At 40.1% G+C, this 132,266-nt stretch overlaps 11 protein-coding genes across 14 annotated transcripts in view; 4 read left to right on the top strand and 7 right to left on the bottom strand.

The window, feature by feature from the left end:
- Nucleotides 1–25,735, bottom strand: part of LOC127621874 (serine/threonine-protein phosphatase 2A 56 kDa regulatory subunit gamma isoform-like) — a 50,979-nt gene extending 25,244 nt beyond the window's left edge. The window contains exons 1-5 of one of the 2 annotated variants that reach the window (XM_052095657.1): nucleotides 25,635–25,735; nucleotides 24,983–25,042; nucleotides 17,970–18,046; nucleotides 16,256–16,418; nucleotides 6,822–7,111 (exon numbers count right to left, since the gene is read on the bottom strand). In XM_052095657.1, the coding sequence (XP_051951617.1) occupies nucleotides 6,822–6,915 (94 nt within the window). In that variant the 5' untranslated portion in view covers nucleotides 6,916–7,111; nucleotides 16,256–16,418; nucleotides 17,970–18,046; nucleotides 24,983–25,042; nucleotides 25,635–25,735. The remainder of the gene's footprint in view (nucleotides 1–6,821; nucleotides 7,112–16,255; nucleotides 16,419–17,969; nucleotides 18,047–24,982; nucleotides 25,043–25,634) is intronic. The other variant, XM_052095656.1, reaches the window with a different exon arrangement.
- Nucleotides 25,736–25,898: 163 nt separating this feature from the next.
- LOC127621867 (heat shock protein HSP 90-alpha) lies at nucleotides 25,899–36,669 on the bottom strand. The gene is made up of 11 exons (XM_052095647.1): nucleotides 36,542–36,669; nucleotides 34,863–35,012; nucleotides 31,988–32,354; nucleotides 31,764–31,897; nucleotides 29,417–29,743; nucleotides 29,170–29,335; nucleotides 27,957–28,147; nucleotides 27,706–27,853; nucleotides 27,150–27,418; nucleotides 26,736–27,069; nucleotides 25,899–26,660 (listed from the first exon to the last, which is right to left on the bottom strand). The coding sequence occupies exons 2-11, from the start codon at nucleotides 35,010–35,012 to the stop codon at nucleotides 26,551–26,553; spliced, it is 2,196 nt and encodes a 731-aa protein (XP_051951607.1). The 5' UTR covers nucleotides 36,542–36,669; the 3' UTR covers nucleotides 25,899–26,550.
- Nucleotides 36,670–36,845: 176 nt separating this feature from the next.
- On the bottom strand, nucleotides 36,846–42,119 carry LOC127621868 (heat shock protein HSP 90-alpha 1). The gene is made up of 11 exons (XM_052095648.1): nucleotides 41,912–42,119; nucleotides 40,669–40,821; nucleotides 40,193–40,559; nucleotides 39,954–40,087; nucleotides 39,550–39,849; nucleotides 39,279–39,444; nucleotides 38,622–38,812; nucleotides 38,389–38,536; nucleotides 38,005–38,273; nucleotides 37,559–37,892; nucleotides 36,846–37,208 (listed from the first exon to the last, which is right to left on the bottom strand). Exons 2-11 carry the CDS (start codon nucleotides 40,819–40,821, stop codon nucleotides 37,099–37,101), a joined length of 2,172 nt encoding a protein of 723 aa, XP_051951608.1. The 5' UTR covers nucleotides 41,912–42,119; the 3' UTR covers nucleotides 36,846–37,098.
- A 3,105-nt stretch (nucleotides 42,120–45,224) lies between these two features.
- On the top strand, nucleotides 45,225–52,382 carry LOC127621873 (WD repeat-containing protein 20-like). Its single transcript, XM_052095655.1, has 4 exons — nucleotides 45,225–45,600; nucleotides 48,495–48,677; nucleotides 48,972–50,306; nucleotides 51,574–52,382. The coding sequence occupies exons 1-4, from the start codon at nucleotides 45,343–45,345 to the stop codon at nucleotides 51,625–51,627; spliced, it is 1,830 nt and encodes a 609-aa protein (XP_051951615.1). The 5' UTR covers nucleotides 45,225–45,342; the 3' UTR covers nucleotides 51,628–52,382.
- A 4,433-nt stretch (nucleotides 52,383–56,815) lies between these two features.
- On the bottom strand, nucleotides 56,816–65,146 carry LOC127621877 (alpha-1,6-mannosyl-glycoprotein 2-beta-N-acetylglucosaminyltransferase-like). 2 transcript variants are annotated; one of them, XM_052095664.1, is made up of 3 exons: nucleotides 64,839–65,146; nucleotides 60,423–60,483; nucleotides 56,816–59,527 (listed from the first exon to the last, which is right to left on the bottom strand). In XM_052095664.1, exon 3 carries the CDS (start codon nucleotides 59,293–59,295, stop codon nucleotides 57,952–57,954), a length of 1,344 nt encoding a protein of 447 aa, XP_051951624.1. In that variant the 5' UTR covers nucleotides 59,296–59,527; nucleotides 60,423–60,483; nucleotides 64,839–65,146; the 3' UTR covers nucleotides 56,816–57,951. The 2 variants fall into 2 exon arrangements, with proteins under 2 accessions (XP_051951624.1, XP_051951622.1); XM_052095662.1 differs by lacking the exon at nucleotides 60,423–60,483.
- Nucleotides 65,147–69,359: 4,213 nt separating this feature from the next.
- On the top strand, nucleotides 69,360–75,235 carry LOC127621898 (40S ribosomal protein S29). The gene is made up of 3 exons (XM_052095691.1): nucleotides 69,360–69,460; nucleotides 74,801–74,900; nucleotides 75,106–75,235. The coding sequence occupies exons 1-3, from the start codon at nucleotides 69,399–69,401 to the stop codon at nucleotides 75,112–75,114; spliced, it is 171 nt and encodes a 56-aa protein (XP_051951651.1). The 5' UTR covers nucleotides 69,360–69,398; the 3' UTR covers nucleotides 75,115–75,235.
- Nucleotides 75,236–79,409: 4,174 nt separating this feature from the next.
- LOC127621857 (apolipoprotein B-100-like) lies at nucleotides 79,410–94,069 on the bottom strand. Its single transcript, XM_052095632.1, has 22 exons — nucleotides 93,998–94,069; nucleotides 93,662–93,691; nucleotides 93,377–93,480; nucleotides 93,119–93,264; nucleotides 91,708–91,855; nucleotides 91,158–91,310; nucleotides 90,943–91,067; nucleotides 90,753–90,838; nucleotides 90,198–90,648; nucleotides 89,988–90,099; nucleotides 89,754–89,900; nucleotides 89,461–89,672; nucleotides 89,132–89,327; nucleotides 88,864–89,043; nucleotides 88,571–88,774; nucleotides 88,318–88,485; nucleotides 88,026–88,231; nucleotides 86,682–86,861; nucleotides 86,464–86,573; nucleotides 84,129–84,323; nucleotides 79,782–84,035; nucleotides 79,410–79,681 (listed from the first exon to the last, which is right to left on the bottom strand). The coding sequence occupies exons 1-22, from the start codon at nucleotides 94,050–94,052 to the stop codon at nucleotides 79,647–79,649; spliced, it is 7,497 nt and encodes a 2,498-aa protein (XP_051951592.1). The 5' UTR covers nucleotides 94,053–94,069; the 3' UTR covers nucleotides 79,410–79,646.
- Nucleotides 94,070–98,137: 4,068 nt separating this feature from the next.
- On the top strand, nucleotides 98,138–101,927 carry LOC127621880 (uncharacterized). Its single transcript, XM_052095667.1, has 4 exons — nucleotides 98,138–98,313; nucleotides 100,118–100,312; nucleotides 100,408–100,487; nucleotides 100,583–101,927. Exons 1-4 carry the CDS (start codon nucleotides 98,308–98,310, stop codon nucleotides 101,556–101,558), a joined length of 1,257 nt encoding a protein of 418 aa, XP_051951627.1. The 5' UTR covers nucleotides 98,138–98,307; the 3' UTR covers nucleotides 101,559–101,927.
- A 159-nt stretch (nucleotides 101,928–102,086) lies between these two features.
- On the bottom strand, nucleotides 102,087–103,904 carry LOC127622417 (uncharacterized). Its single transcript, XM_052096521.1, has 3 exons — nucleotides 103,702–103,904; nucleotides 103,473–103,590; nucleotides 102,087–102,839 (listed from the first exon to the last, which is right to left on the bottom strand). Exons 1-3 carry the CDS (start codon nucleotides 103,902–103,904, stop codon nucleotides 102,087–102,089), a joined length of 1,074 nt encoding a protein of 357 aa, XP_051952481.1.
- A 1,721-nt stretch (nucleotides 103,905–105,625) lies between these two features.
- Nucleotides 105,626–120,931, bottom strand: LOC127621856 (apolipoprotein B-100-like). The gene is made up of 27 exons (XM_052095630.1): nucleotides 120,877–120,931; nucleotides 120,149–120,252; nucleotides 119,911–120,056; nucleotides 119,510–119,657; nucleotides 118,998–119,150; nucleotides 118,783–118,907; nucleotides 118,593–118,678; nucleotides 118,028–118,478; nucleotides 117,809–117,920; nucleotides 117,577–117,723; nucleotides 117,284–117,495; nucleotides 116,987–117,182; nucleotides 116,735–116,914; nucleotides 116,452–116,655; nucleotides 116,198–116,365; nucleotides 115,908–116,113; nucleotides 115,653–115,811; nucleotides 115,440–115,549; nucleotides 115,017–115,236; nucleotides 114,754–114,926; nucleotides 114,500–114,663; nucleotides 114,259–114,368; nucleotides 113,778–114,151; nucleotides 107,655–113,684; nucleotides 107,447–107,558; nucleotides 106,751–106,928; nucleotides 105,626–106,651 (listed from the first exon to the last, which is right to left on the bottom strand). The coding sequence occupies exons 1-27, from the start codon at nucleotides 120,929–120,931 to the stop codon at nucleotides 105,671–105,673; spliced, it is 11,304 nt and encodes a 3,767-aa protein (XP_051951590.1). The 3' UTR covers nucleotides 105,626–105,670.
- A 6,731-nt stretch (nucleotides 120,932–127,662) lies between these two features.
- The window catches only part of LOC127621884 (probable methyltransferase-like protein 24), a 46,898-nt gene continuing 42,294 nt past the window's right edge, over nucleotides 127,663–132,266 (top strand). For both annotated transcript variants that reach the window (XR_007967913.1, XM_052095672.1), the window contains exons 1-3: nucleotides 127,663–127,863; nucleotides 128,620–128,908; nucleotides 132,105–132,203. Coding sequence is in view for 1 of the 2 variants with exons in the window: in XM_052095672.1 (XP_051951632.1) it covers nucleotides 127,727–127,863; nucleotides 128,620–128,908; nucleotides 132,105–132,203 (525 nt within the window). In the remaining variant the exon portion in view is untranslated. The remainder of the gene's footprint in view (nucleotides 127,864–128,619; nucleotides 128,909–132,104; nucleotides 132,204–132,266) is intronic.

The raw sequence follows: 132,266 nt of genomic DNA on the forward strand, positions 1-132,266 counted from the left end.
AAGGAGAGAGGAGATTGCTGCAATGTCGTCCTTCAACCAGGCCTTTCTGGGAACCCTGAGCCAGCTTGTCCAGGCACTGAACCGGCGGGATGCTGTTCCACCGCCCCTGGACTACCAAAAGCGTTTTCAACCACTATCCGTGCTCGACATATTTTCTTGTTGTAGATCTGCTGTTCTACTGTCAGCCGTCCAGTGTAGTATTCAAAGTTGATTAAATACTTTGCATATAGTATAGTATTTACACATATGCAAACGTTAGCTATGTTAGCATAATTAACCTCTTGCGTCGGCTTTGAACAACCGGATTCGTCTCGTAGTCTGAACTCTGTAGTAATTCCCAAACTCTCCTGTTTTTTTCAGCAGTGTTTCGTTTTGCTGCCCTCAGCCTCTCATGAAACAACGTTTGTCTTCTTGCTGTGAGAAACAGCCACATCCCGAGGATCAAAAACAGCATACACTCGATTTCCTCCATTGTCCTGTGTGTGTGGGTAGCGGATGTGTGTCGCGTATAAGATTACGTCACGGCAGTTTCCTGCGGTGTCGCTATGACGACCGGGTATTATTTGTGGCGGTACTGTCTGCAATGGAAAACGGAGCGAAAAGAGAGCCGAGTCAAGCCGAGGCGAGCTGGTACTGGTAATGGAAAAGCGCCATTAGTAGCAGGTAAGCGCACTCATTAGCCACGTTTCCACTACTGGGCCAAATGAGGGCATGTTAGTGCGTGCCAGGGCCAGTTGCGTTCCCGGTCACTTCCAGGGCTTTCTTGGCCAATGGCCTTTGGCTCGCCGATTACCCTTGGGGCAAACAAGGCCAAACGGGGATCGAGGTGGGTTCAACGTCAAAGGCGGAGGTTTGCTGAACTTACATTACATTTACATTTATGCATTTGGCAGATGCTTTTATCCAAAGCGACTTACAGTGCACTTATTACAGGGACAATCCCCTCAGAGCAACCTGGAGTTAAGTGCCTTGCTCAAGGACCCAACAGTGGCATCTTGGTGGTGCTGGGGCTTGAACCCCCGACCTTCTGGTCAGTAACCCTGAGCCTCAACCACTGAGCCACCACTGAGCCCCAGTCAGTTTATGTACCCAGTGCACAACAGTACAGGTTCGGGACAAAATACAAATACATATTTAAAAATAGCAGGCACAGTACAAATTACTTAATAAAATAACACCCAAAGAAATTACTTTCCAAGGTTCGATGAACCTTCATAGACAGTGTGTTGGGACACCGCCCCGCTGTTAGAGGAGAGACCACTCGATGAGTTCGGTAGGTTGTCAACGCTAACTTATCTTGCTAGATAGCTAATGTTTACATTCTATATAAACTTCGATATAATTTATATAACTAGATAAACATACTTCAAGTTTTCCACTTGCTTTGTGAAACGGGCAGGGTGCGTGACGTTGGCACCAGAGTTGTGTATTAAGAGTGTGTTTTAGGGCAACGCTGTGGGAACGCAAGTCGATTTTGGTCTTGCGGCTCGAGGACCGATAGTGGAAAAGCGGCTTTTGTTGTCACATGACCTAACCACATTGCATCCAAGTGGCATCCAGTTTTCATCTTGAAAACAAAACTTGTTATCCAACAAAAACTGTGCCAAGATAAGTCAGTGAAGGCCATAGTATACTTCTGTTTCTCACTGGGGGAACAGTGTGCACTAGGGCAGTCGATACATTTAAATATCTATACATCTTGATCACAGTATTGTATCGATACTTCAATCATGTAGCATGTCCAGAATTTCAATAAAGAAGAATCTTCAAACACGAGATCCACCCATTTGCCCATTCCTTTCTGTTCTTTACAGTCAAAAGTACGTAATAACACGCAGATAGTATAAAGAAGCCATTCGACCAAAACAAACACTTCTGTCAAAGTCCCTGCCGCTGGTCTTAAAGAGACAGTATCGTTTTACCACTTGTTCTGCATATGAATGTAAATACTTATAAATAGCACAAATTATGCATGTTGACAAAATTGCTTTGTAGGGGGTGCACCGATCGATTGGTCTCCAATCTAGATCGGCTGATCTTCGTCTTAAGTCTGTGTTTGGTGGGCGATTAGCCAATTGTAGCTAGAATCAGGACCGCAGCATTTAGGTAATCACACATACACTGCTCCTTTAATGATTGAGCGCTTTTTTAGCCCTCGATGCATGGCAGCGTGGCCTCTGGAGGGTGACTTGCAGTCAATTCTAAGCATTCACGAATTTATACTTTCAGACCTGCTGTTGTTCAGATGAACATGCAGGTTTGTTTTTAAAAATGTCTAAGAATTACACGTGTATTAATATTAAGTCGGCCATTTTGTAGAGTCATTACCATCGTAATTCTGACTTGCTGCACTGTGAGCACAGAGGATAAAGAGACTGCAAACAGGAATAAAAACAAATTAAGCAACAAATAAACATGCATGTACAAATCGGAGTATGTGTGATGCAACACGAGTCGTAACAATCAAACGTGTTGAGCGATCATGAGCACTTTCAGCTTCACTCCCTTTAACATGAGCGCTCTGCATGTGCTCGCAATATCTCAGTCATTCATCGCAGCGCTATTCTGTGAGGATCCCAATTTAAATCAGATTAATGTTGGTCGCATTACCACTAATAACAGATGCAACTGTTTAACCTTCAATAACTGCACCGCGACTTCAGACATTTGCTTAATAATGAATGATGTGTTACAGCAAAATGTCAAAGACAGTAAACAAATTAAAGATAAACAGGTATTAAAGAGCACCTATCATGGTTTTTCAAATATGACCTTTCGTGTAGTGTTATATAGCTGTTTGTTTATGTAAAAAGATCTGCAAAGTTTCAAAAATCAAAGTAAATGACAAAAAAAAAGAACCGATTCTGAACACCTGAAACAAGTCGTTAGTAATTCCAGATTTACTTCCTGTACTAACCTACATAATTTGGTATCAAAAACCCCACCTCTGGTTTTCATTGGCTGCTCGTGCACAGCTTTGACCCACCCTCAAACACTACAAGCGGTAGACCAATCAAAACATACTGGGACATCTGACCAATCAGAGCAGAGTATGCGCTCTGAACGGAGGGGTTTAGAATGAATGCTTTAGAACGGACCAATCAGAGCAGAGTATGCTCTCTGAAAGGAGGAGTTTAGAATGAACAAATGTTGCTGCTGAAGTGTTTCTTCACTGTATAAACTGTGTGTTGCTCATACAGCTGAAGTTTCACTTACCGCCCTCTGGAGTAAACAGGTGGTACTACAAGCATTTCTCAGGAATCTTCATTATTACTGTCCGGGGGCATTACAATTAATTGCGTTAATTTTTATAAAATTATTTTCACGGAATTAACGCGTAAATCGACAGCCCTAGTTGTAACTAACATTACGTTTATTAGTTCATGTTACAGTAATTTTGTTAATGTTAACAAATGGAAAGTTTTTGTAAAGTGTTAAAGTAAATTAACAGTGTGTGCACAATATAACTCGCAAACATGTGCCAAAGGGCACTTTTTAAAGAAAATCGTTATCGGTCGATCTTAGTGTTTAAAAAAAAAATAATTAAAAAAAAAAAAGAGATCGTATCGACCTCAAATTTTCAATTTTGATTGTTCATATCATAAAAATGCATAAAGACGTACTTCTATGATTTTTTTGGTAAAAAAATAAATACAATCTGTGTGATGTCATGGTAAGCAAAAACGTGCTACAAATAGATTTAGCTTTAACTTAGATTAAAAGTTTTTAATGGCAGCAAACTTGGGGGTAGAGGACTATTTACTTATTTGTAGCAAGTTGTCGTTCATCATGATGTCACAGTGATGTCATTTTGTTGTTTACAAGAAGTCGTAAAAGTATGCCGAAAATCGCGCAAAATGACTTTATTTTTGATTGCTTGTACCGTAAAAATGCATAGTGGCCCCGTTTTGATTTGAGCCACATGATCGATCGATAGACCGACAGATATGCAATATAATAAATGCAATATCAGGACATCATATTTATTGATGGAATACATGGAATTTGTATATTTTTAAAAAGCTCAAAAGTGACTAAAATGCTGAACAACTAATGATAAAATTAATATTTCTATAATTTACCAAGTTAGAATTCCCATGTAAAATTAAATGTAATTTCTGTCATACTGTATGTAATCAAAATGGACATTATAACTGAAATACACCCGACTTGGAATTTAAATCTTGTGAATTCAAATCATGATATCGTGACGAATCGTATCGTGAGGTGGCTGGCGACACACGGAGGCTAGTTTGTCTAGACAAGCAGACAGTCTGCATCTTTGTGCCTAACGTTGACAGAAAGCAGTCATAGTGTGCATGCTTCAAATGCGCTTGCCGTCAAGAGAGTATACTTTGAAAGGCTGAGGGTCGGCCGTGCATGAGATGGAACAGCCCACGGAAAAACAAAGTATACATTAACTCCTACATTTATAAACAAACCTTAACAACAACTCAATCTCCAATTCCATATAACTTTTCCACAAACAGAAATGCATCATTTAACCACAACAAAACACGCTGTTGCAAAGCATAAATATGACAAGCACTGAAGGAATAAATACAATCACTTGTGTGTCTTGTACACTAGTTCAGGTCAGCTGGTAAATCACTTTATCTGGCTGCATGTGACTCAAACAGAAACATACAGCACAATCAGGCCGTGCATCTACTGTGAAAGCAATCAGGATGCAGTTTTTAGCAAAACACTCACTGTTCCTGAAGCCGTGACCTCACTTCCTCTGACATCACTGGTCTTGGTTGGTGTTGGGGGATGGGAGGGCAGTTAAACAACCCCTCCTGAAGTGGCAGCACTGTAAACACAGCTTGCCAAACTCACCAGGGCAATACGGAGTATTCGGAGATATCCTAGCCATGTTCGTATGCGCCTATGATGCTAAAAAAATGCAGCCTAGGTAGGCAGCTCACAAGGTTTTAAAAGTTGTCTGGATAAACTACCTCCCTAAAAACAACACAAGCCTAAAAGCATACGATTTTATACTGATGATGTCCAAAAACGCTGGACACGTCTATGACGGCTAAAAATGCTTTCTAGATAGGCAGCTCCCTACCTAGACAGCACAGCCACAGTCGTAATCTCCCTCCTTAAACAAAAAATAATATAAATAATAATAAAAACAAAAAGATAATTTTAGATAAAAAAATTTCAAAAGTGCTGGACACGTCAAATGTGCCTAAAATGCTTTCTAGATAGGCAGCTCCCTACCTAGACAGCACAGCCACAGTCTTTATCTCCCTCCTTAAACAAAAAATTTAATAAATTATAACAAAAACAGATAATTTTAGATAAATAATGTCCAAAAATGCTGGTCAAGTCTATGATGCCTAAAATGCTTTCTACATAGGCAGCTCCCTACCTAGAGAGGACAGCCTTAAACTCCCTCAATAAAAAATAACAAAATTATAAAAAAAAAAAAATATATAATAAAAATACATAGTTTTAGATCAATAATGACCACAAATTCTGGACACGTCTATGACACCTAAAAACGATTTCTAGATAGGTAGCTCCCTACCTAGACAGCACAGCCAGTCTTAAACTCCCTCCTTAATTTTTTTTTTTAATAAAACCAAAAACAGATAGATCAATTATGTCTAAAAATGCTGGACACGTCAAATGTGCCTAAACATGCTGTCTAGAAAGGCAGCTCCCTACCTAGACAGCACAGCCACAGTCTTAATCTCCCTCCATAAACAAAAAATTAAATAAATTATAACAAAAACCAAAAACAGATAATTTTAGATCAATAATGTCCAAAAATGCTGGTCAAGTCAATGATGCCTAAAAATGCTTTCTACATAGGCAGCTCCCTACCTAGACAGGACAGCCTTAAACTCCCTCATTAAAAAAAAAAATAAATTATAAATAAAAATACATCGTTTTAGATCAATAATGTCAAACAAATTGTGGATACGTCTATGGCGCCTAAAAACGATTTCTAGATAGGCAGCTCCCTACCTAGACAGCACAGCCAGTCTTCAACTCCCTCAATTTTTTTTTTTTTTAATAAAACCAAAAACAGATAGATCAATTATGTCCAAAAATGCTGGACACGTCAATGATGCCTAAACATGCTGTCTAGATAGGCAGCTCCCTACCTAGACAGCACGGCCACAGTCTTAATCTCCCTCCATAAACAAATTTATTATTATTTTTTTTTTTTTATAAAAAAAAAAACCAGATAATTTTAGATCAATAATGTCCAAAAATGCTGGTCAAGTCTATGATGCCTAAAATGCTTTCTACATAGGCAGCTCCCTACCTAGACAGGACAGCCTTAAACTCAAAAAAATAATAATTATAAACAAAAATAATAAACAAAAAACAGATCATTTTAGATCAATAATGTCCAAAAATTCCGGACACCACTATGACGCCTAAAAACGATTTCTAGATAGGCAGCTCCTTACCTAGATAGCAGCCTTAAACTCCCTCCATAATTTTTTTTTTTTTTAAATAAAACCCAAAAACCCCAAATTATGTCCTAAAATGCTGGACACGTCTATGATTGCCTAAACATGCCGTCTAGGTAGGCAGTTCGCTAGGCGATGAAACACAGCCACAGTCTTAAACTCCCTCCCTGAACACAAATGCAAACCCAATAAACCTAAATCAATATGCCAATCGCTGCGAATCTAAATCAAAACCAATAATGAAACGTGTTTAAGCTTTATTAACAAAATAAACAGGCCCGATCCGTGAAAATTCTTCTCGCTTCGCAATAGCGGCCACAAATCATTGCATAGCAACCTTCCCCTGCGCTCCCTTCCTCTCCGGACACAATACGACAAACGTCTCACCTCTAAAGTGCATCAGGACCACAGGCTGAAAGGACCCGTTCGAGCTCGGGGCGTCCACGACCATCCTGGTGTCTTCTTTAGAGCATGTCAACATGAATATGTCCAAACGGGAGCTAGGTTGAGCAGTTAGACTCCATTTTAGCACAAACACTCAACAGAAAATGAAGCTCCGCTGCTGGAGGGAACCAGATAGTTAGTGACGTCACCCATCAAAGCAGGACTGCAGATTGGCTGGATGAGGTCACATGATGTTAACCAGCAGCGGCCAGCTACAGGAGGATTCTGATTGGCTGGTGGGAGCCAGAGAAGGCGGGGCCTTTAATTTGATTGGTGTTCTGTTTTCAGTGCTGACCACAATCAGATAACAGGATATTTCACACTGCAAGTCATCATCAGTTGTCCTCTAAAACTCGTTTGTTTTCCAAAAACAGTATTACCGATACTTCTATAAAACAGATTTTTTTTTTTCCGATTTCTTGTGATAAATGGGTAATTTAAAATATAATTTTAGTTATAATTAGAGATAATATGCATAACTAGGCCTAAAATAGAATATTAAGTATCAGGTAGTTTTCACTTGTGCTGCCAATTTTTTTTTAATTTCTGAACCTGGTGTGCTATTAATTTTCGAATAAATAATAAATAAATAAAAATATGACACCCTCAACACTACAAACCACCCATAACACCCTAGCAACCAACTAGCAACATGCTAAAAACCATCCAGAACACACTAGCAACACTAAAAACCACCAATAACATCCTAGCAACCCGAAAAAAACTCACATAACACCCTAGCAACCAACTAGCAACATGCTAAAAACCATCCAGAACACACTAGCAACACTAAAAACCACCAATAACATCCTAGCAACCCCAAAAAAACTCACATAACACCCTAGCAACCAACTAGCAACATGCTAAAAACCATCCAGAACACACTAGCAACACTAAAAACCACCAATAACATCCTAGCAACCCCAAAAAAACTCACATAACACACTATCAACCAACTAGCAACATGCTAAATACCACCCATAGCACAATAGAAACCAACTAGCATAACCGAAAACCACACAAAACACCATTACAACCAGTTAGCAACCACTCTCAAGTTTTGGCAAACACCATTTACATTTGTTTTCTTCGTAAAAAAAAAAGTCCCTGTATCCCATCTGTTAGAGCATGGAGGTAAGAATGCCAAGGCTGTGGGTTAAATTCCCAGGGAACACACATAAGGATAAAATGTATACTTTGAATTCACTGTAAGTCATTTTGGATCAATGCATCTGCCAAATGCATAACTGTAAATTTTAAGTAGCTCCCTACACAAGGTTTAACTCGTTTACTAAAGTACATCCTTTGCGAGAAACATCAGAGACGATCTCTTATCTCAACCTAAGCTTTGCTTTAGCTGGAAATAAAACCACCGAACCACTGATGGTAAACAAAGAAAAATGATGACATAACAGTTTGACACAATAGTACTTCACAGTATCTTCTGAAGTTCATGATAAACAGTGAGCGCAGATATATGCTCACAGGAAACCACATTTCAACAGCAGACCTGCAGCTGCTTGCCTGAGCTACCAGGAAATGCCCACTCCCAGTTTATCATCACTTTCCTACTAAATAAACTCAATATAATGATGTAAACTGCCATATTGTTGTAGTATGCAATTTGCATACTGTGCATTGTATGTGACATTTCTGTATGCATGGAATTAAAGGATGACAAACAACATTTGGGAAATGTGCAGTAAACCGCACAATACCAAAGATACCGCAGTGCTCATCTTGACCTTCCATTTCCATTGTGATGAATGAACTAGAAGTAATATTATTAAGCATGATTTTTAACATCTCTTTGTTGATTCACTATCTAATATGACTGCCTAAAGACTGACACATTTACACAAAATGTATTTAAAAAAATTAAATAATTGATAATTGGACGCAACTCACAAGCAACATGATTTATTAAGTTAACCGACTCAAAATGAGTGAGGTTTATAAAGCTCAAGACGGTTCTTTATGGTTTACCTGACCATTAATATCCTACATAAACCAGTGTGCTGCACTAAATAGCCGTTTATTTCAAACACACAACCCTCTCCGAACAAGGTGGAGAAAGAATCGCCATTGGCTGTTACATTTTTGATTTCGCTCGGCAGACTTTCAAAGACATTTAAAGCTGCGTTCACACTGCCAGCGACACGCAGCGACAAATCGACCTCGTCTCATTCATTTTCAATGAGAGCTGGCGACACAAACGATGGCGACCGTTGGTAACCGGATGTGGGCGTGTCCAGAGACATGACAAAGTTGATGTTTAACTTTATGCAAATGAAGAGCGACTTTCGGGAGCGACAGCCAATACGACAGAAGATGGTGGAGCTCACGTAATCCTTCTCTCTCTCTCAGCTCCTGTGGTGATGGAAAGACGGAGGAAAGGCTCCTCTCCATACACACAACTAGCGACCTAACCGCTAGCCACTGGCGAAATGCAGCGACAAAGTAGCTGGCAGTGTGAACGCAGCTTAAGAGTAATGCAACTGAAAACTGAAAAATATATTTTACCAAACTGAGAAGGTGGCATCTTCGCATATATAAAGTAATCATTAGGACTGAGCGATAGGACGATTTTATCGAATATCGACGATGTCAAATCTTCTGATGCCAATTTCGACAATCATTGACAGACGATATCAATATCAGTAAATGAAACAAGGCTGAATCAAGCTCCTTATTCGCAAGGAACTCGTCCAAATGCAGGTATTTCATGAGTGGGTAAGTTTGCTCATCTACCCGCAACAATGGTGGGTGACCTGCAAGAAATCTCTAGTAACCAACTAGCAACACACTACAAACCATCCTGAACACCCTAGCAACACTAAAAACCACCCATAACACCCTAACAACCAACTAGCAACAATAAAAACCACCCATAACACCCTAACAACCAACTAGCAACATGCTAAAAACCACCCATAACACACTATTAACCAACTATCAACAATAAAAAACACCTAGAACCCCCTAGCAACAATAAAAACAACACAAACACCCTAGCAACATGCTAAAAACCATCCTGAACACCCTAGCAACACTAAAAACCAACTAGCAACAATACAAAACACCCATAACACACTAACAACCACCTATCAACAATAAAAACAACACAAACACCTAGAACACCCTAGCAACCAACAAGCAACAACAAAAACATCTAGAACACCCTTGCAACCAACAACCAACAACCAACACTAAAACCATGCAAAATAAACTAGCAACCAACTAGCAACACTCTAAAAACCATCCAGAACACCCTAAGAACCAATTAACAACACACTAAAAACATCCAGAACACCCTAGCAACAATACAAAACATCTAGAACACCCTAGCAACCAATAAGCAACAATAGAAACCATTTAGAACACCCTAGTAACCAATAAACAACAACAAAAACCATCTAGAACACCCTAGTAAGCAACTAGCAACACACTAAAAACCATCTAGAACACCCTTGCAACCAACATGCAACAATAAAAACCATGCAAAACACCCTAGCAAGTAGCAACCAACTAGCAACACGCTTAAAACCATCCAGAACACCCTAGCAACAATAAAAACCACCCATAACACCCTATCAACCAACTACAAAATCCCTAGAACACCCTAGCAACCAACAACAAAAACCATATAGAACACCCTAGTAACCAAGTAGCAACCCTCCAAAAAAACATCCAGAACACCGAAGCAACCAACCAGCAACAATAAAAACCACACAAAACACCAACCATCCAGAATACCTTAGCAACACTAAAAACCACCCATAACACCCCAACAACCAACTAGCAACATGCTAAATACCACCTATTACACTCTAGAAACCAACAAGCAACATGCTAAAAACCACCTATTACACTCTAGAAACCAACAAGCAACATGCTATAAAACCATTCATAACACGCTAGCAACACTAAAAACCATCCAGAACACCCTAGCAACCAATAAGCAACAACAAAAACCATTTAGAGGGTAAGTTTGCTCATCTAGTGCAACAATGGTGGGTGACCTGCAAGAAATCTCAGAGTAAAACATGACATAAAACGCTGTTAAACACAAAGACACGTGCTTGAAGAAACACACTTTATTATATTTTTAAGAACAGACAAAAGAAAAGCAGTCAATGGTCATGTCCGACGCGCTGTTTATTCAGAGGTGTGCAGTGGAAGTGTCTCGTGAAACACATGCATGTAAAAGTTCTCACTCTTTCTTCTCTGTTTCAGTCATATGAAAACTGTTTGCAAGAATAGTGACGTGTATGAGAATGCTGCAAATGACCACAGACCATCTCTACTAGAACATTTACTAGCCAGTGGCTAATAACAGATATATTTTAGTCGCATAGCGTGAAATTTGGTCACATATGCGAGTAATACAATGTGCAATGTGGAGGGCTGACACCATACACCTGTACTAACCAGACCAGGTAAAACACAAACACTGGTTCTGTGTTTGCATTAAAAAGCCATGAAGCAAATATCATCTTCCCTTCAAAAGCATGCATCAATGCAGTTCTGGTTTAGGAGAAAGCCAATGAATAAATTAGACAACACAAATTAAGCCTTTAATACAGAATTACATGGATGCTCTATGAATCTAATCACTATGCAAACATGTTTGGTTAATATAACTCATGCAAGCTACACTGAACAAGGCCTCATGCATCCACAAATGAACATTTAAATAACCCATAATCCTCATGTTTTGCCTTAACTTCCTCATTTTTGTTGCATGAGAGCCCAATCCTGTAAACGATGAAGTATTTCCCCTTCAGATATTTATCTTGTTTTTGTCTGACCAAATAAAAAGCAAGTAAATATCCACACATCACCAGGACAAAAAGGACTAGAAGTAAAACTGAGAAAACACATGACAATTGAGATTTGTGCAAAGCAGACACGGGCGACAGCGATAATGTTTAACATACAAACTGACATTCAAATGAGTTGACAATGCTGGTTGCACCAAGATATACATTACTACAGGTTGGCAAAGACCAAGGTCGCTGTCCTTTTCTGCATATCGCTGCCCCCTTCGGTATATTGCGCTGTCATTTTGTGGCCCGTTCTGCACAACGCGGCGGCTCACTTCAGCTTATCGCTGCCGGCCATTCAGTCCGTTTCGCGGCCGGCCCGGTGCTCCCAATGGCCAGTCCGCTCCTGATCGGCCCAAAAGTGCGTCGGCCCACCGGGAAAATGCTCTGTATGCCAGATTAGCAATCCAGCCCTGGGTAACCTCCTCGTGGTTGCTATAATGTGGTTCTCGCTCTCGGTGGTGCGTTTGGTGAGTCATGCATGGATGCCGTGGAGAATAGCGTGAAGCCACCACACGTGCTACGTCTCCAAGGTAACACGCTCAACAAGTCACGTGATAAAATGCGCGGATTGACGGACGTGGAGGCAACTGAGATTCGTCCTCCGCCACCCGGATTGAGGCGAGTCACTACGCCACCACGAGGACTTAAGAGCGCTTTGGGAAAGGGGTATTCCAAATTGGGGGAAAAACGTGAAACATTATGCATGCATTATGCAACGCTAAACATTAACCAATTGCCCGTGCGGCCTTGGTGACTTCAGCCAAAATGCCAAGTTGTTTTAGAGGTGGTGCAATTCATTTAATTTTGATGAAAGATTACCAAGACGGAATTAAGGCCCCAATATCAACATGGGTGTGACGACATTTAGAACAAAATCCGTCCAAAAATATGTTGGTTTTTTTTGCGTTCGTTTCATGGTTGTAACAGCTTGCCTGGGCGAACATTTAGGAAAACATCTAACTGGCGGCTTAACACCGTCTTACTACCATTGGTCCACGTCATCGGTAGGTGTGTCCAGGAGCGCCACCAATCTTGAGGCCGACGGCTCATTTTGTTTACGTTGTTCAGTCATTCAAGAAGTCCACATGAACACACCGGCGTGCAGTTATTAACGAGCTGGTGCAAATGTACCTACATCTGTACGATCGTTCTCATAGAGACATTTCCCAAAAACATGTCCTGTGATTTTTAATTAGTCTACAAAGGAATCAAACACTCTCATGTGCCCAAAGATACGCCTCTTTATTCTGCACATTTACACTCTTTTATACACCCATCTTCGCAGTAGTATCAGTGTCATCATAAACGACAATTACAGAGTGTAATCGGTGCATATTATGGCCGTGTGTTAGCGTGTTAGCGCATTAGCGTCAGGAATTCAGAATGTAAACAAGACAAATTAAACATGATCTCCTGCATATACTGTATATTACTTCACATTAGGGATGTCCCGATACCATGTTTTGTTTAGAATAAGTACGAGTACCGATACTTCAATTTGGGTACTCGCCGATACAGAGTCCAATACCTGTTTTTATTTTAATTTTATTTTAACTCCATATCAACAGATTATTTAAACATTATCCTCAACATGGTGTTTAAATAAATGGATTCTTTAAAACTTTAATTGAATGACAATTTAACAATTACATTTCAACATTATATTGTATTATTTTTATCACATGAAGTACTTTTATACAGAACCAGAATTCAAAATACAACATTAGTTATTTTTGTCAAACAAAGTGCTGCACATTAACAGAGCATCACAGATGTGAGATATTGCTTAAATAAACTCATTTATTTTCAGCAAACTTAACATACAAATATTCAACAATTAAGACATGTGACTAACAGAAATGGAATAATGAGCCCCTGAACAAAGAGGGATCAAAGTCAAAAGTAACAGTCAGTATCTGTGGTGGCACCAGTTGCATTAGTACTACAGTGCATCTCCTCCTCATGGACTGCGCCAGATTTGCCAGTTCTTGCTGTGAGATGTTACCCCACACTTCCACCAAGGCACTTGCAAGTTCCCGGACAATTCAGCTGCGTACACAATGCCAGCGACATCGTGCGATGGGACTCCATCCCATTCATTTTTTATGAGAGCACAGCGACTTCTGGCGACACGAGCGGTCGCGACCGTTGGCGACTAGATGTGGGCGTGTCCAGCGACGCGACAAAGTTGAGACAAGTTCAACTTTATTCAAATGAAGAGCGACTAACGGAAGCAACAGCCAATAGGAGAGAAGACGGGAGAGCTCACGTGATCCTCTCTCTCTCTCTCTCTCAGCTCCTGCAGTAACGGAAAGATGGATGAAAGGCTAATTCTTCCTGTTAGCAATTTTCCAGTGCTCTATGATATGGATATGGTATATCCAGCCGCAGCTCTTGCACCAGCCGGTGATACTCGCCATGCTGACTCCGAGATTTAATGGTTTTATGGACCCAGAAAGACCGGCGTTTGCGTTTTCGCCACAGATAAACAGCCGCTATGGTAATGAGCACGCCTTGTTTCTTGCTCATCTTTGATATAAAGCATTTTATGTATTGATTCCATTTATATTTGGTCTTTTCCCTCCAAAATGTTTGCTTTTAGCACCAAGAAAAGCGATTTGCTGTCAACAGCAATGGAATGACATCCGTGAATGTCATTTATAAACGTTACTAGGCAACCAGTAGTGGGAACGCCCACTAGCGACTTCACCCCCATCCACTGGCGACCTGCAGCGACAAAGTCACTGGCAGTGTGTACGCAGCTTTCTGGGGGGAATGGCCCTCACCCTCCGATCCAACAGGTCCCAGACGTGCTCAATAGGATTGAGATGCGGCTCTTCGCTGGCCATGGCAGAACACTGACATTCCAGTCTTGCAGGAAATGACGCACAGAACGAGCCGTATGGCTGGTGGCATTGCCATGCATGAGGGTCATGACAGGATGAGCTGCAGGAAGGGTACCACATGAGGGAGGAGGATGTCTTCCCTCTAACGCACAGCGTTGAGATTGCCTACAATGACAACAAGCTCAAAGCTCAGTCCGATGATGCTGTGACACACCACCCCAGACCATGACGGACCCTCCACCTCCAAACTGCTCCCGCTCCAGAGTACAGGCCTCGCTGTAACGCTCATTCCTTCGATGATTGTCCCTGGTGAGACAAAACCACGACTCGTCAGTGAAGAGCACTTTTTGACAGTCCAGTCTGGTCCAGTGAAGGTGGGTTTGTGCCCGTAGGCAACATTGTTGCCAGTGATGTCTGGTAAGGTCCTGCCTTACAACAGGACCACAAGCCCTCAGTCCAGCCTCTCTCAGACTATTGTGGACATTCTGAGCACTGATGGAGGGATTGTGTGTTCCTGGTGTAACTCGGGCAGTTGTTGTTGCCATCCTGTACCCGTCCCGCAGATGTACCGATCCGGTGCAGGTGTTGTTCCACGTGGTCTGCCACTGCGAGGACGATCAGCTGTCCTTCCTGTCTCAGGCGTGTCACAGTACGGACATTGCGATTTATTGCCCTGGCCACATCTGCAGTCCTCATGCCTCCATGCAGCATGCCTAAGGCACATTCACTCAGATGAGCAGGACCCTGGGCATCTTTCTTTGGTGTTTTTGGAGTCAGTAGAAAAGTCTCTTTAGTGTTTTATAACTGTGATCTTAATTGTCTACCGCCTGTCAGCTGTTAGTGTCTTAACGACCGTTCCACAGGTGCACGTTCAATCATTGTTTATGGTTCATTGAACAAGCATGGAAAACATTGTTTAAACCCTTATTTGCAAAATTATCTTTAAAATACAGTGTCCTGAAAAAGGGATGTTTGAGCCACTCTCAAGTGCTCACATTTGAAGCGTGGCGCACATGCAAACTATATATTAAATAATATCAAAACACTGTTGTTGAGACACTTAGCGAAGGTTAAATCTTTAATGTGCTAATAACAACTTCTATGCCTTGAGCAGTCCCAAAAACAAGTACAGTCAAAACTGGTCAGATCTATTGGGTATATATTAAGATTCAATGGCGCTGGTTCAGTTTATTTGAAAATGGCGAGATTTATGATGCATCAACATTCAGGTTATTATAATCATTTTTTATAATAATTACACCATTATCCATTGGATTGCATTAAATGCATTATATTATCTCAGTGCTAAACAATTAAAAAAAGCAGGATTTGATTAATAAAATCAAAGTTTTTCAACAGAATACAGAATAATCTGCTTTTGTAAGGCAGAGTAAATTTATTTACGATTGTTTTTAGAAATTCGAGTGTATTTTAATCAAAATATAATCACATCCTCTGCCTTAGAAATTACTTTCCTTTTCTGCTGTAATCTAGGCCACTTGGGCAGGACAAAATAATATAAACCAATAGTAACACATCTTACTTTTCAAGATCCATTCAAATCCCTACAGATTAAACGAAGTCCCGCCCTACATTATTTCCAGTTGAAAATTCAGTTTCACTCTGAAATACTCCACTTTATGAAAGTTAAATGTGTTGTTTGTCTCGTTTCGAGTCTTTAGCAGCTGATCCTACATCTCACCTTTAAACGCAGGGAGTTTCTGGAGTTCCCGATTGTTGCTCAAGCTGAATCTGGACGAGCTCTGTCTCTTGTCTTTTTTAATGGCGGGCTGAGATCCGGACTGTTTCCCCTTCAGCAGCTGCGTGATGGGAGGAACGCTTTTACTGCCCTTCTTATTGGATCCCTGATGGGAAAAGACAGCCGGACACATCAAAGTATGAAAGTCACAACAAGTCTACATTTTTAATACAGGATCATGTTTTTAATCATTGTTTACTCACCCTCAAGCTATTTTAAATGCATGTGCTAACTTCTCTTTTTCATACTACAACAGTTCTGATTGAGTATAATAAAAGTATCATCAACTGTAGCGCCTGCAGCCCTGGTGTGCATCACTTGGGTAAGGACCTGCGAGTCAACCTGTGCGAGACCACCAAGTAAGGACGCCGGCAAGGCGCAAGCCACTATGCTAAGTAAATGGTCTGCACTTATATAGCGCTTTTCTTTAACCTTAGAGGTTACCAAAGCGCTTTACACTGTGTCCCAATCACCCATTCACACACCAATTACAGTGGAGCTGCCATGCAAGGCTAGCCTGCCATTGGGAGCAACTTGGGGTTCAGTGTCTTGCCCAAGGACACTTCGGCATGTGGAGTCTTGTGGGCCGGAAATCGAACCGTCAACTCTGTGATTAGCAGGTGATCAGCTCTACCAACTGAGCCACAGTACTTTAATGTTGTTTCATGACTATGCACTCCAGAACACCAAAGGTCACTTAGCACTGCCTCTCCACAGCCCCTCTCCATCTCTGTTGGACTCTGGAACTGCCAGTCAGCTGTCAACAAAGCTGACTTCATTTCCGGCTTTTGCCAGTCAGTCAAAACTCGATGTTTTGTCTCTGACTGAGACCTGGATCTGCAGAAACAACTACTTCAACTCTCTCTAGTGACTTCACTTTCACCCACACCCCTCGTCTAGCTGGGTGGGGTAGGGGAACTTATTTGCTCATTTCCAACACATGGAATTTCACTCTGCTCTCATCTATCTGCAATAAGACAACGTTTGAATATCATGCCACTAATCCTGCAAAAATTCCCTTTTTGGTCATCTATCGTCCCCCAGGTCAACTAGGCAACTTTACTGAAGAGCTAGATGTATTGTTGTCCTCATTCCCTGAGGATGGCACTACGCTGGCGGTCCTTGGGGACTTTAACATCCACCTGGACAAAACTCAAGCAGCTAACTTGCTAGCTCTTCTGAACTCCTTTAACCTTACAAGATTGGACACCATGCAACTTGTGATGGTGGTGTAGTGGTCTAAACCACATAACTGGTAAACTGGTAATCAGAAGGTCGCTGATTCAATCCTCACAGCCACCACCATTGTGTCCTTGAGCAAGGCACTTAACTCCAGGTTGCTCTGCGGGGATTGTCCCTGTAATAAGGGCTCTGTAAGCCACTTTGGATAAAAGCGTCTGCCAAATGCATAAATGTAAATGTAACTCACAGAGCTGGGAAACAGCTAGATCTCATCCTTACACGTAATTGTATGACCACTAATTCCCTTGATACATATCTCTGACCATTTCTTGATCCAGTTTTCTCTCACTCTCCTTTCTTCCATATTCTCCGCATCCCTTCCTGCGCCTAACCATTTATCTTCACTTGATTTAAATGAAGTTACAAATGCTCTTTGCTCAACATTAACTTGTCTTAATAGTGTTTGCCCTCTTACCTCCAAGCCAGCACATGCCACACTCTCCAGCCCCTGGCTGTCGGAGACACTTCGTGAACACCGCACCGAGCTGAGGGCTGTGGAGAGAAAGTGGCACAAGTCAAAACACCCTACGGACTTGTGCAAGTATCAATCGCTTTACTCCAATTTTTCCGCCAGGTCTCCAAAGTGCCTACCACCTGTCCACTTGACCCTATCCCCTCTCATCTTATACAAGCTGCCTCTCCATCAATCTTCCGCACACTCACACATATTATCAACACATCTCTCACAACAGAAAACTTTCCCAATACATTAAAGCAGGCTCGAGTAACCCCACTGCTCAAAAAACAACACATAACCTGACAGTAGTCAACAACTACAGACCAGACCTTATTATTTCGACACAGTGAATAATAAGATTCTCCTTTTCCATCCTCTCTGTCCTGGGCATTACAGGAACTATGCTTGGATGGATTGAATCATACCTCATTGGCAGGCCTTTCAAGGTCTCCTGGAGAGCAGAGGTGTCCAAGTCACACCAGCTGACCACTGGTGTTCCTCAAGGATCAGTGTTTAGACCCCTCTTATTCTCGATATACACAACATCACTCGGAACGATTATTAAGGCACATGGCTTTTCCTACCACTGCTACGCAGATGACAGGCAGCTCTACCTGTCGTTCCAGCCTGACGACCCTACGGTCTCAGCTCATATCTCTGCCCGTCTCTCTGACATTTTGGCCTTAATGAAGAAATGCCACCTTCAGCTCAACCTTGCCAAGACAGAACTCCTCGTGATCCCAGCCAACCCATCTGTTGATCACAAGCTCACTATTCATCTTGGTTCAACTTCACTAACACCAACCAGAACAGCTCGGAACCTGGGAGTGGTGGTAGATGACCAGCTTAATTTTAAATGCCCACATCTCATTAACTGCCCGGTCTTGCAGATTCACACTCTACAACATCAGGAAAATCAGACCATTCCTGTCTGAATATGCTGCACAGCTCCTGGTCCAAGCTCTTGTCATTTCTAGACTGGACTACTCCAATGCTCTGTTGGCTGGCCTTTCAGCTAACACAATTATCCCAATGCAGATGGTCCAGAATACAGCAGAGTGTCTGGTCTTCAATCAGCCAAAAAGGGCTCATGTCATCCCACTCTTGATTTCACTCCACTGGCTACCTGTAGCTGCCCGCATCAAATTTAAGGCTTTGACTCTGACCTTCAGGACAGCCAATGGAACCGCACCACTCACTTCTTCAGGTCAATGCTCTAACTTGCTCTCTGTGATCTACGAACGAGCGGCACCAGGTAGCCCCATCCCAAAGTCTATTTCACAATCTTTTACTTTCTCTGTTCCACTGTGGTGGAATGAGCTTCCAACCTTCACACAATTTGCTGATACCATCTCAACATTTAAGAACCAGCTGAAAACACATTTTTTCCACGAGCCCGTAACAAATACCCACTAATTGCACTTACAATTGAACTTAACATACTGTACACAAAAATAAAAATACTTATGTCTCTTTCTTCTGCACTAGCACCTTTAGTACTCCAGCCATCTTGAGAGCTTGGCAGCTCAACACTGTAGATGTTGTTGAACTTTGTATGACAAATTGCTTGCTATTATCCTCATTTGTAAGTCTTTTGGATAAAAGTGTCTGCTAAATGACTAAGTGTAAATGTAATCATAAATGTAGTACATACAAGACTGATTTTAAGTGAATAACAACTTAAATTTAGACCAGTTTGTCAAAAAAAGTTATCGTATCATTTCCAAAAAGTCAGAATATAGCACAAAAGCCTCATGGATTACTTTTAGGATAATTTGTATGGTATTTTGACAGATTAACTAATGGTATATATCGGTTTTACCGATTAATCGGTACTTCTCTGCCGATAGTTACAGATAGTTGTTTTTTGATTCCTTATCGATAAATATTATCTGGTGATATACATTGTAGCAAAATCCTGAGTTCCATGGAATGAGGAATTTTCAACACAGGAAAGTCTCTTTTATTCACTCTGCGACTTGAGACGGTGAGAGGTGGTCTCCGCAAGCGACCGGGGTGAAACGATAGGTGATTTTTAAGTTCACCTCTGGACTGAGTTCTTCCCTCTCCAGAACCACCGTCTCTCTCCATAGTTTTAGGAGTTTGAGGTGCTGAATCTGATATGCTCCACCTCTATCCATATGCTTAATCTCAAAGGGCCCTTGCCACTTGGCGAGTAATTTAGATCTCGATGTGGGAAGTAATACAAGGACTTTATCTCCCAGTGTAAAGTCCCCTAGCCGAGTACCTCTATTATACAGCTGGCTTTGACGTGCTTGAGGTTGGAGCAGATTCTCCTGTGTTAACTGCCCCAATGTGTGGAGTTCTCCTCTAAGGTCAAGAACATATAACTTTTTGCTGTTTGAAGGTCCCTCCTCCCAATTTTCCCATAGGACATCGAGCACGCCGCATGGTCGACGCCCGTACAATAACTCAACTTGGGAGAACCACGTGGTGGCTTGAGGGACCTCTCCTACTGCAAATAATAGGGGCTCGAGCCACTTGTCCCAATTTCGAGCATCTTCATGCACAAATTTATGAATCCTATTCTTTAGTGTCTGATTAAATAGTTCGACCAAGCCATCCGTTTGAGGGAGGTATCCCGCTGGTCCCAATCGATTAAATCCCCTATAATTTGTACAGTTTGCATAGTGTACATGACCTAAACGTCATGCCCTTATCAATGAGGATTTCTTTCAGAATCCACACTTGGGACATTATTTTGAAGAGTGCCACCACAACACTAAGTGCTGAGATCTTGTGCTGAGGCGCTGCTTCCGGGTATCGCATTGCATAGTCCACCGGGAACTAACACAAAGCGATGCTCGTGTGCCATCCGCGCTAATGCCTTAGACGAGGTCCATACCAATTCTTTCAAAAGGGATCTCAATCAACGGAAGGGGCTGCAATGGCACTCTTGGGGGTGGCTGGCGGATTCACCAGCTGACATTAACGGCAAGCCGCATTGGGATGTATCTTCCTTTGTCTGAGCATCCAGCATCACTCGATACAGCCGATCTTTAATACTTGAAAAATACGGATATTCGAGTGCAACATCTGGCCAGAGGCATTGACCATCAATCACGAGTGCAACATCGAGTGCAACATCTGGCCAGAGGCATTGACCATCAAGGCGTGCCTAAGGGTCTCCTCTTGCATCCGCTCCAGAGGAAAACCCCAGCAGGGAATCCTCTAAGGGCCAGGGAAGCTGATACTTCCCCCTCCCTTACGTCTTACTGACATGGAGCTGACGTGGAGCTGACGTAGATGGCCCTGGCTCCGCCTTCCTAGCTAGCGAGTCACACACCACACACCATTGCACTTTATTGCAGGACCACTCCGGATGGATGAGACGAGGAATATCCGCCACCTCAATTCAATGTTTTTGCCTCTGAAATTTAATAGAAGTACTAAAGGGTATTTGTGAATGTCCCTATGCACACACCTCACCTTCACCCTACGTGGTGTACCCAAAGAGGGACAGAGAGAGAAAAGGCTTGGCCATCTCCCAGATATGCCATCAAGTGGTCCTCAGCCAGCCGGGCGGTGGCAATGGACCCACTCTGTGTTTTATTTTGGCAGCCGGTCAATTAACTGTTGCAGTACCACCAAGTTGACAATCCCCCCATCGTTATGGCCCTCTGCTAGCAACCACCTCTGGCAGGCATCCCGGAACTGCTGGGCGAAGGCAAATGAGCAGGCGAATTCTCAAATTTCCCAACACAACAGTGGCCCGCTCGTACCACTCCACAAACACTTCGGGGTCATTCCGGGGGCCCATCTTGGCCAGGGTGATCTGAGGTGGGGGTCCCGCAGCCAGTGTCATTGCTGGAGTACCCCCCTGCGGCAGTAAGCTCTAGAACGCCCACCAGTCCTCTGCCTGGGCTTGCACGAGTGCTTCGAATCGTTGCTCCTGTTCGATATGAAGCTCCAGGAGGGCCTGGTATTATGTCTGGTGGATGCCAGCAAGTGTCAAGATAATGTCAACCAGCGGCGAGGACTCCATGATGGCTCCCTCACTCCTGGGTTTCATCACCAGGGAATGAGGAAGCATGAGACGCAGATTCCAACACAGTCTCTTTTATTCAGTGCACACACGTTCACTTCAATGTGCAACGGTACAGCTCACATTCAAAACAACTCAAGGTTTTTTAATATAAATAACAACAACGGCAGCTCGGCCACGCCCCTGCCTCCACATATATATATATATATATATATATATATATATATATATATATATATATATATATATATATATACTGTATATATATATATAATATATATATATATATATATATAAACAAAACTCTTTATCTGCTTAATATATAGGCTATTAAAACCATCATTTGGTAAATACTATTTCGTGCATAACAGAATCAAGTCCCTAGTGTATTTCGGGCTTGTCTATAGTTAAAAGTCCCGTATTATGCACCAAATCGTAACCAAATTGGGATTGAGTTTGGGATTATACGAAATTGGACTCTTGTAGCCTCAATGTCTGTGCCATTCAAAGTAAGGAAAGACTAAGAAATGTTTTAATCTACAAATCGCTTTATAAAAATAGCTAAATTACCGGTTATCGGCCTTTACCGCCACCTTGATTATCGGTATCTGCAAAATCCACAATTGGTTCAACCACTGTGAACTGTCATTATTTGGAAAAGAGCAGCGTGAAGAGTCTTCCAAAATTCTCCTTTTGCATTCCTCATAAAAAAGAAAATCATACATCACGAAGTTGAGTAAATAAGAAGAGAATTATAATTTTTGGGTGAACTGTGCCTTTAAGTGATCAATCATGGAGTCCTAATGATTAGTCCGGCTCTAAAGAGATTGACCAAATTAAGACCTTTAAACTTGTTATTTGCTGATTTGCCCCTATTGAGGATAAAACCTGTAACCTCTGTGGAAGCAGCTATGATCATTAATCTACTATTATCACTATAGTGACGGTGAGATGTGTGTGTGTGTTTATATGAAATCACAGCTGTGTCGCAGGCAAATTGAAGGAGTCCATGACAGTATATTTCTTAAATCCACTTCAAAGCATTCATGCATAATCAGCAATGTATTATTTATGCATGCAGGATGACACATTTCTCCCTGTAACCTTTCATCCATGACCAAATTTAAACCAAATGTATTTAAAGAGACAAACCAAGTAGCCAATCTCAAGGAAAATATCCCAGTTCAGTTCAAATAAAAACACAGAAACCTGCTGGTAATGTTGCACTTAACTATCTCAACACAATAATGAAGCATAAAGAAGTAAACATGATAATAAAATAAAAAAAAATAAAAAAAACATACATTTAGAATTTTATATTATTTTTTTCAATAGAAGTATTACATAATTGCAACATTATTACGGACAGGGCGGGAATAGTTTTTTTCTGAATTAGTTTTGCGTGTCCTCGCAATACGTTTTCCATTCCCATTTTAACCATTAAATTCATAGTGATACAAAAAACTATGCTAATAAAAATAATAATTTTGTGATTTTACTAAAGTAATATTGTAGTAACCATGACTGTTGTAGGCTAACCATGGTTTAAATCAACTCTACTGTATCCATATAGTCACTACGGTTAAGCTTATGGTTACTATGGTTTTACTATAATTACAATGGTGTTTTTGTAGTAAAATCATAACAACCACAAAATTATGATTTTAATTGACAAAGTTTTCATTTCCCTGTATTATTACTTTGGTTTCTATGGTTTTACATTCTTCGCAATGTTTTATGTTGCCTCATAATAAGTTGTACATAATACGTTTTTCTAAGTTTGCAATCCCTCGCAAAAAGGTTTACGTTCCCGCGCGATACGTTTTACGTTCCCGCGCAATAAGTTTTACGTTCCCTCGTGATAAGTTTTGCATTCCCTTGCAAAAAGTTTTACATTTCCTCACAGTAAGTTTTACGTAATATGTTTTTCTAAGTTTTGCAATCCCTCGCAAAAAGGTTTACGTTCCCGCACAATTAGTTTTATGTTCCCGCACAATTCAAAGTATTATTACTTTGGTTTCTATGGTTTTATGTTCCCTAGCGATGTTTTACGTTGCCTCACAATAAGTTGTACATCATAAGTTTTTCTAAGTTTGCAATCCCTTGCAAAAGTTTTATGTTCCCTCGCAAAAAGTTTTACGTTCCCTCGCAATAAGTTTTACGTGCCCTCGCAATAAGTTTTCATGTTCCCTTACCATGGTTATACCATATTTTAGTAACCATATTTTAAACATGACATTTGTAGAGAAACAATAGTTTTCATAAAGTTAGAAAACTAGTTTAACTATGATTTTACTATAGTAATATTGTGGTGACACTTTTAAAAAAGGTTACATTTGTTCCCATTAGTTAACATGAACTAACAATGAATAGGCTACTACTTTTGCAGCATTTATTAATCTTGGTTAATGTTCATTTCTATATGATTTTTAAAATCAAAAGTTGTATGTTATCACAAGTTAATGCACTATGAACTAGCATTTACTAACAATTTATTTTTATTAACCAACATTAACAAAAATTAATAAATACTTAAAAAAATTGTTTGTTCGTTTTTAGTTAATGATACCTAATGCATTTGCTAATGCTAACAAATGTAACCTAATTTTGTAGGCTATAGTATTTGAGGTTTTACTATAGATTAATCATGGTTAATCTTGTGTTTACTATGGTTTTACTACAAATACCATGGTTTTAATTTCAAAAGTTTTCGTTTCCCTGTATTATTACTATGTTTCGCTACATTTAAAATATGGTTAATATAGAAAAACCGTAAAAAAATAAATAAAAATATTGCAAAATTATTTCAGAGGAAAAAATTCCCGCCCAGTCCTCTGAGGGGCTCCGTATGATAACAATAATTTGCACTGCATAGCAACTAGTTTGGTAAATAATAAGAGCAAATTATAAATATATAACATCATTAATACAAAAAAAATCTAAAATAAAAGTGTTTTAAAATTACCTCATGTTCTGAGTTCTCCTGTCCTCCGGTTTTACACACTTTTGCGGATTTTGGAGGATCCTTTAAAGAACAAAGATTTTAAAACAGTTTGCTCTTATATTTCTGATGTATATAAAGAAAAATGTTTATAAAGAAAAAGTATATTTGTATTATTATAATCATGAATTGATTAAAAGAGAGCACCTCACTGGCCAGCTAATGTTAGCAATGCTAAATGTTCAAACCTAAACTACAACAACAAACATTTTAAAATACATGAGCTTATTTATTTGTATGAAGTATCTTTAGACATATAAATATTAATTTACAGTTAAATATATTATATAAACGAGAAACTATCACTATTAAGCATTTAGCTGGCTAAACTTAGCTTCGCTAACCTGCAGATTTCCCATGCAAACTGTGTAAAATGACACACACTGCCCATTAAAGTTATATTTAAGTGCTCTTTTTATTGTCTAGGGGTGTATATCTTTAAACCTTTACAGCACAGTGTATAACCAACAGTAAAATCTATTTATGATGTGTAAAACTGCAGTTAGCATGCAGGCTAATGTCTGGAGCTGAGAGATTTTATTCAAATATAAGTACACATGATTTCACACTTGATCTGATTTTCTCTCAACAAAAACCGCCAGAAACTGTCACTCACCTTGTCTTTCTTCGTTTTATTCGGCATGGCAATCATATACATGTGTGTTTACAGCTTTCAGCCAGCTGTCAGTGTGTGTGTGTGTGTGTGTGTGTGTGTGTAGAGAGAGAAAGTGTGTGTGTTGTGTGTGTGAGAGAGAGTGTGTCAGAATGTGTGTGTCAGTATGTGCGTGAGTGTGTGTCAGTATGTGTTTGTGCTTGTGTGTGTGAGAGAGTGTGTGTGTCAGAATGTGTGTGTGTGTGTCAGAATGTGTGTGTGTGAGAGAGAGTGTGTGTGTCAGTATGAGTGTTTGGGTGTATGTGTATGCGTCAGTATGTGTGTTGTGTGTGTGTATGTGTGTGTGTGCCAGTATGTGTGTGTGTATGTCATTATGAGTGTTTGGGTGTGTATGTGTGTGAGAGTGTGTATGTCAGTATGAGTGTCAGTGTGTGTGAGTAAACTCTCCTCATCATTACTGTAATGTGCAAAGGATGAAATATTGTTTGTTTCACCAGTTGTCTTTGAACATTTCAGTAAATGTTACCAGCTATTAATCTCGTTATTTAGGTTTGCCGATGTAACTTATAGCCTTATATATGTGTACATTGATATATAAAGCACCAAGATGACACGGTTATGAAATAACCTGATATGCTAAGCTTTATTTCAGTCCCACCATGCCGAAGATACAGTGTCATGTGCTTCACAACTCACTTAACATTCAAACAAAACAAAAAAAAAACAACAAATTAAAATCATAATAAATACAAAAGTGCGTACACAATTCAGAATAATACAAAAAAATGGGTTGAGATGGGAAGTGGCTCTCTGAAAGCCTTTAAACTGCATTGTGGTCAATCAAGAACAACAGGAACATTCCGGAATAATCATCATTTTGAACTTTTTACATGAACTAGCAAACGGTAACGCTGCTTTCTTAGTCGACTTCCTCCATGCGAGACGTGTCGTCGTCGCCTTCCAACGGTGGCATGTCCTCAACGGGGGCGGGGCTTGGCTCTTCGGTCGACAGGTCATCCTCGTCGATGCCTGGAATGATTATAAATATTAGATATGTGTGTAATATAATTGTATAATAGAATGTCTAAGTAAATGTTTACCTACCTAAGCCGAGTTTGATCATCCTGTAGATGCGGTTGGAGTGCGTCTGCGGGTCGTCCAGTGTGAAGCCAGAGGACAGCAGTGCGGTTTCGAATAGAAGGATCACCAGATCCTTCACGGATTTGTCGTTCTTGTCGGCTTCGGCTTTCTGTCTGAGGGTGTCTACGATGGAATGGTCTGGATTGATCTCAAGTTGCTTCTTGGCGGCCATGTAGCCCATGGTGGAGTTGTCCCTCAGCGCCTGGGCCTTCATGATCCTCTCCATATTGGCCGTCCAGCCGTACGTGCTAGTGACGATGCAGCACGGGGAAGACACCAGACGATTGGAGACGGTGACCTGTGGCAAGAGTAAACCAATCGGTTAGCGATCACACCCAACAACTGGAAGTGTCAAAGCAATGTAAGACTGCTTTTTACCTTCTCGACTTTCTTCTCCAGGATGTCTTTCATGATCTTGCACAGGTTTTCAAACTTGGCCTTCTTCTCTTCCTGCTGCTTCTTCTCGTCCTCATCCTCGGGCAGCTCCAGACCCTCTTTGGTCACCGACACCAGATTTTTCCCCTCAAACTCCTTCAGCTGCTGAACGCAGTACTCGTCGATGGGCTCGATCATGTAGATCACCTCCAGACCAGCTTTGCGCAGACGCTCCACAAAGGCAGAATTGGCCACCTGATCTTTGGTCTCACCTAGAGAAGATCCGTATATACCAACGTTAGTTGAGAGAAAATTATTTTGTAGAGAGAAAAAAAATTTTGAAGAGAGAAAAAATTAATTTGAAGAGAGAAAAAATTATTTTGAAGAGAGAAAAAACAAATTTAAGACAGACTCAGGAAGGAACTCTTGCAGATCAGGGCATCCGTAATAAAGCACCATAAAGACACAGGCATCGAATAACCTGATATGCTAAGCTTTATAGCATACTAGCAACATTTCTAAGAGGCGCTTTCAAGCTTTTACGAGTGAAACTTCTGACCTGTGATGTAGTAGATGTGCTTCTGGGTGTCCTTCATGCGAGTAACGTAATCTTTGAGAGACACCATCTCGTCTCCGGAGGCAGATGTGTAGTAACGCAGCAATTCTGACAATTTCTTTCTGTTCTGTGAGTCTTCATGGATTCCAAGCTATATAGAGAGGGATCAATTGTGACAGAAGCGTAAACAAGCCTGGAATGTCGGTTTCCAGCTTACAGAATTGCTGCCGAGCAAGTTGACGATTTGAACCCACCTTGATGTTCTTGGAGAACTGCTCGTAGAACTTCTTGTAGTTGTCTTTGTCCTCGGCGAGCTCCGTGAAGAGCTCAAGGCACTTCTTGACCAGGTTCTTGCGGATCACTTTAAGGATCTTGCTCTGTTGTAGCATCTCTCTGGAGATGTTCAGGGGCAAGTCCTCAGAGTCCACAACACCCTTAATGAAGTCTGCCAGAACAAATATGAAACTTAAGATATTATGGACATTTTTTTGGATTGATTACTTATAAAACTAGGAATGCACTGATGGATATTTATCGGCCAATTAAAACCATCGGCATTTCAGCAATAAGCATGAAAATACTTTTATATATATATATATATATATATAAAAAAAAAAAAAATTACAAAAAAAAGAAAAAAAAAAAAAAAAAAAAAAAATCGATGGTTGATTCATAATTAATTAGCAACACACTTTGTAAAAACTCTGTGAATTCAAATAAACAATCCAGAAATAATAATAGCCACAATTTGTAAAAGAACGTTTAATATTTTAATTTTTATATATCTTGTATTTGTCTAAATATCTCTTATTAATGCAGAAAAACAAACACACACACTCACTCGCACTCGCTCGCTCACACACACACACACACACACACACACACACACGCTCACGCTCTCACACACACACACACTCGCACTCGCTCGCTCACACACACACTTGCTCGCTCGCACACACACACGCGTGTATGAAATAATTTAATGCTGCATGATAGATTGAATTAAGACTGAAATTGCAATATGGTCTTTTTAACTGCAAAAGCATTTTTTTCATATCAATCATCGTGTCATCATATTAAGTCAATTTTTGTAACTTTAAAAAAATATATATATTTATCTTCTATTTATCTGTGATTGGGGTCTATTTAAAATGTTGTCCTTTTATGTGTTCAACAGATCCGAATTTCAATGGAAATCATTTATGGTTAGAACAGTGAAAAAGCTTTTGTCCCTCTTTGTACATTTTTTTAAGCATTCCTAATTAAAAGAGCGATCTGATGACAAAATATCAGCACCGTTTTCAGCCAACAGCTATTTGTTCAAATCAGGATCGGGTCAAAAAAAATGTATGTCCATGCATCCCCAAACAGAACTATGAAATTCAGTCTCCAAAGGCATTTAAAACTATCTACATTTGCCTTCTCACTCAATTATTTATGTTGAATCCTCAGTGCTGATGTACTTACTAAGGTACTCTGGGATGAGCTCGTCGCAGTTGTCCATGATAAAGACTCTGCGCACGTACAGTTTGATGTTATTCTTCTTTTTCTTGTTCTCAAACATGTCAAATGGAGCTCTACGAGCCACAAAGAGTAGAGCGCGGAATTCCAGCTGACCTTCCACGGAAAAGTGCTACAAGGAAGAATAGAAACATGACAGTTAATCAAATGCTCATTGAAATTCAGTACAGAAGTACGCAGCTCTGACGCTCACTTTGACAGCGAGATGATCCTCCCAGTCGTTGGTGAGGCTCTTGTAGAACTCGCCGTACTCCTCGTTGGTGATGTCATCGGGGTTGCGTGTCCACAGAGGTTTGGTCTTGTTCAGCTCCTCCTGGTCGATGTACTTCTCCTTGATCTTCTTCTTTTTCTTCTTCTTGTCGGAGCTTTTGTCATCGTGGTCTTCATCGTCTGAGCCCACATCTTCGATCTCAGGCTTATCCTCGTCTTTCTCTCCCTCCTCTTCATCTTTCTCCTTTTCCTTTTCCTTTTCCTCTTCTGCCTCATCGTCACTCACCTCCTTGTCACGCTCCTTCTCCACCTGAACCACAAAGATGATTTGTTCAGAGTTAAGTCTGTTAAACCACAACAATAATAGTCTCTAAATGAGAATGACATTTCAATAATCAATTGTTTACGATGCAAAATCATGGTCACAGGGTTGACAATACAAGTATGATGTCACCTTTTACAGTTTATGGAGTTGTGCACAATGTTAATATGGGAAAGTAATAATGTTATAATGTATAACCGGAGGACACAACTTCAAGTCTTTTAAAAGAGAGAATGCAAATAAAATACTAGCTTTGATGTCCACATTCTTCCAATAGAAATCAACCGATATATCCATTTTACCGATTATTCGGTACCGATATTTGATTTTTGGAACTCTGTTCTCTGCAAAAATCAACGACGATTGTTGCCGATAGTATTTTTCTCTATTCCAGTGTGTTCCTCTAAATATATATAAACATACAAAACCCTTCATCCACATTCTTTCCAGCGAAAATTAGAGGTCAACTGATATATCAGTTTTACCGATTAATCGGTGCCGATAGTTGATTTTTGGAACTATCGGTTCTTGGCTAAAACTGACGCCGATTGTTGCAGACAGTATTTTTCTCTATTCCAGTGTGTTCCTCTAAATATATATAAACATACAAAACCCTTCATCCACATTTTTTCCAATAGAAATTAGAGGTCAACTGATATATAAATTATAATGATTAATCGGTGCCGATAGTTGATTTTTGGAACTATCGGTTCTCTGCAAAAATCGATGGCAATTGTTGCCGATAGTATTTTTCTCTATTCCTCTGCCTTCCTCTAAATATATAAACATACAAAAAAAAATGTTTTATTATTTTTTTGGGGTATTTGGTATTGCATAACTCCTGACACAAATTAAGACAAATACTGAAACTTGAGTCAAATCTTTTTAATGATGTATTAGTTTGTCAAGGTTATAACATTACATCTAATAGTCCGTCAAAATGTGCAAAGCTTATTACAATCACTGCTTATGGCGGAGCTGACACCTAGCATCGCTACAGGCTATCCTCCTTGGTTTAGAAAAAAACAATTCAACGGCCCTTCGGTAATTGCACTCTTTTACGAGTGGACCTTTTATGCATATTTTCATGCAGGCTGTCAGACTGTACCCCTGCAGTCTGTTGCGCAAGTCTGTCTTGATCTATACATGGAAAGTGAATGAAGTTTAGATTAGCGTCGAGTCGCTCATTTACTGTCGAGTCGCTCTGCTAAAATTCGCGCTGTGAACATAAAGCCCGCCTACTTTGATTTGATTGGTCATCTCAAATATTCTGACATTGACGAGCAGTGACAGACCAATGAGGCTCAGATGAACACACACACACGCACACGCTCGGCGCCGCTGCGGAAGAACGCGCTGATAACAAGACCGAAGCGAACACGAAGGCTTATCACATATTTAAAGATGGAAAGGGAGAAAACAGGACAGAGTAACACGGTGCATATCGCTCATATATACTTTTTTGACGACGTAGTTAAGGCGGCAGGCGTGTGTTGCTTAGGCGGCCGCCTTAGTTTCAAAGTGCTGCAGGAAACCCTGTATATATATATTTTTTATAGTGTTTATATTGTAATACATTGTAGATGATAATAAGAGTGCATGTTTTGTTTCCCTTATGTGTTTGTGTGCGCTGGAAGAACAGACATTACAAAATAAGAGTCCCCTGTGTATTACAGGCTGTTTAATAATTAAGAATCCCACATTGTGCTCCAAATCTTGGTTTTCAGGTAATTATTGGTATTATGGTTACACAAACATCTGTACTTGGAATTTTACTAGTTTTCGACTTTTACCTTCTATATCTGTGGCCATCACAGTAAGGAAAGACTAAGAACGTTTATCATTCACTAAATACATTTTAAAAATGATCGGCAGATTATTGGATTATCTAATAATAATAATAATCTAAAGTTATATGGGTTTTGATGATTTCTTTAGAAAAACACCTCTAATCTTTAACTCATTATTTACAAATTTTAAAGAGGGACATTTTTATGGCACTGCTTACAAAGAGTGTGATGGGGTAGCCAATGAACTGAGAGTGTTTCTTCACGATTTCCTTGATTCGGCGCTCTTCAATGTACTCTAACTGGTCCTCCTTAAAATGCAGGATCACTTTTGTGCCACGGCCAATTGGCTCGGCTGCAGAGAATAAAAACAATTGCATTATTTCAAGGATTGCGTGAATATGATCTGTGTTTCACGAAAAGCTAATGTTTGTTTGTCACTTACAGTTGTCCACTTTAACTGTAAAGGATCCGCCTGCAGATGACTCCCAAGCATACTGCTCATCATCGTTGTGTTTGGTGATGACTGTGACTTTTTCGGCCACCAGGTAGGCAGAATAGAAACCCACTCCAAACTGACCAATCATGGAAATGTCCGCTCCAGCCTGCAGGGCCTCCATGAAGGCCTTTGTGCCGGATTTGGCAATGGTTCCCAGGTTATTGATGAGGTCAGCCTTGGTCATACCAATGCCGGTATCGATCAAAGTCAGTGTGCGATCTTGCTTGTTGGGAATGATTTCAATTTTGAGGTCTTTTCCAGAGTCCAGCTTGCTTGGGTCTGTGAGACTTTCATAGCGGATTTTGTCCAAAGCCTGTTGGAAAACAAAAATGCATTTCTATTACAAGTTGAATGTTTGTATAGCAAGTAAATTACATTTCTAGTGACTCTCCAAAATGAATTACTACTTTCAAATAAATTTAATTAATTATCCGAGAGGGATAAAGGCCGACTGCGGAGGATAGTGCGGGAGAGAGAGATCGTTTACGGACACATCCGTCGTGTGTGTGTGTTTGTGTTTGTTTCAGGTTATAATTAAAATATAATTTATATTGTCAAGCCAGTTCTCGCCTCCTCCTTTCCATTGAACTACGTTATACTGGTGCCGAAATCCGTGAAGGAGGAGGGATACGCCGTAGTAGAGTTCTCGCCACTACCGTCCACCCCAACGGAGCAGCCGCGGCCATCTTCCGGGGGACGAGGAGCCCAGTCGCCTGGAAGCAGAGGACGTCCGCCGACCGCGAGGGGATAAGGGGCTCCTAACCGACCGTCTGGAGTCGCCATGGGCGGAGGAGAGCCCTGCCATCCCCCAAAAACATGGAGAGGTCGAAGGAAGACCGCCGTCCGCGAGGGGAGGAGGGAAGAGTCTCCCCGACCGCCTGGAGTGGTAGGGCCGCTGCCAGGGGTGGAGGAGTGTCCCCACGAGTCGCCGAGAACGCGGAGGGGCGTTTTGACTGCCGGGGGTCGTGAGTCTGACTCCAGTCCGCCCGGGGAGATGTGGCTGTCGTCCGCCTGAGAGGGTGGAGAAGTGATCGAGGACCATGCGACGGTGCATCGGAGAGATGGGGCTTCGGGAACCAGTGTAATCAGTTCAGTGGAAAGGAGGCGGCGAGAACCGGCTTGACGATATAAATAATAGTTTAATATAAAACTGAAACAAGACACAAACACACATGACGGACATGTCCGTAAACGATCTCTCGCTCCTCGCACTATCCTCCCCAGTTGGCCTGTATTATCTCCTGCCAATATGGTCGAATGGCCTGGCAGCTCCAAAATACATGACAATGATCTACCAGCTGTTCCCCACGTTTCCTCCAACATAACCCCATTCCCACCTTGCCTGTCTGAACAGATTTTAACTTGGGGGTTACAAAGTATCTAATCAAATATATATATTATATATATAATATTACTATATATTTCTGAAGGTTTCTGAAAGCTAATTCTCCCCTTGATGAGATTGAACAAAAGGAGGTGATGCCAATCCTCCACCAATGCTGAAACCTCCCATCAATCTTTGCTTAAAGTCGGGGTCAAAAGCGACCCACCTCAATAGTCTAGTTTGCCTTTCAAGTAATGATGGTTTACACTCCTTAAACCAGATTCTAAGGGAGACTTTATCCATTGATTTAATGATTAGAGTACTGCTCATACAAAAGTTTGCTGCCCAATACTGACTGTAGTGGGATATCTAACAGGGTGACCTCCAAGTCAGTCCACTTTGCTCTATATTCTGGGTTACAGCAGCACCCTAATGGCCTTAGGTGAGCCACATTATAGTAATCAGATAAGCAGTGACCTTCCCCCTCTTCCTTTGGACAGTTGGAGTGTTTTGAATTGGATTCTTGGCCTTCTCCACCCCCCATATGTATCTTGAAATCCACTTATCCCAATCATTAAATCGTTTAAGCGGCACCTCAACTGGTAAGGATTGGAAAAGTGTGTTTATTATTATTAATAATAACATGAGATCTAGTTAAAATACATACATCGCACTCTTAATTTGAATTTTCTCGTTTAACGTAAGTTAAAGTCAATCGACAGCATTTTTGACAATGTTGATTACCACAAATGTGTTTTCCAGTGGGACACTTACAATGGAAGTCAATGGGGCCAATTTTTGGAGGGTTTAAAGTAAAAAATGTGACGCTTATAATTTTATAAAAGCACTTGCATTAATTCTTCAGTATTATTTGAGCTGTAAAGTTGTTTAAATCTGTTTTTAGGGAGACAAAGTTGTAAAATCGGCTATAACTTTACACAGAAAAGATTAGCAAGCGATTTGATCACACTATAGTCATGCTAAAACACATATTGTTTATGTCTTGTGTCAAAACATCTGAAACAGTGAGTATTTTAACATTTACAGATGGAACCCCATTGACTTCCATTGTAACACACATTTTAGCTTTTATTAAAGAAAAGGAGGGATGAGTCGAAATACAATTTTGCGGTAATCAACATTATGCCACACATGTTGTCATCAAACTGAAATGTGGCATAATGTGAAATTTAACATTATGGTAAGGTTGATTTAATCTTATTTTTTTATTTTATTTTTTACTATAATAACTTATAAAAGACTAAGTAGTTTTGATTGATAAATTATTTAATTCACAGGCTGGATTTTCCAAAAACAGGCATTGCATTGTGGTTATTTAATCAATAAAAACATTGTATTTATTTATTTTAAAGACAAAATTAATTACATTGTGATATTGTTATCGTAATATAAAATGACTCATATCAAGATAAGATTTTGCTCATATTGCCAACTCCTAATCTGTATTATTCAGTCTTTCGCTACACCATAACTTACGTCTGAAGAGTTGGAGATGAGCTCTCGGAGGAAGATCTCTTTGTTGGAGTAGAAGGTGTTGATGATCAGAGACATCAGCTGAGCAATCTCAGCCTGGAAGGCAAAAGTCTCGGCCTCCTCCTCCATCACCTGGTCATGTGCCTCGGGCATCTAAACAGAGCCAAAACGAAAGAGAACGAGCTGTGACACCCACCTTACCCTTGTGCGACCTTCTGACATTTGTTCGATCATTAAGGTAATGGCATACATTTAGCCAAAGGTGTGAATTTTTGGGGGAATGTTGATATTTCAACCTCAGTTCCTATAATACATCTATAATACACAAAATAGTTTCACTCAGGACCTTCAGGACAAAAATGTCCCCATTGAAACCCATTAAAATGGCAATATTTGATCCCAGTGCCATTAAAACATACAATCACATTTTACATTTTTATTATGTTCCACCAGATGCCGCCATTTTTCTCATGTTTATCCTGTGAAGCAAATACAAGCTTTTCCCCTATTCTCTGTTTACTGTATTATAGAGACCTGCAGGACAACTGAATACATGGTGCAGATACAAGTGTGTGTGTGTGTATGTGTGTGTGTGGATGTCATAGTGTGTTTTGTATGTGTGTATTGAGAAATGTGTGTGTAAAAAACAACATTGGCATTATGTAAACAAACTGACATTTAAAGGGTTAAAATCCTGAAAATCAATGAGTATTTGGAAGTTATGATCAGGACTGATGTTGGTTAAAAAATTAAGTGAAAGTGGAAAATAATATTAATATATAGTATTATTATGGCAGTTTTTTGACGCGGGCATTTTTGTCCTCAAAGGACCTTTGAGTAACTTTTTAAAATTGACGCATAACTCTTCTTCACACAATTATGTCTTAATGTTAACTGCCAGAAATATACATAAATCCTTGAAATAAAACAATATATATATTTGGCAAGGATCCTAGGATGTGCATTATACCAGATTTGTTCAGATTTACCAGAAGTGCCAAAAGTAAGCCAGTTTTGGCCCACATCTGGGCTGCCACATTCTCTTATGGGATTTGCTGTTGCATTGCATGTCATAGTTGTGTTATGGTGGTCCAGTTTATTCTATCCTGAGTCACTTGAGGGCTCAAACACCTTTAACTCTAGTGCAAAATAATATTGCATTTAAATAATATACCAAATTAACTCTATATAACGAATATTAACGCCCCTGTTGGTGTGAGAAGGTCATCACGAGTTCCAGAACCTACCAAACTCTCCACGTGCAACTAACACTATATTTCTTACCGTATAGATGTTTAATGTGTGTGTGTGTCACACTATAATGCAATTTATATGGGCTTAGGACATTAAAATGACGACTTGTTTCATGCAACTCCACCAAGAATGACAAAAAGCTATTCTGTATTATAATTGCCTGCTGTAATAGAAATATCCTCAGTGTGTATGCATAAAACTGCGATGTTTCAAATTAATTTCCTTGCTTTAATACAGAAACAGAAACCTAGCGATATAAGAATGTTATTCATATTCGTTCTGATACCAGTTAAAAATCGCAACAACTGTCTTATATGATGTTATCAAATTAATTAAACGCAAATAAACGTCGAATAGCCTCACAACACCTGCGTACAAAAACACAACGAATATGAGTGAATTTCTGATTAATATTGTAATATTCTTACCTTGAATGCTTTTGTCAATAGCTTCGTGAGATCCGTATCAAGCGCGTTACGCCAGTGACGCTTATATACGCTCAGCAGAGAGTGTTCGAGAACGCAAACGTCCAGAAGTCTCTCGAATCTTCCCAATGCTTTTCAATAGGAGCAGAGGGAGGGACTTTACTGTCAATCATTCCAACTCTCTCTCACGACCGTTGGGGAGGGCGGGGCTTAGGCTGAGGGAGATGAAAGTTCTAGATTTCTCGGGAAATCAGAAGTTGCAATAAAATGAAATAAAGTCCACAACTTGACTACAGTTGATATTTGCTCAATAAACATTTATTAAAAACCTTCCACTTGGGTTACAAAAAAAAAGATGAACTTAGAAAAGATCAGAAAATTCAATTTTCTGACATACTACACTAAAATGTAATACAAGAAAAACAGGAGATACTGGGTGTAATTTACTGACTAGCAATCAGTTTCGATCTTAAACTACTTCCTTGTGATGTGAAGATGTTTAAAAAACAATAAATACAATTTAATACATTAACAATTAGTGCTATTTACACTCAAACTTTTTAGTCAACTTCCTCCATTCTAGAACTGTCATCATCGCCCTCCAGAACTGGCATTTCTTCGTCTGAGGGTTGAACAATGTCCTCAACAGTAGAGTCATCATCATCAATTCCTGTGAAAAGAACAAAGCAAATATAATAATGTCATTTTTTCTATGGAATTTCATTTTTGACTGGAGGTTGACTAATATGGTTTTTCAATTGGGCCAATGGCAATACCAATAAATAGAGAGTGTGGCAGTTGATAAAATGGTGATATATAAGTGAGATAAACCAATGAAAATTAAATGCTAATGTCGATTATCTCAAACTGGCCAAATGTCAGCTGATGTAACTGCCTAGTCCGCATTATTTTTATGAAAGTTCTACATTTGGTTCTCCATTTTGGTCTTCAGTGTGTTTTAACATCTACCATGAGTTTTAATTGTGATTTTCTTTTGATAATTTGAGCCTTTTAACTTACCGAGACCAAGTTTGATCATCCTGTATATGCGGTTAGCATGTGTTTGTGGGTCTTCCAGGGTGAATCCAGAGGAAAGTAGAGCAGTTTCAAAGAGCAGTATCACCAAGTCCTTCACGGCTTTGTCGTTCTTGTCGACCTCGGCCTTGTCTCTGAGCGTCTCAACGATTGGATGGAGGGGGTTGATCTCGAGGTGTTTCTTAGCGGTCATGTAGCCCATGGTGGAGTTGTCCCTCAGGGCCTGAGACTTCATGATCCTCTCCATGTTGGCCGTCCAGCCGTATGTGCTTGTAACGATACAGCAAGGTGAGGAGACCAGACGGTTTGAGACGGTGACCTGTTTGGATACAAATATTAATATTTAACAACATATTCATTATCATTTTATAGTTCTGAGAAGCCTATATATACTTCTAAACACTAGTCTAGCTAATGCTAACAGCTTATACCTTCTCAATCTTTTTGTCGAGAATGTCTTTCATGATCTTGCACAAGTTGTCATATTTGGTCTTTAGCTCCTCTTGCTTCTTCATCTCCTCCTCATCCTCGGGCAGCTCCAGACCCTCTTTGGTCACCGATACCAGGTTTTTACCATCATATTCTTTCAGCTGCTGAACGCAGTACTCGTCAATGGGTTCAATCATGTAGATCACCTCCAGACCAGCTTTGCGCAAACGCTCCACAAAGGCAGAATTGGCCACCTGATCTTTGGTCTCACCTTTAGAGAGGAAGATTATTTTGCAAGATGATGACTTCTTTTACTCTGTTAAGACTTATAATCTATGGGTTATCATAATGAAAATAATGTTCAAGTTAATTTAAAAACTACTAACCAGTGATATAGTAGATATGCTTCTGGTTTTCCTTCATGCGGGACACATAATCCTTGAGAGACAACATCTCATCTCCAGAAGCAGATGTGTAGTAGCGAAGCAGCTCAGAGAGCCTTTTGCGGTTCTGAGAGTCCTCATGGATACCCAGCTAGAATAGGAAAATATATTTAAGCTTGTATAGATTCAGAACAATATCTCTATGATCTCATGTAGTACTAGCAAAGCAAACTTACCTTGATGTTCTTGGAGAACTGCTCGTACAACTTCTTGTAGTTTTCCTTATCCTCTGAGAGTTCAGAGAAGAGCTCAAGGCACTTCTTGACCAGGTTCTTGCGGATCACTTTAAGGATCTTGCTTTGTTGTAGCATCTCTCTGGAGATGTTCAGGGGCAAGTCCTCAGAGTCCACAACACCCTTAATGAAGTCTGCAAGAACATTAGTCATCAACTTTTATACCTATTAGTGATATTCATTCTTTATTCTTTTTTTTATCCCCTTTTTCTCCCCAATTTGGAATGCCCAATTCCCACTACTTAGCTGGACGGGGGACAAGTCTCAGTTGCCTACGCTTCTGAGACAGTCAATCCGCACATCTTATCACGTGGCTCGCTGTACATGCCATTGAGAGTGAGAACCACTAATCATGACCATGAGGGGGTTACCCCATGTGACCCTGCCCTCCCTTGCAACTGGGCCAATTAGGTTGCTTGGAGTCTGGAGTCATTCAGCATGCCCTGAATTCGAACTCGCAAATCCAGGGGTGGTAGTCAGCATCAATACTCGCTGAGATACCCAGGCTCCCAGAGAGATTCATTCTTATAGATCATGGGTCATATCAATGTCTTATTTATAACTTCTACATATACATATTTGAACTACTGAGACACTTACTGAGATATTCTGGAATAAGCTCCTCACAGTTATCCATGATAAAGACTCTGCGCACATACAGCTTAATGTTGTTTCTCTTCTTCTTGTTCTCAAAAAGGTCAAAGGAGGCTCTTCTGGGCACAAACAGCAAAGCGCGGAACTCCAGCTGACCCTCAACTGAGAAGTGCTGCAACAAGATAATTTGTAGTTTAATCAACTACTCATTCTAAACAAGGAGTCCAAGAAATCCATCCATTTCACTTTGCATTTTTGACTCAATATTACTGCTAACCTTGACAGCCAGGTGGTCCTCCCAGTCGTTGCTCAAACTCTTGTAGAACTCGCCATACTCCTCGTTGGTGATGTCATCAGGGTTACGGGTCCAGATGGGCTTGGTCTTGTTCAGCTCCTGAGCATCAATGTACTTTTCCTTGACCTTCTTCTTCCTCTTGTTCTTGCCATCTTTGGAATCTTCATCTTCATCAGCCCCCAGGTCCTCTATCTTTGGTTTGTCTTTGTCATCGTCAGCGGCCACCTCTTCTTCCTTTTCTCCTTCTTCAAGGTCAACCTCCTTCTCTCGCTGTTTCTCAACCTGCAACAAATTATTGAGATTTGATTAATGTTGGCATTGGAACTTTTTGACTTTAGCTGGACTTAGGCTGTTTGAAGTTCAGGTATCAAAGTAGAGGCACTTACAAAGAGAGTAATGGGGTAACCGATGAACTGAGAGTGCTTCTTAACAACTTCCTTGATGCGCTTTTCCTCAGCATATTCAGATTGGTCCTCTTTGAGGTAGAGAATGACTTTGGTACCACGTCCAAGAGGTTCACCTGTGATTCCATGGCAACAGTAGATGTTAAGCATGATTTTGAAGTTATTAGCTACTTATTGAATTATCCATTTGATTTGTGTAATAAATATGTAAAAACTCATACCATTGTCTGGTTTTACTGTGAAAGAACCACCAGCTGCAGACTCCCAAATGTACTGCTCATCATCGTTGTGTTTGGTGATGACAGTGACTTTCTCGGCCACCAGATAGGCGGAATAGAAACCCACTCCAAACTGACCAATCATGGAAATGTCCGCTCCAGCCTGCAGGGCCTCCATGAAGGCCTTTGTGCCGGATTTGGCAATGGTGCCCAGGTTATTGATGAGGTCAGCTTTGGTCATACCAATGCCGGTATCAATGATTGTGAGTGTACGCACTTTCTCATTTGGGATGAGTTCAATCTTAAGGTCCTTGCATGAATCAAGTTTGCTTGGGTCTGTCAAACTCTCATATCTGATCTTGTCCAAAGCCTGTTGAAATGAAAATATACAGGAGGATGTTTATGAAACTGGGCATTTAAACAATCGTGTTGATGACTGTAGTTTATTCCAGTCATTTTGGAGCATTTTAAAAACTTACGTCTGAAGAGTTGGAGATGAGCTCTCGGAGGAAGATCTCTTTGTTGGAGTAGAAGGTGTTGATGATCAGAGACATCAGCTGAGCAATCTCAGCCTGGAAGGCAAAAGTCTCGATGTCCTCCTCCATCATGGGCTGTGCGGATTTCTCAGGCATCTGTACAAGGGAAGGAATGTTTCGTTATGTCGTGTCTATCTCAATAAACCTCATTTGGTATCTTAGTGCGGGTTTTGGAAAAAGGGGCGTGGCTTATCCAACGCCTCAGATTGTGGAAAATGTAGAATGGCTAAAATCACTTAAAGCACCTTTATTTCCATTATTCTTCAAAAAACAAAATCTATATTCCATTCCATTAAAATAGAATAGTTCAGAAGGTCAATTTTGAGCATGTTTCAATGTTATTCTTACTATTTATAAAAGTTGTAATGGCACCTCTATTCTTTTTAAATGTGTGTTTTTTATTACTGAATCTTTAAATTAACTTAACAGCTCTTTTTCAATCTGAAGTAGTCCTCTGAAAGTAAACATGTATTAATATATTATATATAAAAATTCCTATTATTTTTTTTCTTTTATTTCTATTCTAAATTATATTAAGTGTTCTGATTATTTATAAAAAGCTGTAGTTTCTCAAAATTTGAAGATATACATTATTCACATATATTTGCTAGATCCTTTGAAATCTTGTACAAATGATAATGAAGCAACAGCTGATGTGGGGGGGGGGGGTCGCATATCCCACCACATGAGCAGACGGCAAATGGTGTAATTATGGAGACCAAAATATATCTTTTTCCCCATTTTTTGTTTTACAAATGTAATGCGACCTAGTCTCATTTTGAGGATAACATTGCACTGGGTTACTCAGGTTTCTCAAAAATTCTGAGTTGCTACAGCTGCCACCAAACTCCACATGCCGCTGGACACATGCTTTCAAGCACATGCTCTTAGCATGCATTTCTAACCCTTCTACTTTAGTTCGGAGCATGATCACAATAGTCAGCATTTAACATTTTAGAATAGTTCTTTTCAAAGTCCAGAAAATGCAGAACTAGTACAAAAATTGACCATCATTGAAGAGAAAACAAACAATATTTTGCATTACTCAATATTTAATTATTTTAAAGGAAGTGCAGAAACTAGTATAACCTAATTAGACCATTAGTACCCTACACATTTGAGAAAATGAAATAAAGATCTATTTGCAAGTCAAACATTTTAATATGTGGTGTTGTATTGCTCTTACCCTGATAATTATCTTCTGTGTAAAAGGTCTGATAAAAATGGCCTTCTCAAGTCTTCTGGTGTATGGAGATTTACTCCACTTGAGTTTGAGTCGAGCTGTGCTCTTGTTGGCTTCTCGTCGCTGCTTTCACGTTATCTGCCGAGCGGTGGGCCTTCATCAGCCTTTATATACTTGTGAGCAATGTTTCTCGAACCCCCCATTTAGAAAGTTCCAGAAGGAATGCCCACTTCAGTAGGTGTGGAGATAGAGGGCTAAAGTAAGAACACTAGGCAGTGTAGTGTGTGTGTGTTGAAAGGGGGTCGTCCACTATCATATACCCCATTTGTCCTTTTAGGGACAGGGAGTCACAAGAGGTGGCTGTCAATCAAGGCAAGAACGTTCTGGATGGCACATGGGCCTGTCAGCTTGGTGCCTTGACTTCCTGCTAGCAAAATCTCGACAGTTTATTGGCTGCAAGTCTGCGGCTGGTGAGATCTCGCAAAATATCACAGGACCTTAGAGTCAAGGTGCCACAATTTACAATTAAAACAAAAAATAGGGCTGAGATTGGGGAGATAAAGGTCAATCTACTATTGCAATGGACTGGAACAATCAATGGGAATGATGGTCTGAATTTAAGAAAGACTGGCCATTTAATTTATTAAAAATATATTCCCTATAAAATGGGCAGAGAATCAAGGTTTATTACTGTTCAAAATATCAGTGGTTCTCAATTGATTTTGCATTGGTTCATTGGACATCAATTTGCAACTAAAAGGTAAATAAAAGTGTCCTTAAAAATTATTTCCATTTAGCATTGTTTTTTTTTGTTGCTTCAGAAAAGACAAAAGAGCCATTTTTGGGTTGCAACCCTTCGTCTAAGGTCAAAGTCAATGAGCCTTACTAGTAAATAAAACAAAATGTCTAATCTTTGTAAATAAATGACTCAGTACTACTACCATGTTAACCCAAATTACCACATTGGAGGGTTTTCTGGCATGATCTGCCCATTTACGGCCCATTTACGGTCCTACCACAGCATCTCAATCGGGTTCAATGACTTGGATTGACTAGGCCACGCCAAAACTTTAATTTAGCTTCTTTTGAGCCATTGAGAGGTGGACTTACTCCTATGCTTTGGATCATCCAGTTGTGCTTGAGCTTCAACTCACCGATGACGGGACGTTCTCCTTTAGGATTTTCTGGTAGAGAGCAGAATTCATGTTTCCCTCAATTATTGCAAGTCGGCCTGAAGCAGCAAAGCATCCCGACACCATCACACAACCACCACAGAATTGTGGAATTCTGTGTTTGATTTATGCCAGATGTAACGGGACCCCCGTCTTCCAAACTGTTAGACTTTTGACCCATCAGTCAACAGAACATTCTACAGACGAGCCTTAATGTTCTTCTGGGTTAGCAGTGGTTTTCACCTCGCCAGTCTTCCATGGATGGCATTTTTGCCCCGTGTCTTTCCGATCGTGGAGTCATGAACAGTGACCTGTATTGACCGCCTGCAGTTCTTGGATGTTGTCCTTGGCTTTTTTGTGACTTCCTGGAAGAGTCGTCGCTGCGCTCTTGGACGAATTTTGGAAGGACGGCCACTTCTGGGATGGTTCACTACTGTGCCAAGTTTTCTCCATTTTGAGATAATGACTCTCACTGGGGTATTTTGGAGTCCCAGAGCCTATGAAATAGCTTTGTACCCCTTCCCAGACAAATGTATTTCAATCACCTTTTTCCTCATCATTTCTGGAATTTCTTCGTCCTTGTGTGTCTAGTCCAGCTGAACCTCATTATGAATGCAGTTTTATAGATTTGGGAATTTAGTAACTAAGGGGGCAATTACTTTTTCCACACAGACCCAGTTAGTATTGGATAACTTTTTCACTCCAATAAATCACATAATCATTTAAAAACTGTATTTTGTGTTTCCTCAGATTGCCTTCATTTTATGTTACATTTTGTTAGAATTTTTGAAACAATTTAGTACTAACCTTTTACGTGAAACTTTATATAAAATTTTACATTTTTGTTGCCATGATAGCGTAACGCCATTAACTCGATTTAAACAACGACAATTTATGTAAGTGCTTTTATGAAATTATAAGCTTCACATTTCTGCCTTTAAACCCTCCAAAAATTGCCCCATTCACTTCCATTGTAACTATAATTAACGTACTTTTTAATTGAAAAATGTAAAGTGAGGGATTACTCTTAATTTTTCAGTAATTTAATTACAAAGACTACAGAGTAATTCTATATAAAACAATTGTGAATTTTAAATCAAAATTTAACGTCTAATTTTAAAATCGATGTTTTCTAATTTAATGCTGCTCCCTTAAATTCTGTGGCCAGTTCATGAATAATTGATTTGATTTATATGATTTATATGATTTGAAAGAATTAAAAGTACAGTTTCATGTCTATCATTGTATTTTTCATCTGGTCGAGGTTGATAAACAACGTTGTTTTTAGAAAACAATAAGTAATGCAATTACTTTTCAGACTAATTACACTTTAGAAGACACGTGTAATTAGTAAATAATTACTTTTTTAGAGTAACTTACCCAACACTGCCATTCACAGTGCAACATACTTCAAGGGAACTTTGTAGGTGTGCAATGTAACCAGAAGTGACCGAAGACATAATACAGATTATTCTGTACGTTTTACTCTCTTAACATTTTTATAAATATAGCATAGTAATATTAATCGGTTACAATAAGGCATAAACGTTGCAACAACATATAATGCATCGTTTTGAGGCAGAAAAGTTTACTTTCAGTCTAGCGTGTTTTACGTTATGAATATTAATGACGTTGTGTGACGTAGGCCGTCAAATTTTAAAAGTACTGTCTAAAGCGTCATGAATATTAATTACGTTTAGTGACGTTTGCCGTCAGTTTTCAAAAGTTCCGTCTAAAGCATCATAAATATTAACGACGTTGTGTGTCGTTAGCTGTCAGTTTTCAAGAGTCCCGTGTAAAGCGTCATGAATATTAATTACGTTTAGTGACGTTTGCCGTCAGTTTTCAAAAGTTCCGTCTAAAGCGTCATAAATATTAATGACGTTGTGTGTCGTTAACCGTCAGTTTTCAAGAGTAACGTCTAAAGCTTGTTTACTTTTACTCACAGGAGGAAAAACTCAAAAACGAAGAGAAATTTGATGCGTTATATTTTCTTCGATGAAAATATGCAAAATATGGAAATATCAAACTCACAATTTGTGAAATTTCCACAGCTAAAGGGATAAAAAAAGCCATTATAAAGTCGGATTATTTATTGTCTTATTTATTTACAATACCTATACTTGTACAATTATCCAAAAATCATGTAGTGAGAAAACAAAAATAAAAAATGAGAGAGATAAGAGGCTTTGTTGTGTTTCTTCGATGGAAGTGTGCAGAAAGCTCGCGCGCATGCTCGTGCACGAAACGGAATGAATACTAATGTCGAAGATGGCGACGGAGGGAGGAGGGAAAGAGACGAACGAAATTAAAACGCAATTCACCACACGGGAGGGCGTCTATAAACTCCTGCCGAACTCCGAATACAGCCGGCCCAACCGGGTGTCGTTCAACTCGCAGGGCTCGAACCCGGTGAAAGTCTCATTCGTGAACGTGAACGACCAGTCCGGGAACGGCGAGAGAATCTGTTTCAATGTGGGCCGGGAGCTTTACTTCTACATTTATAAAGGCGTGAGGAAGGTAACGACATGACAGCTGCTGGAACTGTTTGATCAGTTTTAAATAAGTTTATATAAATAAAGATGTCACGTGCATGCGCACTAATCAGTGTGCATTGACCAGGCAGAGGCTTTGGACTGTGAGTCACCTTTAAAGGGGGGGTTAGACTGTGCACTTTGTGTACATAATGTTTACAACTCAAATTGCATGTAAATGCAATCCAAATACAATGTGCATGCATTCAGTTATTTTGGGCAGATCTAGGGTTATGCATGGTGTTTGGGGTGGGTAACTTGTTGCATTAAGCTGTAAAGGCTGTTGGTATTAAAATGTGTTTTGACAACATATTTCTAAGTTAATGCAATTCAGAATATATAGTATGCATCACCGTTTTTGGGTAGATCTTGGAATATGTATGTGTTGTTTGGGGTGGGTAACCTGTTGCATTATTATGAGAAGACTGTTGAGTGTTTGATTTTGACAGTTTGCATGTTATTTCCATTCAGAATACTATATTAGTGTGTATTTGTATGGGTATCTTATATAATGTCAAGGATTTCAGAATTTATTAACATCAACTAGGAATTGTGATATCCAGGTCATGCTTGGACTAGAATTATTGGGGCAGAACATGATACCGGCTCATTTTTGTGCACTCTAATGCACTAACACACAATTCTAAGCTAAATATTATGTTAAATAATTGAAATAGGCATTTACATATGAGCTACAAGTATTTGCACTTTTAAAAAATTGTTAGTCACACCGCAGGACTACTTGAGTGAACTCCTAAAACATGATCAAATTGTGATCATTTATAGCACCTAAAATAGCCTATACACTTTCACTTCTATATGTGTATTTATACTGTGTGTGTGTATATATATATATATATATATATATATATATATCGGTTTTACCGATAGTTGCTTTTTGGATCAGGTTGTCTGCAAAAATCTATGCTTATATATATATAATGTATATTTTATTATTCCTACAATGTAACAGCAGCCTCTAGAAGTGAAATAAAAACAAGCACTGACACCTTGTGGGGATTTGTTATATCTAAATCTTTCGTCATTGATAATATTTATCCATATTTTTGTCCTCACTTCAATGCATATTTTGTGCATAATAATAATAAAAAAGATGCAACGCATGAAATATAACCGCATTAAAGATGTAATGCATTAAAGATGTAACACATTAAATATAACTGCATTAAAGATGCACCGCATTAAATATAACCGCATTAAAGGTGCACCGCATTAAATATAACCGCATTAAAGGTGCACCGCATTAAATATAACCGCATTAAAGATGCAACGCATTAAATATAACCGCATTAAAGATGCACCGCATTAAATATAACTGCATTAAAGATGCTCCGCATTAAATATAACCGCATTAAAGATGCACCGCATTAAATATAACCGCATTAAAGATGCACCGCATTAAATACAACCGCATTAAAGATGTACCACATTAAATATATCCGCATTAAAGATGCACCACATTAAATATAACCGCATTAAAGATGCACCGCATTAAATATAACCGCATTAAAGATGCACCACATTAAAGATGCACCACATTAAAGATGCACCACATTAAATATAACCGCATTAAAGATGCACCGCATTAAATATAACCGCATTAAAGATGCACCGCATTAAATACAACCACATTAAAGATGCACCGCATTAAATATAACCGCATTAAATATAACCACATTAAAGATGCACCGCATTAAATATAACCGCATTAAAGATGCACCGCATTAAAGATGCACCGCATTAAATATAACCGCATTAAATATAACCGCATTAAAGATGCACCGCATTAAAGATGCACCACATTAAATATAACCGCAGTAAATACAACTGCAGTAAATACAACCGCATTAAAGATGCAACGCATTAAATATAACCGCATTAAGATGCAACGCATTAAAGATGCAATGCATTAAATATTACAGCATTAAATATAACCGCATTAAAGATGCACCGCATTAAAGATAACCGCATTAAAGATGCACTGCATTAAAGATGCACCGCATTAAATATAACTGCATTAAATATAACCGCATTAAAGATGCACCGCATTAAAGATGCACCGCATTAAAGATGCACCGCATTAAATATAACCACATTAAAGATGCACCGCATTAAATATAACCACATTAAAGATGCACCGCATTAAATATAACTGCATTAAATTAAATTAAAAGTTGTCGATAACGTTGACTAATCGTTTCAGACCTACTATACAATATTAGGCAGGTGCTGTTGTGGCTGATCGGTGCATACCTCTACCTAATTATACATTTATATACATTTGCACCTAAAATCTTGATGAAAACAAGTTTCAACTATTATTTGTTTGTCAATTCCTCACGTCAGCAAGGTTAAGATGTTTTATTGTAAATCATGTTCATTTTATCCAGCTTATGGGGGTTAATTCAATTCACAGGTTTTACTAAATGACATTGCATCTACATAAAAACACATGTTAGACAATATTCCCCAACTAGCCTTACAGAGTTGTCTGAACTAACAATTGAATGTTAAACAATGTTGCTGATTTGCGAGTTGCACGCATTGCAACATTTAGAAATGATGCGGTTAGTGTTATAGGCTTATTTTTTGCAGTTTTGTTGAGGTTTGTTGATTGTCAGCGTTGTGTGTTAAGGGACCTCTCTTCAAAGGCAGAGACTGCCGTTAACTTCATGTCAAAACAATTGAAATGGTGACATACTGAAAGTGGTCATATTGCGAATTGATAGTTGGCTGAACTAGAAATTGGCAGTTCTCTTTAAAAAGATCAAACAAATTCACATTGACTAAATAAAGCAATGCTACGGAGAACACTTACTAAGGCCGTTTTGTTTGTTTGCTTGTTTTTGATTTACTCAGGCTGCTGATTTGAGTAAACCCATAGACAAGAGGATATATAAGGGCACACTGCCCACCTGCCATGACTCGAACCCCCTCACGGCCACCGCAGAGAGCGTCTCCTTGTTGGTGGGCTTTTCTGCAGGGCAGGTGCAACTCATCGACCCCATCAAAAAGGAAACTAGCAAACTCTTTAATGAAGATGTGAGTCCTTGTATTTCCTTTGTACGATTGAAAAGTGTTGGGGAAGTTTCCACAACACAGATTTAACCTTCAGTGACCTGGACTTGGTTTAATTTGTGATTGGGCAACTGACTAAATACATGGCATCATGTGATTTAAGGGTGAATAGATTGTGAAGTTGATCAATGTTACTCTCATGAAGGGGGGATCTGTCAAAAACATGTCCAGGTCATATTTCGCTATGTTTTGCTTTAAATTCAGCCATTACTGTTTGTAATCATTATTCCGGTCTCTTTCTTCTATGTGATCTAACAGAGACTCATTGACAAGACGCCAGTGACGTGTGTAAAGTGGGTCCCCGGCTCAGAGAATCTGTTTTTGGTGGCTCACGCTAGCGGTAGCATGTACTTGTACAACGTGGACCACACTTGTGGGACCACTGCACCCCATTACCAGCTCCTAAAGCAAGGCGAAAACTATGCCGTGCACACCAGCAAGAGCAAAACGGCTCGCAATCCTCTTCTCCGCTGGACGGTTTGCGAGGGTGCGGTCAACGAGTTCGCCTTCTCCCCTGATGGCAAGTTTCTGGCATGCGCCGGTCAGGACGGCTTCCTCAGAGTGTTTTGTTTCGATTCCGCAGAACTCCACGGCACCATGAAAAGCTACTTCGGTGGACTTCTATGCCTGTGCTGGAGCCCCGACGGGCGATATATCGTAAGCGGCGGAGAAGACGACCTTGTGACGGTTTGGTCATTTTTGGACTGTAAGGTTATTGCTCGCGGTCGCGGGCACAAGTCTTGGGTTAGCGTCGTGGCGTTTGATCATTGCATTACTAGCGTCCAGGACTGCGAAGCGCCCACGGAGTTCAGCGGGAGTGATGAAGAATTCCACGAACAAGTTCAATTCAATGGTAGTCGAAAGCGGGCGAATAGCGCCCAGTCTAGTTTCTCTCAGCGGAACTCTACGGACGGCCGAGGTGTCAGTGTGACATATCGGTTCGGATCGGTCGGTCAAGACACCCAGTTTTGCTTGTGGGACCTCACCGAAGATGTTCTGTTTCCTCATCTTCCGTTGTCCAGAACTCACACAAATGTCATGAACGCAACTACTACTTCTGTCCCAGTTGGTAATACCGCTACACTCGGTACTAACGGTAATAATAGCGTAAGCAGTAGTGGCAGTAGCGCCCCCTCGAACTCCTTATCACCCGCTTTACCCCGTTCAAACAGTTTGCCACACTCTTCACCAGCAGGGGGCAGTAGCCCCAACAGCCACAAGCCCACTAGCATCATGGACAGCACTTTGATAGCCACCGGCGTTAGCAAATTCGCAACGTTAGCTCTACACGAAGCACGTAAGGAACGGCATGCCGAAAAGGACCACAAACGCAATCACAGCATGAGCTACATCAGTAACAAGAGCAGCGACAAGCTAAACCAGTTGATTGGGACACGGACGGCCAAAACGGACGTTGCTAAGACGCTAGGGACTGCCCAGTGCCCGCGCATGGAGGAAGTGCCATTACTAGAGCCGCTAGTGTGTAAGAAAATCGCCCATGAGCGACTCACTGTGTTGATTTTCCTGGAGGACTGTCTGGTCACAGCCTGTCAGGAGGGCTTCATTTGCACATGGGCACGACCTGGAAAAGTGGTGAGTTTAGTGACACTATATTATTAGCATACATTAGCATATTTGTACATACTCTCAAAATGCAAAGAACAGCCTTGGGAAAAACGTAAAAATCGCAAGCTGTCGCAAATAATTCAGAAACTGGCTTAATTTGCATTAACTTCCTGAGACCAGAGCGTGACTGCTGTGTGCATTTCCCATTTCCCATTTTAATTTGTAACCAGTAACACCTAATAAACATGCAAAAACAATCGGATACATATGTGGACACCAGGACTAAGTTGTAAATTTTTTAATAATACCAAGCTATAAAAAGTCAGATTTATTTAATAAAATAGTTATCATGTTCAAATAAAATTATCCATTATAAATGATGAATCTATGTACTGATGATCATCGTCCCATTTGTGTGTCAAACATGTTGAGTGTCCAAACATCATCTGCAGCCTGAAACTGAACTTTATCAGATTTTAGGAGTGAACGCACTTAACTGCATAGAGAGCTATAGGATGCTCCCTATTTAGTGCATGACTTAACCTCCAGTGGGCTGTCTGTCTGCACTGGTCTCAGAACAGTTATAGGAGAGCTATAGGATGCTCCCTTGCTCCCTATTTAGTGCACGACTTAACCTCCAGTGTGCTGTCTGTCTGCACTGGTCTCAGAACAGTTATAGCAGAGCTATAGGATGCTCCCTTGCTCCCTATTTAGTGCATGATTAACCTCCAGTGTGCTGTCTGTCTGCACTGGTCTCAGAACAGTTTGAAATGCTCGTTATTTTCATCGTAACTCCATATAAAGCCTCTGAAAGACACATTTTGTCAGCTGTTGGATGCATCCATTAATTCTCAATGTGATAATACACAGTAAATGTAGGATTTCTAATAAAAGCCTAGTGTACACATTAGTGGTCATTGTGTTTATCAGCTTGGCGTTTGGTGATAAATCTCAAAATCTTTAAAAATGTCACATCGGATGAAACTAGAGACTGTAATATTTAGACTCAAACAGGTTTCAGTGTAAACACTTAATCAGGTTTCTTACCAGATGTAGTTTTGTTGCTGTTTCTCCCACACACAAACTCCGCTGTGATCAGCACTATGTTGTTTGGTCACATGACTCTGTTGAAAGTTTAACCCTTTACTGACAGCAAACAGTCTCCTGAACTGAGATCAGTTGGTTTAAATGAAATTAAATAACGAGGTTTATACTTGCAATCTCAAATAAATAAAATAAAAAGTACTGATGTGTCTAAATGTATCACTAATCTATCGTTTTAACCTTTTTTCAGGGTTTGTTGCAGTCTCAAAACCCGGCTAACTCTCCGAGCGGGACGGTCGTATAGCTACTGTGTTTTGTGCTGTTGACTGGACTTCAGCACACAGAACTGGACCTGAGCTGAGAAGAACCGACACCTTATATCAACACCGTCATGTTTGCATTGAGGGACATATTTACTGTAAACAAGAACATGTCCAGGTCATATTTTCACCCCAAAATCAAATGTTCTGGACCGGTTTTGTGAGATTCACCCATAAGGAATATCCAGTTGAACTGATATTCTATGTTGTGTTCAGTATTTTCAATAATAGTTCCTGTAATTAGCTTCAGTCGCTCTGTTCGTTTTGTTTTTAAAGCTTGTATAGTTCAGTCAATTTCTTCCACTGATTGTTTTACCTTGTCAGGACCTCCATGTTTCCTCAGAGATGTTTTGCGCTGCTTGTGTTGCGACTGACTGTCTTTCCTTCATAATTGCGTTAGAACAAAAACAGGTTCAAAGCCACTGATGCGTTTCAGGTACAGCGTGTCGCTTCCCTTCATCAGCGCTGGATGTTGCAATTGTACTTTTGTTCAAAAAGTGAAAAGGAGAAAAATGTTTGCACTAAATAATTAGAAGAAAATGGCTTTACATTTTTTGGAGTTATAAAAGGACTCTTTGGCAATGCTGTAAAACAGAACTAAATATATTTTGAACATTATATTTTAATATTGTTTCAGATGAAACGGGTTATAGGATAATTTGTAAATATTGTAAATGAAAGATTTATGATGGATTCAGAATAATAATTACACAAAATAGAAACAGTTGTATTTCTAATACAGAGGAATATATATATATATAAGGTAAGATTAAAATGATCTTAAATAAGGAGTTTTGTCTCGTTTCATTTCACAGCTTGTTTATATATCAGATGCATATTTACAGGCATGTATGTTTTCTATAGTGGGAGATTTTGATACCAATTTAATTTGGAGTAATTTGACCAAAGGAATAAAAAATGGGGTCAGTTTTTTTAAAGGCAGAAAAGTGAAGCTTATAATATTATAAAAGCATTTACATGAATTCTTCTATAAAAACGTGTGTATTATTTAAGCTGTAAATCATCGTTTTAGGGTTCACAGCACTCATGTCGTCATAGCAACGAAGTTCTTTAATTGGATATAACTATGTTTGAGGTCATCAACATTATGCCACAAATACTGTCGAATGAACTTCACTTATATAGAACTACACCGGAAATAGTTTATAAACTAACAATGAACAATAACTGTTACAGTATTTATTAATCTTGCTCATGGTTCATTGTGGCAGAGCGGAGGGCGGGGCGGGGTTGTGATTATACACACCCGGTCCCTTATCAGGCTAATCAAGCCTCCGAGAGGGATAAAGGCCGACTGCGGAGGATAGTGCGTGAGAGAGGAGAGAGAGATAAAAAAACAAAAAACACTTACTCGCCAGTTCTCCGATACGCCGTAGCTTGTTCCTTGGCCACTCCTCCACCCTCTAACGCACGATAGCCGCGCCTCTCCGGGGGGATCGGAGGGGAACAGAAGGGGTCTCCCCCGCCCCTGGCAGCGGTTCTCCCGCTCCAGGCGGTCAGCAGCGAGCCCCTCCCCGCTCACGGTCGGCGGTCTCAGACCCCGCCGCGTTTCAGCGGCTGGTAGGAGACTCCTCAGCCCCTGGCAGTCGCTCCAAGCGGTCGGTTAGGAGCCCCTTCTCCCCTCGCGGTCGTCGTCCTCTTCCAGGCGGCCGGGCTCCTCGTCCCCCGGCAGATGGCCGCAGCTACTCCATTGGGGTGGACGGTAGTGGCGAGAACTCTACTACGGCGTATCCCTCCTCCTTCCCGGGTTTCGGCACCAGTGTAAAGCGATCAATGGAGCGGAGGCGGCGAGAACCGGTTTGACGATACAAACAATATTTTAATAATAAAACTGAAACAAACACAAACACACACGACGGACATGTCCGTAAAGGATCTCTCTCCCTCTCGCACCATCCTCCGCAGTCGGCCTTTATCCCTCTCGGAGGCTTGATTAGCCTGATAAGGGACTGGGTGTGTATGATCGCGACCTGGCCGCGCCCTCCGCCCTGCCACTTTCATAAAGTACGCAAGTTAAAATGTTACATTTTTATGTGTTATTTCATGTTTAGCGTACAGTCAAATAGCTCTTTTTGACAGTGGTTCCACATGTTTGAAATTAGTTTTCTTAACTTAAATTTACTATGTAATCTCAACACAAACACATTGTGTACATAAAACTTAGTTGAATTGAGTAAACCCAACAACATTAGACGTGTCAATGTAACCCAAATAAATCTCTTATTTCATTATGTACTAACTAGTGAATGTTAGCATGCTAATTACATTCTGGTTGGAAGCCCTACAGAGAGTAGTTTAGTAACTGTGTTATGTTAGCATAGCATTTGCTCAACGAAGCAAGGAAATCAATTTCATGTGCGACATCTATCGGTCCTCGTCGATAGCTCAAGCTCTACTATTTACCATTATGGCATCCCTCAAAACTCCATCATAACGGAAGTACCCCCCTTTATATTCATCTAGCACAGAAACTTGAAATCGCAACTGCGCAGACTCAAGTCCCAAGATGACGCCCCTTCACTCTTTTCCATTGGTGAGAACTGAAGCCGCCAGTGTCCCGATATGGCGCTGGATCAGTTGGTGCTTCAGTGACTACTTCGCTCGGAGAACCTGTCAATCACAGCTGTCAATCATGATGTCACAGCACCGTTTTTATAGCATCAAATAACTAAAAACAAACTTATTTTGAAAACAAACACTTGAAATGACATCAACGTGATAGAAACGACAGTAAATGATAGAAACTATCTTTGGAAAAAAGATATGTGAAGTGTAATTTAATTGTTTAGTTGGTCTCACGTCCCGTTGAATAACATGGGGAGGCGGGGTTTATGACCTATACTAGGACCAGTCACCGGGGGGCGATCGAGACGTTTTGGCTTCACTTTTGAGGGCTTGTGCGGCACACTTGGTATAAACCCATAAGACTTGAGATTTTTGCATTGTGGACGATAAAACAGGCTAAAATAATCTCATAGACTTACACTGAAGGACGTCTCAAGCCATACACCAGAATATCGTAGAGACTTGAGGGGACTCTTTTCAATTGAGCCATCACCTTCTCTTGAGGACTAGGACGAACAAATAGCATAAGGTTAAAGTCAAAAGAGTCAAAGCCAATGCCATAGAGCTGGTCACTTTGAACAACTCAATTATTTGAATGGATCGATACACCACAACTAGTAGAATGTAAAAAAACGAGCACTGAAGACCTCTGTACATGTACATGATCTATGAGAACGGTGTTCTGTAATGTTATTCTGTCTATCGAAGATTTTCACAGACGTGAAACACTTCAATCGGTGGCAAAATATCTTCAACAAATGGCAAACATTCCAATCGTTTTCAATCTGTTTATATCCCCATTTTGGAACGGCCGATTCCCAATGCGCTCTGAAGTCCTCGTGGTGGCGTCGTGACTCGCCTCAATCCGGGTGGCGGAGGACGAATCTCAGTTGCGTCCGCGTCTGGGACCGTCAATCCGAGCATCTGATCTCGTGACTTGTTGAGCGCGTTACCGCGGAGACGTAGCGCGTGTGGAAACTTCACGCTATTCTCCGCGGCATCCACGCACAACTCGCCACACCGAGAGCAAGAACCACATTATAGCGACCACAAGGAGGTTACCCCATGTGACTCTACCCTCCCCGGGCCAATTTGGTTGCCAAGGAGACCTGGCTAGAGTCACTCAGCATGCCCTGGATTCAAACTCGCGAGGTGTGATAGTCAGTGTCAATACTCGCTGAGATACCCAAACCCCCAAACTGGTACATGTAACCAGAAAGTGAGTGTCAATAAAAATTTTGTAAGACTGGAGACTGAAATATACGGCCCATCCAACTGGCTAGCCATTATTAAATGCTTAAAACCTAATGTATAAGCAGACCCAGGTGAATTCTGCAAACTTGTTTTGCATTTACCTGCATTGAAAATGAGCAAAATGGACTTGAACATGGTCAAATTTGGTAAACAGAGTCAAGAGGTGAAATAATTAGCAAATTAGCACAAATATTTAGTCAACGTGAAACAACATTCACAACCCATTTTACTTTAGTAATCTGACATATTTCCGATCGAAACAGATTATTCAACAAGAATTAAAATGTAGGCCATTACTTGAATTTATTGATTGATTTTATCCATGAGGAATTGATTGGATGGTGTAAAGTGTGTCTATATGACAAGTGGTTGAAAAATAAGAGGGCTTGAAGATGTCAGCCAAAAATAAAGTCGTTTCAGAAGCAAATAATTATTACTTTTGATGAAAGATTACGAATCATTTTTTTGGGGTAACATGCACTGATGAATTCTGCACAAGAAAACCAGGAAAAAGTATCAAGAATGATCTCACAGTGAAATCGGCAACAGTAGGTAGACTTTTCTTTAGCGGAAATCGATCTGTGCTTACCAAAATGTGAAACACTGCCCCCAGTGGCCAAAGCAGTAAGTGTTGTTGGGCATATTTGTTCCATTTTCAGGGAGACTTATGTCTCTGCAGAACAAAAATGGGCTTTTCCCAATCAGTGTGCATTTTCAAACCATTGAGATTCCCTTCTTTCATTGGATAGTTTAGAAATGCCCATCCTGGTTTGAAAATGCCCACAGAGGGGCGCCAAAACTGAGTGGTAAAGAGAGTTGTGTTTGGTAATACCATGAAGAGTAAAGCATGAAACTGAAACCTCCAACCCAAACCTAACCATCAGTGGAGTAAAAATGCTACCTCCGAATTGGGCTCGATTACATCCTAGTTTCAACGCAGGATCCGAACCTGGGTTCCAAGCGCTTGTTGTAAGTCGAAATAATAGCGGTTATAAAACTTTAATACATCACAATCCTATATATCTCCCGGAGCAACCTGGTGTTAAGTGCCTTGCTCAAGGACACAATCGTGGTGGCGTAGTGGGCTAAAGCACATAACTGATAATCAGAAGGTTGCTGGTTGTGTCCTTGAGTAAGGCACTTAACTCCAGGTTGCTCCGGGGAGATTGTCCCTTTAATAATTGCACTGTAAGTCACTTTGGATAAAAGCGTCTGCCAAATGCATAAATGTAAATGTAAATCTCACAGGCTTTTTTTTTCACACTTCATTACATCTGTGGCACGGCTTAATAGAAGCTTGTGTAAATAAGACAAAGCATCTATATGGGGCTAATGAGGAAAAGGCAATTTTAATGTCTTGCAAAAGCTTTAAAACCATTCCAATACTTGAATATGTTCAATATGAAGCAAAACTTCAAAGGCTACACCTTTAAAATGGTCAGTCACGTTCAAGCAAATATAAAATAGTTCATCTGCATATCAAAAATAGCCCAGTAGTTCAGCATACTATTTAACAGAATGTCAAAAACAGATCAAAAGTAAACATTCCATGTATTTTGTCAGCAGGTATGTATATATACACACACACACACACATACTGTATATATTTCAGAAGAAAGTTGCATGCTTTTTACAGATATGAAAATTATGCATACAAAAAAAAGGCTTTAAAATGGCACAAAAATGCTATAATCTCAAAAGAAGTGACAACTAGGGCTGAGCGATATAGCTTTAAAATGAATACAGCCTTTGACGATATTTGATATAGATCTCCATATGTATGCATTTGCTCTAAAAATGGTTTAAAAATAAAAAACCAACCATTTAGCTAAAAATAATTAAAAGCTGAAGTGTGTGACTTTTTCGATGTTAAAATACTTTCTCCAATCCCAACTTAATATGCAGTGACATCTCTAACTATAAGACATTCATAGGTTCATTATTTGTAAACACCGTGTCTCTGTGGAGCTACAAAAATTCCTGTTCTGACCAGCCCTTGCAGTCCGACACAACAGTATTGCCTCCACCAATGACATGAACTGGTAGTGGGAATATCCCACTAGTCGTTTTCGGAAAGTGGTATGAAAACAATTTTTATTTTTGCAATTCCGTCTAGGGTGCTAGAAATGTTGGGAAATAACACAATCTTATGGAAAGTTGATGGCCCAATCAAAATAATTTCGAATCATTGCAATATTTACAATGTTGTTTACTTTCATATCAACAGCAAAATCATCGCAAATATATTCCGATCATCCAATATATTGCCCAGCCCTAGAGACAACGATGACAATACTTCAGATAATACTTAAATGATGCTCATAACCACCGAATCCAATCGTCACATACTTTTTTTTATCATTTGGAATATTTCAATAAAACAGGCAATATGATGAAATAGTCCATAAAGAATTCTCAAAGGCTTTCATTAGAGGATGCAAAAACAACGAAAAAGCGAGAATAAACGGTCACTGTAATCGAAGATAGCTCTTGCAGAGTTCATGGTCCCTGATGTCGCCCCAACCTCCATTTTTGACATGGGGGGCCACACCTTTGGCCCCCAATGCAGGCAGTCTATTTGTGATAAGCAACTGTTTTGGGAACAGCTGATTCCTGCTGATCTGAAGAATGTTTTCGATCTTTGTCTTCTGGCTAGTCGGCATGCAAGCTGACTTTTTGTGGTGCATACCACAATCGCCGGCGTGGAAAATGCGAGGTGCCTCGCAGACCATGACCTTCAGGAACGTGGGCAAACAAGTCACGGTAAGGTGCTGCAAAGACCAGTCCCAGTTGTAGTCGTCGTAGGTGCAGAAGGCATCGGTGCATCGGAGGAGCTTCTGGTACGCATTTCGGCTTAGCGCCATGCCCATGTTGTGCTCAGTGGACTTCCATGCTTTCACCTCAACTTTGTTGGTTTTGCTGGAATAGCTGATGTGCCCGTAGCTTCCCAAAGACAGGATATCACAATCGGGACACTGCTCTTTCTTTAGCGACGCCATCAGCTTGAGAAGCTGATAAAAATCGGGGGCGAGGTAGTGGTCCTCTTCAATGAGCAACACGAGCCCTTGGTGGTCTTTCAACACCCGGACTCTATCCCAAACAAAGTGCAGCTTCCACCACCAGTGGTGTTTGGTCTGAGAGAACTTGGCTTCTCGATAGTGGCCGAAGGAGTCTGGGTACTCTGCGTTTATGCAGCCTAACGTTAAGGCATCTTTCTTGGATATGTCTCGGGGACAGTCTCTTGGATCATTCCCTGGGAACTCTTGAGGATAGAGCTGGATACTAAACGGGAAGAAGATTTGAAGGACAAGACAGAAGTCAATGGAGGTGACTATCTGGTTGATCTCTGGGGACCAGAAGTCATGGCTGAATATCAGCAAAACATTCTCAATGCCCTCTGCCTTTCTCAAACTATCCACCAAGAGTCGCAGGTATTCTGGACGGTTGTGCACCTGAACAACTACGACGAGGTCATCCTTCTGTCGCACTGACCGAAACTTGTCCTCGTTTCTCAAGGTCTGGTCAAAGTTGAGTTGAAACACAATCCCTCTGTACACCTGAGTAGTGTTTTCCACTTCAGGTTTGGCAGCTGGTTGTTTTTCTGGAAGCGTCTCGTTGACTGGTTTCCGAGTTACCGGTATCGTGACCTGTACCTGACTACTTCCGCTAATCCTTTTAACGGTCTCCGCCTCTTTAGGAACCACAGCAGTGCTTGCCTTCTTCATCTTACCACTATTCCAGACGGCAAATCCACCGATTATGACCACTAACGTCAGTATTACCACCTTTCGTTTGTAAATTCGGAATCTCATGATAGGCAGTCACCCTGTGGGACGGTCGGTGAGTTAATTCTGGAGACGAGGACGGCAGGTTTGCAATCCAGAAATGGTCTGCTCCAGCAGATTTGGTATAAAATCTTTTCATAGAAAACACAGCTTCTAATCCTTGGTCCACAACTTTCGGAATGTAATAGGATGTCAGTTTTGCTGAGGATAAATCCCATAAGGCATTTTGCTTAGAGGCAGAGGAGACGCCTTTTACAACCTGAGGGAAAAAATAAAAGGGTAATTTTAACAAGTATGGTGGGTAATTTTTGGTAAAACATTTAGAAATCAAGACATTTACATAATGGTAAATGGTCTGCACTTATATAGCGCATAGTGACTTATTCACACACACATTCACACACCAATGGAGGCAAAGCTGCATGTAAGGTGCTAGCCTGCCATTGGGAGCAAGTTGGGGTTCAGTGTCTTGCCCAAGGACACTTCGGCATGTGGAGTCATGTGGGCCGGGATTCGAACATCAACCCTGTGATTGGTGGCCAACCCGCTCTACCACCTGAGCCAAATATCTAAAATGTACTTTTTTTAAATTGCACATTTAAATTATAACCCAACTACCAAGATGACCACAAAAAGTGATAAACAGAACCAAAAGCAAAACAAAAAATATAAAAGCAGCAAGGAGCAAGATGGGGTCATCTATGAGGACACTAAACAAGACTGCGCTAAAATAATACATATTTCGACATAGACTGAAGCTTTATGTTCCTCTTTCAACTTTGTTTCTTGAAGTAAAATATTTATAACAAAAATATAAAATCAGATATTAGGGGAATCAAAAGGATGAAAAACAATGGGAGAAATGTTATTACAATTTGACTGACAGCCAGTTATGCAAATCCACCCAATATTTATAAGTAATCCAACATGTACTTTACAACAAAATGAATGTTGATTAACAACACTGGAAATGGATTTAGTCAACATGAAAGGCAACCCATTTAACATCCTTAATCTGACGTATTCCAAGTGAAACTTGAATATTCAACAAGGCAGGAGTCGATTTTATCAATCCAAAAATGAATGCCATTTGATGAAAGATTGAGGACAAACCTTATTTTTATTTGGAATAAGTTGTTCAGAATAAGACTTACTTAAAGTAAATAATGTCCATTTTGCATTTGGATTTCATGTTGACTTGGAGGAATCATAAAACTGCAAAAAGAAAATACATTTTTATTCGCTTTAAAACAAGGCTTATTTGCTGAAAAGGCAAGTCCTCTCAATCTATTGTTAGATCAACACTTTTTATGGATGACCTAACTCAAACTGTACATGGCACATATGATATTTCACACCTACAACAAATTCTATAGTCTATAATGTATTGAATGGAAACTGACTGCTTGTAACGATGTAGATGTAATTCTACACGGCAAATCCATTGATTTCAATGGGGTTAGTGTGTCACAAGGACGTGAAGAAAAATGGCAAAAGTCATGCTCTGGCATGCAATCAAAACATTTTTACATTTTGCTGCAAATAACTCTGACATGGGTATCCGTTGACCAATGAAAAACTGTGTAAACACAAAGAAACACAAGGATAACAGTGTTAAGGCCAAAGTATAGTTCGGTTGTCCGAGTTGATGATCGCTCCGCACACAGTATGCTCATATTTCGTCATCAGCCTAGTCCTCTTGGCTTAACCGCACAATGCCCAGATTTTCAAGAAGGATATAGCTGCAGGCATTGCTCCAAAAAGGGGCAGGAGCTCCAAACCACCATTAAAGATACAGGGAGCCCCTTACTTAACCCTTTCCCCAACTTAAACGTGAATGGAAGTGATGCCCCATTTTGGAGTTGGCACAACCCCCTTCTTGAGTAACCCACCCTCTTTTGGAGATTCCATCCCCATTTGGAGGTCTCTGGCCTGCAGCTATACCTACTGGACATTTTGTCGACCCACGGATGCGGTGCTCCTTTGTGCATCCATTGACTGTAGAAAAAGAGTATCACAAAGCAGTTGTACAAGTATATTTTGAAAGGCAACGCAGAAAAACGAAGTCGAACGAATATATTATATATATATATATATTATATATAATATATAATATATTAAAAGCCTTTAATATATAACAAATGTGGCACAGGCTTAATAGCCAAAAACTCATGGGGGTGCAGATCTAATAACTAATCTCTGTGGATTTAATCTGACTTCAAGAGCCACTAATTAGAATCGTATCATGATCTAATACAGACAATCTAAATAAAAGACTCAGATTGCAAACATTAAATTATATAATATTTGTTAACATGTGTATCACATGTACTCCAAACAAAAATGTATGTGCATCTGAAAAGCGAAATTTCATGTCAATTTCTTGTATTTAAAAACAGCAACAGAATTAAATTAATGGACGGTTTGGGTCATTTTTAATAGTTTTTTTAGATTATTTTAAACTTGACATGTCAACACTCACTGCACAAGATGCGGGGAAAAACAGAGACGTGACAACCCAATTAAGGTGTTTAAATCAAGGCGATTGAACAATAAATTGGATTAATAGGCTGCAGGCGAACTATATATAACTTTGACATTTTTATAGGAGAAAACAAACAATTACATGCAATAATGAAATTACAAACATTTACAAGCAATTTCCTTTAATTATTTTGATTGTTTCTAATATTTGAGGCTGCATTTCCCTACTTATTAAAAAATCTGGTAATTTATTTATTATTTTATCCCCTTTTCTCCCAATGTTGGAACGCCCAATTCCCACTACTTAGTAGGTCCTCGTGGTGGTGTAGTGACTTGCCTCAATCCTGTTCACGGAGGACAAATCTCAGTCACCTCCGCTTCTGAGACGTCAATCGGCGCATCTGATCACGTGACTCGTTGTGCATGACACCGCGGAGACTCACAGCATGTGGAGACTCATGCTACTCCCCACGATCCACACACAACTCACCACACGCCCCATTGAGAGAACCACTAATCACCACCACGAGGAGGTTACCCCATGTGACTCTACCCTCCCTAGCAACCAGGCCAATTTGGTTGCTTAGGAGACCTGTTTGTAGTCACTCAGCACACCCTGGATTCAAACTCGTGACACCAGGTGTGATAGCCAGCGTCAATACTCACTGAGATACCCAGGCCTCCAAAAATCTGGTAATTAATTACTGATGGGTGTAGCTTAGCATAAAAGTTGCAACTCTTTTTAACATAACAGTCCTCTGCTTAAATTAATGCATGAAGATAATGGTAAACATTCACGAAGACTAATAAGAAACAAATACACATTGCACCTACATATAATATATATATATATACCATAACGGCAGAGAATCTATAGGACAGACCTCACTTTTTATTTCGATAGATATCAGTGGCTGCCTTGCTCTAACAAATTAGTGCACTAATATTAATATGACCAAAACAGGGCAATGCATTTCAGAAAATATGACATTTATATAGATTACATACATGGACATGGTACAGTTGATGTCAGAAGTTTACATACAGTTAGGTTGTTAAGTCATTAAAACATGTTATAAACATATAAGATTTAAGGTCATTTAGGACATCTACTTTGTGCAAGACACGAGTAATTTTTCCAACAATTGTTTACAGACCAATTGTTTCACTTTTAATTGACTATATCACAATTCCAGTGGGTCAGAAGTTACATACACTAAGTTAAATGTGCCTTTAAGCAGCTTGGAAATTTCCATAAAATTAGGTGAAGCCTTTAGACAATTAACTTCTGATAGGAGGTGTACTGAACTGAAGGTGTACCTGTGGATGTATTTTAAGGCCTACCTTCAGACTCAGTGCCTCTTTGCTTGACATCATGGGGAAATCAAAAGAAATCAGCCAAGACCTCAGAAAATAAATGTGTGGACTTGCACAAGTCTGGTTCATCCTTGGGAGCAATTTCCAAACCCCTGAAGGTGCCACGTTCATCTGTACAAACAATAGTACACAAGAATAACCACCATGTGACCACACAGATATCATCCCGCTCAGGAAGGAGACGCATTCTGTCTCCTAGAGATGAACGTAGTTTGTGTGAAAAGTCCAAATCAATCCCAGAACAACAGCAAAGGAGCTTGTGAAGATGCTGGAGGAAACAGGTGGACAAGTATCTAGATCCACAGCAAAACCAGTCCTATATGGACATCACCTGAAAGGCTCAGCAAGGATGAAGCCGCTGCTCCAAAACCACCATAAACAAGCCAGACTACAGTTTGCAAGAGCACATGGGGACAAAGATCTGACTTTTGGAGAAATGTCCTCTGGTCTGATGAAACAAATGTTGAACTGTTTGGCCCATAATGACCATCGTTATGTTTGGAGGAATAAGGGGTTTGGCTTGCAAGTCGAAGAACGCATCCCAACCGTGAAGGATGGGGGTGCAGCATCATGTTGTGGGGGTGTTTGCTGCAGGAGGGACTGGTGCACTTCACTAAATAGATGACATCATGAGGAAGAAAAATGATGTGGATATATTGAAGCAACATCTCAAGACATCAGACAGGAAGTTAAAGCTCGGTCGCAACTGGGTCTTCCAAATGGACAATGACCCCAAGCACACCTCCAAAGTTGTGGCAAAATGGCTTAAGAACAACAAAGTCAAGGTATTGGAGTGGCCATCACAAAGCCCTGACCTCAATCTGATAGTCAAGTTTCAGGCAGAACTGAAAAAGCATGTGTGGGCAAGGAGGCCTACAAACCTGACTCTGGTTCTGTCCGGAGGAATGGGACAAAATTCCAGCAACTACCCAAAACATTTGACCCAAGTTAAACCATTTAAAGGCAATGCTACCAAATACTAACAGTGTATGTAAACGTCTGACCCACTGGGAATGTAATGAAAGATATAAAAGCTGAAATAAATTATTCTCTCGACTATTATTCCGACATTTCACATTCTTAAAATAAAATAGTGATCCTAACTGACATAAGATGGGAATGTTTTCTGATTAAATGTCAGGAATTGTGAAAAACTGAGTTTAAATGTATTTGGCTGAGGTGTAAACGTCTGAATTCATCTGTACATATATAAATATATATATACAGTGTATATATGTCACTAATCCACCTTGAGATGATACAATTCACACATTTTATATTACATGTGCACAAGAATAATGCAAGTTTGGGCCTCTATAAAAGTGAAAAAGAGCTTGATTATACAAATAAGCATTGAATAAAGTTTCAAAATAAGGAAGTATACTGAAAGCTCGCGCAAATGCATGTATGCATTGCAGCTGCATGCATGTGCTAAAGCAAGCAGCTGCACGAGCTACAAAACAGCAGCCAAAATAAACATGCCAGTGTCATCATTACCATCAGTATTTACTTTACATTGTTCATTTCAAGTGACAGATGGTATATTTCCCGCTTCATGCATGTTGATGTGTGTATTATGGTGATCCAGATGCACTGTCACTGGTTAGCTCGATGGCTACCGATTCTAAAAGCTGAATATTTTAGAGGTGCCGCATTTGGATCCATAACACGGCTCGAAAATATAAATATAAAGGGAATTAAACACTTACAAATGTAGGCATGCACGGCGGCTGTCATATCCAGATAAAAAAACATCGTAGTTCAATTGTGTGATATGTTGTTGGGCTCCCACAACATTATCAAACCTCTCGGGGGGTTTGGCTGACAGGACACGAATGATGTCACATTTTCCACACATTTCACATCTTCAAGCTTATAATTCAGGAGAAAAAAAAAGAATTCCCGCAAAACATACAATAAAGCTCACATTAGATATATTCAGCGCACATAAATATATCGATCATTTTTGGGCATAAACGAAAAATTAAATTCTGACACCATTTATTCACCCCCATGTCGCTTCTACGGAGCCCTTTAGAGGACAGAGCGAGAATTTTATTCTGAAATAGTTTTGTGTTCCCTCATAATAAGTTTTGCTTTCTCTAGCAATAAGTTTTAATTTCTCTCGCAATAAGTTTTGCGTTCCCTCACAATACGTTTTGCGTACCTTCACAATAACTTTTGTGTTCCCTCGCATTAAGTTTTGCGTTCCCTCGTAATAAGTTTTGCATTCCCTCATAATAAGTTTTGTGTTCCATCGTAATAAGTTTTGCATTAAATCATCATTTTTACATTCCTTCACAATAAGTTTTGCGTTCCCTCGCATTAAGTTTTGTGTTCCTTCACAATAAGTTTTGCGTTCCCTCGCAATAAGTTTTGCTTTCTCTAGCAATAAGTTTTAATTTCTCTCACAATAAGTTTTGCGTTCCATCATAATACGTTTTGCGTTCCATCATAATAAGTTTTGCGTTCCATCATAATAAGTTTTGTGTTCCATCGTAATAAGTTTTGCGTTCCATCATAATAAGTTTTGCGTTCCATCATAATAAGTTTTGCGTTCCCTCATAATATGTTTTGCGTTCCCTCGCAATAAGTTTTGCGTTCCCTCATAATACGTTTTGCGTTCCCTCATAATACGGTTTGCGTTCCCTCGCAATAAGTTTTGCGTTCCCTCACAATACGTTTTGCGTTCCCTCGCAATAAGTTTTGCGTTCCCTCATAATACGTTTTGCGTTCCCTCGCAATAAGTTTTGCGTTCCTTCACAATACGTTTTGCGTGCACCCTCGCAATAACTTTTGTGTTCCCTCGCATTAAGTTTTGCGTTCCCTCGTAATACGTTTTGCGTTCCCTCACAATAAGTTTTGCATTCCCTCACAATAAGTTTTGCGTTCCCTCACAATAAGTTTTGCGTTCCATCATAATAAGTTTTGCATTCCCTCACAATAAGTTTTGCGTTCCCTCACAATAATTTTGCATTCCCTCACAATAAGTTTTGCATTCCTTCACAATAAGTTTTGCATTCCTTCACAATAAGTTTTGCGTTCCATCACAATAAGTTTTGCGTTCCCTCGCATTAAGTTTTGCGTTCCATCACAATAAGTTTTGCGTTCCCTCGCATTAAGTTTTGCGTTCCCTCGTAATACGTTTTGCATTCCCTCATAATAAGTTTTGTGTTCCATCGTAATAAGTTTTGCATTAAATCATCATTTTTACATTCCTTCACAATAAGTTTTGCGTTCCCTCGCATTAAGTTTTGTGTTCCTTCAGAATAAGTTTTGCGTTCCCTCGCAATAAGTTTTGCTTTCTCTAGCAATAAGTTTTAATTTCTCTCACAATAAGTTTTGCGTTCCATCATAATACGTTTTGCGTTCCATCATAATAAGTTTTGCGTTCCATCATAATAAGTTTTGCGTTCCATCATAATAAGTTTTGCGTTCCATCATAATAAGTTTTGCGTTCCCTCATAATATGTTTTGCGTTCCCTCGCAATAAGTTTTGCGTTCCCTCATAATACGTTTTGCGTTCCCTCATAATACGGTTTGCGTTCCCTCGCAATAAGTTTTGCGTTCCCTCACAATACGTTTTGCGTTCCCTCGCAATAAGTTTTGCGTTCCCTCATAATACGTTTTGCGTTCCCTCGCAATAAGTTTTGCGTTCCTTCACAATACGTTTTGCGTGCACCCTCGCAATAACTTTTGTGTTCCCTCGCATTAAGTTTTGCGTTCCCTCGTAATACGTTTTGCGTTCCCTCACAATAAGTTTTGCATTCCCTCACAATAAGTTTTGCGTTCCCTCACAATAAGTTTTGCGTTCCATCATAATAAGTTTTGCGTTCCATCATAATAAGTTTTGCATTCCCTCACAATAAGTTTTGCGTTCCCTCACAATAATTTTGCATTCCCTCACAATAAGTTTTGCATTCCTTCACAATAAGTTTTGCATTCCTTCACAATAAGTTTTGCGTTCCATCACAATAAGTTTTGCGTTCCATCGGAATAAGTTTTGCGTTCCTTCACAATAAGTTTTGCGTTCCTTCACAATAAGTTTTGCGTTCCATCGTAATAAGTTTTGCGTTCCTTCACAATAAGTTTTGCGTTCCTTCACAATAAGTTTTGCGTTCCATCATAAGTTTTGCTTTCCCTCACAATAAGTTTTGCGTTCCTTCACAATAAGTTTTGCGTTCCTTCACAATAAGTTTTGCGTTCCATCATAAGTTTTGCTTTCCTTCACAATAAGTTTTGCGTTCCTTCACAATAAGTTTTGCGTTCCATCATAAGTTTTGCTTTCCCTCACAATAAGTTTTGCGTTCCTTCACAATAAGTTTTGCGTTCCATCATAATAAGTTTTGCGTTCCATCATAATAAGTTTTGCATTCCATCATAATAAGTTTTGCGTTCCAACATAATACGTTTTGCGTTCCTTCACAATAAGTTTTGCGTTCCTTCACAATAAGTTTTGCATTCCATCACAATAAGTTTTGCATTCCTTCACAATAAGTTTTGCGTTCCATCACAATAAGTTTTGCGTTCCATCATAAGTTTTGCGTTCCATCACAATAAGTTTTGCATTCCCTCACAATAAGTTTTGCATTCCTTCACAATAAGTTTTGCGTTCCATCACAATAAGTTTTGCGTTCCATCATAAGTTTTGCGTTCCCTCACAATAAGTTTTGCATTCCTTCACAATAAGTTTTGCATTCCTTCACAATAAGTTTTGCGTTCCATCACAATAAGTTTTGCGTTCCATCGTAATAAGTTTTGCGTTCCTTCACAATAAGTTTTGCGTTCCTTCACAATAAGTTTTGCGTTCCATCGTAATATGTTTTGCGTTCCTTCACAATAAGTTTTGCGTTCCTTCACAATAAGTTTTGCGTTCCATCATAAGTTTTGCTTTCCCTCACAATAAGTTTTGCGTTCCTTCACAATAAGTTTTGCGTTCCATCATAAGTTTTGCTTTCCTTCACAATAAGTTTTGCGTTCCTTCACAATAAGTTTTGCGTTCCTTCACAATAAGTTTTGCGTTCCATCATAAGTTTTGCTTTCCCTCACAATAAGTTTTGCGTTCCTTCACAATAAGTTTTGCATTCCATCATAATAAGTTTTGCGTTCCATCATAATAAGTTTTGCATTCCATCATAATAAGTTTTGCGTTCCAACATAATACGTTTTGCGTTCCTTCACAATAAGTTTTGCGTTCCTTCACAATAAGTTTTGCATTCCATCACAATAAGTTTTGCATTCCTTCACAATAAGTTTTGCGTTCCATCACAATAAGTTTTGCGTTCCATCATAAGTTTTGCGTTCCATCAGAATAAGTTTTGCATTCCCTCACAATAAGTTTTGCATTCCTTCACAATAAGTTTTGCGTTCCATCACAATAAGTTTTGCGTTCCATCATAAGTTTTGCGTTCCATCACAATAAGTTTTGCATTCCCTCACAATAAGTTTTGCGTTCCATCACAATAAGTTTTGCGTTCCATCATAATAAGTTTTGCGTTCCCTCACAATAAGTTTTGCGTTCCCTCACAATACGTTTTAAAATTAGCTTTAAATTATAACATTTTTACACATCTACACTCCATGGGGTATGGAGTCTACACTCCATACCCCATAACGACAAAGCAAAAACCAGTCTTTGATAACTTGAAAGAAAAAAAATTAAATATCACACTGACATAAGTATTCAGACCCTTTGCTATGACACCTGAAATTTAGCTCTGTTGCGAAATAATAATTTCAATCATTGTAGCATCAGGCTGCAACATAACAAAATGTGGTAAAAAATGAAGGGGTCTAAATACTTTCTGAATAAACTGCATGTTACAGACATGAAAACGGCTAGTTTTAGGGTACTTTGAAATATGCGTTCCATTTAGGTACAAGTTCAGCACACACGCACAAACAACAACATCATACAGGTTTGGAACATGAGGGTGAAATACTGACAGAATTTTCATTTTGGGGTGAAATGTTCTTTTTAAAGTGATATATTACTTTTTGTAAGGGCTTCCTTCACCTAGAGGAATTGACTTATGTCTTATTATTGGACCACTCCAGCCTAAAGAAGACATTGTGGGTTTTATAAACATTTTAATGGTGAACTTTTTTACCAATATTGTGTACCACTTGTAATGTGCGAACTCAACCACTAGACGAAGTCGTCTTTGGTTTTGTCACAGGATGCACGCCGTTCCGCAGAGGAAGAACCTTTTTTTGCGCCTGCGCACTCCGTCAACTTCCTTTTCGACATCCCGATCGAGAGAGACGCGATGGGTCATCAGCAGCTCTACTGGAGTCACCCTAGAAAATTCGGCCAGGGATCCCGTTCCTGGTCAGTTTCTGTCTTTATAACACGTTTAATATGTTGGATTTAAGAAGGCGCTTGAATGCGGTTCGCTGAGTTTGTCTGGTGTTTATTACAGTTTTGTGAATGTTGCGCACATGGTGATGCCCGCGGACTTGATATGGCGTCCGGTAATGGACACTTTCCGCATGTCTGCTGCTGTTGCGCTCCAAATAAATATAAATATAAATATATATATATATTTTTTATTGTCTAAATAAAATGGTTAAAAAAAAAAAAAAAAAGCATAATATAATCAATTACATTGTTCAGCAATTCAGAGAGTGTGAAATACAATAAAGAACAGAAAAAAAAAAAGCATCAATATTAATACAAAACATAAATATAAAATAATATTTGGGTAGTTATATGAATTTGAAAATCTTTAGAATTTGTATTGTTGCCATAAGTTTGAAAAGGCTTCAAAATGCATCTTGAGATTAAGTGTAATTTACAGAAGGTAAAATATTAGATTTTTATTTTCAGAATAAATTGGGTTTTGTAAATTAAGTAAAATATCATATGGTTTTAAATATAAAGATTTGCTCAATTTTATTGTCATGTCCATTTTAAAGTCAGTCCAAAACGAAATAAAGGGCAATAATGTGTTTCGAAAAGTATAATTTTTCACATACAGTATGGATGTATCTAATAATAGCTGCATTTACATATTTATAAGGTAATGTCCAGATGCTGTGCCATGATTAATGGTTGGGGATTGGATCAGACATTAAAGGAGTTTTTTATTAAATTATTAATAATAGAAAGACCATTTACCAAAAGTTGTGGATTTTGTAAGGTTGTATCATTAATATCTAAAATAGAGGATTTAGTTAATATGCCACTGGTGATGGCCTTAATTATTATTTTTCATTTACAAAAATTGGGGTAAGTACTCCAAATCTTACCGTAGTGTTTGCAAAACTTACTGTAGTACATAATTATAGTTTATGCGGTCTTTGTATTGTGACTCGTGTATATAACCATGAATTGTTTGTCATTGTATTGAGAACCTCAATGTAAAGATGCGCTCTCGAAAAACACGTATGGCAAACAAAAGTTATGAAAAATAACAAAAAAACTAAACTATAACTGCATATATATGCATTAGTTGTTCCAAGTTCACCCCTAATAAAAGTTTGAATCTCATAACATTTCTGATCAAATTTCATCTAATGCAGTTGTACATTTGAGTTTATTTTTTAATAGAGGTTTATATGGACTTCATATTTGAGGTGTAAAACTATTTTAAGATGTATTTGAGAAGAGAGGGTTTTTGGAAACATTTGAGTCCTTCTAGTGATGCTAAAAATCACAGTCCTAAACATGGACCAGTGATGACAAGTAATCTCATGCATAATTGACTTTTACTATTTTATACATTTTAGAACTTTTTCCCCCCTTTAAAACATTGGCCAGACAAGTACAAAGATTTACCAGAGTTTTAAAGAGTAACGTGTACATATTAGGGGTGTAACAGTTAAAATTCTGTTCGGTTTGTATCACTGTTTTAGGGTCACAGTTTCGGTTTCGGTGTTTATGTTCAGGGGACATAAAATATTACTGCCAAATCCAAAATAAAATATACTATTTGGTAGTGGTCGACCGATATGGGATTTTCAATGGCCGATGCCGATATTAAGAAATCAATCTGGCCGATATGAGGCCGATACAATACATGTGAATACAGTAAATGAGAGACAAAGAATACCAATCTAAACAATATTCATAAATTAATGACAAAATAGTATGTGCAATTCCAATTCCATCTCATAAATATACATTTATTTACACTATTAAGTTTAAACAGGTTGTTTACTTTAAGTATAATTAAATGCTGCTGTTCCGAGAATCTTTAGTTTCAGTTTCTGTGTTAGCACCCCCCACCTACACAATGGTTGTCTATGTGCACTGGAACAATCATTCATAAAACGCATTAAACTTTAGTTTACAAAGACGTGAAACTCACCGAGTGGTCTGGGGTGTTCACTGATATGCTCACACAAAAATCGAAAAAACATTTGCAAAAGATGCTTTCCAACAGGTTTTAACGTAGTTTTTGTACCAAGTCAAGTCAATGGAGTCAGACAAAAACTACGATAAAACCTGTTGGAAAGCATCTTTTGCAGCGATTTGTGTGAGCATATCAGTGAACACCCCAGACCACTCGGTGAGTTTCACGTCTTTGTAAACTAAAGTACTAACACAGAAACCGAAAATTCTCGGAACAGCAGCATTTGTCCAAATTTCAATCTTAACCGTTCTATTTCATCAGAAACGATCTTAAAACAGGGCTTTAAGTGTAAAATACCGAACTAACCCTTTAAATAATAATGATTTATGTCTGTTTAGTTTTGCTTGTTTGTTTCTTTGAAACTTTGTAAGCCGTCACATGTATTTGCATGCTCGATTAGCATCAAATCCGACCGGAACATATGAAAAGGTATACTACACACAATATTACGCCAATCATGGATAATCAAATACAGCAGACAGAGATAGTGAATAACTTAATTCAGATTAAGGAATATCTTTTTTCTCAAACATATTATTACTTACCAGACAGTGTTCTCTTCTCATCCACCTCACGCGATCACTGATCCGTAGTGCACGCGACCCAGCTTTTCAGTCCGTGGGAAAACAGCGTCTAGTTTAAACGTAATCGAGAACAGCGACAAGCATCTGAGGAACAGCCAGTCACGGGATTTTTGACTGTTTGTGAGGTTAAATGTTTTCTGTTTTGTTTAAATATATTTGTCACATCTGTGACCCCCACTGGAGCTACCGCTGGGCTGCGGATCTGACATATCACAGTACTGTTTGAATAGGCTTCGCTGCACACCGGAGTGTTTTTGTGTGTAACACAATGTAGCGTCAAGTTAGAAAGCGAATGCTGATTGGTCATTTACTGTGTCTGTCAGATGTCTGCTTCACTTCTGAGTGGCTTGTCTTACGGTGCTGGGCGGAGCAGAGCGAGCATATTCAGTTCATTCATGCTCGCTCTGCTCGCGCCAGTGGAAAAAAGCGCTAATGCACTGTCAGACTGTTTTGAAATATATCGGCCAAACGGAAATATTTATCGGCCGATGCCGATATCTAAAAATTCCCAATATCAGCCGATATATCGGCCTCGGCGATATATCGGTCGACCACTACTATTTGGTAACTGACGCTTCATCAGATTTGCCCTCACTACAGATCACCATGGTTTTACTACAGTAACCATAGATTAAACATTGTATTTGTGGTAAGATCACAGTAACCACAAAATTAACATGGTTACTTTCATGTTACAATACTATTGTAAAACCATGGTTACTGTATGGAAACTACAGTATTACTGTTGTAAAAGAATGGTTAATTGTATCAAAACTATGATTACTGACAAGAAAACAATCATGACAACAGTCATTATTACTTCAGTCATGGTTACTAAAATATTACTGATGTAAAACCATGGTTGCTATATGGAAACTACAGTATTACTGTTGTAAAACAATGGTCACTATATGGAAACTACAGTATTACTGTTGTAAAACCGTGGTTGCTATATGGAAACTACAGTATTACTGATGTAAAACAATGGTTACTATATGGAAACTACAGTATTACTGTTGTAAAACAATGGTCACTATATGGAAACTACAGTATTACTGTTGTAAAACCGTGGTTGCTATATGGAAACTACAGTATTACTGTTGTAAAACAATGGTCACTATATGGAAACTACAGTATTACTGTTGTAAAACCGTGGTTGCTATATGGAAACTACAGTATTACTGATGTAAAACAATGGTTACTATATGGAAACTACAGTATTACTGTTGTTAAACAATGGTTACTATATGGAAACTACAGTATTACTGTTGTAAAACAATGGTCACTATATGGAAACTACAGTATTACTGTTGTAAAACAATGGTCACTATATGGAAACTACAGTATTACTGTTGTAAAACCGTGGTTGCTATATGGAAACTACAGTATTACTGATGTAAAACCATGGTTACTATATGGAAACTACAGTATTACTGTTGTAAAACAATGGTTACTATATGGAAACTACAGTATTACTGTTGTAAAACAATGGTTACTATATGGAACTACAGTATTATTGTCGTAAAACCAGTAATACTGTTGTAAAACAGTGGTTACTATATGGAAACTACAGTATTACTGTTAAACAATGGTTACTATATGGAAACTACAGTATTACTGTTGTTAAACAATGGTTACTATATGGAAACTACAGTATTACTGTTGTAAAACGATGGTTGCTATATGGAAACTACAGTATTACTGTTGTAAAACGATGGTTACTATATGGAAACTACAGTATTACTGTTGTTAAACAATGATTACTATATGGAAACTACAGTATTACTGTTGTAAAACCATGGTTACTATATGGAAACTACAGTATTACTGTTGTAAAACCATGATTACTATATGGAAACTACAGTATTACTGTTGTAAAACAATGGTTACTATATGGAAACTACAGTATTACTGTTGTAAAACAATGATTACTATATGGAAACTACAGTATTACTGTTGTAAAACAATGATTACTATATGGAAACTACAGTATTACTAATGTAAAACCATGGTTACTATATGGAAACTACAGTATTACTGTTGTAAAACCATGATTACTATATGGAAACTACAGTATTACTGTTGTAAAACCATGGTTACTATATGGAAACTACAGTATTACTGTTGTAAAACCATGATTACTATATGGAAACTACAGTATTACTGTTGTAAAACCATGATTATTATATGGAAACTACAGTATTACTGTTGTAAAACCATGATTACTATATGGAAACTACAGTATTACTGTTGTAAAACCATGATTACTATATGGAAACTACAGTATTACTGTTGTAAAACCATGGTTACTATATGGAAACTACAGTATTACTGTTGTAAAACCATGATTACTATATGGAAACTACAGTATTACTGTTGTAAAACCATGATTACTATATGGAAACTACAGTATTACTGTTGTAAAACCATGATTACTATATGGAAACTACAGTATTACTGTTGTAAAACCATGATTACTATATGGAAACTACAGTATTACTGTTGTAAAACCATGGTTACTATATGGAAACTACAGTATTACTGTTGTAAAACCATGATTACTATATGGAAACAATGCTGTTAAAATGAATATGAGAATGGATGTCGGAATGCAAGTTGTATTTTAATCATATGCGGAAATCCTAGTCTTAATCCTGAGCATTTTATTTTATAGCTGAGGAAATAAGTGTATTTGCATGCATTGATAAGCTGCTCTCTTGTTTTTCACAGCCGGGTATGCTCAAACAGACACGGTCTGATCCGCAAGTATGGACTGAACATGTGCCGCCAGTGCTTCAGGCAGTACGCTAAAGATATCGGCTTTGTGAAGGCAAGTGTTTTTGCATTTAAGTGTAATTTAGGTTATTCATTGAGTGAACAATGATAGTCATCCTTTCCTTTTTACAAGTTGAAAATGAATCTTGTAGTTAACATAGAGCTTTAAGTTCATTTGTATTTATGAATGTTTAGCGTAATGATTCGTAAAACATTTTTACAACTATTAACTCTTTGCCTGCCACACTTTATTACTGCAGCTGGATTAAAGGAGTGAACAACTGAACTTCAACGATGCAGAGTCAACATCCTCCCAGGCGACTAACATGACATCATGAAGTTATTTTGGAAAAATCCAATAAATACTGTTTGTTTTCCTGTTCAAAATAAGCCGTGTGTCTTTATTGGTTATAAATAGTTTAGTAGGGTTTAACAGATGGGTCACTGGAGCAGAAACATTGTTCAGCTTAAACGTGTAAATGGATATGATCGATTATAGTTGGTTTATTTCTTATTGCTAAACAAAGACTACAGCTATATTTTGGTTGTAGAAGCAGTGTAATGGAGGGATCAGTTAACAATGGGAGTCAAACGGGGCAATATTCTAAGCCTGAAAAATGTAAGTAAACTGATTAACCCTTAAAGCTGTTAAGATGTTTTTTTTTCTCCCGAATTTGGAATTCCAATGCACAAGTCCTCGTGGTGGCGTAGTGACTCGCCTCAATCCGGGTAGCGGAGGATGAATCTTAGTTGCCTCCGTGTCTCAAAGACTGTCAATCCGTGCATCTTATAACGTGGCTTGTTACCGCGGAGACGTAGGGTGTGTGGATGCTTCATGCTGTTCAAATGGGTAGCTGCGCCCTTGGCGAGAGCCACATTGTAGTGACCACGAGGAGGTGACTCTATGCTTCCTAGCGACCGGGTCAATTTGGTTGCTTAGGAGACCTGGGTGGAGTCACTCAGCACGCCCTGGGATTAGAACTTGTGACTCCAGGTGTGATGTAAAGAAAACTTAAAAAAAAGAATTATGATATAGATTGATACATTGAGACTTGGCCTAAGAAACGACTGAAAAAATTTACTTTTCATTTTGGACATTTTATATCTGGGTGTAAATAAGGCGGCTCTGAAAAAATTTTATCTTCCCAATCATGTCGACTGTATCTGAGAATAAATGTTGTGTTTATACGACAAAGCGATCAAAAGTTACAACATTACAAATGTAATTGATCACAGTGTCCAAAAACATCTCCAAACTAATACAAGATATGAATTGTACATAAGAACTAATTACACATGCAAACACAACAATGACTAAAGGTTTGCATAGCATGCAGACATGATTTTAGTCATGAGATTTCACAGAATGAGTTTCATTCTGTGTCATTTGAGTCATCATTGAGTCTGTGTCGTGTATTTGGCGCCATCTCCTGGTGGTCATATGTAACATTGTGCTTCATGTGGATTATCTAATGATCTATACATCTGATTATCTTGTGTGTGGACTCGATTTAAAGATAATCACAGACTCTAAATAATGTGATATTTTATGTTCCGTTTATTTCCCATAAGTAATAAGCAAAAATGCGGCATATAAGCAACACCAACATAATTGTCACAGATATATACGTAGCTGTTACTCGCTATATTTTTGTCTGTGATTAAAAAATATAGTCTGGTTGTATTTTACTCTGAGATCTTTCCAACAACATATGACACATGAATATTTGAGCAGTTTGATGTTTTTACTGTTTGCAATAATATGTACAAAGCAATTCTTTAAAAAATATTTTTTTTATAAATGATTAAAATGTAACTGATTTGTCTGCAAATTTGAAAGCACTTGTTCAGTTTTGGTCATAACGTCTACATGTATTGTAAAGTAGAGCTTCGAAGCTTTGAAACGAAACCGATTTTGTGTTCAAGACTGTAGTTCATATTTTGACAATTTTTCCCTTCTCACGGAGCTTAAAGGGTTAAAACGCATCTTTAGTCTCGGGACATTTGTATAGTGATTTTCCCCCTTATGCATGGTTGTAAAATGTCATCAACTAGTGTTATTTTTGTGAGTGCAATCTTAAATTTTCTATTTTGAAAATGAATTGGTCAAAAGTTGAGTTAACCCTGTAATGATCAACATCAGGTTCAAACCTATAAATTACATATGGTAAATAATGCATAAAAACTAAGATTATGCAAAAGCTATAAATGATATTGTAAAACATTTGTACATCAAACGGTCCAATCAAAAGTGTAATATTGGAACAGAAGAGGTGCACGTTAATAAAAACAAAATGCTTCCATAAATACTTTCAAATCTCAGTTTTTGAGGGATTTTCCTTCCGTTTTATACACTCAAATCATCTGATGTCTTTTAAAGTAAGTTTACCATCGTAATAGAAACTATTTACACGTTTACTATTTTCCTGCAAAGGTTTGGTGTTGGTTACACAGCATGGCCTCAGGTGCTTTACTATATTAAAGGGACAGTTCACCCAAAAATGAAAATTCTCTCATCATTTACTCACCCTCATGCCTTCAAATCATAGACTGTAAAAAAAGATGGCCGACGCCCCTTCGCTCTTTTCCATTGGTGAGAACTGAAGCCGCCAGTGTCCCGATATGGCGCTGACATCTTGGGACTTGAGTCTGCGCAGTTGCGATTTCGGGACCAGACCTGCGCAGTAGTGAGCAGGAAGTAAAGCCGCGAAATCAAGGCCCCGCCCTCACTCTCGCTGAATCAATCGCAAGCACACGCCCCTGCACTTTTGACTTATGACGGTGTGAAATAATTATAGAAATTTAGATATTACATTTAAAGCTCCAATCTCCCAGTCCTCTGAAGATCCCGAAAAACGTCAGTTGGTGCTTCAGTGACTACTTCAGCTCAGAGAACCTGTCAATCACAGCTGTCAATCATGATGTCACAGCACCGCTTTTATAGCATCAAATAACTAAAAACAAACTTATTTTGAAAACAAACACTTGAAATGACATCAACGTGATAGAAACGACAGTAAATGACAGAAACTATCTTTGGAAAAAAGATATTTGAAGTGTAATTTAATTGTTTAGTTGGTCTCACGTCCCGTTGAATAACATGGGGAGGCGGGGCTTATGACCTATACTAGGACCAGCCACCGGGGGGCGATCGAGACGTTTTGGCTTCACTTTTGAGGGCTTGTGCGGCACACTTGCTTCAAATATTCATTTAGAAGAATATTTCAGCTCTGTAGGTCCATACAATGCAAGTGAATGGTGACCAGGACTTTGAAGGCCTAAAATGAACATAAATGCACATAAAAGTAATCCATAAGACTCCAGTGGTTTAATCCATGTGTGGGTGAGAAAGTCAATATTTAAGTCCTTTAAGATGGATTTAGAGTGAAATGCAGCCTTTCAGAATAAACAGAAAATAAACTAGTTTTTGTGACATTTCATTCTCAGCATTTAAGACGACGAAAACACTGAACTTTCTTCCATTTTGTGTTTCAGATGCCATTGTAGCAATGTAGCATTCACAGTCAGCCATGACTTCTTTATTCAATGAGTGAAAGTGTCCAATAACAGGACGGTTACTGAGATCAAGCGTGTAGTATTCGGCTGGTCATGTGACCCTCTCCACGTAGAGTAAAGCTTTTATAAGGTTACTGACATGACTGGAGTCTTCATGCTCATGATTTACAACATATATTGCAAAATTACAACTCTTGTCTTTAGTTCAACTCTTTTGAGAAAAATGTCCATATTTAAATATACAATGTATGTACATGTAACTAGAGTAGGTATTTTCTCAGATATTTCAAGAGTTATAGAGTTAAAAGTCTTTGAAATGATAGTTCACCCCAAAATGAAAATTCTCTTCCAAAATGGTGCGCCAAGGTCACGAGTTCAACTCTCAGATAAATTGTTTACCTTAAATGCACTGGAAGTCACATTTAATTGACATTTATGCATTTGGCAGACGCTTTTATCCAAAGTGACTTACAGTGCACTTATTACAGGGACAATCCCCCCGGAGCAACCTGGAGTTAAGTGCCTTACTCAAGGACACAATGGTGGTGGCCGTGGGGTTCGAACCAGCAACCTTCTGATTAACAACCCTGTGTTTTAGCCACTACGCCACCACCACACCATTTAATAAAAGTCTCTGTCAAATGAATATATGTAGCCTGAATGCATGTACTGTACATGACCACAACCGGATTGGCGTTGGCGTAGTGGTCTATTGTAATCGGAAGGTTGCTGGTTCGATCCCCACAGCCACCACCATTGTGTCCTTGAGTAAGACACTTAACTCCAGGTTGCTCCGGGGGGATTGTCCCTGTAATAAGGGCTCTGTATAATACATTGGTACTCAGAAGGTTACTGGTTTGATTCCCACAGTCACCACCATTGTGTCCTTGAGTAAGACACTTAACTCCAGGTTGCTCCGGGGGGATTGTCCCTGTAATAAGTGCACTGTAAGTCACTTTGGATAAAAGCATCTGCCAAATGCATAAATGTAAATGTACATAAGAACATTGCTTAATAACAAACACCCCACACATAATATCAGTGGCCAATTTATTGTACACATACAAGCTTGGTTTAAAAATCCTTTTATAGATAATTTCAGACTAAGGTGTGCAATCTCTTCCTGTTCTCATAAACTGCAACGTTGGGAGCTTCCGGTCTTGAAAAATGCCCCAGTCCTTATTTGCATGGGACAAACAATATTTTGAGTTTTCTTTCAATGTCAGCCTTGGCAGGAGAATGGCAAAGATGCTTGCAGCACCATTTTTGAAAGCAACTTTTGAAGTTATGCTAGCTCACTTGTGTCCCTGGTAAGGAGGCCTGAGGTGGGCAAACATAGATGAAGTGCAATGTTCAGTTCAACACTTTAATGCACAATACTTCTAGATGTGTATTCAATGTAAAACAGAATTAGACTTACCATGCATGTCAAACTCATACTCCAGAAGTGCTGATGGAGAAGTGAGATTGTAAGAGCCCTCTAAATCAAAGTTTAATTTATGATATTCTCCAAAAGCATCTGCTGATAACACTGTACTTGAATTGTACCAAGGAGAGAAAGTCTTTGATTTTAGTTTAACACTGTCTCTCGAGAAAATAAATTCCTCATCTCTTTCATCAAAATCATTGTAACTTGGATGAGACAAGTACATATCTACAGCAGCCATGAGGGAGGTCAGGGGAATGAGATCCATTTTAGCCAGAGCTGTATGGTTCATTTTTATGTTAAAATCTTGGTGGAGGCTGATATCACAGCTTGTATCACGTTCTAGCACAGAATGCACACGTATAAGATTTCCTTCCAAGGTCAGGCGGTCATTAATGTCAAACCCCAAATTGCTATATGCATGATCAATTTTGCCATTCCCAGTGGTCTTCACAGTGGATTGCAGACCATCAGATTTTACATAGATGGTAGCATAATTTTCCAGAGTTACCTGAACCGAAGCATTAGAGATATTATTATCAGTGGTTACATTTGTAGCAAGCTCAATGGAGATAAGGAAAAGAGTTGCCTCCAGTTTCAAGGTATTCTCAAAATCTCCATGTCCAACTGCCTTTGAGTCTGGACGATCGAAGGCGTACTTGACCTTCAAGGCTGACACTGCCTTTGGAATGGCCTTGTTGTCAGCAGAAAGTTGGTGAGTGGCTTCGAAAGTGAGGTTTAGAAGATTAATATTAGCATCTGTGTCCATGGACAATACAGCCTCATAGTTATCTATCTCCAGAGTCACAGTGCTCTCATGAGTACCAGCAACATGGGCATTCTCCAGAGAGAGAGCATTGGCCAGTTTCAGTCCACTTTCAGTGGTGGTTAGGGTAGTGGATGCGTTAAGTTTGGCCTTCAATTCCTCAAACACTGAGGCCGTTGTGGCACTAACACACATCACAAAGTTATCCTCCTGATAAATGCCAGCGTTAGAATTTAGGGTGAGAATAGAGGACTTGAAAGACACCTTAGAGATCAAGTTGCCTAATGAAGGAACAATGATGAAGCCCATATCAGTAACAAGAGCAACTCTCTTCTGGTAGACAAGTTTGGCATCTAGATCAATGGCCTGGTCAGTGTTGGTCAAGACATGCCATAGGTCAGTATGACTGTATGAGATCAGGTCTTTTACTACATTAAGGGCTGGCACAAAAGTTTCTAGAACATTCGAGGTTTCCAGGTTGGCCTCACCATTGACAACAGCGTAAATGCCTGTTTCAGCTTTGTTATTGACTAATGTAAAGTTATGACTATATTTGTATTGGTTGAAACGGGCAAGTGCCACTGTACTGATCTGTTGTATATCAGTGTTGAGGGTAACAGCATTGTCATTCTGGAGGTCAATTTCGGCTGACAGCGCTTCATAGAGGCTGATCTTGGTATTACCCTTGTTCTGAAAGTCAATAACTACCTCACTAGGATGAGCCATGATGTTAACTGTATTAGAGAGGGAACCACTGACAGCTCCAACAAACTCTGCATCATGGGCTGCTTTGACTTCTACTTTCATGTCACCCAAGTGAGCCTTTCCAGATGCAACCACCAAACTGTTCTTGATGAATGGAGACTCGTTTTCAACACGAGCACTGAATTCGAGGTGGCTTAGAACAACAGCATCAGCATTTACTGTCATCTTCATCTTCAGAAGATCACTGTCAGTGTGACCAGTGAGAGTCAGCCTGGCAGTGCTAAGGTCCATGTCGAATTGCAGGTCACTCTTATGGGTGCCTTCATCAGAGAAGTCAGGTAGAGCAAATTTGCCAGTGCCTTCATTTGCAACTGTGATGGTGATGGTTGTACCCTTGCGGGCTACAGCCTTTTGAGTCAAGGTGGCTTCACTAGTCAGGGAGAGCAAAGGGATGCTCAGCTGGTGGTTGTAAGATGTTTCAAGAGAGAAAGAGATCCCATCCTTCATGCTAGAGTGAGTAGGATTGTTTGTAGGTATTCGCTCTGCAGAGGCTTCAGAGGCAAATGCTTTCAGAGCCAATGAAGCCTGTTGGTTCAAAGTCATACCAGTGTGTGTTAAATTGAAAGTTTCAGAAACTGTAACATTGGACAACTTAGGGATATATATCTGTACTTTAGAATCTAGATTGTAGTTTATATTGGCATTGTTTGCTGAGGCTCCTTGAGAGGTAAGGAAACATGTGAACAGAGAGTGTTCCTCTGAGGCTTTCCGGAACTCTGCAGAGGTTCTGAAACTGTAGACAGGGCTGCTGACTCGGACCTCACTATAGAGCTTTCCAAAGTATGGCACTACAAGGGCTTTGGGGATTGCAGGGAATTTGATTTGTGGAATCTGAAGAGGAATGTCAAGCATGTGCTCAGCACTGAACTTGGTGGTGGAAAGGGAGATCTCGTTCAGGTCCTCAATAACCTGTTCGAAATGTTTCATCCTCAGATAAGTGACAGTATCATCCAAAAACTGTGAGACACAGACCTGAATGGATTTTAAATGGGAGGTCCAAATGTTAACTTTTTCATCAAGTTGGAATTGTTTGATAAGCTCCACGACTGCATCCTGAACTGCTTCTATCTTTTTATCAACCTCAGATTTCAAAGCTGCCAAAAAACTATCTTTGAGCTGGACAACTCTTCCCTTAAAATCCATTTCAGTAATAAGGTTATTAACATACTGGGGTAAATTCTGAAGATTGGCAGCAATCTCCTCTCTGTTGATGTAATTCCTCATGGCCTCGCCCATGCTCACAAGTGTTGATCTGATGTTATCAAAAACTGCAGGCAAATTGTCAATGACAGGCAGGTTGATTACATGGCCATCACTATTTTTGTCATACTTGAGGAAGCCAGAGACTGAAAAGTCCTGATTATCAGCATTAGCATTGTTGAAGAGATTGGTGAGCACTGTTCCAGAAACTACTAATCCAAGCCTCTCAGGAGTACTGTAAGCATTGATTTCCTGGTTCATTGCATGGTTGTTCACTTTAGATTTAACAATCACTGTAGTCGTTTGTTCAAAGGGTGTCAGCAGAGTGTCAGCCTTGTTGTTAAGGTTTGTTTCAATGTAGACACCATTGTCTAGTTTATGGGTGGTTGAGACCTTGCAATCATGAGTGTGAGCAATAGCAAGTGGCTGTGCTTTCAGGAGGAACTTTGTGTGAATCTTGGCTTCCTGTCTTCCATACAGGTATATTACACCATTAGCATTAGTAATGGCATCAAAATGAAATCTGAATGGAACACCTGTACCACGAATGGTGGAGTCAAAGCCAAAAGTCTCGGAGATCAAATGGGCATCATGAATAAATATGACAGCGAGTCCTGCAATCTCCATTTTAGTGTTGTGTCTTATGCGGGTTCCCTTCATATATCCATCAGTCCTGCAATGAGCAGTGGCCGTAAGACTTTTATAGCTGATCTTATAGGTGTGCTTGAGCTCCTCATGAGTAAAGAGGCTTTGCAGTGAGGTTGTCCCACTTGTGGCCAGGCCATCCTGGTTGAGGGTCAGATTGGCATTATGGGCAGCTTTGTGTCCAGTTAAATAAGCAGAGGCATCACTGTGAATATTCAGACCACTGATGTCCAGTGCTCCAGTGATAAGCGAGTGGATTCGTTCTGAAAAGAGGTCAGCAGAAGTCTCAATCTTAATGTTGACTGCTCTAACTTCAGCTCTTGCCTCAGCTGTGTTTTTGATATTCAGACCAGAAGCTAATGCTTTTGTGTCTGATCTTAGAGTAAGCTGGGATTCCTTGAAAGTCATCTCAGCAATGTTTGTGAGAAGGTCTTCAAATGCTGCTGTTTTGGACAGAATGGACAGTTCCCCATTGGCAAAGGCTGCAGCAATGATATTCTGAGCTCGAAGAGGTGCCAAATCTATTTTCAGTGAAGAATCAATCTTTGCCTCTGGTTTGAATGGGAAGAGTGAGACTGTCTGTACGAGAGCTACAGAACCATGCACTTGACCTGCCTTGAAGGATCCCTCCAGGTTTGAATCTCCAGAGATCTCGTCAGCATTTGCTCCAACTTTTCCAATGTGCTCCAGAGACATCTGCACTCCAACGGGGCTAGTTACGTCAAGCTTGCTGTTGGATTTCACACTGACGTTTTCAGCTATTTTTACTTCTTCTTCAACACTGATGCTGGCATTAAAAAGCCTGTGGATGACTTCTGTTTTTGCATTAGCCTTGAAAGAATTATCAGGTTTGGCCTCAACTAGAGCAGATCCTGGAAGATAATGGTTAAAAACATTCAAATCATGTGCAAAGAGTGCGTGTATTTTTGTGGGGTTGGGGGTGGAGTTACTGATATTTTTTGTACCTTCAAACTTTATGGAGAAGAGGTCAACAGAACTTGTTCCATTGACTTTAACCTTAGCCGAATAGCTTGGGTGTGCAACAGCATCTCTGCCAGCAGACACAGCTGCTTCTAGGTTGTAGAAGTTGCTGCTTATTTTTCCAGACACTATCCCAAAAGTAGGTACAGACAGTGACATACTCTCAGGAATGAAGATCTCTGGAAAAGTAATACAAATGGATGCAACATCCAAGCCAAGCTGAGGTATATTTATGTTTGGCGTTTTGAAGGCATTGGGAAAGTTCAGATCTCTAGTGGACTTCCCACCCAGGGGCAAAGGAAAAGTTATGTTATGGAAAAGCTGGTCAAAGTGATATTCGGCAGCAGCCTCTCTGTTGAAAAATTCAACAAATAAACCCCACTGTGGATTATATTCAGAAAACACCATAATGTATGCACTTCAAGTCTTATTAGCTTTTGAGGTTCATTAGATTAACTTGCACATTTAGGAACAGTCGCTTAGGAAAACTGATCATTGGCAGGGCAGGAACTCTCGAATTCTGCAAATATGGTATATCAACAGTGTAAATTGTCCATAACAGTTTTCCAATACATTATTATTTACTTGGGTATTTTTAAAGGTGGATAAACAAATAAACTGAGGAGAGTATATTTTCATACTTCAATCTCATTCTGGCCATTCGTGTGATCAAGTATTTTTGAGATAATGGTATTGATGGTTTCAAATGCACCGGTGAGAGTGATGTTGTGAATCTCTGAACCGACATCAGATTTAACTTCAGCCTCAATCTTCTCATCATCTGAGATTAAACAGATATTTGATATATGCTCTAGATCATGCTATGAATCATTTGCTAAATATATATAGATGACTTATCATAGAATAAATAATGAATCATTTGTTGCCATGTACTATATCTCAGCATGAGTGTTTGAACAGAGGAAGTATCTGAGAGTTTTAGGTCACTCTTAAGTTCCAACATCAATTCCTCATCATGCTTCACATTTGCATTCAATTTAGAATGAAGCTGAAGAGAGGGGATGAGCATCTCAGCAGAGGCACTGTACTCCTGTTGTTGGTTCAACATCACTGTGGTCGTAGCCTTAAAAAGTGTTCCTATTTATAAGCAAAGGGAAACAAAGAAAGTTGTTTTGAATGCAGATGTTTTTTTCTTCTTCTGATATGTTGTAAGTAAAGCATAATGCTTGGTCATCACAAAATAAACCCTGATAGTATGACCTGGACCCTGAGGCAGGGGTTTTTATTTTGCGATATTGACCTTTTGAAGTTACTTTTCCTATGGACTTGTTGTAACCAGTGGCAGATATAGGCATGGGTGACATGGGCAGTTGCCCAGGGCGGCATCTTGCGGGGGGGGGTGTTGGCATTCGAACAAGACTTATGGTCTTATCTGCCCCCCCACCACACCCCAGTCAACAAAATTGAGGACGTTCTCATTTAGAATCACCACCACACCCCCATGATCAACAACTTTGGGAGCGTTCTTATTTTGAATCATATACAACCCCCCCTCGGCAACACCCCCACCCCACACCATGGTCAACAACTTTGGGGGCATTACCAATTTGAATCATACACAACCACCCACCCCCCCGGCAACACCACCACCCCACCCCCCGGTCAACAACTTTGGGGCATACAACCCCCCCTCGGCAACACCCCCACCCCACACCATGGTCAACAACTTTGGGGGCATTACCATTTTGAATCATATACAACCCCCGGCAACACCCCCACACCATGGTCAACAACTTTGGAGGCATTCTCATTTTGAATCTTATACAACCCCCGGCAACACCACCACCCCACCCCCCGGTCAACAACTTTGGGGGCGTGAAACAAGCTAGATCCGCTACTGGTTCTAACATATTAAGGTACAATGTAGTTTTAATGTGAATGTCTCTATTTTAAATTCTCTTTCATTGAGTTCTTTGTGTCGCTTATCGGTTCCATGTTTTTAAAAAGATGTTTTCATTGGATGGGACATTCCTGAGATTCTAGCTATTTATCAAAGGTTTTATAATCCCATAAAATGAATACTCCAGGCCTCTGAGCAGGCCATGTTTTTATTACGGCCTGCAACTGTTTTGAGTCGCAAGATGGCACCAATTAGCTATTCTAACTTGCGTTGGTATAAAGAGAGAGAAACAGAGAGAGCATCAGTATGTTGTCAGGTACAACAGTGAAATATACAATTTAGTGGTCATTATACAAAAATATTTGACCGCTCAATGCCACAATTTATACAACTGAAGTATTTCAGAGAGCTGAATAATAACATATAAATAAGCATTGTTGTGTAGACCTGTCGCTTACCTTCAACCTCTACTCTAAATGTGCCTTTATCTCCATCATCCTCAAAGATATAGTTGATGGTGGTAGAATACTCTGTGACCTCTCCAGTGGGGTGCAGCTCAATAGCAAATCTAAACACAGATCCAATGTGGATTAAAAGTTTGGAGGAAATCTTTTTCAAGGCTCAAGACTCAGGATAATCTTCTTTAGATTATAGTGTATGGATAATTTTCCCTTACTTGCTGTCACCAGTGAGAGGGAAATAGGGGGCATTATCATTGGACATAGCATCAGAATACTGCAGGACAGAACAGTACTTCAGTCCAGGAACAAAACGATTACATTCCTCTTCGTCAGTATGCTCCCCCATGGCAGGAATGATCTTTGTCTTAGTACCAACAGCAGAAACCAAAGAATTGCTGTATATGGGGGAACAATAACATCATGTACAATACTGTGCAACGGTTTTTGGCACTTGTGAAAAAGCTGCATAGAGAGGATGCCTTTGAAAATAGTGCCATAAATGGTTTTCATTTGTCAATTAACATCATAAAAAGCTAAACCAATGTTTGGTGTGACCAACATTGCCTTCAAAACAGCACCAATTATCCTAGGTACGCCTGGACAATTTTTCTTTATGTTGGCTGATATGATGTTCCAAGCTATTGGAGAATTTGCCACAGTTCATCTATCTATTTTGGCTATCTAAATTGCTTCTGTCTCTACATGTAATCCCAGACTGACTCCATGTTCAGTGGGGGACTCTCTGGGGGGCTATGCCATCTGTTGCAGGGCTCCTTGTTCTTCTATTCTACTTGTAAAAGTAATGTTTGGGAGTCTAAAATTTTATATTTCCTATTGACACACTAAAGTGGCTCAAGCCACTACAGTCATCCTACAGTAATGGTTTTACATGTAGAGCTGTCAGGTTTGATTTGGCAGGACATTTTTGTAAACAAGTCTGTAAACAAAGAAGGTATGGCGGCAGATTACTTGCGAAGACGACATCATTTTGGGATATACATTTTGTAGGACTTTCTTCTTACTATCAGCAACTCCTGGTGTAAATATTCAGTTCTGCTCTGATATGATGATCACAAACAACCATGAGTCTACCTCAAACTATCAGATTCATCCATGAAGAAGAGCAGTGCCAAAGCACAAATGACATGAAAAACAAAACAATGTTCCTCCACATAACTTGCAATTTTATATTTCAACCACAGATGTCGATAGGGAGCCCAGAATTCCATAGTAAGCCCTGTCCTTCATTTCAGACCTCAGATACTTGCTCGATCTGTCAGATTATTTCAGAAGGTGAAGATGGCAGGGGAAAGGAGCTTACCTCTATGGCAGGACGGGACCTAAACTGGTGATAGGTGATAGGGTGGTGGGGGATGAAAACAGCAAGGCATACAAGCGATGAAGGAAGCTGTGCAAGCTTATAAAGCAGAGGCTAGATTGTGATTGAATGAGATGCCTGATTAAAAGAAAGCCCACAAGTCTTCCTGCTAAATCTACCGCTTACACTTCCATTTCATTTTTCTTGGCATTATAATGCATTTCAAGATAAAATATCTTACGTCACACTGATGAGCTTAGTTGGGCCTTGAGGAGCAGGAATGGTGAGCGTGACCTGGTTTTTGCATATAGAGACCTTTGCTCTGAGGCCACTCTCATGATAGATGTTAGTGTGCATCTCCAGGCCAGAGTGAACATAGTCAGGGAAGTGAGCTCCAACCTCGGTCACAATCTCAATGCCAGCAGACGGCATGAAAGCAAATTCACTCTGTAGTGTAGTCACAATATTAGTGTCATATAATAAATACTGACAGATCATTGCACAGAATTCTTGCAGAAGTGTGTTGGACTCACCGTGAATGGATTAAAGTTCAGCCCTCCTTTGATTCCAGGAGTGAATGTTCCAGACAGAGCAACCCTCAGTGGAAAACCAGGACTGGTGGGCAGAAAGAACTCATTATCCATGAAGATGTAGTGAAGGAAAAGCTCATTGTCTGCACTGGAGTATAGGCTCCTGATGAACTGTTTCAAAATATCATTCAGATGATTTAGTCCATTGATGTTAGATGACTGAGTTCCTAGATGAGATTTGTGATGCTGTACTTACATCAGTGTGGATCATCTTCAGTAGATTGTCAATCATCTTGCCAGCAGAATAAACCATGTCTTCCATATCCTTTGTTTTAAGATAGCCAAGTTCAGCACCCAAAAGTCTGAGGTACACCATAGCTTCAGGGGCATCCTGGGCCTTTAAGTCTCTAAAGAGTTTGTTGACATTATGGCTGATTTCTCTGACAATGCTTTGAGTTGCCTACAGTGCACAGGGGGTTGCAACATAATATTTTACCAAATGGATAATATGTTATAAAGAAATAGTTACCATTTTACTGTACTCAATACCTGTCTCTTCTTCCTGTCATTTCTCAAGATCGGAAGCACGTTTTTCAAAAGCCCATTGAGCTGCTGGGGCATCTTGTCTGCAGCATAGAAAATGGTCTTCATCACGGTATCTGGGAAGAATCCATTATCACCAAAGAGGGCCTCAACAAAGGGCTCAAACCCTTTACCCTCCAGACCAATCTGGAAGCAATCAAGAAAAATTATGTTAGCATGAAAAGACAGTACATCCATATCCATTTATCAATGTGGACTTTTGTGGATTCTGTACCTCAACAAAGTCCATATCAAACCCAAAAGCTGTTAAGGCCATTTCCAGCATGACCTCCCTGGGCAGTTCATTTGGAGACTCAATGATCATGTTTCCTTCAAGGGATCCAAATCTATAGTTGCGAGAGAATTGTGTGGGATCCATGACAGTTCCAATATTATTGTCAACAAAGGCCTCTGCAACCTTCTGCCTAAATCTAACAAAATTGGAAAAATCAAGATTAATCAGCTAATATTGTTATAGTTAAAAAGTGGAGTATAATTCATTTACTGGGAAAATTAGATAAGTTAACTTTATAACTAGTTATAGCAGGTCAATTTTATGCATACTCCAGGGTCTCTGGTGTTGTGAAGCTCAAGATGTTGGTGATATGTGAAATGAAAAAGCTCTTGGCCTGAAGATTTTCTTCGGCATGGAGAGCAGTTGCCAACTGAGCAAGTTCAGCAGACTCTGGGTTCTTCATCAAGATGAGATAGGCAGCAACACGTTTCTGTATGGGTGCAGCTCTGTCCAGAACAACATGCAGGAGCACCTTTCTGCCCTGTACGATACACAAATAAACTTTAGATTGACATCAAGCCAACCATAAGTAATGTGGACCTTTTACACCTACATTAGTTACCTCCTCAGGTACAGAAGTCTGTCTGAAGACCTGGATGGCCGCCTGCTGGACTTCAGGGGATGCAGCCGGTTGGTTTATGCACTCAATAACAGCAGACTTCAAAGAAGGGCTTGCAGCTCCCATTGCAGCTCCCATGTTTCCAATGACCTGCAATATATGCAGTTTAGGGTAACGGGACAATTCAGTGTCTATTCTATTATTGTAGACTCTGGAGATGAATGGATGCAAACATACCCTCAGGGACAGAAAGATGTGCTCCTGGTCACCTGTGCAATCACCCATCTGCTCAATGGCATAATCAGCCACTGCCTGGATCTCACGAGAGAGTCCTTCAGCCTCGTAGAGTCTTGTGTATAAGTGTTTTAACAGCAGATAAATGTCACAATTCAGCATTAATCTAAAGTTTTAAATGGAATATATTCTGTTACTATAACTTTCCCTCACCTTCGCACAGCATTGCTGACAGCGTAGTAGATGGGCTTGCTTGGCTTGTACTGTGCCATCTCCAACATTTCCTTTACAAGGACACGAGAGGGATGGGGAACCATTCCCATGGCATATACAACAGCATCAATTTCTACTGAGGACTTGTCAAAGGTCCTGTAAATCTGCATGATAACACTGTTGCACTCTGGGGTACCACACTGTAGCAAGACCTGGTAAGTCAAAGAGCGAGAGATCTCCAGGGCTTCAGGAACGGCAGCAGTCAGGGTCTCAGCATTCATCTTGCGGATCACGGACACAAGCTTGTGGGCCAAGTGAGCTCTCTTATGTCCATTGGTGGTCTTGGAAAGGTGAGCAAGTTCCTTCAGAACATCAAGAGCGACATCTTTATCCTGAATAGGGCTCATGTCCACACTGCTATCTACATGCAAGGGTTTCATGTTGGCCACTTCTGAAGGAGTAGTAGCAGGACATACAATGGTTAAAGACCTTCTGTTCATTGACTTTCTGTTTGATATTGCAAGCAAGTTATGAAGAAGCAGACGTTTCTCTCACTGTGGTAAAAGACTCTGTTGCTGTTCTCAGTAACTCCCAAAAGGTTCAGTTTCTGTTTGCCAATATTGGTCACTCCAGACTCTTTCCTGGTCATTGCCAAAGTCATAGAGAAAAATACAGACATACGTCAGAAGTGCTACACCAAAAGGGGAATTCCAGCAATTTTTACAAAATGAAGTTAGTTACAAACTTGTGAGAGAAGGGCACAAGAACATGTTTCTCAGTGCAAGCACCAGAGGTCATATGGTGCTTCTCATTGTCAAATTTGTAGTTGCAGGTCTGGGTGCTCCTGATCAGATGAGCCAGAGGATAGTGCTTCAGAAGAGAGAAAGACCAATGTTGGAAATGTCACTCCACCAGTCTACACTTTGGTTTTATGTTGAACTTTAATATCTCAGAGCTCACCATGCCAGAAATAAGGGCCAGGGGACTGGTGTGGTCCTTCACCGGTCTGAACTTGTCACATCTGGACAGGTCTCGTTTGAGGGTGATGTCAGTAGGAATGTCCTGTCTTGTGTTTACAATGTAGTCAGTCTTGCACAGACCATAGATGGTGGGCTGGATTGAAAAAAGCTTAATTGTTAAAACAGTAACCCCTAACCCTTACTTTTATACTTTAAACCTATTGTGCTGCAGATGTGAATATTGCCTCAAATCATGTGGCTTGTTTAGGAGAGGTGTGCTATTACTTTTCTAAGCTATCAGACTCTGATTTTGCCTGGTGGACAATAAAAAAAGAATAAAAAGTCCCATAGACCCAAGCCATATGTTGGGACCTGGCAGTGGGCTTTCTTGATTTGGGTCAGTTAGGCACCATACAGAACACCCTAGCATTGTGGCAAGGATTTTTGCACACCAAAGCACCACTCAAATTTTCTTCAGAAGATCTACTTAATATCTACAAAGCAAGAAATATATTTTCATTTAAAAAACAATGCTTATTTCATAAGCTAACCATGTCTTTGTTCTTCTCCTCCTCTAGCAGAGGGACAGCAAGGGCAGAGACGATTCCTCTCTTGATGTTGAGAATGTTAATTAACTCATTTTGTTCAGGGAAGAGCTTGATCTCATTGTCTCCCTCAATGGTAAACTTCAGAGTATGCCTGAAAACAGAGATCACTGTTGAGCACACACTGCAACTAATAACATTTAATAACATTCTTAACATTGAGAAATGTGATCTTAATCACTTATACACTGATGAGCCAAAATATTATGCCTGATATGCTGTTGGTCCTCTATGTGCCACCAAAACTGTGCCGACCCACTAAGGCATGGACATTACAAGAGTGAGGTGTCTGGCACCAAGACATTATCAGCAGATCCTTCAAGTCCTGTAAGTTGTGAGGTGAATCCGCCATGGATCGGACTTATTGGTCCAGCACTTCCCACATATGCTCAATAGGATAGAAATCTGGGGAATTTGGAGGCCATGGCAACACCTTGAACTCTTCATCATGTTCCTCAAACCATTCTTGAACAATGTGTGCAGTGTGGCAGGGCGCATTATCCTGCTGGAAGAGGCCACTGCCATCAGGGAATACCATGGACATGAAAGGGTGTACCTGGTCTCCAACGATGTTTAGGTAGGTGGCACATGTCAAATTTAAAGGCCGGACCCAGGGTTTCCCAGCAGAACATTGCCCAGAGCACCACACTCCCTCCAATGGTATGTCGTCTTCCAATAGTGTATCCTGGTGCCATCACTTCCCCAGGTAAACAGTGCACATGTACACAGCCATCCGCGTGATGCAAAAGAAAACAGGACTCATTGGACCTCTTCGACCTTCTTCCACTGCTCCAAGATCCAATTCAGATGCTTGCGTGCCCATTGTAGGCACTTTCAATGGTGGACAGGGTTCATCATGGGCACTCTGACCGGTCTGCGGCTACGCAGCAGGGTTCGATGCACTGTGTGTTGTGACACATTCCTCCCATAACCATCATTCAAACTTTCTGTGACTAGACCTTCTGTCGGTTCGGACCAGATGGGATAGCTTTCAAATGCCCTCACGCATCGATGAGCCTTGGGTGCCCAACACAATGTCGCCGGTTTGCCCTCCTCGGACCACTGTCGGTAGGTACTCACCACTGCTGACTGGGAGCACCCCATAAGCCTTGCCGTTTCAGAGATGCTCTGACCCAGTCGTCTGGTCATAATAATTTGTCCCTTGTCAAAGTGACTCAGGTCTTTACTCCTGCCCATTTCTCCTGCATTCAACATGTTGACTATGAGAACTGATTGTTCGCTTACTAACTAATCTACCCAGACCTTGATAGGAAATGATCAATGTTATTCGCTTCACCTGTGAGTGGTCATAATGTTTTGGCTCATCAGTGAAGGTGACCAGGTAGCATATACTTGCCTCTTCATTTCAGCTTTGAATTTCTCAGCATCAACTGCTGGCCCAAACACAGGGTTTCGATTGGCGTCAACATCAGTCACTTCGCTTAGTGTGCAGTCAGTGGTGTGCATAATGTATCTGCATGTACCAGGTACTTCTATCTCAACCTAATAGAATATTTACAGGATTGTTTCTTTTTGTTTGTTTTTTGGACGGCATTTCTGCCAGAACCAATAAACAAACAGTAGTATCTTTAGAATTTAGAAGGCAAACACATACCTTGCAGCTGAACTTCGGGCCATTGACTGCCCCATTCAAAGCATTTAAGGACTCTGCTTCATAGAGGTATTCATACTTGTGGAAGAGCTTGTATCTTTTGACCACTAGGGGCAGTAGCGCAACACATTTAATACACAAATATAGGCATGTTGCAGTGAATTTGTCACTGGAATAGTTTATTTGTAATACTACTTTAACCCATACTGACATTTAATTTTGAATTTAGATCATTATAACCATCTATCTGTATGCTGAATGTGCAATACAATTATTTTCAAGACATACTTAAGCATGGTGCTTCTCCATTTTCAGCCTCTGCAATACAAAACAATTGCATATAAAAGATGTTATCACTTTTTTAAAACTCTGCCATTGCACCAAACTTGCATCTAATCTACATCTACAGCTATAACTGATTTATGACACACCAATTTATTGCACGCCTCATGCTGCATTGAATATGATCCAGTTTCCAAATCAATTATGATTCTCATATTTGGAGCCTTTTCAGAAACCTGTAGCCATATTTTGACATCCAAGAGAAACTTTAAAATGGACAGGTGGTCAGAACTTTTAAAGACATTTTTGCTAGCTAGAATAAGCAGTCGTTGATGTACTTACTGGACAAAGCAAAGATGTTCAAAAGCATAAAAAGACAGAGCTTATTGTCCCCCATGTTGGTTGATGAAACACTCTCTTCTTTTGCTGGAGGAGTATTCTCTTGAAACAGTTTATGACCTGGACTTATGTAGCAAACCTAAACTCATGTGGGTGGTGAAGGTTTGTTAAAACTTCAGCCCCCACTCCAAAGTTCATAAAACTGTCCATTGAGAGAAGATAAAGCCAACATATTTAATCAAATTGGACCCAAGTTCTAATTATACATTTAAACTGCATATTTGTAAAATTATTAATATTTTGTTCAGACAAAAATGTCACTCAAACTAATGTTAGCCAAACATGTCCCAATTGGTTTGTCATTCCAGTCTACATCATACTATCATGTACAGTATCATGGGCTACAGTGTGCGGGTTGATATGTGATAGGCTGCTCGGGATACAGCAGAATTAGTAGTAACTGGTGGACTCTGGAGGGTCTTGAGAGAGAGGCATTCTGTAGGGCAATGATTCTGGGAAATATACATTTTACAATTTTAATTTCACTATAGCCTATGGGTTTTGGTATACAGTGGGTCTGTTCCAAAACGTTGCCTCATCCTAACTGAAATGAAGCTTCATAAGAGACCCATTTGGAAAGCTCTACCTTTAGTTTTGGTTAAGTGATGATTACAGAGAGTCGAGTGGCACGAGTTACTCATTATTATACCACGGGTCTGTTGAATGCTTGAGTCTGATTGGTTCACGGACGTTCGAAGACGTGCAATTATTTTTCAAGTTAACGGCTATGAAGTAGATCCAGGTCTAGACCGCATTACGGTTCCAAATCACTTCGCCAAATTATTTCAGTTATTTCAAAGAGCCCTACAAGCTACCACAACAAAATAACTAATTAAAACAAAGTCATTGGTTAAAGTAAATATGTTAAGAACGTCCAAACAATGTTTAAAATATCCTACATATATTTAAATTTCGGTTCAAAAGAGCCCTCGCGCACTTCGCGCGCGCGCGCACACACACACCGAGAGAGAGCGAGAGCGAGAGAGAGAGAGAGAGAGAGATCCGATCACTGCCAAACTGTGCTTTATCTGAAACCCCCGTGTGAAATAACTAAAACCTCTCCACTTGAATCTGAAAAACTGTTTCCTCTGAAACCTAAACTTAAATGGAATCAATCCAACTCGGATCAATTCAAAGAAAATATGAACAGTCCTACTATATCAAAAATGCTGGATGAATTTATGTCCATTGATTTCACTTTAGATATTAATGGAATAAATTTAGCAACAAAAAACGTAAATTACATATTCAAAACATTGATAACTCTATCTAACATTAAACCGCAAAGCAAACATAAAACGCATCAACAGAGAATGAGAAAGGATGTCTGGTTCGATGATGAATGTGCCGGTCTCAGAAAAGAACTGAGGAGACTCTCTAACAAAAAGCACAAAGATCCATCCAGCCAGACAGTACGGCTCTCTTATTCAGACTGTCTGCAAAATTACAAAAGAATTTTGAGGAACAAAAGAGAAAAATATTTTAAAGCCAAAATCGATGAAATTGATGATTCGGTAGATCAAAATACTTTCTGGAACCTTTATAAAAAACTAGAAAAACCCAAACTAGAGATGTCACTCCAGAATGGCACAATTTGGAAATCTTACTTTGAAAATTTGTATCGAAAAATTGCACCAGCTGACCTTAACCAACCTCAGAGTAAAATAAAGAAAACATTAGAAGACTTGGAGAAAACAATTAAGAATTATCAAAATCCATTAGATAAATATATAACAATATCTGAAATATTAGAACATATAAAACATCTTAAATTAAAGAAAGCATGTGGACAAGATCACATTAGTAACGAAATGCTTAAACTCAGCAGTCCCAGCATGATTCAAACTTTAGCCAAATTATTTAATTTGGTGTTGTGGTCCGAAGCGTCCCTGAGAGCTGGTCTGAGGGACTCATCACACCCATATTCAAGAAAGGTGATCGATTCGACCCCAATAGTTATCGCGGCATCAGTGTGGGCAGTGCTTTAGGAAAACTGTTCTGCAGCATCATAAACAGGCGCATCGTCTCACACATTTCATCACACAACATTTTAAATAAAGCACAAATTGGCTTTTTACCAAAACACCGCACATCCAACCACATCTATTCCCTTCACACTCTCATCAACAAAAACATCAAGGACAAACAAAGAAAAATATTTGCATGTTTTGTAGACTTTAAAAAGCATTCGACTCAATTTGGCATGATGGTCTACTATACAAAATCCTACAAATTGGCATCGGCGGAAAAACATTTGATATTATAAAATCTCTGTACAGCAACAGCAAAAGTGCTGTGAAAATCAGTGACCACAGAAGCGCGTTCTTCCAGCAGGGCCGTGGAGTGAGGCAGGGCTGCAGTCTGAGCCCGACTCTATTCAACATCTACATCAATGATCTGGCATCAGGCTGGAGAGCTCGACTGTACCCGGTCTCACTCTACACCACACACAGGCCAGGGGTCAGGGGTCAGAGGTCAGATGTCTGCTGTACGCGGATGATCTGGTCCTGCTGTCCCGCACACCTGAGGGCCTTCAGCAGAGCCTGTCCCTGCTGGAACAGTACTGTCAAGACTGGGCCCTGACAGTCAACCTGGACAAAACCAGAGTCATGGTGTTCCAGAAGAAGGCCCGATCTCAGGCACACAAACACCAGTTCCTGTATAAAGGCCAGGTCCTGCAGCACAGCACGAGCTATAGTTATCTGGGTATCGACATCAGCGCCTCGGGACGCTTCGGTCTGGCTGTTAAAACTCTGAGTGAAAAGGCACGGAGGGCTTTCTATGCCATAAAATCACGATGCGGACACTTAAAATTACCCATTAAAACCTGGATCAAATTATATAATTCAATAATAAAACCAATTATTTTATATGGATGTGAAATTTGGGGACCAGTACTAAATTTTAAAAATTGGGATAAAACACCAGTAGAAAAATTACAATTGGAAATTGCCAAAAATATTTTAGGGGTCCACAGAAACACGTCCACCGCCGCCTGCAGGGCCGAGCTAGGCCTGTACCCGCTGAACATTGAGATCCAGAAGAGATGTGTTCAGTTCTGGCATCACCTCCATCAGTCTGATCCAGAGTCAGTGCAATATAAAGCCCTCCTCGCCAATGAATCCTCAGCAGAACCTCATCCTCTGAACACACTCGCTCTTCAACTCGTCCATCAGACTATACTCCCTATTGACCACAGCTACAGCCCCAAAATTATTATTAAAGAAATCCACACAAATCTAAAAGACACTCATGATAAATCATTAAAAGCACATTTTGACCTCCAGAATAAACTCCAATGTTACTCGACCCTCAATAGAACCACTAAATTGGCCAGTTATCTATTTATTAAACATTTTAAAGAAAGACAAATCCTCTCCAAATACAGATTAAGTGACCATGACCTAGAGATAGAGAGAGGAAGACGTAGACAAACATGGACAGAGAGAGAGCAGAGGATCTGTAGACACTGTGATCTACAGCACATAGAGGATGAGGAACACTTTCTGCTCTTTTGCTCGAAATATAGCAATATAAGAGAAACGTTTCTGCCCAAATTTGAAGCCTTGATCCCATCATTCTATGAACTGAGTGACACTGAAAAAATGTCCTTCTTACTCGGAGAAGATGATAATACAGCTGCACTAGCGGCTAAATATGTGCTAGCTATTCACAACGCCAGAGACAGCTAATTCTCTAGAGTGACCCAATGTATTTATTTATACAGTGTGTGTATATTTATTTATCCATCTATTTACAATGCTACATGTGACATGATTTATACATATATGTTTTGTTTGTTTGTCTGTTTGTTTTATTATTTATATATAATATGTTGATGCTTTGGCAACATTGTGTTACACAGTCATGCTAATAAAGCAAATTTGAAATTGAAATTGAAATTGAGAGAGAGAGAAGCAGCGCGAGCCTCCATTGCTCTAACAAGACGTTTTCGAATTAGCAACGAAGGCTTGAGCTGTATAGGCTAGTTGATTTTACGAACGTTCCATTATTGTCAGACGTCACTGGTGGGCGATGGCATTTCCGGTCTAACGCTACGTTAGCTTCATCGACGACGCCGGTAACTGTCAGGTAAGACCAGATAAACATGGCTTTCTACACCAGATCCCTTCAACATCTGCCAAGGATAACGATAAACGACGTACACAGAATAATTCAAGCGTCATCATCTGCTCCCAAGAGCAAGAGAGAAAAGGGTTTCAAAATATACGTCTCTTCATTCATTGACAATTATGAAGGTAAGTTATGCTATGTCTTTAGCTAGCTGTAGCACTAACGTTTGCGATAATGCTAGGTGACGTTAGGCTAGAAAGTAACCTTTACAAAATACTTATTAAACGATTCATTTTAGTTGTTGGTCACATGTGGTTTATTATATGTTCATTTTACTATCTGACATTGAATAAATGTATGGGCGTTTCTTCAACAAGGGGCACTTTTAGGCTTGTGAAGTTGAATAAAAAGACTTGTTCAAAAGTCACGTAACACAGTCTCATAAGTTTAAATAATTTGTCTAGTTTTAAGTAAAGTAGTAAGAGGACGAACTTAGATTACAAGAGAAGTTATGAGACTGTTATTCTGTTTTTAAATAACAGCATTGAAATGTCATTTCCACCACATCTCAATGCTGTTATTTAAAAACAGAATAACTTATGTCAGTCAAGAATTGTCTAAGATCATTTTTGTAACTAGTTTTATCAGTTTTTCCACAATGTACAATAATTATAAATTTGTCAATGAGATAAATTAACTGCCCTAAGGACCAAATGGTGAACTGTACACCTGTCACACTCTGAAATTTAATATTGGTTTGGGCAAGAGCTTATTAGAAAATAAATAACTTGCATTTTTATATTAAGTAGAGCATGATCTCGTAAATTGTGGATACATTTTTAATGTGTGATGAGAACTTTTTAAATATTTTTAAAAAATTTGTGTGGTGATGGAAATGACAGGGTGGTGGTGGAAATGACAATGAATTAACGTGAATGTAGAGAAACAGTGGAGATGTTTATTATAAAAACAATTAAACTCATCACACTCAGTAAACTCAATTCACAAAGCCATTAAACATAACCACAACTGTTTTTAGTGTAGTGCTGAGTTTGATGTAGCCTATACAACTGATTCGTCTCACAGATGAACGGTTACAGTGCATACTGTAAATAACTGACACAACTGATGGCAAGGCAAAAATATAAGCAATAAATGATGCAACAAAACTGAATTTTCATCTAAATGAAATCAATTAATATAAAAGTATAATTTAGAAATAAATATAATATTATAATCTAAATATAAAAAGTATTGTAATTTATTATAATATAAAAAGTATTACACAAATCTACTCTTGCAATCCATATCAATTGTACTTTGGTCATATTTTTAAAAATGACATTTATGGTTACAAAGTACATAAAAGTGCCCATAGTCTAAGAATCACCCATATACTAATGACTTGTGTTGTTCAGTTACATGTATTGACAGTATTTGGTTATCCCCAGTATCAAGTAAAGATCTACAGACAGGGAGAGTCAGCATCCGTGCTACCTGTCATAGATCTTTGAGGAAACATGAGAAACCTCACACCATCAGAGTAGGATGAAAGACAGTTCAGTTGTTCGTCTGATCCAACCAGTTCTGTTCCAGTTATGTTCTGGGGCTTCAATTTGGCAATGATGGGTTAAACTGGCAAACAAATGTATAATTACCTAAACAAGTTGAACATCTTAGACAACTATCTAGCTAGCCAAACGTTTGAAGTAGGTAACACTATGATGACACTTGCCTGCCCTATTAGTGTTCTAGTAGACCTACCATTCCTATATGAAACCCCAGAAGCTGGTTGTTGAGACAGTTGCTTTGTTATTTATATTGTGTTCTGTTTAACTTACTTACTTTCTTACTAACCCTAAAGTAACCTCATTCTCTAACTCCTAGTAGCTAACTTGAAAAATAATGCTAAATGCACCTTTGACTTTGAGATATCTGATCAGTTTGTGATCTCTGCTGATTATAACACACTTTTTTGTTTTTTAAAAGATTGTCCTTGAAGACTCCACTCCTGTTCAGCTCTATGAGGTCGAGTGCTCCTGTGTGGCTGGCAGAGCCTTATGCAATCATAATGTTGCATTACTGTATCAGACTGCTCATTACTCACAGTTAAACATCACAGCTGTACCACCTGTTTTGAGCTGCACAGAGAGCGAACAACGTTGGCACAAACCAAGAACTATGGTAAACTTTAAGCAGCATAATTCCATGCTTATGCAAGATTTGCCTATAGTCCCATTCTGTGACCTCTGAAATGCCTTTTCATTTATTATTGATAGGGTGTGAAGCCGGGCCGTGTGAGTGACATGGTGGTGCTGTCTGCAAAGCCCAAACAGAGGACGGTAGCGAATGGTGTCAGGTATGTCCAGTACGTCTTGCTCATTTTGAATTAATCAACCAATATGATTATGGTTGTCTAAATATAAATGTGTGTAAATGTGCAACTCTACATAGGAGCACTCTCTACAAAGCGATGCGGGGGGATCTGCCTGATCCTGATGTCCTGAGGGTGGCGGAAGCTTACGAAGGCTTTCCATCGGACATAGCACCTCTCATTACCACCATGTCCATCAGTGCTGATGTCCCGTTGGTTGAGTCAGCTCTGGGAAAAGTTCAGGAGGGCAGCCCGATTGCATACCAGCAGCCAGTGCCAGTCAGCCGCATTATTCTTCTTCACACTGGTGCTCCTCCACCCCCACCTCTGCCTTTAGATGGCTACAAACTGGAGCCCACTACATGCCAGTTTGTGTGCAGTCTCCACCAGCAGCTGCATCTGCAATCTCTGCAGACTTCCTTGGATACAGCAAGGAAAATAGAAGAATCAACAAGGGAGCAGAGTATGTCCACAGAGTGGCACCAAGTCAGAAGGATGAGAGTAACATCATCTCACTTCAGGGAGGTATGTCATGTTCGCAGTCAGACTTCAGCGGAACAGCTTGCTGAAAGAATGATTAGGGGAGTGGCACAAACAGCATTGATGAAAAGAGGTCTGGCATTGGAGCCACTAGCCATTCAAGAATATTGCAAAGCAAAGAACACTAACTACTGGCCATGTGGCTTCGTTGTACACCCCGATGCCCCCTGGTTAGGGTCTTCCCCTGATGGGGTTGTTTTCGACCCAACAGAGAACCCACCCTTTGGCCTGGTGGAAGTGAAATGCCCCAATGTAAAAAGTTATGTTGACTGTAAATACCTAAAGCTTCACAATGGCACCATGAATCTAAAAAAGCAACATGGTTATTACTGGCAGGTGCAAGGACAACTCCTGCTTACAGGTATGGACTGGTGTGATTTCGTTGTTTTTGCAGAGGAGGATATGATCAGTCAAAGGATCTACAGGGACCCAGAGGTTGCTGCCGTCATCAGGGAGAGGGGAGACTATTTCTATTTCTACTTCTACTTTTATTTATCATCTTGCATGAAAATTTAAAATCAACCCACCTCCCAAAAGATGTGTTTGTAAATAGTGTTAATGTAAATAGTTCTCTTTAAGAAATGCACATGTATGTACATAAACAACAAACCTATACAAGGTACCTTTTGTTATTATGAATTCAGTGTTAGTAGTTATTAGATTACATTTTATTGTCATTTAGCAGAGTACAGGTACTGTATTATGTGCAGTTATGTGGACTAGTTATCTACAAACTCATAACTCACACAAAATGTCAAACGTTGCACCACAATGTTTATTTACATAGTTCATCATTACAAATCTATACAATGTTACAATTATAGGAGCCATGTTATTACTTAGTGTAGTATGACAGCTTGTGTCTTTGTATAATAAATGTCTGAATTAACTAATGTATTTGTGTTCCTCCTCAATATTTCAGACAATTTTCTGAAAGGTATATCACAAGATACAAAAAAACAAACAGCATAGTAAATTACAAAATATATAAGCAGTATATAGAATGTCATAGAGAAAAATACAGTCACATGCCAGTCTAGATTTTCACTGCTGAGTTGCCCATGCCTTGACAAGGGGTCCATTTTGGTAGTTTACCAAGAAGCAAGCCACACTGAACAGTTGATCAATACTCCCACACACACATAAGGGAATAACTTTTTCAAACAGTTTATTCTCTTTAACTCTCCGGATACACCTTTCAACGTGAACCCGCAGACGGGCGATGGACTGTGTTTGTTCAACATCCTGTTTACTCATCTGAGTTTTCTTTGACAGAAAAGCAGGCCGGTAAACTTTGCAGGGTACAAGACCATCCACAAGAAACCCCTTGTCTACCATAATTGCCATGTCAGCTGTGAGTAATTTTGTAATCCCTGAAATTCTGAAAATTTCCCTATCACTCATAGAACCTGCATACAGCGGAGAGACAAAGGTGATGGGACCATGGGGGGCAATGCCAATCATGGCCTTGAAAGTGGTGTGTGACTTGTAATTGGAGAACACCTCACTTTGCAGAACAAGAGATGAGGGTGTTTGACAAAATATTTCTGTACAGTCCAGCACCACTTGTGTGTCGGCGTATGTGGAAAACTCTGGTGGTAAGTGAGCTTGTACAACCTCTTTTGGTAGCCACAGCCTGATGGAACCAAGAAGGTAGTACAGAAAGTGTGTCCAGGTCGTTATAATTCTGCTGACAGTGGTGCGGTGGATACCAAAACGGTTGGCAAGATCACGGAGAGATAGGCCAACGGAGAGATGCATTAGGAACAGAAGTAACTCGTCTATGGGCGCAAGTTTCTGTTAAAGAAATTATAGAAAACTTATATTAGCAAAAGTAAAATTACAGTTACATTTTTACTACTTAAGAGTAGATGCACCACCTAATGAAATAAAGATGGAACTTAAATGGGTCAGAACTATGTAACAAGATTCGCCTTTGTACTGTGATTCATTGTACATAACATTACATTACATTTGGCTGACGCATTTTTAACCAAATCGACTAACAACATGGTAAACCGTTTAAGTTTTAAAGCAATTCTCTCAACAATTCTAGATGTAAAAAAGGTAGAGTACAGTAAGAATAAGTGCATCGGTGAGTGCTGATTTTAAACAGTTGAGTGTCAGTTCTAGACAGGTGGTAAGTGCTAGGATCAGCAAGACTAGTTGTAAGTAGTGCTATGAGAGGAGATGTTCTCTGAAGAGCTGGGTCTTCAGGAGTTTTTTGAAGACCCAGCTCTTCAGAGAACATCTCTCATTGTAGCCTTAAGTGTGCAGAATGCAGCTGGGTGGGGGTTTACTGGTGATGGGCAGTGTGCTGTTTGGGGGGTATGGAGTGGGGGTAATGGAAGTCAGGTGCATGTGTGTGTGTTATCTGGGTTAGTATAGTAAATATGCATTAATCTACGAAAGCCTGATGACATAGCTTACTGTTGATCTGTGTTGAGTTGCACCGGCTGCACTGGCACTGGTGACCCGCACCATCTTGGTATTCGCTGCTGACTCCACAAGTTGCCAAAAGGCCTGGAAGTGCTGGTATGATGCAAATCTAGCAATGAAACAAATTATGTCGGGTTAATTAAACTTCAAATGAAATTCGATGTAATGGTAGACATACTGATTTCAAAACGATTTTTCATAGACATGGTCATGGACCTACCTTGTGTAAAACCGAATGTCCTCATCAGACCCTGCAAGACGCTCTACACCAAATCTCGATTGCAGTTGCAGAGTTTCAATCTGTTGTTGCAGCTCCTGGACTTTTTGCTTCAACTTTTCGTTCTCTTCCGCTAACTCAGATGGAGTCACCGATGTCGTCGGAGTTACAGAGGAGTCATGCTCCAATGGTAACGTTACTTCCATCTCGCAATCAGAGCCATCAGTCCCTGTCAGGGGGTCCGGCGGGGGAGAGGGGCGTTTAGGGCAGCGCTCCCAAACACTGCACCTTGGCGCTGGTAAACAAAAATTGTTCCACTCAAAAAGACATGGCACAGCTCCTTGAACAAGTTTTCGGCGTCCTGTGGTTGTTATGATGGAATCTTCTACCTTAAAATGTCGACTGCAGACCCGGGTGTTATCGGTAGGAGTGAAGTTCTCGCGTCTTATCTTGACTAGCCACTGAGCTCGTACCTCAGGCTGACGCGGAAAACGATGAAAACTTACTTCGAATTATACCTCGATGAAACGGCACATCGAGGAACACTACAATGTAATTTAGAGTTGCCAATTTGATACTGATATGTAAGACGTTTCTTATTTACTGTTAACATTTTTACGGTACTCACTGATAGCTTGCCACTCACTCTTCAACAACATCTACATCGGAAATACCGGTAGTAGTAACCTAAACCGGAAGTCCCCCTGCCCACCACACAGATTTCGAACGTTCGTCGCGTCACCCTGTGCACATAGCGAATTAATGCTAGATACACTTGATCAGTACAACAGTTTCTAATCTGAGACATCTGTGGGAAAACCCCTCGAGAACACACATTATACGCGTAACGCACACACTTAAGGACCAAACATACTCGTGAGAGAGAAACAGAGTCGTTATGTCAGCGGGGATGAAAAAAAGTTATTAACGGGAATATGCCGATTTTGAAGCGACGTTACTTCTGACCAGAGCCGCATCAAAAATGGTAATCACAGAAGCAATCTCTATCATTTTCTGAGTTTCTCTCTTTCGATCCATCAAATGCGAACTCTCACACAAACGCACTAACTTGTTTCTCCAGTAAGTCATGGAGTAAAGCAGCGCAAGCATCCGTTGCTAGTTCTAACGTGACGTTTTCGAATTAGCAATGAAGGCGCCAACTGTTTTGCGGAAGAAAGTAGTTCCACTCACAATTGTGTTTTAGGGACGAAAACCAGAAAATGTTTTAAGACAAAACCCTGAACGATGTCTTAAAGTGTGGTAAACATGGTATAAGAGGAATAATTGACTCCGGACCATTGAATTGTTTAAAAGAATAATGCACACCCCATGTGCGTCACTTGACCGCATTAGCACCTCGTGTGTGTAATATTTTTAAACAATTCAACGGTCCGTCATCAATTATTACTTACTAATTAAATGTTTCTTTTTGTTATTTTTGTAAAAGAACTGATGGTACCAGGAGAGTTGCATGTAATGTACAAATATTTGTTTGGCTTGTTTTCCTGACGAAAGGTCAATAATCAGAGAAAACAGAATATTAGGACAGGATCAATACAGTTCATTTAATTAAATACAGTGGGGCCAAAACATTTAATCCATTTATGAAAATGCTTGTAATTCGAAATATTCCCTAACAAATTATCATATCATTATGACAATTTAAGTGACATGTTTATTTATTTATGTTCCTCTTTTGCTTTAATGACTGCATGCACTGGAGCTAGCATGGACGCCACATGTTTTCCCAAAACTGATGATCTATGTTATCCCAGCATGATTTGTAAATGTCCCAAAGAGCATCTTTGTGTACAAAAGAATGAATATGGTCAATGTAACACAAAACTGTCAAGAAAACAGAATGTAGAGTTTAAAATGCTTTGCAAATTGTCTTTATTTTGTTATTATAATAATGATTTTTGGCAGTTCATGTGAGGTACAGAAAAATGGTTCACAAAAGATGTTTCACAACTTATAGGCTAAAATAGAACGGAATCATGATTTCCAGATTTCCATCACAAACTTTGGCAAATACGTCTGCCTCTGAAGAAATAAGGACAGTTAATTTGCTGGTGAGTTCAGTAACAATGTTACGTACAAAATCTGAAAACTCAATTAGAATCTTTTGTTGCACAACAAGAAATGTATCAACTCGTTCCACAATGCTCTTAATTGCTCTTAGAACATTTGTATAATAAGCATTGAGAGAGAAGGCAACCCTATCAAGGATATCAGAATGAATATTATCAATAAACTCTTGTGACTTTTCAACAATCTGCTGGATAGTCTGTCCTAGCTTTTCAAGTTGTATATCAAAGCTTTCAAGGTGCTTCACCAAGTCCACAGTCCAGGTCAGGAGATTTCTTAGGCTACTCTTCATATAATCTATGATCCTGGCTCCAGTTATGACTTCACCAGAGGGCAAGGTAATCTGGATTGAGCTAATGCCCTCACCTATATGAGTGAGGTATGCTTCCAGGATGTTGGTGATTACGGGAATATGCTGTTCCAGCACTGAAGCGACATCGCTGGTGATCTTCTTGTAGATCTCAGGCAAAGTAGCCTCCTCTATACCAGGCAGTCTTACTTTGGTCTCCCTTACACACTTAATGGCAGCATCAAGTAGCATCTGGACTGTCTTCTGGGACTGAACAACAACATTTCTGAAGAGAACAGACAACTGGCTTAGCTCTGGGGCATGGTTGGAGGCAGTGGTGTAGGCTTCAGTGATGGCATTGACAAAAGCGTTCTTTAGCCGGTCTAATGCACTAAGGATGCCGTATTTCTCTGCAAAACCTGTTATTGTAGAGAAAATGATTGGCAGTCTCTCATGAAGTCCCAGAATCATATCATTGGGAGTTTGGAGGTTGTATGTAACCTGGAGATGAAATTTCTCATTGCTCTTTGTAGCAGCTTTGATGACTAGGATGTCTACATCATTTTCTGGAGCGGACTGCAAAATGAAAAAATGACTTGTAAGTACACAGATACATTTAACTCATGTAAACTATATTTAACAACAAGACACTCTTGGATTGGAGAGGATACTCACAGCGTAGCGGCTGTGGAGTCTTGCATGCAGCTGGGATGGAATTCTGCCTTGCAACTGAAATCCAAGAAAACCAGTGGAAGGAGTTGATACAGACACGCTAATGCCATCTCTACGGGCTGAATATCTGAAGTTGACATCAGTGAAGGATGGGCTTGTGATGTCCACATTCACAGTGTGGCTGCAGTGAAAGAAACAGCTGTTAAACTTGATGTTTACGGTATTTCATACAGTTGTCAAAAATGTGCCTAGAATGAACACTTAATTGATGCTAAAGGAATATTCTGGGTTAATGGTTTACTTAGTAATTTAGTTCCTCATTTAAAAAGTTTAACTTCTTAAGAAATTAACAATAATTTTGAATCATATGTATAAAATCATGACCAGTCATGTGAGATGAAGAGCTCAGTCATATCAGTAACCTTATAAAAGCTCTTTTATCCCACATGGGGCATGGGCACCTCATGGGAGTAGCCATGTTAGCATCACATGACCAGCTGAATACTACTTGCTTAATCTAAATTACTAACCTGTTATTAGATACTTTCATTTTTGGATTAAAATAACCCCGTTTTACTAGTGACTTTCTATGATGGCATTGGTAACTGAAAACTACTGCACGTTGTTTTTAACCTGGAACACTCCTTGGATGCATAGAAATCCAATAATTGTAATAACCTTGTAGTTTTAAAAACCTACCTCAGAGCTCTGGTTAAAACATTCTGAACATCTACGTTTACTTCAGCATGTTTGAGTACTGCTTTAGCAGTTATGCTGGGCCCTTCATTTTCCAGGACAGCACTTAGGGAGCCTGTGGTGAGCAATCATAAATAAAACCAGGTGAAGGTCAAGTTCAATTGTCATCATATTGATTGTAGTAATCAGTGGACATGGGGATTATACATACTGTGTAAGTCATACTCCAGTATTACAGCTGGAGATGTTGCAGAGGCCTTAAAATCAATCTTGAAATCAGGAGCATTGCCATCAACTTCTGCTGCTACATTTGTTGTGTACACAGGGGAGATCATTTTTGCAGTGTATGCAACCTTCTGTTTGAGGGCAGTCACTTCCACATCTATCTTATCATAGATGCTGACTTCTCCAAGGGAACTTGGCTGAGACAAGTCAATTTCTACATCAGCCTTGAAGGACCTCAGAGGAGCTAGATCAATTTTAGCTTGCGCAGTATGCTTCCCTTTTGAGTTAAGATCTGCAATATTGACTTCGTTGTTAAAAGCAAGATTTAGCACAGCATACACACGGCTAAAAGCTGCCTCCAAGGCCAGGCTCTCATCAATATCAAACTCCAGCTTGTGAACTCCATGATTAACACTGCCATTACCAATGGCTTTCAGAGTGAATCGCAGACCATCTGCATTTGTATACACGATGGCCTCATTGTCCAGAGCTCCCTTAACAATGAAACTATCCAGAAGTGTGTTATCAGTGGTTCCTTTTGTGGTAGACTCAATGGAGATGGAGAAAAGCATCGCCTCAAGCTTCAAGGTGTGCACTGTATCTCCACTACCAACAGCCTTAATGATAGGAAGGTCAAAGGTGTGCTTGATCTTCAAGTTTGAAACTGCCTTTGGGTGGGCTTTGGTGTCAGCAGAAAGGTGGTGGGTAGCTTCAACAGTGAGGATTGGCAGATTAATTTTAGACGTGGTGTCAGCGGACAATGCAGTCTCATAGTTATCTATGTCCAAAGTAAGAGTACTCTCATGAGTACCCTCAATGTGGGCATTCTCCAGAGACAGAGAAGTGGCCAGTTTCAGTCCACTTTTTGTGGTTAGGCTGGTAGTTCCATCAAGCTTGGCCTTCAATCCCTCAAAAACAGAGGTAGTTGTAGCACCAACACGAATCACAACATTTTCTTCCCCATAAATACCAGCATTAGCATTTAGGTTAAGAATAGAGGACTTAAAAGATACCTCAGAGATCAAGTTTCCCACTGAAGGAATAACGATATGGCCCAAATCAAAAATAGGAGCAAACCTGCTCTTCTGGTAGACAAGTTTGGCATCTATATCTATGACCTGGTCAGTGATGATCAAGAGGTGCTTGAGGCCAGTATGCTCATACAAGCTGATATCTCTTATTGCTGGAATCTGTAGGTCAATGACTGGCACAAACATTTTTGGAATAGTGATTGGAACTTTCAGGAACTCAAGATTGGCCTCACCATTGACAACAGCATAAATGCCTGTTTCAGCTTTGTTATTGACTAATGTAAAGTTATAACTATATTTGTATTGGTTGAAACGGGCAAGTGCCACTGTACTGATATGTTGTATATCAGTGTTGAGGGTAACAGCATAGTCATTCTGGAGGTCAATTTTGGCTGACAGAGATTCATAGAGGCTGATCTTGGTATTACCCTTGTTCTGAAAGTCAATAACTACCTCACTAGGATGAGCCATGATGTTAACGGTATTAGAGAGGGAACCACTGACAGCTCCAACAAACTCTGCATCATGGGCTGCTTTGACTTCTACTTTCATGTCACCCAAGTGAGCCTTTCCAGATGCAACCACCAAACTGTTCTTGATGAATGGAGACTCGTTTTCAACACGAGCACTGAATTTGAGGTGGCTTAGAACAACAGCATCAGCATTTACTGTCATCTTCATCTTCAGAACAGCACTATCAGTGTGACCAGTGAGAGTCAGCCTGGCAGTGCTAAGGTCCATGTCGAATTGCAGGTCACTCTTATGGGTGCCTTCATCAGAGAAGTCAGGTAGAGCAAATTTGCCAGTGCCTTCATTTACAACTGTGATGGTGATGGTTGTACCCTTGCGGGCTACAGCCTTTTGAGTCAAGGTGGCTTCACTAGTCAGGGAGAGCAAAGGGATGCTCAGCTGGTGGTTGTAAGATGTTTCAATAGCAAAAGACATGCCATCCATCATGCTAAAGTGAGCAATGTTCACCAAGTCTGCTTTAAAGGGAGATGTGGTGGCCTTAAGATGGGTCTTTGCTGATGCTTGAGAGTCAAATCCATGCAGAGTCAATGATGCCTGGTGGTCCAAAGCCAGAGAAATATGCGTTAACTTAAGGGTCTCAGAAACAATCACAGGGCTCATCTCAGGAATGGAGATCTGTGTTGTAGACTCCAGATTGTAATTCAGAACGTCATGGATTGTAGAGGTTCCTTGAGACCTAATAGAAGCCATGAACAGAGGGTGTCCTTCTGAGGCTTTCTGGAACTCTGCAGAGGTTCTGACACTGTAGATAGGGCTACTGACTTGGACCTCACCATAGAGATTTCCAAAAGATGGCACTACAAGAGCTGTGGGGATTGCAGGAAATTTTATTTCAGGGATCTGAAAAGGAATGTCAAGCATGTGCTCAGCACTGAACTTCGGGATGGCAGGAAGAGAAATTGCTGGAAGAATGATCTCTGGTAGTGTGATGGCTGAAAACTCTGGCAAGTAGTTCATAGTGAGTTCGCCGAAGAACCCTTCATCATCGAACATCTGAATGTCAAAGATGGTGATAAAATTGATGAGCTTCAGAAGCCTTTGATTGATATCTTCATACCTGATGGTGGTTGCAGGCACAGTGTAGAATTCCAGAATGGTGAACTCTGGAAGGTCAATCTGTGTTGGGAGATCAGTCGCCTTAAGTTTGTCCAAGCTTATTTTCACGGTGGGAATGACCAAATCAGTGAGTGGGAAAGTAAAGGAGGGGATTTCAAACTCCTCTGACTTCAGTGCAGAAACAACACCATTAATGATTTGCTTCAGTTCTCTGACAATTGCCTGATCACCTAAGACATTTTGGACCACCTCTTCAATGGCATTAAATGCATCTGTAACAATTTTCAAGACCTTGATGTAAATATGACTAACTTGCTGCAAAACCTGATTAATTTCTCCTGTTAGATCCATGCCATCTACTCCTTGCTTAAGCTTCTCTGCAAGTGCCTTAATGTCATTCAGGGCGACCATGTTGATGATGTCCTTCATGGTTTTGAATGCATCAGCAACCTTAATTGCTCTCAGATCCTCCAAGAAAGCATTGAGAGAAGACAAGGCATAGTTTATAAATTCGCTGGTTGCTTTAAGTTTCTGTGAGATCTCAAGTGACTCAATCAATGAATTCAGTTCAGTGTTACACTTTTGGATCTTCTGGTTAGCCTCATCCACAAATGCATTATAGTCAAAGGACCTTACACTCTTAATAACAAAATCGAGTTGTTCATTCAGGTGCTCAATAACTTGTTTAACATCCTTTGTCTTCAGATAAATAATGGCATCATCCAAGGACTGGTTGATTGAAATCTGAATGTATTTGAAATTGTGTGCCAAAACCTGAATTGTTTCATCTATCTTGTATTGCTTGATGAGCTCCACAACTTTCTCAAGAACACCTGTTATCTTTTTATCAACTTCATATTTCACAATGACTGCTCTCACATTTATGTGGAAAGAATTCAAAAGGCCAATGATGTCCAGTTCAGTGAACAGCTGTTTTATAGCATCAACCACCTTGTTAATATCCTCTGTGGGAATTTGAGCTAGCAGGTGCTTTGTGTAACCTTGGATGTTAATTGAGCTGACAAAATATTTCACATCCTCAACCAATTTTGCCTTATCAAATTTTGCAACTTCCTGTTTCAGTTGGGCCATAACCTGGTTTAGTTTTTCTTTGAATGCATATTGTTTCTCAAAATCGTGCAGAAAGGCAAAACTACTGTCCTGCAGTTGTGTCATATCAATTGTCCTGATTACATCTTCGATGGCTTCAATGATAGAAGATATCAAAGCACTAATATCATATTCCTCATTAAATGCATTTAACTCCTTTTGTAACCTATCAACAATGGCATCAGAAAGGATTCCCTTGACAACCATTTCCTTACCAATTTCCGCTACTTCATTTAAAAGGTTGGCCATATCAATGACTAGTTTTTCAATAGCAGCCCTCAGATTAATTAGAGAGGCTTCTAGATTGTGCAGGTTTATGGTATAATCATGGGATAGAGCTACCAAATCACGTATGAACTGGACTGCTCTTTCGCTAAGATTTAGCTCATTCACAAAGTCACTAACATGCTTAGGTAAATTCTGAATTTTGGAAGCAATCTCCTCTCTATTGATGTAATCCCTCAGGGCCTCGCCTATGCTCACAAATGTTATTCTGATGTTGTCAATAATGACAGGCAAATTCTCTATGAAAGGCAGATTGATTATATGGCTATCACTGCTTTTGTCATACTTTAGGATGCCAGAGACTGAAAATTCCTGATTGTCAGAATTAGCAGTGTTGAAGAGACTGGTCAGCACCATTCCAGACACTTCTAATCCAAGCCTTTCTGGAGTATTGTAAGCATTGATTTCTTGATTGATGGCATGGTTGTTCATTTTAGACTTAACTGTCACTGTAACCGTTTGTTCAGAGGGGGTTAGCAGAGTGTCAGCCTTGTTATCAAGGTTTGTTTCAATGGCGACACCATTGTCTAGGTTATGTGTGGTTGAGACCCTGCATTCATGAGAATGAGCAATAGCAAGTGGCTCCGCTTTCAGGAGGAGTTTTGAATATATCTGAGCACTCTGTTTTCCATAGAGGTTTATGTCACCATCAGCATTAGCAATGGCATCGAAACTGAATTTGAAAGGAACAGCTGTACTACGAATGGTGGTGTCAAAGCGGAAAATCTTGGAGTTGAAACGAGCATCGTTATTAAATCTGACAGTAAGTCCTGCAATCTCCACTTCAGTGTTGTGGCTCATGTGAGTTCCTATAATTGATCCACTGGTACTGCACTTAGCTTTTGTAATCAGATCTGCATAGCTGATCTCATAGGTCTGCCTAAGATCCACGTTATTAGCGGCAAGCTTCACACTTCCAGTCAGGTCAGCTTTGTAGGGCTCTGCCTTGAGCTCTGCTTCATTGATCAAATTGGCATGTAAAGATTTTAAATTGTTGATGAATTTCAAAATGACAGTGTACGATTCCACTTGAAGTGAAATTTCATGCGAGTAGGATGTTCCTTCTACTACAGTGGTTTTGACCTTGGAATTGAATTCTACAGATGACACTGAAGCAGAGAGGGAGTTGGCATTTTCAATTGCAATTCCAGAAAATCCACCCTTGGTGTCAAAGTTTAGGGAAACCTTAGATGCATCAAGGGCACCACTGAAGGTGTTTTCAAAACTCAAGGGGCTCTGCAGTGAGGTTGTGCCACTTGTGGCCAGGCCATCCTTGTTGAGGGTCAGCCTGGCTTTGTGGGCAGCTGTGTGTCCAACCAGCTTGGCAGATGCATCACTTTGAATAGCTAGACCATTGACATCGAATGTTCCTGTGATCAGTGAGTGGATACTGTCTTCTGGACGGTCAGCAGAGGTCTCAATCTTAATGCTGACTGCTCCAAGTCCCGCTCTTGCCTCAGCTGTGTTTTGGATCTTTAGGCCAAAAGTCAATGTTTTTGTATCTGATTTAAGAGCAAGCTGGGATTCCTTGAAAGTCATCTCAGCAATGTTTGTTAGGAGGTCTTCAAATGCAGCAGTGTTGGACAGAATGGAAAGTTCCCCATTGGCAAAGGTGGCAACAATTGTGTTCTGAGCTCGAAGAGGGGTTGAATCTATTTTCAGTGAAGAATCAACCTTTACCTCTGGTCTAAATGGGAAGAGTGAGACTGTCTGTACGAGAGCTCCAGAACCATGTACTTGACGAGCCTTGAAGGATCCTGCCAGGTTTGCATCTCCAGAGATCTCTTCAGCATTTGCTCCAACTTGTCCAGAGTGTTCCAGAGAAATCTGCACTCCAACAGAGCTAGTTACTTCAAGCTTGCTGTTGGATATCACACTCACTTTGTCCGCAATTTTCACTTCTTCTACAACACTGAAGCTTGCATCAAAAAGCGTGTGGTTGACTACTGTCTTTACATTAGCCTTGAGAGAATCACCAGGTGTGACCTCAGCCAGTGCAGATCCTGTGGAAAAGAAAGAAACATACCTGAAAATCATGTGCATACAGCACTTGAATTTTTATTTATGTTTTTTTAATCAACTGTTATTCTTTGTACCTTCAAACTTCACAGAGAAGAGCTCAACAGAACTTGTTCCAGTGACTTCAACCTTAGCAGAATAGCTTGGGTGTGCAACAGCATCTCTGCCAGCAGACACAGCTGCTTCTAGGTTGTAGAAGTTGCTGCTTAGTTTGCTGGACATCTCTGCCATTCCAAGTGTAGGTACAGACAGTGACATACTCTCAGGAATGAAGATCTCAGGAATAGGAATGCCAATGGATGCAACATCAAGGCCAAGCTTAGGTACATTCAAGCTTGGTGTGCTGAGGGCACTGGGAAAATTCAGATCTCTAGTGGACTTCCCTCCCAGGGGCAAAGGCAGAGAGATGGTATAGTAATGCTGGCCAAAGTGATATTTAGCAGCAGCCTCTCTGTGTAAAATAAATAAACATGTAACTGTGAAAACATTTGGAAAAAGAAAAGTTGTAAAATATTGACCACAGTCAAAACAGTTATTTATATCACAAATTGAACTTACACATTGAGGAACAGTCTCTCAGGAAGACTGACCACAGGCAGGGCAGGAACTCTCAAATTCTTCACATATGGGATATCAGCTGTATACAGCTTCAGGTAGGCATTTGAGGTCTGGAGGTTATAAAAGATTGTTCATCTAAACATTTAATACTCTGTTCTTTTTGAGCTGTACTTACTCACCTCAGTATTTTCAAACACTAATTGGAAAAAGAAAATAATATTATGGGAATGTATTTTTATACCTCAACTGACTTTGAAAGAATGTCATGGATATTCATCTCCGTTTGGCCAATCTGGTGTTCAAGAAGTCCATTGATCATGGTTTTGAAATCATCAGCGTTGGGAATGATGTTCTGGATTTCAGAACTGACATCAGACTTAACTTCAGCCTCGATCTTATCACCATCTAAGATAAAATGGAGATTTGATATCATTTTTTAAAAAGCAATATTACAGAAACATTTAACTTACTAATTTCAAAATTCTAGCCAAGTACCATATTTCACGCTGAGCTTTTGAACAGATGAAACCTCTGGGAGTTTTAGGTCACTTTCAAGTTCCAGTGTCAACCCCTTAGCACGCTTCAAGTTTGTAGTCACTTTTGAATCAACCCGAAGAGAGGGGATAAGCAACTCTATCTCCAGCATAGCATCCTTCATGGCCTCAATTCTAGAAGAGACAAACAATTTGAACTCTGCACAAGTGCAAATCCTCTTATCAAAAATGAAGAAACTTGGATTAAGGTAACAGTGTGCTTACTTTGCAAAAGAAACCACAGATACCAGGGGGATGTTTCTGTTGACGAGGTCAATCTGAATGGAATGTGTGCCTTTGCCTTTATTGTTAAGCTGCAACAAGGGGTCAACATCACCAATTCTGAGTCTTGCCTCAAGTTCATAGTCAGGAATTTGCAGATCAGCAGAGACAGTGTACTTCTGTCTGTTGAACTTAAGTGTGGCTGTGGTCTCAAAAGATGTTCCTGTTAATAAGAAAATGAAATTGACAAAGCTTGCTGTTGGATATCACACTCATTTTGTCCGCAATTTTCACTTCTTCTACAACACTGAAGCTTGCATCAAAAAGCGTGTGGTTGACTGCTGTCTTTACATTAGCCTAACATTTTTGTTTTCCAAGTACATTTTAACAGAGAAATACGCATTATTTTGTAAACCTGTCTCCTACCTTCAGCCTTAACACCCACTGTCACTTTGTCAATCTTATCCTCATAGGAATAGTTGATGGTGGTAGTATACTCAGTGACTTCTCCAGTGGGGTGCAGCTCAATAGCAAATCTTATCAGATATCAATAATGGATTAAAGGTTTGTTGAACATATCGTATAGGGAACAAGGAAAATATTCTTTAGATAACAACATATGAATGATTTTCCCCTTACAAATAGGGTGCAACATCACTGTAGATCGCATCAGAATATTGCAGGCTAGTACAGGACTTCAGTCCAAGGAGAAGAGGAATGCATTGTTCTGCATCAATAAGCTTCCCCTTGGCAGGAATTGTTATATATTTGGCACCAACAACAGAAACCAGAGAATTGCTGTATAGGGGAAACAATAACATAATTGAGCTTAAAAATGTTTTCTGTGTTGTCTGGACTGTATAGTGCATTTCAGAAAAAGGAAAAATATCTTACGCCACACTGAGGAGCTTAACTGGGCTTTGAGGAGCAGGAATGGCAAGCTTGACATTGTTGTTGCTCATAGAGACCTTTGCTTTGAGGCCACTCTCATGATAGATGTTAGTGTGCATCTCCAGGCCAGAGTGAACATAGTCAGGGAAGTGAGCTCCAACCTCGGTCACAAACTCAATGCCAGCAGATGGCATGAAAGCAAATTCACTCTGTGGTGTAGACACAATAGTAGTCATATCATACATTTTGACAAATCATTGAACAAATCTCTTGCAGAAGTGTGTTGGACAAACCATGTCTGGATTAAAGCTCAGCCCTCCTTTGATTCCAGGAGTGAATGTTCCAGACAGAGCAACCCTCAGTGGAAAACCAGGACCGGTGGGCAGAAAGAACTCATTATCCATGAAGATGTAGTGAAGGAAAAGCTCATTGTCTGGACTAGAGAGCAGGCTCCTGATGAACTGTTTCAAAATACAATTTGAATGTTTTAGTCCATTTAATGTTAGATGATTGAGACATTATATGAGATCTGTGATGCTGTACTTACATCAGTGGGGATCATCTTCAGGAGATTGTCAATCATCTTGCCAGCAGAATAAGCCATGTCTTCCATATCCTTTGTTTTAAGATAGCCAAGTTCAGCACCTAAAAGTCTGAGGTACACCATAGCTTCAGGGGCATCCTGGGCCTTTAAGTCTCTAAAGAGTTTGTTGACATTATGGCTGATTTCTCTGATGATGTTCTGAGAAACCTACAGTACACAGAGGATTGTGAAATTTCATCCAAATATCCTGATTCATTGATAATCAGCATTTTACTGCACTGAATACCTGTCTTTTTTTCCTTTCATTCCCCAATATTGGCAGTACGTTCTTCAAGACCTCACTGACTTGGGGGGGCAGCTTGTCCGCAGCATAGAAAATGGTCTTCATCACGGTATCTGGGAAGAATCCACTTGGGCCAAAGAGGGCTTCAATAGTGGGTTCAAGTCCCTTACCTTCCATGCCAATCTGAAAAACAAAGAACATTGGCCATTGGGCACAAGATAGCATATTCATTAAACCTTTACAAGTCTTATGTACCTCAAACATGTCAACATCAAATCCAAAAGCATTCAATGTCATGTCCAGCATGACCTCCTTGGGCAGTTCTTTGGCAGACTCAAAGATCATATTTCCTTCTAGTGATCCAATTTTGTAGTTGCGAGAGAACTTTGTGGGATCCATGACCGTTCCAATTTCGTTGCCTTGAAAGGCCTCCAGAATCTTCTGCCTCAATCTAAGAATTTGAAGAAGTCAATTATTATCATTGTAGGCTGTGATTGGTTTCTTATTAAAATGACTTACAAATTAGTTCTGTATGCTCTATTTTATACATACTCCAGGGTCTCTGGTGCTGTGGAGCTCAAGACATTAGTGATGTATGATATGAAAAAGCTCTTGGCCTGAAGATTTTCCTCGGCATGGAGAGCAGTTGCCATCTGAGCAAGTTCAGCAGACTCTGGGTTCTTCATCAAGATGAGATAAGCAGCAACACGTTTCTGTATGGGTGCAGCTCTGTCCAGAACAACATGCAGGAGCACCTTTCTGCCCTGTAAGATACAGAAAATAACTTTAGATTGACATCAAGCCAACCATAAGTGATGTGGACCTTTTACACCTACATTAGTTACCTCCTCAGGTACAGAAGTCTGTCTGAAGACCTGGATGGCCGCCTGCTGGACTTCAGGGGATGCAGCCGGCTGGTTAATGCACTCAATAACAGCAGATTTTAAAACAGGGCTTGCAGCTCCCATTGCAGCTCCCATGTTGCCAATAACCTTCAATAAAGAAGGTTTGGAGTAACAATCTTCAACTGCCTATGGTTTTATTGTAGACTTCAGAGATTAATTGATGTGAACATACCCTCAGGGACAGAAAGATGTGCTCCTGGTCACCTGTGCAATCACCCATCTGCTCGAGGGCATAATCAGCCACTGCCTGGATCTCACGGGTGACTCCTTCAGCTTCATAGAGTCTTTTCACAAAGAAGAAAAGGGTGTCAATTGGATTGAAATTATTAGTGAAATTGAAGACCAAAATGGAATATATTCTGCCCTTAGAGGGAACATTGAATCCCCACACCTTCGCACAGCATTGCTGACAGCGTAGTAGATGGGCTTGCTTGGCTTGAACTTGGCCATCTCCAACATTTCCTTTACAAGGACACGAGAGGGGTGGGGCACCATTCCCATGGCATATACAGCAGCGTCAATCTCTACTGAGGACTTGTCAAAAGTCCTGAAAATCTGCATAATAGCACTGTTGCATTCTGGGGTACCACACTGTAGCAAGACCTGGTAAGTCAAAGAGCGAGAGATCTCCAGGGCTTCAGGAATGGCAGCAGTCAGGGTCTCTGCATTCATCTTGCGGATCACGGACACAAGCTTGTGGGCCAAGTGAGCTCTCTTGTGTCCATTGGCGGTCTTGGAAAGGTGAGCAAGTTCCTTCAGAACATCAAGAGCGACATCTTTATCCTGAATTGGGCTCATGTCCACACTGCTATCTACATGCAAGGGTTTCATGTTGGCCACATCTGAAGGAGTAATATCAGTGCATACACTCGTTAGAGACCTTCTATTTGTTTTGCTTTCTGTTTGATATTGGAAGCAAGTTATTAAGACACTTAACCAAAGACAGCTTCTCTTACTGTGGTCAAAGACTCTATCGTTGTACTCCGTAACGCCCAAAAGATTCAGGGTCTGTTTGCCAATATTGTTCACTCCGGACTCTTTCCTTGTCATTGCCAAAGTCATAGAGAAAAATACAGACATAAGTTAGTAACGATACACTGAAAGGAGACTTAGATCTACTTTAATAAAACAAAGTAATGTACTAACATGTAAGAGAAGGGCACAAGAACATGTTTCTCAGTGCAAGCACCAGAGGTCATATGGTGCTTCTCATTGTCAAATTTGTAGTTGCAGGTCTGGGTGCTCCTGATCAGATGAGCCAGAGGATAGTGCTTTAGAAGAGAGAAAGACCAATGTTGGAAATGTCACTCCACCAGTCTACACTTTGGTTTTATGTTGAACTTTAATATCTCAGAGCTCACCATGCCAGTAATGAGGGCCAGGGGACTGGTGTGGTCCTTCACCGGTCTGAACTTGTCACATCTGGACAGGTCTCGTTTGAGGGTGATGTCAGTAGGAATGTCCTCCCTGGTGTTCACAATGTAGTCAGTCTTGCACAGACCATAGATGGTGGGCTGGATTGGAAATAGTGTCAAATAAGTGGACTTCAAGTGTCTGTATTTAATTATACTTCAACATATGGTAAAAGGTCTGCCTTAGGTTACCCTTAGCGGTATTCAAAGCGCTTTACACTGTGACACATTCACCCATTCATATACCAATGACAGCAGAGCTGCCATGCAAGGCACTAGCCTGCCATTGGGAGCAACTTGGGGTTCAGTGTCTTTCCCAAGGACACTTTGGCATGTGGACTCATGTGGGCCGGGAATCGAACCATCAACCCTGCGATTAGTGGACAACCCGCTCTACCACCTGAGCCACAGCTGCCAATAAACAAGCAATACAATTATCATTCATCAGTATATAAACCGACCATGTCTTTGTTCTTTTCCTCCTCAAGCACAGGGACAGCAAGGGCAGAGATGATTCCTCTTTTAATGTTGAGGATGTTAATTAACTCATCTTGTTCTGGGAAGAGCTTGATCTCATTGTCTCCATCAATGGTGAACTTCAGAAGATGCCTGAACATAGAGTGACAGGTCTGTTGCGCACATACTAAAAGAAATTATAGATATTGCATTGCTTTGTAGTAGATTTATGAATGCACGGCAGACATAGGGTTTTGAAACTGGTCTACCTTTACATTTATACTTTTATTTAAAGCAATTTACGGAACGTTCAGAGTATGTTTATCAGCTTTGGGAATTGAATCGGTGATCTTGGCATTTCTAGCACCACTTATCACTTATAGGTGACCAGGTGGAAGACACCTACTTCTCCATTGCAGCTTTGAAGTTCTCAGTGCCATCAGCTGGCCCAAACACTGGGTTTCCATTGCCATCAACATCAGTCACTTCGCTCAATGTGCAGTCGGTGGTGTGCACAATGTAGCTGCATGGACCGGGAACCTCGATCTCAACCTAATAGAATATTGTCGAGAGTTTGGTTTACTTGCCTGCAATAATGTAGGAGTAGAAAAAACAGTAATAGATGAAATGAGGAGAAAACATACCTTGCAACTGGCCTTGGGACCATTGACCACCCCATTCCAAGCATTCAAGGACTCAGTTTCATAGAAATATTCATACTTGTGGAAGCTCTTGTACCTTTTGGCCACTAGGGGCAGCAAATGAAGTTATTTAATGTGCATATACTGTACTATATATATATATAAGGACTGAGATTTAATGTTGCATTTAGATAGTTTAAAGTGTTGATGTATGTGTAGATTACTATTAAGATTCTACAATATAATTTCAAACCACGTACTCAAGCATGGTGCTCCTTCATCTTGAGCCTCTGTAATGAAAAACAAATGCAAACCAAGATGTTATCACATTTTGTTTAAACCATAAGCACTTGCATGGCAGTCTATAAATCTATAGTCATGGCTAAAATTGTGCAAACATCCAAAAGTATGTCCTGGCTCATTCTGCTCTGAATGTGGTCCTAAATCTTGTCAGTCATTGCAAACAAACATGGCATTCAGAAAAATGTAGGCACAATGGTGTATCATAATATTGTAGAATTGCAGGAGCTTATAAAGTATGTTGAATTCATGCAAATTCATGCACATTTTTTATATTAAGAATAATGTAAAATATGAACCTGAATTCACCCTAGAAAATCCTATCAAGACTCCTTTACATGAGATCGAAGGGAAGCATTCAGGAGAACAGGTCGACATAATATTTTGGAAAATTTTTGCATGTTAAAATGAGCAGTTGTAGAAGTACTTACTTGACAAGATGACAGTGCTCAAAAGCAGGAAAACACAGAGCTTATTGTCCCACATGATGGGTTCAATGAAGCTCTCTTCTCAGGAGTACTCAGATGAGACTGCGGTCGGACTTTCAGATCTGGACTTTTATAGCTATCCCAGACTCAAGGGGTCAGGATGAAAGTAAAATTTCAGCTCCATCTCAAAGTTCACACCACTATCATAGGCAACAGATTTCATAAAATGAGACCATGATGTTCTAAAGGGGCTGATAGCATAAACAGACTTTCTCTGTTATCTCATGCAGATTAGGGCTAAACGGTCATTTTGGTATGGGAGCAGAGATTTGTATTGCGAAGGTCAGATCAAAATATGAATTTAGTGGGACCTCGTTTCTTCTTAGACTCTTTAACTAGTGTATACAACAGACCTTTGCATGACAGGACAATTACAGTTGCCCTCATTATACATTTACAGTGATTTTAATTGCACAGTTGGACAGTCTTAAAACCTGCATGGGCGACAAACTCATCCTATTAAATATGCAATCATGCTATTTATGTTCCCATTGGTCTCGGCCCATGCTAACCTAGATCATACTATCAAGTGTTGCTCAATCTATAGGTTGAGATAGGATGGGGGAAGGTACTGAACTGGTTTGATAGGGAGCTCAAGACTCAGCAGAATTCCTTATTACTTAACAAGGACTTTGTGACAAACGGTAAGTCAGAGGGTTTCAGGGCAGATGCACCTGCATACATTGGTCTTTCCTAATACAAGGATATTGAATATCCTAGCGAATAAAATTTTATTGCAAAATTTTATTTAATCCTAGGGATTATTGCACGCAGCTGTGCAGAAGAATTTTAAGGTCCATTATATAACAACCTGTGATGCACATTTACAATTAATTCAATGAAATTCTTCTCAAAATGCAAGACTTTGTTTGAATAATGACTTAATGACTTCCTCTTTTGTTGTGAGGTTAAGAACAGCCTATCATGTCACTCTTTGATCCAGTACTTTGAGTAAAATGAGGGTGAGTGGATGATGATTAAATGTATTTTTTTGGGTATCACCTGACAACGCAACAAAAATAGATCCCAAAATGATTTACCAAGTGTTTTTTTCCTCTAAGCTTATACTCTGGTGCATATTTGGGCTGCTACTTGCAATATTTACACAAGCTCACCATTCACACATACTGTGGACTCATTTAAAGACATTTCTTTTCAGAGAAATGCCCAAATAAAAATAATAAGAATTAACTTTTAAACATGTAATTCTGGTTCTGTTCACTCTACCTATGTTGTGTTTTTCTCTGTCACCTTCCATCACAATATACAGATGTGAAATGTAGGTGGCGCTCTAACACATTTTACCCCTCACAGATGTGAACTGTAGGGGGCGCTCTAACACATTTTACCCCTCACAGATGTGAACTGTAGGGGGCGCTCTAACACATTATACCCCTCACAGATGTGAACTGTAGGTGGCGCTCTAACACATTTTACCCCTCACAGATGTGAACTGTAGGTGGCGCTCTAACACATTTTACCCCTCACAGATGTGAACTGTAGGGGCGCTCTAACACATTTTACCCCTCACAGATGTGAACTGTAGGGGCGCTCTAACACATTTTACCCCTCACAGATGTGAACTGTAGGGGGCTCTAACACATTTTACCCCTCACAGATGTGAACTGTAGGGGGCGCTCTAACACATTTTACCCCTCACAGATGTGAACTGTAGGGGGCGCTCTAACACATCATACCCCTCACAGATGTGAACTGTAGGGGGCGCTCTAACACATCATACCCCTCACAGATGTGAACTGTAGGGGGCGCTCTAACACATTTTACCCCTCACAGATGTGCTCGTCCATAGACATTCAGTCTAATGTTCAGTTCAAGCAACACCCTCATTATTTCATTGGATATCTCGGCCTCTGAGTGGACTACAAGCTCAATCTAGGGGTCATTAGAAAGCTGAGCCCCTCCCCGTTTATATTTGATGACTTACAGAAATCGCATTCCACTTTGTGATTCTTTTGAAATTCTTTCGAATTGTATTAGTGCAGCAGAATAAACTATACAGTCATGTTTCATAGAATGAGAGCTTTCATTTGATATATGACTTGTGTATTTAGGTGCTATGTAAAGGACTTTTATTTTGATATAAATATTTATATCCATTTCCTCTAGGGGGCGCTCATATTAAACGCAAATGTTTGGTTATTTTACATAACATAAATACAGAAGTGATGGTTATCTCTGAAAAATTCAGATTCTAATCTTTCAAATGACACCTCATATGCCTGACTTATTTATATGGGGACTTTAATGTTTTAAGCGCAAACTTTTTTCGCGATATAGCACCCCCTCTTTGGACCTGCCGGCGGGACCATAGAGTTTAAGGGGTTAATAGTATTAAAAAATTCTAAATATTATTATACATTTCTTTAAAGAAAGCACATTCCTTTCTTTTTCTTTATTTTCTAAGAATAACTGAAAACGACTGTTATTAATTGTGTTATTGTCTACTGTACCACCTTCTCTCTTGCCAACGGAAGACCAAATTGTAATTGATAATGTGTTAAATGGGCCATTTTTGGTGTCAGTAATATTAGAATTGGTTGTAAATCTGGCACAAAGAATAATCAATCAAGTCTGTACAGCAGGACTTTGAACAAATAACATTGACATACCTTTATTTTGAAATATACTGTTTAAAATTGAACTTTACACACAGACATTTACTCTTTCACACTATTATTGATTTATTTATTGTTGTGTATTAGATGACTGTTTATGTACACACCAAAGCTGGTCTACCAATACAAATATTACAACATAGCTGTTATGCCACTGATATTCAACAGATCCTCACGTCTTATCTGAAGTACCGTAACTTAACCTTGGCCCTTAAATGAGCTTCACCCGCTTCCCTCCAAAATACAGCTTTTAGTGTCATCCCATTCATATAAAAAATAGCACTTAAAAATGTTCGTAAACATGGATCATTTCAGACTTGAGAAATGACGGGCTTAAAAAAAAAGTCTGAAATGTATTTATTTTTCCATTTAAAACTGGAAATAAAGTTTTCGGAAAAGACATATTAAAGATTAAGCTCTTCTTCTACGTCACAAATCAAATGCAAGATAGTTTGTGACAATGATCATGTTACCTCATGCACAGACGTCAGATTTTGAACATGGTCCAATCATGCTGGAGAACACGATTGTCGGGTTTTGTTCATGTCAGCTCTTGACACATGCTGTCAAATACTAACAAATACCAAGACAGTTTCAAAATGTAACATCCATCCATCTTCAACCGCTTATCCGAAGTCGGGTCGCGGGGGCAGCTGCTCCAGCAGGGGGCCCCAAACTTCCCTATCCCAAGCCACATTAACCAGCTCTGACTGGGGGACCCCGAGGCGTTCCCAAGCCAGTGTGGAGATGTAATCTCTCCACCTAATCCTGGGTCTTCCCCGAGGCCTCCTCCCAGCTGGACGTGCCTGAAACACCTCCCTAGGGAGGCGCCCAGGGGGCATCCTTACCAGATGCCCAAACCACCTCAACTGACTCCTTTCGACGCAAAGGATCAGCGGCTCTACTCCGAGCTCCTCACGGATGACTGAGCTCCTCACCCTATCTCTAAGGGAGAAGCCCGCCACCCTTCTGAGGAAGCCCATTTCGGCCCCTTGTACTCGCGGACCTAGTTCTTTCGGTCATGACCCAGCCTTCATGACCATAGGTGAGGGTAAATGTTACGCTGATAATATCATTTGTAACGCAAAATAGAACCTTTTTTTAATTAGTGATCTTAGACTTTTGGATCTCAGAATAATTTAATTAGAAAAGTCAGTTAAGAGAGCGATACAAAGTAAAACCAGAGATCATGTTTGAACTGTACAGAAATAAGCATGAGGAAATATTTTAAGCTTCAGATAAGACAGAAAATGAGTTGGAACAGAAGTCAAAAATTAAAGCAATTAAAGCCGAGTCTTTTTTTCTCCCTTGTTCTCCACAATTTGGAATGCCCTCGTGGTGGCATAGTGACTCGATCCAGGTGGCGGAGGACGAATCTCAGCTGCCTCCAACTGGGTTCAATACAAGTTAAGGTCAATCGACAGCATTTGTGGTATAACGCTGATAAACCAAAAAAATATTTTGACTCGTCCGTCCTCTTCTTTTTGTGGTATTCAACATGATGCCACAAATGCTGTCGACTGAGCTTAACTTGTATTGAACCCGGAATATTCCTTTAAAATTGTTAAGCTGGTGTTCCCAGCGTGCCCTGGGCTTGAATAATTAATGAGCTTGCGAGGTTTCACTGCGCCTACATTTTACATTTATTTACATTTATGCATTTGGCAGATGCTTTTATCCAAAGTGACTTACAGTGCACTTATTACAGGGACAATCCCCTCAGAGCAACCTGGAGTTAAGTGTCTTACTCAAGGGCCCAACAGTGGCATCTTGGTGGTGCTGGGGCTTGAACCCCCGACCTTCTGGTCAGTAACCCTGAGCCTCAACCACTGAGCCACCACTGCGCCTCTCGCCTCTCTCTCTCCCACTGCCGATCCACGTTGGCCTTTTCCCTCTCGTTTAAATTTTACAGTGTTTTTTATTTGGGGGTACTACACTTTTACAGGTAGACGGGGATGACCTGCAGGAAGATGGGGCTTAGGGCACGCCCTCCCCCAGGGAAAGAGGGGGGGGGGGTGTACGTCATGCCGGGGGCTCCCCTGCCTGTGAGGAATGTGACAGGGGTCGTGATTATACACACCCGGTCCCTTATTAGGCTAATCAAGCCTCCGAGAGGGATAAAGGCCGACAGCGGACGGAGGTGCGACGAGAGAGAGATCATGTCTGTCGTGTGTGTGTGTGTGTGTTTGTCTTTTGTTTAAGTTAATCATTAAAATATTGTTTATATCGCCAGGCCGGTTCTCGCCTCCTTTCCATTGAACTGCTTTACAGTCGTGTTTCGGCTTCACTCCTCTGCGCAGATGTGGTTCGAGGCATCGGTGTACACATGAATCTTATCAACGCGAATAGACAAATAAATAACGAAAGAAAGGAAAAGACATGTCATCTGAAAAGATACGTGCCATATCTTATGACTTATTTGAAACACTGATGCTTTGAAATAAATGACGTTGCAAAAGTTAAGCAACGTTTGTTAACATTAGATGCAACGATTGTTAGTCTGAGGTCAAACGTTGTAGAGTTTTTATTCTAGCCAAATAGACCACGCTTGTGGTAACTAATCTATAGATTGTCATAGTTACCAACCAGTGGTCAACCTCATTTCAAGACTCACATGTGCTTGACAAGCCTAGAAGCCATTATAAAGAAAGGACGGCACGGTGGCTCAGTGGGTAGCACTGTCACAGCAAGTTCCCGGGTTTGAGTCCCAGCTCAACTAAGGCCTGTGTGGAGTTTGCATGTACTCCCCGTGTTTGCATGGGTCTCCTCTGGGTGCTCCGGTTTCCCCCACAGGTCCAAAAACATTCAGGTTAAGTGAATTGGAGACACTAACTTGCCCCGTATGTGTGAGTGAGAGTCCTCCAGCCACTGGCGGTTGCGTTAGGAAGTGCATCTGGTGTAAAACTGTGCCAAAATCAAATATATGTGAATATATGATGCCATAGTGTAGTGTGGGATTAACGCTAGGATGAAGAAGATACACACGTGTAAGTGAACAGTTCTGCAGCAATTATAGTATAATTATTGTATTTCACTACACACACATACATAAACCAGGTAACAAGTAGGTTCTAAAAGGGAGTGGTGGTGGTGTAGTGGGCTAAAGCACATAACTGGTCATCAGAAGGTTGCTGGTTCGATCCCCACAGCCACCACCATTGTGTCCTTGAGTAAGACACTTAACTCCAGGTTGCTCCGGGGGGATTGTCCCTGTAATAAGTGCTCTGTATAATACATTGGTAATCAGAAGGTTGCTGGTTCGATCCCAACTGTCACCACCATAGTGTCCTTGAGTAAGACACTTAACTCCAGGTTGCAGGTTCCTGTAATAAGTGCACTGTAAGTCGCTTTGGATAAAAGCGTCTGTCAAATGCATAAATGTAAATGTAAAACATGCAGAACTTATGCACAATATGTGATGGATTGCCAAGGTAATTCAGTGGCCTGTTCATAGAACAGAACTATAAATAAAAAAACATGCAACTCTCACACTAAAAGAAGAATGTGTTTAAATACCGTGTGCTTGCATGAGATCAGTCTGAGGTTTAGAAAAGATGCTGTTCAAACTATTGGAAGCGTGCTAAGACAGACAAACTGTGAGTGTGCAATCAAATCTGTTTCTGATATCTACTGCTGCACGTTACCAAAAGGGGGCAGTCTTGAGCAATGCACAGAATGTCATCTCAACATTGTGATTTACATGCATGGACAATGTTTGCCTGTCTATCCTTATGTCAGATTAAAAAGTGCCATAAAGTCCAAATGACTTGTGCGGTATAGCCGTATTCTTCTGAAGTCATGCGAAAGCTTTGTTTGTACCTACAATGTGTCTTTCTCACTGTCATTTCTTACACAAAGGCACTATGGTTGCACCATTGCACATTTTAAACGGTGACACCGTGGTACTGTTTGATGACCGTATTCATAAATGAACCCTCATAGTGAATCATTGTGCTGTGCAATGGAAGGGGCGGAGTGTGTGTGTGTCTTTGTCTAGAGTTACACAGCTGTCCAGAGACATGGGCGGAGACTTCCAAACACTCTGGAAATATGTGTGTGAGTGTGTTTGAGATTGGGAGGGTGTACAAGTGGAGTTCCAGACTTCTCAATGAGCTCTGCAGTTCTCTCAAACTCTCACAGTACACACTCACAGCAGCATGCCGAAGCCGTTTAGCACCGCTGGATTTGTACCCCAAGAGATCTTCAGTGCAACCTCAACTCAGACACACACAGACGAAGAGAAGACGACGGGACTGCATGAACGAGAACACATGGAGCAATCAAGGATCATGGGGTGCGAGCCAGTGAGACCTTAAAGTAGGGGTGGGCGGTTTGAACAGAATCTTAGTAGTATTGGCTATTTTTTTTAGTATTGGCTATTTCTTGTTTTATTTGGAACTGGATGGATGCAAACTAAGAGATTGTCATCAGTGCAAGAGATTAAAAGACTCTAAACGCTGATAGGATAAGCCACTTACCAATATAATATGAAAGAGGCAATATACACACATCTGGGACGGCACATCATGCCACAATTACAGTCATGTTTGGGACACGTCTCGCTCTGTATTTTCACATTACACACATTTCTTTGCTGCTCTTGCATGTAAATAACGTCCTTCTCCACGTATATATTTACAACAGTATAAATGATTTAAAAACGATGTACCGGTTGACATTTGTACGGTATATTTTGTATGATATTTACTAGTGACAGACCGATATATCTGCCTAGATTCGGCTATTTTACGATTATCGGCCAATGACCGTGTTCGCTTGTTGACTTCGCCTTGTGTCAGTTCCAATAGTTTTGTCAATGGATCTGTTTTCAAGGCTTTTATTTTCAAGTGTACTCAAATTTGTACAGAGCAATTGTTCGTTTCACTTAAAAAAATGGTGTGCAAATCTGATTTGCTGTTGTTCAATTAGAAATATCGGCCATCCCGCTCTCTAGATAACGTATCTCTATCGGTCACCAACTAGCGTAAACCGTTATACAGGCTAGCTCTACCCTACGAAGGAAAGACTAATATGTGAGAGCTGTTTCCAGAATCACGAACCAAGAAGCGACTGACCAAGAAAGAGACACGAGACACCAGTGGACCTCTCGGAAGACGATGAACAAGTGTTTGCTGTTGCGAGTGTGCGTTCTGTTGTCCCTACTGTGTTTCTGCGCTCACATATACGTGGAGTTCAATGGCTTTTGGCTGCAGGTTTGGAGGAAGAGGCCCATTGGACCCCAAAAACAACACTCCTATCACAAGGGCGTTCCCACGGCAACAGATGGTTTGGGCGATGTTGGGCCCACGTGTTGCCCGCCAGAGAAGCATCACAGAAGGGTAAGAAGAATCGATCACATACGGTCGTGATGTCTCGGGATAGCGCACCCAGAAATGTCCTTCTCTAGCATGTCTAGCATGAAAGCATCACTCCTTATGATTCACAGCTGAACAGGTCTATAACTTGTTTTCTTGAAATTGTGGATAAATGTTGGGCTCAGTGATGTCATACAATGGCAGTTAATGGTGACACCTCTTCAAGCTTCAAAAGAACACAAAAGTATCATTCAAACTGAAATCGAATGTAATATTTTGTGTAAATGTTCACTGACCGTTGATCTCCCGTGTGCGTACATGATAGGACACGAGAGCAAAAGTTCACACAGCGCCCTCGTGACATTGGGGCGTTCAAGCGAAAAATCATTTTGTTTATCTAACAAAACTAAAGCAACAACAGAAAACAACACGACTGCAATCAAAACAGAGAACAGAACTTACTTAACATGTCTGAAGAGTTTGTAGTTGAAAAACTGATGCATTTCTATGTCCAGCCTTGTTTTTGTAACTTTTTCTGCCAGTTCACAGTGGACGGCGTTACCCAAGCGATGCCGAAATTAGAAAATAAGCAATCGATTGATTGTACCACCGATCGTCACGGCTGGTTAGGACAAAAACTCTGATTACCATAGAAAAAGTACCTTTAATCGCTTGTCGTTTGCCGTCAGGTTAGGACACGGTGTGACTGTGGTGTCTTGTAGCTCCTCTATGTTTCTGTTTGATTTCAGAGTACTCAAAAAAATAAGGCTGGGCATAGAAATGCATCAATTCTTCAGCTACAAACTCTTCAGACATGTTTAGTAAGTTCTGTTCTCTGTTTTGTGTGCAGCTGTGTTGTGTTCTGTTGTCACTATCACTGTTTTTAGGCAAAACGTGTTTTTGCTTGAACGCCCCAATGTCGCTGCATGAACTGTTACTCTCGTGTCCTATCATGAACGCACACAGGAGATCAACGGTCAGTGAACATTTACACTAAATAATGTTTCTCACCAAATCTTATCGTATGCTTTCATAACAATCATGAGTCTCATGAATAATTAATTAGACTTCTGTATGATACTTTTGTGTTAATTTGAAGCTTGAAGAGTTGGTCACCATAAACTGCCATTGTATGACATCACTGAGCCCAACATTTATCCACAATTTCTCCCTTTGTGTTCAGAACAAGAAAGAATGTCATATAGGGTTATAACAACACAGGAGTGAGTAAACAATTACTGAAAACTGTGGTGGTGGTGTAGTGGTCTAAGCACATAACTGGTAATCTGGTAATCAGAAGGTTGCTGGTTCGAGCCCCACAGTCACCACCATTGTGTCTTTGAGTAAGACACTTAACTCCAGGTTGCTCCGGGGGGATTGTCCCTGTAATAATTGCACTGTAAGTCGCTTTGGATAAAAGCGTCTGCCAAATGCATACATGTAAATGTAAAATGTATTTCTGGGTCAAAGTGACTTAAAATGATGTAGCAGGTCACATGCACACTCTCCTATCAGATCGTAATGATCAACATGTAATTTTCATGGTTTAGAAAAAGACAATCTGTACTTCGGAGAAACACTCCATAATTATGACATCACACACATAGCTTGACTCCAAAAGCCACTTTTTAAAGGGAGGGTTTATAGTTGCTCAATTGGAACCATATGAAGGGTTTAATTACATTGAAACGAACGTTACTCAATCCGGCATGCCAGAGAAGACTACCTGCTTACCAAATGAACAAACAAATGAGATAAACTCAATTTGAGAGTGAATTATTTGAAGAGAGAGGAGGAAGAGTGAAGAGCGATACGATATGAAGCAAGCGCAGATGTGTCACCATCATGCCTGGGATTACGGTTTGTTTGGGTGAGATTATGAAATATAATAAAACAGGCGCTGATGTTGGTGAGAGTCAATGCAAAGATAAACACACATGCAAGGATGGGAACAGTTTCTCTTGGCTCCGAGTCCACACGCCTTTAAAAACAAAAACAAAACAAAAAAAACCCCATAGACTTACATTGACAGAATGTTCAAATGAGACCAAACCATTCAAACTCCACTTGTCAAAAATTCAAATGTAAACAAACCCACAGAAGGCCTTTAATCTGCTTTAAGATGCTCGTGCTCTCTCCCCCCCCTCTCTCTCTCCCTCCCTCTCTCTCCCTCTCTCTCTCACCCCCCCTCTCTCTCTCTCCCCTCTCTCTCTCTCTCCCCCTCTCTCTCTCTCCCTCTCTCTCTCTCACCCCCCCTCTCTCTCCCCCCTCTCTCTCTCTCACCCCCTCTCTCTCCCCCTCTCTCTCTCTCCCTCCCTCTCTCTCTCCCCCCTCTCTCCCCCCTCTCTCTCTCTCCCTCCCTCTCTCTCTCTCCCCCCTCTCTCTCTCTCACCCCCCTCTCTCTCTCTCTCTCCCTCTCTCTCTCTCACCCCCCTCTCTCTCTCTTTCCATCTCTCTCTCCCTCTCTCTCTCTCTCTCCTTCCCAACACTTCACAATCACATTCAAAGACAGAAACTCAGGCCGCAGAATATTTTGATAGCACACTGTTGGTTTCCAGGCAACCGCTGTAATATTGGGTTAATGATATTCCGCCACATTCCAAGCTGTTCCCACTTTTTCCCTCTAATCCTATAAACGTTTCAATTCTAGTGTTTGCTATCAGCTTTATTACTTATCATTTAGAACTCACTGTATTGAAATGAGCTGCATGTGTGTTAACAGTCAGTGTTTCTCATGGCTCCGAGTCCACACGCCTTTAAAGCGGCAGCTGAGAGGATATTGAAAATTTATTGAAACCAGCTGCACGAGATTCGGCAGCCAAAAGACCCCAAAACTCATCGGAAGTCATCCACAAATGCCCCATCGCCGAACTAGGACTGCATTTATTAGAAGTGAAATCAGAAGCTAGTTTTATTATATCAAATGGACGAATACAACCACCATTAAGAAAAGTTTCAATGGGCGAACAATAAAAGACTGAATAGAGACGGTACATCTGAAGAGCACAACCCGGTCCAACTCTTTTCCCAAACAAACCTGAGATTTCGCTAATGTAGGACAGGGTTTGTTTGACATTTGTAAGAGGAACGAATAAACTTAGACCTAAAATAGCCACAGCGCTCTGGGAACAAGCTCAAATCAACACAGCTGATGCCGGCTACATCTGTTCAACTCAACTCTGCATGTCTGGAAATGAAAGAGATTTGGACTTTTGTGTAGATTCCTCGATGGAAGATCGAGCTGGAGCCCTGGGCCACTGAGTCACACAGTCTGGAGGAGGAAGCGAACAGATTCATCAAGTACATCTCCACACCAAAGGTAATATCTCTATTGTTTTGATACATTTAGAAGATCTCCCACTGACTATTGCTCTTAAAGGGG

This window comes from Xyrauchen texanus, chromosome 28 (genome assembly GCF_025860055.1).
Source record: "Xyrauchen texanus isolate HMW12.3.18 chromosome 28, RBS_HiC_50CHRs, whole genome shotgun sequence".
Taxonomy (NCBI): domain Eukaryota; kingdom Metazoa; phylum Chordata; class Actinopteri; order Cypriniformes; family Catostomidae; genus Xyrauchen; species Xyrauchen texanus.

Bases quoted from the DNA above. Each gene is read 5' to 3' on its own strand.
- LOC127621867 (XM_052095647.1), bottom strand. From the start codon at position 35,012: ATGCCCGAGGCACATGACCAGGTGATGGAGGAGGAGGCCGAGACTTTT. The intron at 32,355-34,862 runs GTAAGTTATGGT...GTTTTCCAACAG, and splicing joins TCATCTCCAACTCTTCAGAC to GCTTTGGACAAAATCCGCTA. The intron at 28,148-29,169 runs GTAAGTACATCA...TTGTTCTGGCAG, and splicing joins GCTCATCCCAGAGTACCTTA to ACTTCATTAAGGGTGTTGTG.
- LOC127621868 (XM_052095648.1), bottom strand. From the start codon at position 40,821: ATGCCTGAGAAATCCGCACAGCCCATGATGGAGGAGGACATCGAGACT. The intron at 39,850-39,953 runs GTAAGTGCCTCT...AATTTGTTGCAG, and splicing joins GTTACCCCATTACTCTCTTT to GTTGAGAAACAGCGAGAGAA. The intron at 39,445-39,549 runs GTTAGCAGTAAT...ATCTTGTTGCAG, and splicing joins AGGACCACCTGGCTGTCAAG to CACTTCTCAGTTGAGGGTCA.
- LOC127621873 (XM_052095655.1), top strand. From the start codon at position 45,343: ATGTCGAAGATGGCGACGGAGGGAGGAGGGAAAGAGACGAACGAAATT. The intron at 45,601-48,494 runs GTAACGACATGA...TGATTTACTCAG, and splicing joins TTTATAAAGGCGTGAGGAAG to GCTGCTGATTTGAGTAAACC. The intron at 48,678-48,971 runs GTGAGTCCTTGT...GTGATCTAACAG, and splicing joins GCAAACTCTTTAATGAAGAT to AGACTCATTGACAAGACGCC.
- LOC127621877 (XM_052095662.1), bottom strand. From the start codon at position 59,295: ATGAGATTCCGAATTTACAAACGAAAGGTGGTAATACTGACGTTAGTG.
- LOC127621898 (XM_052095691.1), top strand. From the start codon at position 69,399: ATGGGTCATCAGCAGCTCTACTGGAGTCACCCTAGAAAATTCGGCCAG. The intron at 69,461-74,800 runs GTCAGTTTCTGT...TGTTTTTCACAG, and splicing joins GGCCAGGGATCCCGTTCCTG to CCGGGTATGCTCAAACAGAC.
- LOC127621857 (XM_052095632.1), bottom strand. From the start codon at position 94,052: ATGGGGGACAATAAGCTCTGTCTTTTTATGCTTTTGAACATCTTTGCT. The intron at 91,068-91,157 runs GTGAGCTCTGAG...TCTCTTCTGAAG, and splicing joins TGGCCCTTATTTCTGGCATG to CACTATCCTCTGGCTCATCT. The intron at 89,673-89,753 runs GTAACTAATGTA...TGTATCGTACAG, and splicing joins AGACTTCTGTACCTGAGGAG to GGCAGAAAGGTGCTCCTGCA.
- LOC127621880 (XM_052095667.1), top strand. The intron at 100,313-100,407 runs GTAAACTTTAAG...TATTATTGATAG, and splicing joins GGCACAAACCAAGAACTATG to GGTGTGAAGCCGGGCCGTGT. The intron at 100,488-100,582 runs GTATGTCCAGTA...AACTCTACATAG, and splicing joins ACGGTAGCGAATGGTGTCAG to GAGCACTCTCTACAAAGCGA.
- LOC127622417 (XM_052096521.1), bottom strand. From the start codon at position 103,904: ATGGAAGTAACGTTACCATTGGAGCATGACTCCTCTGTAACTCCGACG. The intron at 103,591-103,701 runs GTAGGTCCATGA...TTTCATTGCTAG, and splicing joins GACATTCGGTTTTACACAAG to ATTTGCATCATACCAGCACT. The intron at 102,840-103,472 runs GTAAGCTATGTC...TTTCTTTAACAG, and splicing joins CAACTCAACACAGATCAACA to AAACTTGCGCCCATAGACGA.
- LOC127621856 (XM_052095630.1), bottom strand. From the start codon at position 120,931: ATGTGGGACAATAAGCTCTGTGTTTTCCTGCTTTTGAGCACTGTCATC. The intron at 115,237-115,439 runs GTAGGAGACAGG...TCTTATTAACAG, and splicing joins AGTGGGTGTTAAGGCTGAAG to GAACATCTTTTGAGACCACA. The intron at 114,152-114,258 runs GTAAGTTCAATT...TATTTTACACAG, and splicing joins GAGAGACTGTTCCTCAATGT to AGAGGCTGCTGCTAAATATC.